At 31.9% G+C, this 144179-nt stretch overlaps 2 protein-coding genes across 2 annotated transcripts; both read left to right on the top strand.

Moving 5' to 3' along the window:
- The first annotated feature begins 22940 nt into the window (after window positions 1-22940).
- Window positions 22941-95268, top strand: LOC139087996 (Kv channel-interacting protein 4-like). Its single transcript, XM_070636978.1, has 5 exons — window positions 22941-23731; window positions 68990-69181; window positions 75625-75698; window positions 93658-93870; window positions 95128-95268. The coding sequence occupies exons 1-5, from the start codon at window positions 23314-23316 to the stop codon at window positions 95236-95238; spliced, it is 1008 nt and encodes a 335-aa protein (XP_070493079.1). The 5' UTR covers window positions 22941-23313; the 3' UTR covers window positions 95239-95268.
- Window positions 95269-131547: 36279 nt separating this feature from the next.
- Window positions 131548-137884, top strand: LOC139088004 (uncharacterized). Its single transcript, XM_070636984.1, has 9 exons — window positions 131548-132196; window positions 132284-132390; window positions 133424-133546; window positions 133645-133807; window positions 134886-134923; window positions 135133-135195; window positions 135285-135398; window positions 136567-136942; window positions 137760-137884. Exons 1-9 carry the CDS (start codon window positions 131548-131550, stop codon window positions 137882-137884), a joined length of 1758 nt encoding a protein of 585 aa, XP_070493085.1.
- The last annotated feature ends 6295 nt before the right edge of the window (window positions 137885-144179 follow it).

The following is a 144179-nucleotide window of genomic DNA, read 5'->3' as shown; positions in this document are numbered from 1 at the left end:
CAGAGAGAGCATCTCATTCCCGGGGAGATCTAAAAACTCTGCATGAAAACAGATGATATAAAAAACTATTAATTTGATGAAGAAAAATAGGAACGACAATACGGAATGGACATTTACGAGATTACTAGTAAAAAATTACTTTCAACACATCCGAAAGGTCATTAAAAGGAAGAAAAAAGAAAAAGAAAGTTGGTGCCGAACATTTAGAAAGTTTTTTTTATGCTCCTTATGTGATGTTGCTTCTTTCTTTCCGTATATATAAAAAACCAGTTTGAGTTTCTTCTTTTTAATCCAGTATCCTTTCCCCATAAACTTTTGTTACGGGACAGCTTCAATTGATTTATGTTATGTCTATGTCCATGAAATTGAACTTAGCTTTTCATAAGCCCCATAAAAAGATGTCATGTTGTGTTGTGTGCCTGTGTTGTCTCAAAGATTTTCTCTTCCAACTAACTTGTATAATGTCACTATCTGTGTTAGTTTAAAGGATAATGGAAATGTTTTGCTTATAATGTCATCATATTCATTCATAAATTAGATTTTCATGGCATATTTCTGTGTAGGATGAAAATTTGAGTTTGGTCACTTTTTGATATGGGTCTGTTTATGGTCAGATTGGATGGAAATTTTGTGGCTTTGGGCTGCATGGAGATTTATTTTAGTTCTGCGGATATGTGTGTCTAATTGGGGTTGATTAGATGATATATTTTGTCAGAAATTTTTGATTTTGATGCTTGAAATTTAAGTTAATCTTTCAATGTCTTTAAGGACGAATTTGAATTTGTTAGCAAGGGTCAAGGACTTCAAATGTCCAGTACTGTACTAACTGTACCCTGTAATGTAACTATTGAATTTAAATGAAAGTGCAGTAAGTACAGTGTCTGACCTTGGATTCTTAGAGCAGCCAAGGTTGCAAATACAATAATCTATGCTATTATGGATTCTTAATACACAATATAATATTGTCACTTATTAAGAATAAGAAAGCTAAGAGTAATTAAGCGTAAAAATAAGTGCATTCAAGCCAATTGATTTGAAGCTATGTTAAATTTTTCTAAAACATGCTGTTCAGGACTACAACATTGTAACACAATATTCTAGAGCTTCTTAAGACCTCTAAATTTCATAACAATAAATTGCCACAATAAAGACGAACTATATCTTAAGAAATTTTAATTAGAGAAATTTTCTTCACCAAAAAGCTTTAAAATTTTCATGATAAACAAGTAATTATTTCAATTATTATAATGAATCCTTACTAATTAGTTACATATTCTATCTAACATTATGATAAATATAAATTATTATACAGAATTCACATAGCAACAACTCATGTTGATATAATTATATGTTTTAAAGCGTGTGACATCCTTCATATCATGAATTAAATTAAATTCTTGAGAATCCAGATGCTTCTATGGATTCATATAATTAGATGTCTCTCAAGATCACATTGACATTTTAAAAATATCAGGAATAATATTTCACCTGAGCTGAATGACGTAGTTGTCAAGATTTTTATTGTGTATCACTTAGTCAAGCACAGTTAGGATATAAAAATTTTGAACGTTTATTCGAGAAACAACGTCAGGGTCGGATTCAAAGGAGGTTTCGTGAAAAAAAAAAAAAAAACCCAACTAAACTTTAGCGGTCCATACAAAAAATTTTGAAACTTCCATCAATTGTTCTTCTTGAAAATTGTCAAAAAATGAAAAAATTCAGATTCAATTCCAAAAAATTCTTAAAAATTCTTGAGTTAAGAAGCGTGGCTGAATATCTTAAATCGGCTAATCGGATCAAATTCCAACACCAGGCCCATGTGATTTCGGAATGGTGTAAGATTAGGTTTGAATATATGCCAGAGTCACGTCAGCCTGGTGCCGGATGTAAACCAAATCTGATACCAAATTCTAGTCAAACCTGCCTAGGGTCGGACTTTTGATCGATTAACTAACTTGTGATATTCTGGAGAATATCTAAGATATCCTCTGAGCTCTACACTGAATAAGATTATGATGATTAGTTCCTATTGATCAGCTGTGAATCGCAAATCATTAATATAACAGTTGAACAGTTGTTTCTGATCCAGGCTACTAACAAGCCAGCTTCAAGTTGAACTAATTTCGACCTCAAGTCAATAAATCTAAATGATACTATTTACAAAAGACTAATATTTTTGGACTTCCTTAAAAATCTTTTGTCACAGATTATTTTTAAAATAAAATCATTTTTGCAAATCTCATGGAAAATAATTTGACCTTATCACTCGAAAAAAAAACACATTTTCTTCATACACAAATTGAGATATTTTTCGCCTACAGAATTCACTTCTTATTCTATAATCACAAGATGATTCAAACATATATACAAGATATAAAAATTTTCTCTTATGTCGCTTCATCGATGAAAAAAAAAGGAAAAATTTTCAATATACTTGTCATTGCTGTCATCACTGTGTTTCATAAAGAAGTGTTTTGTCAATTTTTGTTCTTCTTTCACTTCTTCTCGGTCTTTATTTTCTTCCTTACGTTATCAATACAACGTCGCACAAAAAAAAAAGAATTTCTTGCTCATCATCTTGAAAATATTTTCTTTTCTGCTCTTTTTACTTTCAGTAGGAAAAAGTTTTTCTTTTTGGAATTTTCTCCTTATTTCCATTTAGGTAGTTGAAAATTATTTCAATCTATAAATTGAAGTGGCTCTTTACATATCCTATAAGGGTGTCCATTTGATAGAGTTTGGGACCAAGGTTGAATTTTATGTTTTGCTATTTTTTTCTGATGAATTTATGATCATACATCATCATGACGAGGGATGATATCTTGACTACATGAATGAATTTTTCTTATAAGTCAAAAAGATGAATTTTTGGAAAAATGAAAATCTGAAATTTCATTCAATCAATAATAATAATTAAGTTTTGAGATAGGTATGATACTTTTTGTTGGAATTGTTGGAATTTATGTCGATTTGGTATTTGTGGAATTGAGATATTATGTGTTGTTGGGATTACTAATGATTTTTGTATGTAAATGAACAATAATGTAGCAGACTCGTGTAAAGTGACATAATTCTAAACTTCAAATTATGTGATATGATATTTATGTGGATGTGATTAGGCTACAAAATTTGGGTATTTGGTCAATTTGAAATTTGGGGACTCAAATAATTTGTATTTTCAAACCAAATAATTTGTTTCTACCAATATAAGAGTTGAAAATTTAAAATTTTTGAAAATCTTCAAGAATAAAATTTTTTATCGTTTTAGTAATGTATTTATTTTTGGGAGCAATTTTTTTGGTTTAATATCAAGTGAATATAAAATTTAGCACATAACAAGAGAATGAAAATCGCACTTCATGCAATTAGAATGGCTGTATTCATGAATAGACTTCGATCTAGACATTCGGTCATTCTACTAAAAACAGCACTGAAGTTAAAGGTGGTTTATTTCATTGAAATCCATTCAAGCTACGTTAACAAGGGTTGAACGAACATTCTCTCCTAATCATATGACTTAAAAGAAGTTAATATTTTATTTATTTTTCATTATTATTCTTTTGAAAGCAATTAATTTCATTACTTCAAAGTTGATTGTTATTACTAATAATACGCTAAGCGTGAATATACAGGTAATTTTTTGAAAATTCAGATGTTTTTAGGCTCAAATCCATAATTTTGAAAATATTTGGTATTTGTACAATATTTGTCTCGATATTTGGGTATTTGGTATTTGTACAAATGCCAAATAATTGACAACTCTATATGTGATTCACGAGGATGTAAAATTTGATTAAAGTATTCTCTTGATGACTAGCGTAAAATTGGAAAATAAATTTTTTCAAAAATTTAAAATATTTTTGTTTTGAAAAGTCCTAACAGTTAAAGAGCAATGATCGTCAGTGTGACTCTCTGCTTACTCTGCTCGTTTCGGATATTGATGCTCGAGACTTTGGGATACCTTAAACTACTCCTGAGAGTATACTCCTTTTGAGGAAATTCCAGAATTCTTGTTTTTGCGATCCCAGGATTGAAAATTCTATCTAGAGTTTTATTCTTCTTTAATGAGCCTTCGGTATGGTATGACGTCCAAAAATGTAGATCCTATCCGTTTCACTATTATTAATCACTAACCATTTTTGATAGATATGGATTAATATTTAGATTTAGATAAATATTTCATAAAGACCTCCAAGACCACTTTCATCTATTGCAAATAAGTTCCCTCAATCTATTTTCAAGGACATAAAATTTGTTGTAAAAACATCCTCTTGTTCCTTATTAATATTTAACATTTTAAGATTCCACCCTTAAAATGGATTTTCATAACAAAATACACCAAAAAGAAGTTTAAAAAATCGATGGACACACTCCACACATTTACAACCAACCCCAAAGTCAGTTTAAAGATACAAGCTGTGTAAATGAAATTATTTTTGGCAAACCGAAGCTTAATAATGCCATTCACGAGCCTGAAACAATATTTGCTGTGAGCATATTTTAAAAATCGCCACATCCAAATATGACCAGAATTGCCAAGTGCGTTTAAAATCTCAAGAGACCTTGTCGTCGACATCATTATCATCAACGCTTGTTGTTAAGGCATAACGAGAAAGAAAAGTCTCATAATAATGAAAGTAAATATCCATACACTTTAAATTTAGTTTAAAAAGTTTTCATTCTTTTAGGTATTAAAATATAATAATGGAAAGGATAAAACTCTTACTTTCTTTTTCCCTTTTCTGCTCTTCAAAATTGCTTTATCTTAAGGAAGTTGTTCCGTATAAGAGACAGTCCTTTATGTACCATAATAATAAATAGATAGAATAAGACAAAATGTTACTTTAATTTTATTATAATGCGACAATTGTTTTGTTGTTTTCTTCCTCGACTCTTCTGATACAAGTACATGATGGGATGAAAGAAAAAAAGGACATAAAAAACTTAAGGACCTTTATCTGACTATTGTATAAACTTCTTCTTTCATCTTGTATGTATAGCTTAAGTAATGTCAGCTTCAAATGACTGCACTCTGATACTTCAACTCTTTTTTTGTCACTTTAACTTTAAACATTTTCTTTCATCTTGAGTTTTCTATAAAGAAGTTTATATTCTTTTTGGGATACAGTATGAATGAGAATACCTTGTCGTTGGGTCTTTTATTGTAAATGTAATGAAATTTGAAAGAGTTTTGAGGAAATTTGTGAATTTTGAGGTGACTTTAGCGCTTTTTTTGGGGTCAGAGATGAATCTTCATTCAGATCAGCTTGTTGTCAAGGAATGAATGTGATTTGGTGTAGGTTATGGGTACTTAAGGTTTGGTGTAGGCTAATGTTGAGTTTCAATTGAAAAATTATGAAATGTTTAATGAGGTTTCACATTCGGAGCTTTTTGAATTATTTATTTATTTCACTGCCTGTATTACTTACTTACTGTAACCATGTTCTCATGTGGAGCACACAAAAGGCCTTCCATCTGATTCTATTACTGATCTGATTACAATGTTTGTACAAATTGGCCGTAAGATCAGTAATAATCATAATCTTGGTCAAATGGCTAATGAAATTAGTTATCGCTGGTTATTATTGCCAATTTTCAAAACTTGTCAGCATCATTTTCTTCGAGCTCTTTAGCAGCTCTAATGATCTTTTGTTGAACACTCCAAGGTAGATTTTGTGAACATGGGAAAAGAGAGTATTGGAACTATGGGTAAATGACTTACAGTAAAGACGTTACTAAGTTAACAAGTAAATGATCATCCATCGTTATGCTGATTTTTGTTATAGCAAACTCTAAATTATAAGTTTTCTATTCTAAGAAGTAAATTCAACCTACTATTCGTTGACAATTTATTACCGCCATTCACAGAACATGATTTCTGCGTTCCCTAAATTACTCAATTCTAAAGTTCAAATTAAAGCACGCAATCATTTATATAAAACGCTTTATCTTGTTTAATCATTCCCAGAATTCGTTTAAACATCAAAAGTATCTTTTTACTATATTAAATTAATCTAACCCACCTTGTTGCTACCCACCTCCGCCTTAAAAAAACTGTGATCAAAAGAACGTTGAATTCGCTTATCAAAAAACATTTTAAATTTGTACTCAAAAGAGAACAGAAAATTTGTTTTCTGTTAATATCCCACTCACGTTGACAATTTCAATTTCCACAGAATGTTGGTACCAATTTATGTAGAAATATGAATGGACAGATGGATAAAATGTTGTGTCGTAGCAAATTTGTTCTTAAGAGATGCTCTGAGAAGGGTACAGAAGGAAAGTTTTATAAGTTTAGAGGCAACAGATAACAATACATTCTTTTTAAATTATTGTGAAATATGAAAAATTTTATCAATTTTAAGAAGTTTTAAATTTATTAGGTAGATTTTGATAGAGAAATTGGGGTTTGGTGCATTTAATGGGTGATAGGAAGGGAATAGCGTAGGGTTAGCTTGAAAAGGTTAAGAAGAAGATTGAATAACTTAAAAACCTTAAGATAATGTTGAGTAAAATACCTGGAAACAGAATATTAAATAGATCAATTGTGATTAGATAAGGTGGAACCCCTCCTACCCTGCACAAATGACACAAAATTATTTAAGCAATTATTGGGGATTTTTTGAAATAATTGAAAGTAACCGAACAGCACAATGTAATGGGCACCGCTTGCACGCAAAGTTGCTCTTACGGCATCGATGCTGACCTTTTTACGGCGAAAATCACATTGTTTTGCTCGGAGTGAATTTATGTTTCAATTCTAAATTCTTATTATCCAGCTAATTTCATCATTAGAAAACACATCGACTGCCCTTGAACAACATCCATACCATTTCTAAATAAAGTACTCGACCCCCAACCAGATCTAACTTTCTAATTATAGAATCCTAGCCAAACACAATAGGCAAATCTCATTATTGTTCCATTATAATAGTCAACGGACACGTAACAAAATCCAAATCTTATTCAAACAAAAGCCCCATCCAAAAGCAGCCCGATTAGCATCAACAACAGAAATAGAAATCATAAAAGCAAATTGTAGCTTAAAATGAACTTTTTTTTTGGTTTCTGCCTAAAGCTTCTCATATCAAGAGCGTAGTCATAAAGCAGCATGATGTGGTAAATTTTTTATTTTCATCCTTATGACTCGGACATACGCATATATTTAACCAAAAAGCCGAAAAAAAAAGATTGAAATCATGAAATTACTTATGAAAGAAGTACTTTGACATTTTACAACTTCCATTTCGTTTTATATGGAAGGTACAGATATTGTATAAATATGCATATATATCCTTTTCTTGTTTTTATTTATTTTCATCCATTGCTGTATGCTCAACATTTGCCTTAAGCTATACTGATGGAAAAAAAAAAGTTGTTGACTCATTTTGATATTATTTTATATTTGTCCTTTAAATGAGATTTTTATTAAAATATGTCAAAAGTTTTATGTGAGTTCATATTCCGAGATGCATAATACGACTTACTCAGGGACCAACTGCATTTACTTGTCGTAAGAGTGGGTCGAAATTAGGTGTGACAGTGTCATTAGGGCAAATTTGCATCTTTTTGTTGATACGCCGATTCAGTGGTGCCGTACTCTATACGTTGTGTTGCTTTCTGCGGTACAATGATGATGTTCTACATTAAAAAGAATGTGCGGAAATGTTAACAGGGCTTTTGATACTTTAGGCTACTAGTCCTAGAGTACTAAGTTACTAGAATACTAAAATATTTGACTCTAAGTTAATTAGAGTCGAGGAACACTGCTGGCTTAAACCACTAGGGTCATAAAGTAATGGATGACTAGAATTCAATGATCCTAGAGCTTTGAAACTTTACACAGCTAAAGATTGTTAACTAGAATTTCTTTATTAATAGATAATTGAATTCCTTGAGTACTACAGAATAATGCCTAGAATAATGAAGCTTTAGATTAATAAAGTCAAAAAATACTAAAGTCCTCAGTTTTTAAAGTGCTTAAATAATAAGACACCCTGGTGTAAGGAAAGGAATATTGTCCATAAAACCCATAACCTCATTTGTGAACGACCTTATAAATACATCATATGAGAAAAAGAAAAGATGGAAATAGAGAAACAAAAGTTTCTCTAGAATATATTTACAGAAGGAAAGCTTTCTCTTCATAAATACATAGAAGAACTACAAGCTTAGAGATAAAGACGACAGAATACATTCAAAATAATATTCATCTTGGGGAATATCCTGGATCAAAGTTGAGAATAGCTGTAGGATACATAGTAGCTATGAGACTATTTGTAATGATGATATGGCAAAGACAATGATGATAGCTTTAAAGCTCATCAAAAAATTATGAAAAATTCTGATTCCTTCATGACTCAATATCCAGACCCAAAATATTTACTTTAAACATATTTCTGAATTTCCATCAGCTTTACATCAATGTTAAATATTTTTCTGTTAGCGAAAAAAAAATCCCCATAATTGACAGCTTTACATAAATTGAGACCACGAGCGTCAGAAGCAGTTGCCATGTATTAAAACGTTTCATCTGCAATTTTATACATGTCAAAGAAAAATAGCCTAAAGTCAGTTGAGTTTACAACTCTTTTATTCAGTCGTTGTTGCTTGTGAAGTCTTTATGGGAGGAATTTAAGCTGTTTTTGTTAACAGGGACTTAGATTGAGGTATGAGGATTTATTGAGGATGGTTTAGCGATGTCCGAGTAGTAAATGTCGTTAATGGTGAGCTTTTTGTGCTATGGTAGCCACGACGATAGCTAATTATTATAGATTGGTTATAGGTTATGAAGAGTATCAAGTTTGGACCCAAGCACTAAAAGTCCAAAATGATAAAAATTGACTAAATGCACAGTTTCGCACCCTTGTACGATGTTGCATAGGCAATTTGACATTCATTTCTACTCGGGTATAACTGTACATCTATTAATGTCTGTACAGATGTCCTGCATTACTTACTAAATCACCATGACAATGCACAGAATGCTATGAAATTTGAGGATAGTCTATAATTTATCCATCGACTCTCAGTCCATAGAAACTAGTAAAATGCTCGAAGTAATGCCAATGCAATATGTTCTTTTTTTATTTAAGCCACTTACATTGATACTATCCAGTGTCATAGTCAATAAATTATGATAGCATTCACTACCCCAAGAACACCATAAAGTGCATCATATTGAAACCGATACGCAATCAGCTCGTTTATCAACTAACTTTATCGATGCTATTATTGAAAGCAGCTTCTCCTGTCGAACTTTGTGTTGGTCCTTAAGCTTGATAGTTTATTAGTTGTGGTGTCAGAGATCCAATAAAGAATTCTTTTTTGTGCAAACTAAAGTTGTTTTTAAAGTGCATTTGGGATGTCTCGTAAATTATAAATCTCATTAAAATTGTATCTTAATGGGCTGTGATTGGAAATGATGTCAAGCTTGAATGGAGATTGAGTCAAGTGATTGCACGAATAGCACTTACTTGATTTACTTACTTTGCTGGGTGTAGAGATCATTTCTAATCCATGGACTCTCTCAGATGCTGTCTAAAACTGGCTCTATTGCTGGCTTACGCTTGCCAATTTCCAATCTCGTTTCCAGATAGCATCAAAAACGGTTAATGAATCAATAATCCGGTCCTAGACCGGAGTGATTCTGACTTGACGTCTGAGTCAATTTAAATTCAACTCAGGCAAGTTCAAAGTGCTGGATTTTGGATAATTTAGTCGACTTGTGCTATAAGGGTTGGTAATGCACACTAAAAATTGGATTTTTAATAAAATTAGAGACATTTGGGCCAAAAATCATATTTAAAGGACTTATTGTTGGTATTATCAAGGACATTGGAACTAGATTTATATCCAGGGCAGGGAGAGAGAAGGAATTGGGCAAAGTAGTTATCAAACCCGTCAACCAATTTTCGGACAAAATTATTGATATAATTAAGATACATTGGATAAAGAAGCTAAGTGACGTCATTTACGAACAAACCCCTGTAAACTTCCATAGTTCATTAAACATTCATAAAGTTTTGCAAAATAAACAATAAAAAAAGAATTTTTCAGCAAGAAATAAACTTGAAAAAAAGAAAAAATTCTTCCTAGAAATTTATTTTAACTTTTTTAATAACTTTTGTTCCTGAGCATTTGCAAGATATGAAGAATAAGTGAGAAAAACTGAAACCTGTCAAAAGTCACGAATTCGTAAAAAAAAGGCATTAAGTTGGACACTTTTATGATATTTGCTGACATCCTTCAATCTTCCTCACTCACGATGAGAATATCCAACGAAAGAAGTCAAGAAGTAATAATTTGAAGAAAATGTTTTATGGTACATTAAGTGCTCAATTTAATATTTTAATCTAAATGAACGAAATTTTCTAACGATCCCAAAGGGATTGGGATGGATGAAAAAAAAAAAAATAAAACTTTCGAAACGAATAATTAAAATTTAAATTATTCACTCCAAAAAGGGTCGTATTTTTAAAATTTAATCTTTTTGCGTTGCTGAATTGAAAGTGTAAATATTTGAATATTTTTTTTTTTTGTAGAAGAATTATTGCAAGCTGATAACCTTTATTGATGAAATATGCGAGAAAATGAGTAATTTATCTCGCTCATAAATTTTGAGCATATATAAATATTTAGACATTCAATTTTTCTGCAGCGATTTTTTTCGTGATTTGTTATCACTTTTTTATATTTTTGTTTGATTAGTTAACGGGTTACGGGTGGGATAGGTAATCATACGGGATGGTTGAAATGTTATTGCTATAAATTAAAATATAATTTCGATTATTGAAGTTTTTGAAATTTTTTATTTTCGTGGAAGTCTGAGTCAGCATGAAATGCAGATATTAAGATTTCACTTAGTAAATTGAAGGTTAAACTGGAATTATTAAAGACTTAATTTTTTTTTCAGTAGGATGGATATATGGATTTGTATACTGAATTACTCACTTCGTTGGCCGAACAGATCAATTCTGATCCATGGCCTTTCATAAATATCGCCTAAAACTAGCTCTATTGCTGGTTTCCGCTTTCTAATTTCCGATTCCAAGTGCAATATTGTCAGCTTCTTTCCATGAGTTCTTTGGATGTAAAAGTGATATTTTGCAACCCACAAAGTCAGACTTAAAGAAGCTTCTACAAGTCTTATAATAACATGACCTGCTCACTTTAACAGGCTGCCTGGTTTGATTTTGGATCGATTAATCGATTTGTATTATTTGAGTGAGTGGATACGACATGAGCATAGTCCTCTGACTAGCATTTCAGGGTGATCATCAAAGACATCAATCAGGATAATTCGGATAAGATCACTAAGCCTTTGAACTGCTTTGATTTTTTTCCAAGCTCGAATTCTCATACAACTCTTGAAAAAATAGTTGACTGAGCTTAAAATCGACTCAGATTATGTACGAAAAAGTCGACTTGAGTTGACTGAACTTCATGCAAAATTAGAGTCGATTTCAAGATCTGCTCTGGCCTTTTTTGAACTGATTATACTTGAAGAAAGGATGTAGAATTGATCAAAATTTTATTGATCACTTCCGCATCCTTTAGTAAAACATGACCCATAAAGTCACTAAATTTACACAACCCATAAAGTCACTAAAATAAGCTCCACACCAAAAAATCAATAAATATATCAGCAGCCTCTAAAAAACCTTGAGGAAACACTCTTTAAAAATACAGCAAATTAATTTTATTGATTTATTTCAACCAAAATTTTCAGAGAAAATAAATTAGCTCCTAACTCAACATCAAGCACACTCTTCTTCCCACGCTCTTATGAACTTCCACTAAACCACATAAATTTAATTAAATTAACGCTCCCTTCCTTTTTTTGGTATAAGAGAAACTTAGTTAAGACTTTGTAATAAATGTTCTCACAATATTATAACTCTCACAATTTCGAATATATCCTGTCACATGAAAATTTTTTGTCACTTCTCTCATCGACACACTTCATTCCATGCAAAAGAAGTAAAACGCGCAGAAATTGAAGGAACAAGAAAAAAAAATCTAAAATTTATGAAAATCTCTTCTTCTCCAGTGTCGCTAGCGAGAGATTTGCTTATGTATGTACATATTTACTTAACACGAGGCATATTATTACGAATAGAAGGAGATTATAGCTGATATAGTACATTCTTTAGTGTAGCATTGTTATAATTTCATTAAAACATTTTTCGACACATACATTACATATGCTGAGATTATAGTAACCTTCAGAGAAAGCTATCGAGGAGGGAAATTATGTGCAAGCTTTCATCTCATTTAAATACGCACGCAAATGTGTGTATTTATGTGCACAGCAACAATGATTATTAGGAAAAAGTAGGGGAAATGGTATTGATATTTATAGAAGGACTAAAATTTGAATGTTTTAGATTTTGGATTAGTTAGTATAATGTTTTGTTATTTGGATGTTGGGATCAACTTACAGGCATAAGGGGTTTTGGAAGTTTTCTGTAAGGACCGTCAGAACTTAGGGGTCTTTGGAAAAACCTTTGGAAGAGTATGAACGAAGACTTCATGAAAGTGAATACAGAATATGTTCAAATCTATGTTTTCACTATGGGCCCAAAATGGCAAAGGTTGTCAAAAATTCAGGTTATGTGTGGATGTTATAGTGCCTGAAGATCGGAGTGTACGGGAAAAAAAGAAATTTTGTCCAAAATTGCTGTGTGCCTGACTTATGGCCAAAAAACGATTTTTGGTACCTGCCATTAAAAAATCATTAAGTGCTTCAATGTCGGACCAAATTTTTTGTCAAACTTTTTATTTATTAGATATACATAGAACCTACAAAATAGCAACACATTTATAATTTAGGTTCCACTGTATATCCAAAAAAGTTAAAAAAAAAATGCGATTTTTTTAACATTTCATGCCCGCATGCAGCTATATTGCACTATGGGATAAAAAATGTATATGCATTTGATAGAACCTATTTATACCTAAAAATCATCCGTAGGTTGTAATTTAATTGGATGCACTACAAAAGCATAAAATAACTTTAAAGCTAAAAATTTTCGGTTTTTTGTGATTTTTTGACCTTGGGAACCCCATTTTTAACCTGAAAGGAAATTCGTGCTGTTTGAGCTGACCATTGATTATTATAGGACTAGTATTGTACTATTATTATGTGAAAAAAAATTTCAATATGGGACCCCCTTCATTTTTGGGGGTTATACCCCTCAAAAATGGGGTCTCACAAAACTCAATGTTACTTTTCTTAACCGGATGTTTAACAAATGATTCAAAAACACTTTTTAACTACATTTAAACAAATTTTAAGCAGTTCTAAACTGTTTTGAACAATCGAAACTACTCATGTTAGCCAGTTCATAGATTTGTAAGTTTTTGAGTTTTAGACATATTTTCACGAGGTTTTTCTGCATTGGCAATACATATATAAATTGTTTATTTTTTCATAAAGTACTAACAATATTCTATCCAACAATATATAATAAGTCATACATAAGGTCAATTCAGTCAAAATTTTTGAAAAATTTTCAAAATTTTATGTTTTTTTAAAAATTCATGCTTCACATTTATGCTTATAAATGCTGTTAATCTTAAGTATATGAATTGAATTTAGTATTTTTGTAGACATTAGAGTAGTATTAAGGTAATAAAAAGGAAATCAAAGTTTAAAAATAGCTTATTGTAAAAAAGGACAAAGTCCAATTTACCATACTTTGACTGCCTTTATTCAGTGCAGGGAGCATCCAAATTTTATTTTTTGAAATATTTCCTATAGATCTATACTAGAACTTATAGAAAAAAGACTAAAAATAATTTTCTCAGATTAAATCAAAAAATTTGTCCATTAAAAAACCTTAAAAAAAGCAATTTTTTGAATAAATTTGTTTATTCGATTCTAACAATTAGCAACGAAAAATTACTTTTGCGAATATTTTCTGTTAGTTCTAGTATAGATCTATAGGAAATATTTCAAAAAATAAAATTTGGATGCTCCCTGCACTGAGTAAAGGAAGTCAAAATATGGTAAATTGGACTTTGTCCTTTTTTACAATAAGCTATTTTTAAACTTTGATTTCCTTTTTATTGCCTTAATACTACTCTAATCTCTACAAAAATACTAAATTCAATTCATATACTTAAGATTAACAGCATTTATAAGCATAAATGTGAAGCATGAATTTTAAGAAAACATAAAATTTTGAAAATTTTTCAAAAATTTTGACTGAATTGACCTTATGTATGACTTATTATATATTGTTGGATAGAATATTGTTAGTACTTTATGAAAAAATAAACAATTTATATATGTATTGCCAATGCAGTCCAAAAACCTCGTGAAAATATGTCTAAAACTCAAAAACTTACAAATCTATGAACTGGCTAACATGAGTAGTTTCGATTGTTCAGAACAGTTTAGAACTGCTTAAAATTTGTTTAAATGTAGTTAAAAAGTGTTTTTGAATTATTTGTTAAACATCCGGTTAAGAAAAGTAACATTGAGTTTTGTGAGACCCCCATTTTTGAGGGGGGGTATACCTTTGGACCCCCCAAAAATGAGCTAGGGGGGTCCCATATTGAAATTTTTTTTACATAATAATAGTACAATACTAGTCCTATAATAATCAATGGTCAGCTCAAACAGCACAAATTTCCTTTATAGGGAAAAATGGGGTTAAAGGTCAAAAAATCACAAAAAACCGAAAATTTTTAGCTTTAAAGTTATTTTATGCTTTTGTAGTGCATCCAATTAAATTACAACCTACGGATGATTTTTAGGTATAAATAGGTTCTATCAAATGCATATACATTTTTTATCCCATAGTGCAATATAGCTGCATGAGAGCATGAAATGTTAAAAAAATCGCATTTTTTGACATATTTTTAAATTTTTGGATATACAGTGGAACCTAAATTATGAAAATGTGTTGCTATTTTGTAGGTTCTATGTATATCTAATAAATAAAAAAGTTTGAAAAAACTGGTCCATGCATTGAAGCACGCCCACAATTTTTATAATGGCAGGTACCAAAAATCGTTTTTTGGCCATAAGTCAGGCACACAGCAGTTTTGGACAAAATTTCTTTTTTTCCCGTACACTACTCTTCAGGCACTATAACATCCACACATAACCTGAATTTTTGACAACCTTTGCCATTTTGGGCCCATAGTGGTTTTGTCGAAAAAGTTTATTAAACTTCTACAAGTCGACTTGAACTCAGTTTTATTGACTTTATTATTTTGAGCTTAATTCGGTCAGATTTGAGCTGTGCTGCATGTCATTAAATAAAATCATTTTTCTGGAATTTAGTGATCCTTTATTCCCTTAGGTTCTCTAATTATTCCCTGCTCCACATCAAATACATGTCCAATTACGTCCTTCATACTTGTACTTGCTCACTCTATAAGTTAAAAGCTTATTCAAAATTGTTCAATAATACACAGTTGTGACTAGAATCAATACCAAACTCTAACTTCTGCTTTAATGCTTCGAAACATTTTACAAATTATATGTATTTCCAATAAGAAGCTTTTTCTACTTTATTTCATTAATTCCTTAAATAAAATTCTGGAAGCACATTTCCAAATGGCATTTTTACAATTGTAATACTTGCCAATTTCTGGCAATTCTCCTTATTATGCTTAGTAGAAGAAAGTCGATAAATTCCGTATTTTAATGTAATGAGGAAAGGGTATTAATCATAAAAAATAACAAAATCGGAGAAAAACTCAAGACAAGCTTTCTCTTCCTGAATATTTAAATACAATAGGGAAAATTTTCTATTTATTCTTGAAATTTTTTACGTATTTTCAACGTGCGCTAAAGATTTTCTTCGGATTCTTCTTCCGTCGTCATCTCGCAAACAAGAAGAAACTTGACATATGTGAAGTTAAAAATAAATAAAAAGTTATATTTAATTGGAATGTTCAGTAAAAGTTTTCATGACGAAAACAAATATTTTTGATGTGGTTGAATGGGTTTTTTAGAACAAATACGAGACGAGGAAGTTTGAGTTTTTGCATGAGCGATGTGTATGCTTTATATATGATTACACTTAGATTTTATAGAAACATGTCAATATTGAGAACATGCTTTGCCGTTCATATTAATCTTGATATGGAAATGTTTGTATATTTTAGTTGAATTAGATGATTTTGAGGAGTCAAGGAGCAGATTTGATATGATTTGTCTAAACGCTCAATTCAGATCAGTTAACCCTAACAGACAAAAAGTGGTTTATGGTACAGAACGATCACTAAGGTACTTAAAAGTGGTATTTTGGCGTGCTAGGGTATCAGCTAGAAATTTGAAAGGATTTACTCCAACAAACTATTCCTTAGTCGATAAATAAACTTTAGAACTGGTCAGTGACTTGATATTAATATATCAGTTTCGCACTCTTTGTTGCAACATTCAATGTGACGTGCAAATTAACTTTGAAAAATCTTCAAAATTTCATCAAATTTTTGCACTTTAACCCCTTTGAATCTGAACAAACCTAATCTTTTGTTTAAAAATCTTCTGAGTAAATGCGATGGGTCCAAAAATTGAGAAACTACCCTCAATCCCCCGTTGAATACACCCCTAAAATACGAACTTTTACTTTAGTTCCTCAAAAACTTCTTACCCAAATATATCGAAATGATTCATCCACCAATGTTTACTGTATATATTTTGCGTGCTCTTAGGCCATTCAATCGATCAGTTGTAAAAAAATACGCATACATATAAAGCCTCATAAAGACTTTCTTTCATTGCCGAAAAAAAAAATATTGACGTTTGCCTAACTGTAAAATGATTTTTATTGCGTTTTCGCATATTTTGGATTTGTGGCTTTTACACGTTAAGTCGACGGAATCTGTCTTTGAAAAGTCATATTTTTTGAAAATTTATTGGTTCTATATATGAACCACACGTGATTTGATTGAAAAAAGGAATAATGCCATGATTTATTTGATTCTATAAAAAAATATGTTCAATATTCGATAGGGGTTGTAAGAAGCTATTTTTGGATGTTGCATGTGAATTTTGACATTGATATGGAATGGAATATTGAGGTTTTGAGAACATACTTACTATTGCAGATATGATTTCTGCTTTGTTGTTTGCTTTGAATCAGGTGAATTTAAGACTAGTCTTATGAATATAGTAGTGTTCCTGGCGGAACTTAGGGTGCCAAGAATGCTAACCAATGATGCATATACTACACCCTCTTTCCAGACAAATTTGGTCATACAGATCAATTATGATCTATAACAGGAGGTATACAGAGAGTAGGAAAAGGGTGTTTGGGGCCCAAATGGGCAAGTACAGGTTTAGTTTCACTTGCCAGTTTCAAAGACTTAATAATATCACAATATCTCTTTTAAAAGCTTTCTGTTACTATGACTACTATTGTGATCTTTTAACATTCAATCTCAGCAGCACAATCCGGCAAACCGCATTTTTTGTCGTAGAAATGGGTCCTAATCAGGCTTTAAGATGCAGTCAGGGCAACTTCGCGTCTTAGTTTTAATACGGCGTCGTATCAGTGTTTTAGGAAATACGTTGTGCTGTTTTTTTAAAACGCTATACTGCTATACCTTAAATAACGAAGTATCTCCTACTCTAAATAGGTCTTTAAAACAAGGAACACTTTAATAATTGATTGAATAATGTCAATAATGTAGAAAATCATGTGATCAATTAAGATTAAGTTTCAAATTCACATTCCAATTTTCAGATAAAATCTCAACATAAATGACGAATATCCCATTCTAAAAAGTTCTCCAGGAGAATATTTCTCCTTAATATTATACTAAAACCAAAAAAACGTCAAAATCTGACAAGGTAATATTGCCTTGAGCTCAGGTGAACGTTCATTTATGACAATGTATAATACAATATTAACACGTGATAGCTGCATACAGTTATTATTATAATTTTCGTGTGCGCCATTTGACACATTTGTGTGACGGGTTTTAATAAAATTTTACAACAATGAGCAGGTACAGAAAAACGTTTTATACAATAATTAAATTACTGTGTAGGAACATATAATAAAGATTTTCTATAAATTGTCAATTAAATGCAATTTAGCTCCTTGTTACGTTGTTAATGCTCTATTGTCAGGTGTTTCTGACTTATTTTTTGGTTCGTTTCTAATTCCATTTCCAGACCGAATAAGCATTGATAATAGGAATGAGATAAAGAAGAAGAAGAATTGAAATTATTCCATAAGACCGAAATGAAAGCTGATATCTACATTTATACAGTAAAATGGAAATAGTAAATCCTATGAAATGATATAAAAATTTTTTTTACGGTCTTAGCATTGTGAAAAAGAAATTTTTATGTAATTTTTTGGGGATATGAAAATTGAGGTATGATGGAAATGAGGTTGTTGGTTTAATTGTGACTTTGGGTCAGGTATTGAGATGGGTTACATGGGGGTCACTCAATTAGTATGTCTTGAAGAAGTTCATGTATATTGGATGCGGATTTTAGATGACTCTTTGGGACCTCTTTGTGTGGCTCGGAGGCCGATTTAGAATTGGTATGACACGGTTACGGCATAGCCACTCCACTGAATATACGATGTGATACAATTGAACCGTACCATACCACCACTAAACGTACCAGTTCTTGAGAAATCACTTCCGGGTCTGAATCTTTTGATCCTTACCTTATGTTGCATTCTTAGTCCAAGTTAATTTCGGAAATCGTAGGTTGTAAGCCTACCTAGACTGATTGTATATCTCCTAAACATTCCTTGCCTGATTGTGGGACTGCCACCTTACAGATGAGGTACTTTGGATAAGCTTTGTCACAGTTCGCCTACCCCAATTCACATTTTGATCCGCAAGCTTTAATTTTCATAAATTTCAAGTCCTTGTTTCTTCCACATCAAATGTGAATGTCCTCAAAATCTTTCTCTATCCCTTATAAATTCCGCTTAAGCGCTACAAAAAGCGCTTAAAAGCTTACTAAACAAATTCCGTTCTTTAATATTTCTGAAAATTAACTAATTCCTTCTATTTTTATTGCAAATTATTTTTCGTACAATGATGTTGGTTCTACCATAATTAATTATTAAAAGGTACTTTAATCTTTCATATTTCATGAGGAATTTACCAAATGGGAAAAATAGAGCACAAAGAGAATAAACTTTTCCCTTTTTTGCTGTTGGTTTTATAGCTTAATTTGCTTTTGTTCTTATTTCAACATTTTATGTTTATAAAAAATATTATTTTAAATTTTTTCACTTTATGTGTTTGACTTTTTTCTGTTAACATAAATCTTAATTTTTGAATGGCTTTACAGTTGTGTAAAGAATAATTTACAGTTTGAAGCGAATGACAAGGGTATGAATAGTTAAATTTGATAGTTAAAATGTGTCTGACATATATTGAAATAGGGGTTTTTAGTTGGATAGAGTTGTAGTTTATGGTGGTCGGGATTAAGTAAAAAATGTTAAAAGTTCATGTGTTTGGTTGAGAGACTACAGCGCATTATTATGGGATGTTCAATTTTAATCAGATTTGCCTCTCACCCCACATTCTTCTAAATCTAATAAATAAACGGGTTTCATCCAGAGCGACACAAATGAAGAATTCTTAGCCACGGAGCTTTTAAGACTCCGTAATGTAAGTCACCTTTGTTTGGCAGCCATATAGAGCCTTACGGGCGCCATAAAAGAAGTGGTTTTCATTTGGTATTAGTAAAAGAAGTTTAAAGGAGCTCCGTTGCGGGCAATTCGTCGAATGTGTCGCTCTTGCATCTAACAATTCGTAATTGATCAATAAATAACGGGTAAATTATTTTCAAAAAGTAACAGCAAATTTTTTTTTAAATTTTCGAAGTTTAAATTTCACGTGTTTGTGCACTTCAAATTTAAAAATCAATAATTTTAGCACTTTTCCATTGTTTTAAGCTACTAAACTAATTGGTTATCCAGTAACTCAATGGCACAGAGCTACTGCTTCAAATCCTAGCTCTCTACGAAGTCTTGTTGAAGATATTTCACTCCTCAGTCAGCCATTCTGCTGATCAAAGTGATATTATAACAAATACTACACTTTAATTGCAATCCTGCTGTTTAAAGATCCTCAAAAAATCACAGAATTTTAAATAATCCCGAAAAAAGGGAACAAAAGATGTTGAAATTGAGATAAAAGCTCATTTCATTTACACCAAATGATTAATTAATTTTTAATGGCAGGATTTCCAATACATTTCACTAAAAGCTTTCGTTGAATTTTCCCACAAAACTTTTCAACATTTTCTCCCCCTCAAAATTCGACAATTCTTTTTTTTGGCAGACTTAAAGCAATCATTTTTAGCCTTACGGCAAAATCTACTCAACCGAAGCCATTGTTTACTCTATTGTTTATTTTGCCAAGAGCACTAAATGAATGTGAAGTTTTTTTTTTTGAAAATCTATCCTGTCAAGAATTTTTGTTATGACTTCACATTAAGCAATGTTTACCTTTCATGTCTTCATGAAGATAACTCTTTGAATATTTTTTTATTTTGCCTTTTTTTCATTTTCTGTCAACTCACAAGAGATGTAGAAGAAGCTAGATAAATATTACGTTTCATATAAAGCATGCAACACATGTGCGAAATTTATTCTCAGTTGTGATGCTGATAGATTCATGTTTGTCATATTTAGCTTGTTTTTTGAGAGAAGAAGCAGCGAGGAATGAGAAGAATTTTTGTTTTGGAATTTTTTGTGAATTTGTTGGCATTTTTGCGAGATTTTTTTGAAAGAACTAGCAACAATGTTTGGTAGAATATTGATCAATGACTTTATTTGAATACTTTTTGAAGCGATGACTTATTTTAGTGAATAAAGAAGCTATGAGTCATTTTAAGGTAATGACTTAATTTAAATAGTCTTAAAATTGACGCGATTATTAATAAACTTTTAAAATTACGGTTTAATTTTAAAGCAACGATTCAAATTCATTAATTTTTAGAGCTTTGACTCAATTTGTGTTATTTTAAAGCAATGATTTAAATTCATCAATATTTAGAGCTTCGACTTATTTTGTCTACTTTTAAAGCAACGATTCAAATTTATCGATTTTTGAAGCTTCGACTTATTTTGTCTAATTTTGAAGCAACAATTCAAATTCATCAAATTTTGGAGCTTTGACTTATTTTGTCTAATTTTGGAGCAATTATTCAAATTCACCAATTTTTAGAACTTCGAGTTGTTTTGTTAATTTTAAAACCGCAATTTTGTTGGAATATTTTGTTGAATCCCATATCAACCCATGACTTACTAAAGCAACATGACACCCAAATTCAAAATTTCACATCCCACAAAACTCACGTCACAAAAATCACGTTCAAAATATTTCAACAATTGCATGACAATCTACAAAAATATTCTCATCGAGAAAATTCACTGATTCAGTTGATGATTTATGCATAGATATAATATTTTTATCGATTTTCGTGGCATGAAATTCAATTCGGATGTCAGCTGTATTGAAATGACGACAACATATCAACTTGTTACTTTCAAATATGAATCTTAAGTTACAAATGACGTTTATGATTTCTAAAAATAAGAAAAAAATTGTAAATGAATACGTCCTTCAAATTTTACATAACATTATGCGATAGACGTAAACCCAGAAAAGCTTAACATATCAAAAAATTTCCATAATATTCTCAACAACAGCAATTAAATCTGAATGTCATCCATATTGCTTTCATTATGGAAAGTGTGTCATTAGTATTATTTTTAGTTTAATATGCTATAAGCCTAGAGCCATATAAAACATAATCATAATAAAAGTCAATCAACGGAGCCATTAAAAGGAGCCTTTTTTTATTATTCCGTTAAATATTCGAAAGTAAATATTTGCATGAAAGTTGATGCCATGGATATTTTTTATTCACACCAGAGCTACAGTGATTTATTCAGAGTTGGAATTTAAATAAATAATTTGAATATGGATAAGGAGTTGTTCACTTACCCGATAAGCACAACGTGTTCGGAAGGGTAGTGTTACGACGTCGTATTAGATGTAAGACACGAAGTTACCCTGAAAGTGGATTTCGACACATTTCGCTAGATTGTACATCTCGAAAAAGACATCACACAAAAATGTCGTTTTAAAACCCCATCTAATATCTTCATGCAATAGCTGAACGACCACAAAAAGAACAAGGACAAAGAAATCACGAGTAGAGGTGGTCTGGGGTCTCGAACGTTACGAAATTAGCTGTTTTAGATTAAGGCTTTTATTAGAGAAACTAATCTTTTAATTTTGAGTTCAGGAGAACCCTTAATATTACGAGTAGTCAAGCTTTCAGTCCAGGTTAATCCGAACCACTAAATTAGTGTGAATTCGCCATTTTGTCGTACTTCTTACGATAAATGTTGCATAGTTTCTCAATATACCATGACTTGCCAGTCTTTGGAATTGCATAAACCGAGACTTTGAGAATCTCGAATATGCTGTCGAGCATAGTTTAATTAGCACTGCTATAAGCCTTATTTGCAACCGTTAGACCTGTAAAGCAGAGTTTGAAATCGACTCTGATTTTATATGGAGAAAGTAGACTTTGAGCTCTGTTATGCTGCAAACATTAGAAGTTAATTGACTTTGCTATGAAGATACCTTGCAATATTCAAAGAACTTCAAGGTCAAGTCAAGCTAAGTCCTTGGTTGAGCCAATCGAACCTCAAACGTTAAATTTCCAACTCTGAATTCATTCATAGCCCTGGGACAATTAATATACCTATCATCTAACCCTTTTTTATTCTCGTTCTTTTCTTTCCATTTATTATCTTTTTCCTCTGCCTTTCTTGAATCCCTTCATTCCCCCAACATCCAATAATAACAGATGAGTAAAGAAAAATTAAATATTAATTTAAATGGAATGTAGGAAATCGAATGAAAGCGATCAGAAATGAAGAGAAATTATGATAATTTACATCATAGCTGAAATATCTAAAATATATGAAAGAGTAGCATCGGAACCATAGAGCATCTAGTCATCATATAAGATGTGATAGTTAAAAAATGTATATATTCATGTGCTCGTGTTCTGTAATGTCAAATGCCATAAAAAGGAGAAAAGGAAAAAGTTAAGAATAAAAAAAATGTAAGCACGGCATGTAATTAACCTGCTTTAATGACACACAACGAATATAAAAGGTGAAAAAAATATAAAATATAAAAAAATTCCCATAAAAAAAAAAAAGTCATTCCGATTATAAAAATTCCACTAGTATATCCAACAATTTATAGAATTTGATAAATGAAGTCAAAATTGTGATCATCAAGTGTACATCCTATATACAATAGTGGACATAATAAATTATGGGTCATGTAAAGCAAAAGAAATCGACAAGTAGTAGCACTTCAACGCCACCGGAACCGCTGGCAATTGAAGTAAATTATAAGGACAATGTTCCATCACATCGTGAGAATCGTTATCCAGAGCAATTGAATGCCGAGGAGCTCATAAGCCAAATTAATTGCAGTCGCAATATTAGTAGTAATGCAAATGAAGTAACAAATAGTAATAATCGTAATGATAGTAACAATAATAGTAATAATAATAATAATAATAATACAATTCATCGAGCAAATCAACACTGTAATACACATGATGAAAGTGTTGATGTCGAAAAAGCATCCGAGCGACGAAGCATTAAGCAACGGCCTCTATATCGACGACTTTTTTCATTCATTAGGAATTTATGGATTGGTGCTAAATTCAATGTCGGAAAGGCTGGTAAGCAAAAAACTAAACATTTCATGATATTTTATTATTTCCGATTGATAATACGGTTGAGGTGCGGCGAGCTTAAAAGCTCTCTCTTTTTTCCTTTCATTTCAATCCATTGTGCTGCCTTTCTTAAATGAATGTGTTAAATAATACTTTTTTTCTCTAACAGGTTAGTCGATTAGACTTTGATTATGTGTTTGGGGTGGTTGGAAAGTGTGAAATATGTAATCATGAAAAAAGGAATACGTTTAAATTAGTGACGTAGATTGGGGCAGTTTTTAAATATTTTTTGTTTTGGGGTTTATCGATAAGGTTGTGTGAAAAAATAAATCTTTTGAATTTGAAGGGGTTTTGAGGGATGAGATTGGATGGTTAAATTATTTAATGTGAGCTTTTAATAAGTATTGTGAGCTTTTAATGGGCAAAGGCAGGTCATGAAGTAACATGGCGTAGGACGGTAATGAACTTCGGTCAAGACTTTCGTTCCGAATGCGGATCATTTGCTTTGGAGGTGACAAGTTCGAAATTTTATACACTTTCTCGAGTTCGAAACAGTCCACCACATGGTCAGTGCAATTTTGGTGTATTACCATTTAGCAATTTATGTACTATTTTGTCATAAGGCATAGTTTTGAATCTCGAACTCAATAGTTGAGATGACTTTTTGGAATTTTAGAGTCCGAACTCCCAAATTTCCGAACACTCTATTTTGGAGTTATTTATGCTCCTTATTAGGGTGAACTATCCAAATTAATCAAGTGATAAGGAGGTATGAACAACATAGTGGCCTAAAGCTAAAACATTCATCGAAAATCAAAGTTTAATGGACTGTCCTTAGGTCAAATCGAATCCCTGATCATTGATTATTTGTTGATCGATTTCCTCAGTATCTAAGAGACAGAGCTCAATATCCCCACTTTACAAAAACATCATGATAAGTGCGGAAATCTGCTCAAACAGATTAGTAATCTGAACATTTCTGAAACAATCCAAAATTTCACTCAAAAAGCGTTGAAAAAGATAAAATTTTCTTTTTCTTGAAATCAGAGCCCCAAAGCATAAATCTGAAATCTCCTTAGAAACTTTCCATTCACCTTCTCCATCAACAAAATTGTTGATGCTTAACACAATTTTTCAAATCAAACTTCCTCAACAGAGAGTCCAATATGCCTGAACCTTTTCCAAACAATTTAAAGCAATAAACATGACGCATTATGATAAATGTCAAAAGAATGAGTATAAATTATTGTGTGAAAAAAGAATAGAATAATGTGTTTACAATACATAAACCATAACTCCCTTTAGAATCATTAAACAAGAAGAAAAAAATGGCAACGGCATGAACAAGAAATGTTTGAGGGAAACAATTAATAATAATTTAGAAATTGAATGTCACAATAAATTAGACATAAAAAGTTAATGAAAAATAAATATAGTAAATATGATGAAAAATTGCAGTAGCTTTGCGTCCAATCTGCGAATTTCGGATATAATGAAATAGAATATTAGGGACAATATTTGTCAAAAATGTTAAGTGTGCTGTAAGAATCACTTTTCAGTTCATTTCACAATTTTGTTATTTGCTTGAGTTAGGAGCGGATTTTTAGAGATCATTGAGTGGGTTTTGAGATATGTTTGGATGGCTGGCATCATTAGGATAGATAAAATGTTCAAATTTGTCTTTTGATATGAGTCTGAACAGCACAAAGTGTATACTAGGGCACTTCTACGTCGCCGTGTTAATAGTAAGACAAGAAGTTGCTCTTGTGGCACTATGAAGACGGATTTCGAGTCATAAAATGCGGATCGTCGTATGGTGCCACTTAGGTAGGCATATAGCAAAATTAACGGTTGATAAAATTTCAAACGGTCAATTTTATTTTGAATTTTTAGAATTTTGCTAAAATCATTTCAAATATTACAATCCCTTTTTCGGCTGTATCTTTTAGTTCAGGCATCTTATTGTTCCAAAACTGCTGGCCTGCTAACCCCTAAAAGTTACTAAAATCTAATTATTCAAATTTAAATTATTAAAAACCGTTAAATTTCAAAAATCTATCAAAAATGCGCTTTAGTCATCAATAGTTCCTATTTTTTATTAATCCCACTTCCTCAAGCCTCTTCTTATTTCGGGAAATGTTTTTATATGCTTTCTTATTCCTTCCCTGTTTCTACATTTTTCTTCCTCCTGCCATTCGACATTAACTGCTATTAAGACACGCGCTCATACTTATGAGCGATTTACTTTCCACGTAGCTTGATTATGTTTATTCTCTCCTTCTGTTATTTTATATTATTTTTTTTGCACAAAAACATACTGTAATTTTGGTATGTAAGTATATCCAACATATATGTTCATTTTCTCTCTATATTGTACTCAATATAAGGAGCTTTTGGCTTTCCTTAATGAAACCATTATGGTGAAGGTTTATGTAGCAACAGAATTTTTTTCAATGTTCACTTCTTTTGTTTCTGAAATTTTCCTTTCTTTCGTCTGTTTGCACAGTGCGAAACCATCAACGTCCACGCTTTAATGCGATTTGTTAAGGTACGATAAAGCATTCATAGCTATCAGAATTAATGTTCACACACAAAATAAATTAGAAGGAGAAAAAAAAGGGAACTGAACCAGGAGAATTAGAAACATTATTTAGTTATAGGAATTAAAGGGGTAAAAAGCATGCAAAAGGTGTTGAGAGAATTCAAGCAGTTAGTAAACAAGATTATTATCTTGAAATGTTTTATGTAAATTATTTTTCGTTCCTTTTTTTCGTATTTGCGAATCTTAATGCGGTAATCTCTCTTTTCAAATGAAATGAAATTATTTGCTTAACTCTTGGCCTTTTGTTGTTGATGAATTCATTGAGCTGATAGAAAAATTCATTAATCAGATTTAATATTTTTCATGTGTAAATTAGAGATAATGTGTGTTTTTTTGGAGGATGTAGGGGTTTGAAAATAGAGTTAGATAGGAGGTGTATTGAATGAGGGGTTTGAAGTGGATGTGGCAGAAACCAAAGTAAGAGCCTGAACTAGAGAAGTATTCAGTTGGGTAAGTGGCAGATATGGCGAAAGCCGGGATTTTACGCTTACCAATCCACCTTCTGTTGGTTGTCGCTTTTCGCCGATCGCTTTTCAGTTGGTGGCTGCATTATCCAAGTGACCCCTTTCGTAGTGGCCCGCCTTCCATTGATGGCCCTTTTCGGAGATAGCCGTAATGCAGATAACTCCTGCAAGACTTTCGTCGATATGGGAAACTTTTTACTTTTACTTGTAGTATAAACCTGCGAATCAACTCTTATTTGGGGGTCGATACCCTCATTTTTGAGAAAAATTCCTCAATTTGCTTCAATTTTTGTAAAACGCACGATGGATTCTAACCTCAAAAAATTCTAGCAACCTCCCAGATCAAAGTAACAAGAACTTTGGGAATCTAGAATTTGATAGTCCAAAAAGACGCCTCCTACTCCAATGGAGTCTGAACTACACTTTTTTTGGGAGTTCGGACTTTACGGAGTTGCCTTGACAATGAAGTCATTTCCACAATTTTCGTTAAAACCTCCGTATTTTCAAAATATTCCCAAAATTCCCAAAATAGCCACAATACCCCAACACCAATCTAATTATTTTCATCAGAAATCAACATCCCACCCTCTCGTAAAAGGTCAAATTCTTTACAATTCCCCAGTCAGTTCCAAAATTGTAACATTTATTTTTAGGTCCAATAAATTTTCATTTCCACACCTCCTCAACATTCTCACAATTACTTCAGTTTTCAAATCACATAAAAAGCTTTCATCCGAAAAACTAAACAGTCTTAGCAGCACCAAATGCTGACTAACGATCGCCACAAACAGTTTGGAGTGAGATACGGCCAAAAAATGTATAAATTTGAATGGTCAAGTCTAAAAATAGAAAGTTATTCTTGAAAAACCAAAAAGTTTAGCACATTAAATATATCATTTTCTTTTGATTTGTTCCTTTTTGTTCCGTTTCCAATATGACAGACAATTTGTGGTTAAATGGTTGGCCTGAAGATGATTAGGGATCATTTCTGTCGTTCCATTCACACTTGTTCGTATTAGATTGAAAATGGACAAGAAAGAAAAAAAAAATTCAATTAGGTGCTTTGGCTATGTATTGTAACTGAAACTGCTGACGCATGATTTATTGGACTTTTTTTTCTGTACAAACTTTATTAATACCAAAAGTTTCTGTTAGCTTCATTGCTATATTCTTTTTTTCTTTCTTACTTTGTCTCTTCCTGCCTTCGTTCTTCGTTCTGTCTCGTGATTCTTATTTTGACATTGTCCTATGAGCAAATCTATAAAAATAGAAAGAGCAAAAGATAGCAGCAACGACAGAATGATACCATTCATACATCATTTATCATGATGAAGCTTATCTATTGTTTCTCCTACTTTTCCCGCTTGTCTCTTCTCTTCCATATCTTTCATGTTCTTTAATACTTATGACTTATTTTTCTAGTGACGGGGTTTTTGTAGAATGAAATTATGATTTTGTTGATGAGTTTCTGTTGGTTGGCTGTAAATTCTTAAATATCATGAATTGCTTTAAGGGTAGTTAGGGCATATGGGTTGCTCTGAAGATGGTAATCAGGCAGTGTTTCATCCAGCTTTATGAACTGGAAGCACTGCGATCAATAATATCTCTAGGATCACACACTTTAGGCCTACATTTATTAGGTCTGCACATTGCAAGGGCACGAGTACATTAAAATCCCTGGTGTCCCCTGGAATATAACATCTGTAAATCATCCAGATACTAGTTTATCCTTGCATACCTAGCAACGGAAATACATTATGTGCTAAAGGCTTCAAAACTACACCCAACTCACGAGTTGAGCTTTATAACTAGTGAACGATAAAATGTAAAAGGAGCTTTCAAAATTCGACATGACTTGAAATTGAAACCAGGACTTTGGCACGTATAGCCAATGCTCTACCATTTCACCGTGTTAGTCTAGAGCGAATTCTCTAGTATTATAATGAATATAGTAAATTAGAGAGGCTAGAGAGTATGACTTTTATGTACACTAGGGTACTAATGAGAATCCGGCTCTCAACCTGCTCTTAGTATGCTATTAGACTCGAATATCTGCTCTATCCTGGATTAAAGCCAAATAAATTTTATCCTGAATCAGTATCGCAGTATCTTCTGTTCTTCCAACTTTATCATGCAATCCCATAAGCATAAACTTGAGATGATGGTTCCCACCTTGTATCCTATCTTACCTACCCTGTATCTTCTATCCTGAATCATACTCTCCAAAATGCGCTCTATTCACTCCAAAGCTTTTTAAAAAGCTTTCATAAGTTCCATATTTTACACTTCCCTCATTTGGTCAACTGAACATTCTGCTGTCATTTGAAATTGCGTCACCCCTCTAAATTAGAATTTATTAGTTAAAGGAATCATTTTCCATTTTTCAGGAGTCATTTTTTACTCACATTAATTTTTATGAAATGGAACGAGCTAGAGAAGTGATTTAACAGACAGCCGTTTGTTCGACTACGTCTGTTATTTTATTTCTTAGTGCTTGAACTCATGACGTTATAAAATGTTACAATAAGATTACATAATAGCACAATTTATGGCGATATTTCGTACTTGGCGGTAATAATTTACATGCGAATAGGAACATTGACGCTAACTGACACTTTAAGAATTAATTGATTTCGTTCATATTTCATTTTAATCTTCCTTTTGGTAAATAGCTGGAAATAAAAGTTTGGTGTGTGGGGAATGAAACTTTCTGAGAATGAAAGACAGGCAGTGACAAGCTCGTCATTCGAATGTATATTTCTTTGCATGCAACTTTTTATTTTATTTAGACTGAAACTTTCATCCCAGCATTGAACATCAAATGTCAGGGAAATGCTGCGAAGAAAAATGAAAAACTTTTTTAATGTAAAACATTTTTTTTTTATTTTTTTTTCCCCTTTTTACAATTTCATTTTGTTTTTGTAAATCAAATATTACTCTTTTTTACAACACAGAAGTACTGTTGTGTATGATCACTCCATAGCAGGGATTCCAAACCTTTTATATTTCGCGGCACACCTTAGTGGTAAACCTCAACCAAAACCACACACTGCATACGGTTCATAGCATTTCCAAGAATTGTATAGTGTATCGCAGTACACAGGTTGCCCACCACTACTCTACATATTCACAACAATATATGTAAGCACATCAAATAAAGTAGGAATATATATGTATGCAATTCCGAGAAGGGAGGGGATAAACATATACATTTGTTTCCCTTTTTTCCCGCTCATATCATCCAATATGATTATTTTATGATTGATGTCGATGATTTTTAGCGTATTTTTGTAAATCAAATGTTATGTTCCAGTTCTATTTCAAAAGTAAAATGGATGGAGTTGAGGTGATGGATTGATGATAAATGGGATCACTTTGTGAATGAAATTTAGTTGGAATCAAGATGGAATGTGTTTAGTGGGGTTATAAATGACGTTCTATTTATAGGGATATGAGGTATTGTGAAGTGGGATTTGGGATATAAAACCTAATTTACTTACATTTTTCGCGGGTCGTACATATAAATTTGGTCCATGGCCTCCTGCACATGGTACTCGAAATTAGTGCAATACAGTCTTTTTCTACAGGTTCCTTTCAAGAGCTCTTTAGTCGTTCACGAGTCAAATTTAGGCAAATTTGCCAATACCAAATAAGGTCGTATGGGTCGAGTAGTTTGACAACAAACCTATTAGCAGACTGACCAGTCTATCCTTTATTAGAATATGGAATCAAATCTCAGCAGAGGCCGATCTCTTATTGATTAAATAGAGTGTTGTCGGTATGACTAGGATTAGCATACCGGGAATATCTCAGGGCAAGAGACACTAAATTAGAGATTCTTAAACTACAAAGAGCTATACCTGTGCTTAAAAGATCTTCATATTCTCAAGCTCGACTCAAAACCTTTGTTTTTTTTAAAGGATTAAGTATGTCGCAATTGAGAAATTTTGACAAAACCATTCCTAGAATCATTAGATGACACAGTTCGTAAAGATCCATCAAATCAAGTTCCTTTGCTACTCAACAATCATCCAACACACTCGGTCAATGTCAAAACACTGCCAAATACACTCCCGAGACTACCTTATTTCCTCAAAAAACATATTAAAAATTTTACCCTTCTTATGAACAGATTCCTCTACTTTATCTTATGTTTAAGCTTCATTATTTAAGATTCATAAACATCCTCATATTTTTCCGGAAAAAGTAGCTAAGGAAAGGAAATTATTGTAGCTCTCGCAATAGGAAGTAAGAGTACTTTATGCTTTCTTATAAAATATTAAAAATTCAGTACTTACATTGAGCTCTATATAAAAAAAAATTGTTAATGTGCTCCTAGGGATCATTTCCTGACAGTTTTATTTAAAAATTCTTGTAGAAAATAATTTAGTTTTTTATGTGAGATTGTGTAAATATATTGTAGGAGGTATAACTATTGAGTTTGAGAGAGATTGAGGGGATTTTTGCAGGATTGTTGGGGGAATATTGAAGATGGGGGGTTGATTGAGTAATGCGTAGTATTCAAGTGACTCCTAATCCTTTCTGCTGACTTTTCAAATCCAAAACTCGATTTTTTTGAATTTTTGAAGTTCTAGTCCAGTGTTGGGCAACATTCGGCATACATAAGTCGAAAGTCTCGACCAAAACCGTACTCAGTGTGGGGTTCATGGCATCATCAAGCATATTTAGTGACACACTAGTGTGCTGCGACAACCAAGCTGTAAACCAATGCTCTAATCGCTCTTCTTAGTAAGAAATATGACTCTAAACACACTCTTAAGCTAATTTTCCAGACCTATCATCAATCCAATCTAATTCTCCATTAAAGTTTCACAAAACAATCGCTAAAGCATGCCATAAATAATCCAAATTCAGCACTTACTCAAATTCCAATAACTAATTTTGTTAAACAAATTGAATTTACGTACAATCACTGGAAATCATTTTGTTATTCGTAGAAAACCGTCTGGTTTTATCTCAATCTGCATATTTTAGCTCAAAATTCAATGAATAAGATTTCAATATAAATTTTGAATAATTTTTCTTCGTGTAAACTTTTCCATCAAATAGCAAGTTTAAAGCTGAAATTCAGTTTTACGATGCTATTTCTCTTAAAGCTATTTTTCGTATTCATACTGAATAAAAATGATAAAAATACATGCTGAATTTTATGCAAATTAGATTGTGACAAATAAATCACGCAGCTGCTATAAATAATAATAATTATCGTGTGTATTATCACTGTGTTATCAAAATTTTGTGCTGATTATTATCGGGAGTTTATTGGATTAATTGAATGATTTGATTGTCGATTTGGAATCAGAGAGAATTTAGAGGATTTCCTTATTTTTAAATAAATTGAACTCATTTGAATAATTTTGTTGATGTTTTTTTGTGAATATAATTTGGATTATTTAGAAGCATGGTGGGTGTTAGGCTTTAAAATTCAATGATTTGAAGCTTGTTGGTTGTGCTATCACTCAAAGTCGATTAATCGTTCAAAAATCCAGTCCTAAACATCCGCAGTGCTAATCCATCAAGATACAAGAGTTAAGCAAATCTGGTCCCGGATTTTGGATTGATAAACCGTCTTGTGCTATTCGGAACTAAGATTTAGAATTTTTGTGGAAATTATTTGTTGCTTCGGCAAAATAACCTTATTAGTTGCTACTGACTACATTCTTAATGCACAAGATAGAATTGTGAAATTTGACCTGTTTCTGTGTTAAAAAATAAGAAGCTTAGAACATGTTAATGTTCAGATTCTTAGAAAATTTCAAGATCAAAATGTTGATTCATTGGTCCAACTAAATACCCAGAATAACCTTAACTGTGTGCCCGCAGGCCACCAAGCCCAACAATCTGGCATAAATTAGATTTAGAAATTTATGGCACAACAGGACTACTATTCCGAGCAGAAAATTAAACCAAACCTCGTTTTCAATGCAAAAATGATTCAAAATCAACCGTCACGGTGTCTTTAGAGCAACTTTGCATCTTACGCTTTATAGGTCAATTTACCCTAGTGAACAAGCTGTGCTGTTTGAGTTTAAAGATATTGCATGTAAAGCTTTCATTGAGAAACAATTACCTTCAATTTTCTATCCAAAACCCAACATTTTTCACCCCAACAAAATCCATTTAAAGCTTTAATGTGCAGCCAGTCGAAAAAATTGCCCAAAAAGAGAACGAAAGAAAATCAACAACATTAAAATAATTGTGAAGCACATAACACGAATAAGATGCCATTTTAAAGCCTAGCGATAATAGTAATAACGATAATGTTCCTTCCTTTTATGTATTAACACCTTTTTCGGTGAGACTGTTCCATTTACCATTATTATTATCCGAATAATGATACACAAAATTCCACAACGATTGTTCTGGTACATAAAGCATAAATGTATCATTTTATTGTTATTGTGTGTATGTATGTACAATAAATGCATAAAAAATTCGTGAGAATGCCTCAAAATAAAAGAAATAATACTCTGTGTGTAAAATCTGATTTAATTTTATGATCTGTCGAGGCTTTTATATCGAAACAGTCAAAAAAAATCTTCTTCTTGTTCACAATCTCAACAGCTGTTCAATATACAATCGGAAATGTGAAAATGATTTGACACACAAGTGTGTGACAAGTGGCATGTTAGACTTGAGAATGAAAAATAAAACTTTGCTGAATGACAATGAGATGAAAGGAAGTTAAGGAATTTTTGTATTTCGACACGGTCAAATTTGTAATTTTTCTTCGAATGGGAAGCGCATGCACACGCCTTCTGCTATTCATCTTCTTATAGGCAATAAAATTTGATTCTTATTATGAATTTAAATTTTGTTTTTTTGAGGGAAGTTCATGATTTTGTTTGAACTGTAGAATATTTATATGCACATATGTGATATATGTGGATATTTTATGGGGTTATGCTTAGTATTTTAGAGAGTATGGAAGGAATTGATGGGATTTATTGTACATATTGCTCACTAATGTTACTCATTTTCGGCATGAATAACATTATTTGCGATGAAGTATAGAACAGGTGTTTAGTACAGGCATTTCAGTCTGTCATACTTAAATACATGCTCTATCTCTCTGTGCAGCATTCTGTCTATTCCTGACTGTCTGAACGGTGATATCCTATCTGATAAGGATTAATTTAGATGTGATATCTAGTAAATTTCATTTTAATTAAAGTCACGAGACGTTAAAACCTTAGCAGGCAAAGGACGTCCTTTCAAGAGACGAGTGAACTAAGACCAACGCTCATGAGCATGCTTATCAAGTATATTTTTGGTGGAAAAGCCCCTGAGAAGCCTGCTATAGGCCAGTTACAATTACTCTTCAATTAGGCTGCACATTCCCTCGTTTTATGCCAAGACAGTTCTACTTTCAAGCATTAATATCATCACTTAATCATACAGCCTTCAACAATCAGCCATATTCAAGGTCACTGACATATTAATCTTTATTTAATTATGAAAAAACAAACATAAGAATAAAGATTTATTTTTAAATGACTTTTGATGAAAATTTGATTAAGATTTATTATTTTGGGTCGAACGACCGGATGATTAAAATGTTTACATTGATTTAGATTGGACAGCATATTTTTTCTCTCAATAATCATTCAATCAAACTGTGAATTAATGGTATGTAGGAATTGTGACAGCTGATATTTCTCAATAGATTGCTTAATGTGCTAGATCAATTATTAGATATCGGTTTTAAAAAGGGAGGAAGGAAGGTATGAGGTATTGTGGCACCAGAAATGTCAAAAATTCATGGAATTTTGAGGAATAAAATTTCCCTTGTGCTGCTTAAGCTCCTGTTCTCCACAAACAGACAAGAAAATTGCTCATGAACACGCTCATTTAAGTGTGTATGTTCATTGTCTGTCCTTTTTTCCTTTACGTCTTAATCTCAACAGCACAAGTCGATTGATAGATCTAGGCCTACATGACTCTACCTTAGTGCTAGATTTAAACTCGAATTTGGCATCAAGTGAGAGTCGCATCGGCCTGAGACAAGATTTTGCCGAATTGTGCTATTATTATGTGAATACTCCTGAATTCTTTAAAATTTTAAGAGCTTGTGTTATGAAATGTGTGGCTACAGCTGTACTTATCAACTTTATATCAACAAGATTTGCCGTGGCACAGCAAAGTTTGAAGAGCACTGTCATAGATCATCCTTAATGATCTCAAAATTCAATTTAAACCCCAAAAGATTACCTCAATTTCATAATCGAACTGCAATAATTCAAATATCCGTTAAATTATCCTCAATAAAAGTCGTACCAGTCATCAAATGTAAACATTATAGCGCACTTTATTGCAAAAAGAAAGAAGAAGGAGAGAAATTCTTAAACATTTACGTTTGTATCTATTGTATGCAAATGAGCGTAATATATTGAATGAGTATACAGCACGAAGGAGAGGAGCTGAAAAAAATGAGCAATGGCAATAAATTTTCAAAATATACGTCAAAAAAACTCGTATAAACAATATTCATTTAATGGATTTTTTGCTTGCTTTAACTGCATAAGTACGTGATGTTCAACCTCATCTCACTTTGCCTCCCAATACACTCACTCATGGTCATAAAGTATAGAGCGCGCAAAAAAATAAGAAAAAGATTAAAATACTATCAATATATCAACACATCTGATAATACTCATTGAATAATGAAATGTTCAAGCCTGTCTGGCATTACTTACGAAAAGGGAAATCGGTAAATTATACACAAATTGATTGGCATGTTTTTGTGAGTAGAAATTAAATTCAATCGAGGAATTTCTTCTTTTTTTTGTGATTTTTACCATTAAATATTCATTTGAAGCATTTCCTTAAAAATAAACTTTTTTTCGCTTTTTTTGCTTGTTGACATTACAAAAAATTCAGAAATTTAAATTTTTCATTAGAAATTTTCTTGTGCACTTCTTCTGTAGAATTTATGAGGGAACGTTTATGCTCAAGTAATTTTCATTTTTTTTGCTTACAATCTAGATGGGGAAATTTTTCATCTTGTCGTCTAATTGGTTTTTAATTTTTTAGCAGATTTTATTACATTTTTTCTGTGCATTTTAATGACATATTTAAATTAATGACTAAATAATGAACTGAAAGAGTTAGAGTTTATTGATGTGATGTGCATAAAATAAAGTACATAAAATGATGCACAGCTGCCAATATTTTTTCAATTGTCATACAATTTGGGGTTAATTTGAAGCTCATCAAAGCCAATGATGCAGTAAGTGCACAAAAAATTCAAATTTACACAAAACTGGAAGCACCAAAAATCAAGTCACTTTAAAGAAAGGGTGAATACAGAGGGTTTTTGGGGTCAAACCTAAACTCCACCGTCTCAATCTTTGCACAGAATTCTTCGAGACAAAAAGCCCAATCCTCTTCAATTTGTGTTCCATTCTAATGAATTCAAACCACCTCCGTATTATGTAATAAACAATTCCTTAAGGATTTATAAGCTCAGGATTTATAAGTAATATTTATCAAAATAGTAAAATTTTCCTAGAACTTTCAATTTTTCCATCCTTTCTAAATTTCAAAAATCTTCATTAAAACATATTAAAATTCAGATCCACACCCCCATTCTTGCTATTACAACATTCTATCTCAATTCTCCCCATCAGCATCTCTATCTTCAAAATATCAAAAGTCATTCAATTTTATGATCATTTCAGTAGTCAATAATTAGCCAAGTTCATTAAAATTGATTTCATCGCTTAACAAATCATTTAACACATCTTATGACTTGCTATCTGTGTGTTCAGTCATACGGTAATAAAATCATTATTTTCGATCGCAATTATTGCTAAGTAAACAAACTTTTTGCTAATTAGCACGACTTAATGTTTTCAATTTGTGGTGAAAACTTTGGATTTAAATGGTTAAAATTGAAATGATTAGGGCTAATATTGAGTGGCAGAAATGAAAAAGGTTAGTTGGGACTAGGCTTTTATTAGGCTCTGTTACCGACGGGATAAGCGTCAATTAATCTAATCTGCAGCTAGGGTTGAAAGGTGAGATATCCAGACATGTCTGAAAATTCATCTACATTTGCTCCAGTTAGTCCAATTAATGAAATCCACCACTTGAAGGTCAAAGACAGGCACTTGAATACGAGAGGCTATGTGCAACTGGCTGCTTGATATCCTAAGACTCCTGGACTTGTGCGGAGTCATGACTTTTCCTTGATTTACCAGAACTAATCTGTTATTATTTCTTCTAAAGTCACTATCAAAGGTACGTACATAAGTTGAACAAGCTCATGCTTAGAACGCAGTTCTCTTTTGATAAGATTTGATTCCTATCATATTGTATTAAATACCTCAAAGAATCAAATCCAATTGCCCTATCTATTGCTTAACATTAAATAACAAACGGTATCACGACTTTAAACTTCCCACTCATGTATTTCCACAGGAAGTTGTGCTTCATTTCATAGCAAAAAATCAGAATGTACTCTAATCCGCTTACCAAGCAAGCCACAAACAAACACACAAACACTTCAACACCCATGCATAAACACCTAAAATTGAATTGTGTGTACCTTGTGGGAAGAGCTTTTTGTTGACAAATTTCCTCCTCAATTTGAGTTGGTGGCTGTTCTTTGATTTTTTTACGAGGCAATGACAAATTACACAAATTACAGTAAAAAATCGGAACTGCTATTCAGTTCCGATAAGTTCATTAATTTATTTAATAAGAATAAAATGTAGCAATAAGGTTGAAATAATTTTTTTTATTGGAACAAGAAACGAACGGAATTGATTTATGATTAATACTTCCATAACGACGAAATATTTTCTGACCTACCCCAAACAAAACGTCAACGAATGTCGTGTTTGAGATGCAAATTGCTTCTTTCCTTTTCGACGTTGCTAAGAAAAAAAAATTTGGTTCTTTGTGGATCGAAGCACAGCAGAAAAGGCGATTGACAAGGGAAATGAAATTGTTGGAGCTCCTTTCACGTCGAAGCACCTTTTTGTGACCTTTTCAAAAACAGCAAGCTATGTCCTTTTATATCTGAATTTTGTTTGGGGCTATTATATACTCTCCTGGTTCATAAATATGAAACAGCGGAATTCTTTCGATAATATTTACCATTTACTAAGGAAAGGAAATATGAAAAAGGCTTTATTTATCACTTTTTTTCCTTCTTCTTTTCTTGTTCTTTAGTTCACTTTCACTGTTGGAATTTTTTCATCGTGGATTTTTTTAGTGCGTGTGTTATTTGTACAACAATAATTTGGTTAAAGCAGTCAGTTTGGTGGTGATTTGGTGAAGAATTTGAATTCAAGTAAACATTACCTGAGATTGATCTCGGGTTGTTGGGGTCGATTGGCTGGCACTCTTATCACTACAACCATCAGACATAGAACGTGATCAAGACAAGAGTAAAATGAGAGCAATGCTCACAGGCATGCTAATCTGGTATCTTTCAGGTGAGCAAGCTCTCGAAAAGATGATCTTTTCATGTTTGGGTACGTCATTGCTTGGGAGTAGTTGTTTAATAATAAATATGTTGAATTTTAAAACAACTGTCTATATGCTCCAAATTAAAAATTTCAATCGAATTTGAGAATGCCAAAATATGGGGTAGAGGATAGGGCAACACCTCAAATCATCCTAGACACACCTTTGCCTTGCAGCATCTTGTATCTACTCTAGACAGTCTGAATAGGACAAATCGGCTTATCATAATCCAAAAATCGGTCCCCAGGTGGACGTGACTCTGACTTGATACCGGCTTTAATCCGAATCAAGCACCAAGTCAGAGCCAATGTAACGGCAGTGTTGTACAAAATTTTGAATCATTCATTCGACTTGGGCTATTCGAATGTGGCTTTTGGGACAAAAGTTCCGAAATCTCCCCTTTATTGTTTGCGTTCCATACACATACAATACTCACGAATATGCCTCCCATACTCATATTATTCTCTCAATTTTCTCATCGCAAAACAGAAAGGTTTATTTAAAAATTTTCATTATTTCTTTTTTTTTTTGCAAATTTAAGGGTTATATAATGGTCATTCTTCTTTGCATGCCTAACACAATTTTCATTTCTCGGTTATCGTTGTCAATTTGGATTTGTCCCAGAATAAAAAAGGGAGAAGAATTAAGCTCGGTCTTTTCGGCTTTCGAAACATAATTAATTAAATTTTCACAAATAAAAAAAGAAAAAAATATTTTCATATTTTAGCTTCCCTTTTTTCGACTTTATAATTTAAGAATAATTAGATTCACATTGTTTTTGGGATCAGTTCCGACCGAGAGAAAGATATTACGTAGTAGAAAAAAGAAGTCTAAATGGATTAGGAATTTTGAAGTTTTGAAAGTAAACTGTTTATATTTCATGTTAATTGATTAATATTAAAAGTCGAGACTATAATGATCTATCGTATAAACTATACATGCTTTAAAATCTCTGCATTAATCTTACTTCGCACCTTACACTGTAGAAGTAAATAAATGAATGAATGATAGCTGTTTTATCTAATAGGAATTTGAAGTTTTACGTCATAGACATTGTGAGTCAGTCAGTTTTCCTGAAATTTTTTCAATTTTTTGTTTAATTTACTATAATTGCTTTACGCTCGCCGTTCCTAGGAGTTTGGGAAAATAATTTAGAATTTGTTTGTTTTTCTTGAGCTTTTTTGCTACTTTTCACTTGACTTGAGCTAATATGCAGAAGAGTATTGGGAATATTGTTTATAAATATTGTAGATGTTATAAAAATGATGTATTTTGAACACCTGTTTAGAGGGTTAATTTGAAGTGTAGCATGCTAAAGTGATTAAATTTTATAGTTTGATATAAATTGAAGCTTGAAAACAAGTCCATAGTACTATGGACCGAAAAGCATAAGTCGGTTTATCGATCTATAATCTGACTACAAGTCGGCCTGGATTCGATTTAAATCCTGTACCATCCTTGAATTAATCTGACTTTGATTTAAACAAGCTCCGGTGTTTATCAGAGTCACGTGTTGTAACCGAATTGTTGATCAATTTGATTCGGAGTAGAATAAATTCAGAAACTAAGGCCCAAATCTCGTTTGGTCCATTCTAGCTAAGAATGTATTGAAGTTTACAGGTTCAATATTTTGAGCTGTGATAAGAGTGATTTCGATATCAACTAAGCACTACTCAGTAATAGATCCAGTCCCCGTGACGTACTCAGCAAAATTTGTGGAAATGGTACACATCATTATTGATGCAAGGATTGAGTGTCAACCGATTGAGGATCAGAACTCGAATTCGATTTAGATTTTGTAAGGGAACATTATCTCGAGTCGACTAGACTTCATACAAAAATCAAGAAATCAAGTAGACTTCAAGCTCTGGATTTGATATTGCCTTAGCTAAGCACTCGATAAAACTCTCCAAATACCATACAAATTCTATTCAAAAATCTCCTTAAAACTTTAACAATTCCCATATTCCATAAAAATATTATTTATAGTTACAACTTTTCAAATCTCTTTAAGGCAAGACCTTCATAACAACTTAAAATTCATTTTCAAAGTAATCTAATCTAGTCTCAGATGCATAAAGTTCACATCTGCTCACATTCAACAAATTTTTAAACAAGTTAAAATTTTCTCAATTTTTACTTCTTCATACTTTCCCACGATGAGAAAGCAACAATGTGAATTAAAGAAGAATATTATAAATATATTATGACCTTCATGGCTGCATGTTGATCAATATAGAGAGTACAAAAATAACCTCAAAAACAACCTTTTTCACGCCAAACAATTGTCTCGAACGGAACGGGATGGTTTAAACTTTCCTAAAAGCCACAACTAATTAAATATTTACAAACTCATATGATGCATGAATTGAGTTATTGAGCAAGGGAGAGAGAATGTGAAATATCTTTAGCTAGAAGAGAAGAAAAAAAAATGTAAATATTTATCTCAATCAACTTTTTTGCTCATTATCATCCTACACGACTTGAATTTTGAACTTGCTCATAAAGTATATGCGAGTAGGAATTAAAAGATTTTAAATTTTTAAGGTTAGAAAATTTATTTTCTTTCCTATTAACTGCTAATAATTTCATTAGTATAGCTTAATGGTGTATGATTGTTGGCAATTTTCCTAAATCACCATATTGGAGTTGCCAGTTGTATGTATATAGTTTGTTTAATAGCAATAGATAAACAAGAGGAAACAATCGTCGTTAGTCAACTACAATACAATCAAGAGGATGCGTTCAAATTGGTGCAAGATGCCGAGGATTGTTTGTAGTACTTCATATTCTAAATCATACCTTAGATCAATGGTAAATATCGCAACCGGCCATTAGTGTATTTTATAGAATTATGCAATCAACACCTTTGCGGCTCGACACTTACATTGGAATCTCAATCTAGTTGTTGTTACATTGCATAAATTGCTTCAATAAGATTAAAATCAACGCTTGTTGCTCAATATGGTTCAAAACACAATTCTGTTTCATTCTGTGAACATAATTTATGCTTATTGACTTAATTTGGAGTTCATACAGATCAACTGCGCCATGGTCTCCCTTTGTCGACATCTGAAGCTTGGTACCTTCAGCCAATTACTAATACCTACAACTGTTTCTATCAACAACTTCTTCCCAAGAGTCCTAATTTACACAAAAAACAGAAATTGAATCAGACTCGAAATTCGTATGAAAGAATCGACTTTACTTGACTCCACTCCATATAAAATTATAGTCGACTCCGAGCTCTATAAAAAAAGTCTGAAAACGCCATCCTGCCAAGCATAATAATAATCATAATTCAGATTTTTTTTTTCTCTAAATTAGTAACACAACATACATACTTCTAGCGGTCTTGTGTTCAGTTAAACTAATTTCTGTAAATGGGACTACACATCAACAACATCAGACGTTGAGTACAATGTAAACACATTTCCATTTTCAACTCTATTCGGTTCCCTTGAGGCATCTCTACATAAATGAATTTTCATGATGTTGATGATGATGATGCTGCCGTACATCCAACAGCATTACATAGAATAAATGTTCATTCCACAACCACAAAATTGGTTCATGGATGCACCGCATAAATGCCAAAATGTTGTGACTTTTAAAACTGTACAATATTGAACATGTATGAAGGATGTTGATACTAAATGAAAGGTGCTTTATGATTTAATTAATGTAAAAATGTGCGCAAATGTATATGAGAGTGAGAAATTTTCAGGATGGTTGATGTTTTACGGTGTTTATGTTGCAGTCTGATGATTTTAGGGGATTTTTAGTAATTAAATGATGGTTCGGTCAGTTTTTTGATGAGATTTGGAAAGTTTTGTGGATGGATTGGGGATTCTGACAAGAAGGAAGTGATCATGACTACTACCCTGAGTATATCAAAAGGTGCTTTAATTGTGTTATGGAATGACTTTATTTGATTAAAAGCGGCAAAGCTTTTGATTTGAATTTAGATTAGTACAACTGAGTATCTTAGTGTCTCTTGAGGGTTTTAGGGATATGCAGGGACTGGCTAATGTTGGATTAGTTCTCTAAAAGCTTCTGAATATGTGGAATATTTGGGATTTTATATGCTAATGTGCACAATTGATTCAGAAATTCAAATTCCTTCCTTCTAAGGGTCATTTTACAGAATTATCTAATTTTCTCGGAATTTTTATTACTAGAAATGAATAGCAGCTTTTAAATTCCTTCACAATAAGCTAGTGCTGTCTAAACTGTGTGCCGTGATATACTGGTGTATCGTAGAACAAGCTCAGGTTTGACTGAAACATTTCTCTACATCTTAAGTGTGCCATAACTTGAAAAAATGCGAAAAATACTGAAATAAGCCCAAAAAATCCAAAAATCCAGGTAAAAATCCCCAATTTCGAGAGTTAACGACTAAAGTAACGAAATGAAAACGTTTATTTTCATTCTAATGAGAGATATTTGAGGAAAATATTTTCATAAAGTTCATAAAATATTTGAAAAATGTACATCAAGCTTATACTTTTTCATATAAAATGCAAAACATTTCTTTTGATAATATTATGAGAATGTAAAATAAAAATGTTAATATGAGGATAATAAATTGAACGAAAAATGAATGAAATTTACATAAAAAAAACTTTTTATGTTCCATACAATATTGAGGGAATGTATTTTGATGGAAATAATAATCACTATATATACCAAATGATAAAGTATTGCATTACTTTATGTATTTATGCAGAATTTACTCCAAACATTGTTGGTGATTTTATGCATGTACATGTTACTGTTGCTGTTGCTGTTGACACTTCAAAAGGATATAAAAATGCTCAAGTTTGATGTGTCATGAATTTTTATGAATACATTTTTTGACATTATGAATGCTGTCTTTTTTGAGTGTTAAATTTGTATGAATAAGTGTCTATCAGTTCACAGGTTAGGGTGCAAAGTGGGTGCAGAAGAGTATTCAGGGGGTCTAGAGACTTTGAGGCTAAACCAAAGAGGCCGTACTCGAAAATTCACTACCATTCACTTGCATTTACCATATTTTCCCGCATTTATCCGCATTCACCCTCATTTGCCTGCATTTACAAACAAGTTCCATCCCTTTGGGTTAGACGTGACCCTACACACGACTTCACAGAGTCAACTAAAGTTGACATTTCTCTATAAAATCCAATTCGACCCCAAAATCTACTAAAATCTTTGGCTACGTCATTATCATTCTCAATTACGAAATGGTAATTACCTTATTTAGACTCCCTTTACCACTTTAACGCTAGATAACGAATTAATGAATCGATAATTGAACAGTACCAAAATTGTAATCCTTCTGAGAATTATGGTGTTATGAAATCAATCCTTCAGCCGCTTCAGTAATTCGGTATCTTATTAAAAGGTATCTTTACTTAACCTGAATGACATAATATGGAGAACTGCATTTTTCGCCCTTAAAAATGGGACGATAACAGGCTTCAGGACATCCTAGCGTGTTACATTAATACAGCAACGTTGCAGTTCCCTAGCGAACACATTATGATGTCAGGGAAACATTACCAGCTCCTTCAATCTCACATAAATCGTCTTCACATTAGCTAATTCCTCCTCCTATTCCCATGTCTACATAATTCCCCATTATTGTTACATACATCTCATCTATGCTGAAAAAATCTCAGGATAAAGCAGCGATGAGATAAAAAATGAATGAAAATGAAAATTTATCGTGAATGCTTGAAGGAAAATGCCATAATATCAGCCTAATGAATGCATCATTATCCATAATTTTTTTTTACAAAATTTTTCATTCCTTCATTCTCGTTTACTCATTTGTATAAAGCATCGTGGTTCTCTCTTTTTTGCATATAGCATATTCGTGCGGATGCTTTGTCATACACAGAGGAAAATTTATTTTTATTTCCATCTTGCTTCTTCTTACTTATTCATACGTCAAGCATCATTTATGGAAAAATTTTATTAAAAACTCGTGTAATTTTCATCAGTAAATCATTCAATTTATGATTCTGTGCTGTAAATTTTGTTCTTCTTCCATCATGTGAATGTATACATAATTTTCCATACGAGTTCAGTCGTTTAGCCCACTTCTGCATATGATGATGTTGATGATGATTATTTTGATGTTTTACTCGCACTCGTAATTTTTTTCGTAAAGAGAGGCGTCAAAGTGGTGTCATTAATGTTTCCGTTAACAAAGTAGGGCGAATGTGTAAATTGTATGTATAATCATTAAATTGGATACAGCATCGTTCTTGGAATTTGTTTGAGTTTTATTGGCATTAATGTAATTTTTAGGATTGGGTGCTAAGTGAATTACATTTTGTGGGACTTTTTTAATTTTTTTTTTGATTAATTAACCTATCAGTGTCTATGAGCTACATATTGTGGATAATTGGATTCGACTACCAGAAATTACTGCTTGTTGCCAAAGAAGGAAGTTAAAATGGACAAAAAATGTCATTAGAATTCCAGAATAGCAGAAATCGGTTATATCATCAAACTACAGACCGACGTAACTATAATTGAGTGCCAGATTCGGATAAAATCCGACATCATGCCAAACATTTTGGACTGAAAAATGTCTTGTGCTAAAGTGCACGCAGAAGAGACAAGTTTTTTTAAATTTCTTCTTTTCTGTTAATTTTAACGAAACAACTTTTTTACTATATTAAATCTCATTAAAAATGTCAAATAACAAGCATAAATTAAAGACTGTTAAGTTAGGATTTTCACGGAAAACTGAATTAAAATTGAAAATTACAACAACAACAATACGCATTCGTTTAGCCGAGATAAGAAAAAAATTAATTTTTAATTAATTGCAGTGATTAACGTATTTATTTTATTCAAATTAGTAATCTTTAATGTAAATACTATAATGTAAACAAATAAAATTATTCAGATCTTGAGTTTTTTAATTTATTTTAAAAATGCCAAAAGGAAAGTATTTAACAGAGTCCGAACGTGCATAAATCGATCAGTTAGTCTCTCTAGACTTAACAAATGCTGAAATTGCTCGAAGAATTGGTAGAAGCGAGAAATCTAGTACGAAATTATCTGAGGAAAAGCACAGAATTATGGACAAAAAAGGAAAACTAAAGGAAATTTATCAAATAGACAAAAAAAATGCAAATATTGGAACTCGCATCAACAGGAAACTATTCTGCTATTGAGCAAATTTAGTTTGCCAATTGGCATAAACATCCGTTGCTAAGCTATTAAAGAATCATTTGCAAAGAAAATCTTAAACCCGAACACGAAGCAGCAAGATTTGAGTGGGCAAAAAAATACATAATTGGACAACTGAGTGGAAAATGTGGTTTTTTCGGACGAAAAAAATTCAATCTGGATGGGCCAGATGGTTTATCATCTTACTGGCATGATATTCGAAAGGAAAAGCAAGTTAATTTGAGTCGCAATTTTGGTTGGATCTCTCATGGTTTTTGGAGCATTTTCAATGAATGGAAAGACTCCACTTGCTAAAATATCTACAAAAATGAAGTCTCGCGATTACATTGGCATGCTGGATGATGTTTTAATTCCATTTAATTTCATGGATGGTGACTTCGTTTATCAGCAAGATTGCTGCTATTCATGTGAGTAAGGAGTCAAAAGCTTGGTTTGCCAGTGAAGACATTATTGGCCTGCTCGTTCTCCAGATTAAACCCAATGGAGAATCTTTGGGGCATATCTGGCACGTCGGGTATATCATGGTTGTATTCATCAGTACAAGAACTGGAAGTTGCACGTCTATCAGAACTGAGGAACTTGAGAATTTAGTGAACACTATGCTAAAAGACTTTTATGTTAGTTAACAAAAATGGTACACATTTGAACTATTAATCACTGCACTTAATTAGAAACGATGCGTATTGTTGTTGTTGTACATTTTCAATTTTTTTCAGTTTTCCGTGAAAATAACTTAACAGTCTTTAATTTATGCTTGTTATTTGACATTTTTAATGAATTTAATATAGTAAAAAAGTTGTTTCGTTAAAATTAACAGAAAAGAAGAAATTCTAAAAAACTCTCGGCTAAACGAATGCGTAGCACTTTATTTGAATTGTCCAAATAGACATTTACTTGCCATTTACTAGTTATAACGTATTTTTGTACATTTTACAGTCTAGAAAGTGGTTTTTTGGAAGTCTATCTCAGTGAGCAGTACCAAATTATGAAACTACGACAACATCTAGTTATTTCAGCTCACTATAACTCAATTGATTGATCAAATTGCCATACTCAATTCCAACCAACTTTAAGTCAATTTAATTTGACCTAAAATTGTACAAAATTGTACCTATAAATGCCTTTTCCTTAATTTATAGCATGTCCTACCCAAATTTAGTCCAAACTAAAAATACAAACCAGCTCACGATCTTTCCAAGTATTTATCTCGTCTACATTCAGTGCTGAAATAAAATTTATTACCACACCCCAAAACAAAAACTTTTTTTTTCGTTTTTCACACCAATGGTAATTCCTCACGGAACTGACCCAAGAATAATTGACCTCGAAAAAGAAAATGCCATTGAACCAGTGAGGAACTTCTGCATCAGCATTGCTCATCTAGAAAAATTATTCTATTTTTATTGTTTTGTTCATGCAGCATGAAGGCATGCCTTGACATGAGTATATTTTTCAAAACGACGTTTACCAAAAGAGGTACCAAAAATAGCATGAAAGTACATCTACGACATGTTAAATTGTTGTGACTCCTTCTATCTCAATTTTTTTTGACTGCTTTTTACAACCACACACTTTTATGCAGCATGTAGACAAACATATATGATCAAAAAATATTGTGTTTGTGGCAAGTCATGGAGTATTCCCGTGTGTATTTTAAGCTCTGCGAGTTTTGCTTTTTGCATGACAAAATATAAATGCTTTTCCTTCTTTTACGACGCCCATTACATACATCTCGAGAACAATTTGTAATCTTAATTTATTTGATCTCATTTATGTTGTGTCATATGCATATGATGTGTGTGCATGTATATTCCATACATATGTGTATATATCTGCGTATAGTATGTTCATTTTATAAATGAAATTTTCTCTTCTTTATTCCATCTTATGTCTTATGACATATTTATTCTACGTTACATTCCACTCACTTCCACATATTTTATTCTTTTTGTTCCTTTTTTTTATTATAAAGATCTTTGTTGATGATATGTGTATGTGTATTATGTACATATGTACTATATGCTGTGATACAGATTTCTTATTTTATGTTAATGAAGGAAAGAATTTTTCAAAAATATTTTAATTGAGTGCATACACATGTGGATGGGGTTTTATGGTTTTGTAGACTGAATTAATAGCTGGTTACTGGAAGGTTGGAATGTAAAGCTGTCACTAGGTTAAGTATGGGTGGGCTTGATGATATTTTTAAGGGTTTGTCCAAAATTGCAGGCATTCTGACATAAAATTTGGTCTGCAGTCTTGTACGAGCTATAAAGTAAAGCTAAATACTGCAGGGATGATGATGATTAATGATTAGTTCTTATTGACCCATTTGGGGTTAATAGAGCGGTTGCATAGGTTACTGGTCCTGGCTAATACTGCAGGCATGCGCATCTAAATGCAGGCCAGCTCTAGAGCTTTAAACTATTGCTCAATGATTAATATTCTTGATAAAGATTCTAAGGTTATACATCCTTTAGAGTGAGGTTGGAAAACCTTTAGGGTTCAAGCATGTCCAGAACTTCAAAAATCTTCTTATTCAAGATCTTATCAAACTAGACGAAATGCGTCTAATCTTCATTATATCCTCACACAATTTCTAAAAAAACTCTACATAGATAGCAATCTGCCTATACGCTATGCTATCATTTCCATGAGTCTATACACTGACACAGTAAGGATAATATATTACATGTTGAAACTTATGAACATACATGTAAGCTCGTCCCTTTTAAAATACGACAAAATTGAAATTTATTCTGCTTGATATCTTACTCTCTCACTCAGCAAGATCCTCATGTCTCTAATGCGAAGAAATTTAATATAAAATTATTTAACTAACACTGTCGGAGCTGAAAAATGTTCAAAAGAAAAATTTTCTTATATTGAAATTTAAATATCAAAACTGACAAATTATAACAAGAAGATGAAAAGCTTTATTTTAAATGTGTACATTTTCTTGTAAATTGCAATTAAGTAAAAAATGAGAAAGAAGAAATTTCATTTGATTACACAAAAGAGAAATTACAATCATTATAGAGAGGAGGCGCTTTAATTCAAAAATAGAAAATTTATTACCATAAACATCCGCATGAATTAATTTTCCAGAAGCATTTAGGGATTTCATTGACTAACTGGTCGTAATTTTTTTTTGTTTTCCTCTTAATTCTTTTAGATTGATGTCTTGATGTTGTGTTTGATGAGATAGAAAATTTATTCTGGATTAAATGACTAAATTGGGGGCTTTGGTGAATGCATTTGATGAGTTTGTGTGACCAACCAGTGATGAATTTATGACTAAAAGCTTCAAAATAATAATATAATGTCTTTAATGTGCTTAACTTTGATGCTAATGTTCAACTAGGTCATTATCGATTTGATAAGATCATGCTTTACGAACTGACAAAGTCAGGGAATAGAAGTAAATGGGAAATCGCATGTTCTTCAAATATTGTTTAGGTTTTTCAACTAAAACATTTTTCTTGACCTTAGCAATTTCTTGACCTTGGGTCTGGAACTGTCTTTGGAATTTAATCTTTAAAACTAAAAGGGGGTATAAATCCCTTAAACCCAAATTCAAAATCTCTAATTACTCCACTGATTATGAACATTAATAATGGCGGTTATATGGGAAATTGATTGTGACTATTGGGAGTTTGTGACAGAGAAACATTAATGTAGTGATGACAACCTAAAACCACGATGAAAACCAGTGATGTGGTCTAAAAATTGCTCACAACAGAAGTCTGATATTTATTATGCTTGCTTATTGAAAGTGAGAGGGTCTGGAATACTGCAACATTTAAAATATAGGAAAATTTTTGCATGTGGTGCTTGTGATTGGGGTCTTAAAATTCATATTTTGCATTACTGAATAACTGAAGGTCGCCAAATTATTAAATGGTAACCAACTTATCGCAAAGCATAGCTTACGCTACACTGTCTAATCAGGACAGATCCTTACAATTTTTTACACCAATTGCTACCTGATTTGCATACGATTTTAATTTTTTATTCTTTTGTTGAGCAAAGTGTGCTCTAATTTAATATTCCGTGCCATGTGCGATAAACGTGTTGTCTGTGATAACTTCTTTTTGTGGGAAAATTCGTAGTCTAATTTCATATTTTAATGATTTATCTAAAACCAGAATGTATGTGCAAGAAATTTGCAGTTTTTGTGGAAAGATGGAGGTTCTTAATTTTGGTTGCATAATTAAACTTTTGGAACTCATTTAAGGATCTCAGAATAGCTCAGTTAGGTCATTCGATTCAAAATCAGATACTAGGCCGACGATGATCTGGCATTGCCAATATCATGCTGGCTTGGAGCCATAGATTTTCAGAAGATAACCCGTTATAGAATCTGCTTCAGATGGCAACTAATGGAAACCATGGACCACAATTGACCTAAACGCCAACGAAGTAACCCTAGGGTCTTCCTGAAATTTTTGATGTAAGGTTTAGACAAAACTGCAAACCTCATGAAAAACCGAATTTCTGCACAGGTTTTGCCCCTAAGGAGTTGAAGCTAACTCCTCAAAAAAGCCGAATTTCGAATAAAAATTCTTACTAAGGGCGCCTACTTTATACCACCTCTCTGAAAAACCGAATTTTGCTTCATTTCCTTCTCAAATCTTAAGGGTGATATTAACCTCACAAATATGCCTGAATTTCCTCTCGGGTAATTGACTGTTACTAAAATAAATTAGTAGCATAGCACACACATCAAGATAATGAACCGACATGATCATAATTACTGTTGTTATCGGGTCTTCTTCACTCGAAGGGCTAAAAGTAAATCTTTTTTTTATAATTAAGATATTTCAATCGTAATTTTCCTCTCTCGATTTTCTCCACTTCGTTCACAATCATCCCGATTGAAACCTCTAAAATCAAATTGAACACACGAATTTTACATTCTTTTTTCTTACTTCGAGGTGATTTCAATGAAGCATCAAACTTTGATTAAATCTTATTGCATATTAGACCATATGTAACGACTCGAAATAATTCATTGTGTGAATAAAGTAAAAACACCTGAAAATTGAAATGCAATTTCATCAACGTTTTACAATTTTACTTTATTAGAAAACAAAGTGTAACCCCATAAAAATTGGTATATAAAAGCCAGTGTGAAATTTGATTTCTCACGTGAATTTCGACAATTTTTGAGGGGGGTAAAAAGTACAAGAACAAAATTAAACGTAAAAAAAAAGTTGCAATTAAAAATACAATTTCTACAATGTGCTCGTAATAGAAATTGTAAAAATTAGCCATTTATACAAGGTTGAGAAGAAAACTGCAGACCCAAGCATCTAAAACACAGGAAATAAACCCCTGAAGTTACTAACCCTGGCAATTCGAGATAAAAATTAAGCTGATGATTTGCCACCTTATATTTCTGATTCCGCGTCTGTCATTTCCTTCTCAAATCTTAAATTGATATTAATCACACATATGTCTGCATTCCTCTCTAATTGACTGTTAATAAAATAAATTAGTAGCATAGCACACACATAATCAAGATAATGAACCACATGATCATAATTACTGTCTGTTATCGCTCTTCTTCACTCGAATTCTAAAAGTAAATACATTTTTTTTTTTATAATTAAGATATTTCAATCGTAAATTTTCCTCTCTCGATTAAATTCTCCATTTCGTTCACAATCATCCCGATTGAAATCTCTAAAATCAAATTGAACACACGCGTTTTTCTCTTCTTTTTTTCTCCTTCCTCATTTCATTCTCATCATGAAGCAGAGTCAATACAAAGAAGAAATCTTATTGCACATTCCACTATGTTTTCAACTATAATAATGACCATATGTTACGCTCGAAATAATTCATTGTGTGAATAAAGAAAAACACAAGATCTGAAAATTGAAATTGAATTTCAATCAACGTCTCACAAAAAACTCTCATTTTACTTTTTTAGGGATGAGAAAGTTTTTTTTTAATGTACAGAATTAAATAAAAAGAAAAAAAAATTTCTTCTCTTAAATATTTTTTTATAAATTCAGCCAGTGTCTGTTTTATCATCGTCACGTGAAGGTCGACATTTGTTGAGGGGGGTAAAAAGTACACAACAACAAAATATAAACGAAAAAAAAAAGTTGAAAGTTAAAAATACAATTTTATGTGCTCGTAATAATTAAAAATTAGCCAAATTACACTTTTTGCCTTAATTTTAATTTAGTAAATGAGAAGAAAATGGCAGCGGGGATGAGAATAAATAAATAAATAATTACTGAATGGAAATGAGATGAAAAATTTTTTGCTGATTATTTTGTTGTGCCTTCATTTCTTTTTCTGTTTGCGTTTTAAACAACAGTGAATAACAACAAAAACATGGATATTAATGAGAATTAGAGAAAAATGGTTTGTTGCTCCATTTTGGGGGTATTTTGTTAATGATGTCCATTGTTTTGGATGAAGTGTGGTTATAAAGATGAGTCAATTAATGACAGCGGAGTAAATAAAGTGTTGGAAAACGACTGTTCATCGCCACTTTCTGTCCCGGGCGAGGTCTGATCCAGTGGTTAACAGATCGCTGTTTCGGCGCTGTTCAGTATCTGGAAATCTAACTCTGAGTAAAAAACTGAAAATACCAATTTTTGCAATTGTTAGCAATTTTAAATAGCTTTTCATCATTAGGATAGTGACATTAATGACAAAGACTTTTTATATTTATTCCCAGTGTCACATCATGATGATGACGTCGTAAATGCATTCAAAATGACGTCGTGATGACGTCAAATGAAGGTCAATGACAGAAAATCGTCATGGCATTAGTAAGACATGTAAGGTTTTGCAATCTTTTTTCTCAAATTAGGATAAAAAACCATAAATAAATTTCAATTTTCCGTAAATTTTCCTTTATAACCTAAATAATTGTTCGGTCCTAATCTTACGTCGAATAAAGTTTAATGCAATGAAGTAATGACATGCACGATGTATTGCACATATTTCAACCCTCATTGTTCATGAATGTCGCTTATGGAGCCTTGAAGGAGTCGAGGTGAAGCCTTTTTCATTTGTGTCACTTGAAGTTAACTATAAAGCAGGTATCGATAGAAAAGTAAATTCTACTTGAAATTCAATTAAAAATATAATAATTTCAAGTTCTGTTATGCCAAGTCTTTCAAAATTCTTTGCATGTCTTTATTTCAAAAATAGTGAAATCTTACACAGTTCAGACCAGAGTCGTCACCAGATCAAGAAATTCCAAGTTTTTTTCATGCATTTTAATTCAAAATACCCAAATTTCTTCTTTAAAATTTCAATCTCATGAATATATCAAACCCTTTTCTTTGATTCCATTCATATCACAGACTCACCCATTCCTACCCAAAAAGATGAACATCATTTATAAAAGCTTCCTAAATGCTTTTGCAATTCAATTCTTCATAAAAAAGGAAATTCAATGAGGAAAGAAAAATAATTCCCAAATTGACTTCCTTAAAATTTCCCATACAAAAAAAAAAGAAAAGATTTGCCTTGATAAAGAAATGTGACCCTTTAAGATCCTTAAAAAAAAGTGAATTGGAAAAGGTTGAATTTGCTCGAAGCTAGATTCGAATTAGTTCAATAAGAAAATCATTTATTATCTTGACTTACGTGATTTATATTTTCTGTTCCAAAATATCAATAATGTCCCAAAATGATACAGGTTTAATATGGAGACATTAATATGATATGAACGATGAATTATTGAAAGGTCAGAAAAAAGGTTTAGTGACTGTGAATTTTTCGCAGAATACACTGAGTCTGTAACACTTTTCATCATTGTTTATACACAGCTGTTTATTGGATATTCCTGTTGGATATTTTTAGATGCTTTGAAACTACATTCTGGCAAAAATGTAACAGATTTTCTTATTTTATTGAACTTAAAGGTGATGTTTAATAGATAATTTAAACAAACTCATACGACATAGAAAATTAGACAGGGATGAAGGCAATGTGGTGCTTAAAATTAAACAAAAATTGGCTCTTAAATAATAATTCATAACGGATATAGCATTGGAAAGGCGATTGATCTTAATTAAGGTCAGAGAAAGCCAGATTTCTGGAAAGTATATGACTTAGAAATGGCAAAAGTCTGCAACAAGTCAGGGGTCACTCTTGCCTGGTAAGCTGCCTATAATGCTTTGCCTAATAAGCTGTCACTTCTTCATAAAAATCTGAAATTCTTGAAAAGAAAAATAATTCCCAAATTGACTTCCTTAAAATTCCCATACAAAAGTAAAGGATTTGCCTTGTAATTCTTGCCCTTTTAATCCTTATTTGGAAAAGGTTGAATTTGCTCGAAGCTAGATTCGAATTAGTTCAATAAGAAAATCATTTATTATCTTGACTTACGTGATTTATATTTTCTGTTCCAAAATATCAATAATGACTCAGGTTTAATATGGAGACATCTAGACTGTGAATTTTTCGCATGAGTCTTAACACTTTTCATCATTGTTTATACACAGCTGTTTATTGGATATTCCTGTTGGATATTTATATAAACTACATTCTGGCAAAAATTTTTTCCAAAGATGTTTAATAAATAATTGTAAACAAACTCAACGACATAGAAAATTAGACAGGGATGAAGGCAATGTGGTGCTTAAAATTAAGGCATAAAATTGGCTCTTAAATAATAATTGGATATAGCAAAGGCGATTTCAATCTTAATTAAGGTAATGAGAAAGATCGTAAATAAGAAATGGCAAAAGTCTGCAATAATGTCCTGGTAATGCCACTTTCCTCAAATTCCTGCTAAGCTGTCAGTCAAATTTAATCGATTTCACTGCAGACTCTCGTCGGTCTAGACCAGATTTTTTGCCTTTTATACTACACAGTTCACTTCCAAGAATGCTAATCCGTAACGCCAATTTTGACAAGAAGATAAAGATCGTAAATAAGACCTAAAATGTCTAATTAGTATCAAATTTATTGAATTTGCTGTTTTCTTGAGTAAATAACGCATTTAGAAGCCGTTTGATCTGGTATTGGACTAGTAAATGTCATAATAGCGTTATTGATACGCTGGCATCGCATTGATGTTATTTATCTATGTAGATCTATTTGATTGAGCTTTCCTCTGTATACTTTCAAAATTGTCCCATCTTATTTCATCAAAACTAGGGTTTTTAATCCCAATATTCAGTACATTTTGATCCTGAGATTGTAATAACCTAATTCAAATCTATTCAATAAATGTCTCAAAATCTAAAGAGTGCCATAAGCTTTATGGCTAATATTTCCAACAATAAATTTTGCTTCTTAAGTCAATTTTAAATCCCTGACCCGGAGGTCTGAATATTTGTTGAGTCAATTTTCATATTTTTCTTCCTGTCAACATTTTTATTATAATAAAAATATGAAAAATTTTTTGTGTCCGTCTTCATTCCTTTTTTGCCATTCCAATGATCCCAAAGATTTGTAGAGACTGAATAGAATGAATGAATGAGATAATGCTGTACACATAATCCTAGATTTCTATCCCTTCTATTCTTCTTGATTATTTTATATAATGCACACTTAAGGTTACACATTTGAGAAATAGATAAATCCCTAAAGGTAGTTTTCATGTCGATGTCAATCTGTGGATTCATTTTTCGTTATAAGTTTTGTGTGTCTATAGAATGCTACTTATAGTTGTTGTTGTTTATTGATGCATTACTGGGTGAAAAGTTGTTGGAATAGTGAGAGGAGTTAAGAGATGGTGTGAGAATGGAGATGATGACTGAAACAGAACCAGAATAGTACGGATCGATTAATCTATTAAAATTCCGACTCAGGATGTTGTGAATCTGACATAGTGCCAAACTAGGTTTAGATCCGGCACCATACCAAAGTCAAGCCAGAGTAGAATTGGATTTTAGATAGATTGACTGACTTGTGCTATTCGGGAATATTAAACGCAATGTTCAAGACCAAAACCTAAACATTTTACTTAATTGTTCTATTTTCATCAACTTTTCACTTCCGGTCTAAGCGACATTAGTGTCATATGTTGCATTATTCAGTTCTGTCGCTCAGTCTATCGTCACAAAGAAACACTATGAAGCTTAAAATCTGTAACATTGGTCAATGATACTCAAGTATACTAATAAATGTCTTCAAAATAGCAACAATTTCCCATCTAATGACAACAATTTTCAAAAAATCTCCCAACTTCCCATAATCCCTGCTCACCCACAATAAAAACACAAGACCTCTTGTGTTCGTTGTTGTATCTCGCTCGTGACTCTAGAGGATAATAAAAAAAAGGCAATATTTCACTCTCATGAAAAGTCAAACGAGCATTTCCATCCACATCCGCGATGGCTCCATGAAGAGATGAAGAGAGGCGTGAAATGTCGAGCAAGCATAACAGATTATATGTTTCGTCTGTTCATTCCCTTCTTTATAATAAAATTATCTTGCCATTTGCATGTGTTTTTCCACCATTATCACAATAGACAGGCATGTGAAGTTGAAAATAAGTGTGCAATAAGGAATGAAATCTGTTCTTTTCCAGATCTTTATTCCCCACTATTTTCCACTGCCGTCAAGACTGTCATAATAAAATATAAAAAAAAAATCTATTTCTGTATGAATGTGTGATAATGCTTGCTTATATTTGCGTACATTATCATACATGCATAAATGATATTATAATAAACGAAAATAGAAATAAGAATATTGTATGCTCGTGTGAGAATCATCCAAAAAAATGTTGCTTTTCCTTGAGATTATTATTATTATTTTTTCGTCTTGTTTTGCTCGTTATATTTCAAATTAAGTGTAATGGAATTTATGTATGACTTGAGAAAATACTTATGATATTCAATGAGCCAAGAAAAAAAAATAAATGCTTATAAATGGAAATTGTTTTAAATCATTCGGAATTATTGAATGTGGTGAAGTGATTTGAGACCGAGCTGTGCATTAGTCTGTATGGGATTTTGAGAAATTTAAGTTTAGATAGTATTTTAGCTGCATTTATTGTCGACATACTGTACAGAATTATTCACTAGTGTTGAATCTAGGTAAATAAAGGTTTCGAATAAACTAATATTCCTGATTCAGTCTTCTGTAGACATGACTTGATGCTATCAGGTCTATTCTGCCAATATTCCAATTTGGCAAATTTTAGTACAATTTTTACAATTTTTTGTTCAGTTTCTGAGCCTTGGTTGTTAGGAAGTCCGTAACAGACAATATTCAGTCAATTCTTCATGGCAACTTGAAAGTCACTACTGTACTTTTTTGAGCGGCATCCGCTAAATTTCGTTGTTTTCTAACGTTCCATGAATGCATGCTTGATTCGTCTGTTAGCATCAGATGTTGAGTAGACTTCTATAAAGTCAGACAATCGATAAAGTTCGTTGATATGCAAATCGACTAAAAATTACGAAACTGCATACTTTAATAAAACAATGTTCCATGTTTGATGAAAATTAAATTTTCCACTTCACTTGCCACCCACTCTCCTCCATCCCACCTTCATCTACTCCACCCAGTTAAACACAATTAATTTAAATTAAATCCTCAGAACATTCGAATCTTATCAAGATTGAAAATTACAAAGTAATTTGAACTTTGCCAATTAAATGCTGTAATCATGCAAAGTCCACAAGGATCTACATGAAAATTTCAAAATTCCTATTCAAACATGCATGATATTTCTATTATCTGAATTATGAATAAAGGATATGACATCTTAATCTATTCTTCTATTGCTACATAAATGAAAATTACAAATTAATTTTCTAATCTTTTAATTTTGTCATATTCCCAAGTCATTGTATTTATACCTAGAAATATGAGTAAGCAGATGTTGAAGATGAAAATATTTGAGGAAGCTAAAGATGAAAGGAAGAAGATAAATGAAGATGAAGCATTGATATTGCCGGAAATAAAGATTTGCTTCAATGAATGTTTCTTGGTGAAAGATCTAACGAATGTATACAGTTTGGCTTCAATGTTTTGATGGATTGAATTAGGAATTGAGGTTTGTTTAGATTAATGTTGGTTTGAATCAACAAAAGAATACAGTCTAGACCCAGATGTCATTGAGTATTGGCACCTTGAGCGGTGGTAAGCGACCTGTATAACGCGACTCAATGGGATGCAGACCTGGGGTTATCTATCACTGTCCTAGACTTTCAAACCAGTCAAACTGATTAGAAGCCATTCACTTATTATGAAATACTCTAAAAGGAGTGGAGCACGAATTTGCCTAATAAGTGAACGACCCCTTAAATGCTTAATGATGCTCAGATTTTGTCTAAATGCTTTAACCTGTCTCCATTAAATAAAATCTGTGCATTTTAAGTACTTCCAATTAAGTCCCAACAAAAATCTGAACATCTCTATTATTTATTATTATACTTAGTATCAGGCTTAATATCTATGTCCAAATATTCCTCTACCGACTACTCATCTCTAATCTAAAAACTCATTAAAAATGCACTTTAATCTCCATCATTATGATGAACCAATTTCACATATACACTTGCAATCTTTATTCAAACATGAATAAAAAGATATTACCCATGTGTATGATAGGTGATATCTATCTGAATAAGCTCAACATATGTCTCATTCTCATGTGAATTTTTGAAATTATCTCTTTTCATGTTCTATCTATTCACTCATTGAGCTTCCAAACATAGCACATGCTGTTCGTGTTGGTTTTCATAAAGTTTTCAATTAACTACATTTTTAATATGAGAATTGAGTAAGAGCTGAAATCGACATTAAATGTATGTGCTCAAAATGTTGTGTCATTACGAATGTGTAGTTGGAAGGATTAAAGATCTTTAGTTTTAAAATGAGAAGGATATATTGGAAAATACAGCAGTATGGATATATGTGCAAAATGTATTTTGGTTTTTTGCATTAAATGACATAAAAGCATTAATGACTATGGTACTTAGGTAGTCTAAATTAGGTGAATTTTGTAGATGTGCTACGATTGATTGGAACTGGTTTCTTGAATGGATTCTAACCATTGTGTCGAGTATGATAAGGATAAAACTTGGATAAAACCAATAACCCTAACCGTCAATGATCATTCTTTCATGGCATAGAAATACCACTTGGATACTTAACAGAGGTTTCTATACATGCTTTGGGAAGAAGGCTTTGCTGAATAAGAATGAGTTAAGCTCGTCTTATCAACATATACTCGGTACAGCGTCTCGTCTTTGTTTTTCATTTAATTAAGTTAATTCTAAAAATTGAGTCATTCAAGATTGTGAAGACATATGTCTACACTAGACATACGTCTACAAAAGACATACATCTACACTAGACATATGTCTCCATAATTCTAAAGATGACTAATGTCATCGTGATATGATTTGTCATCCTTAAAAAACATGTCATACAACTTAACCGACGTGATTCTAGAATTGTGACTCTGGTATGAATTCAAACCGAATCCAGCATCATTTCAGAGTCCTTTCAGCAGGTTTCAGCAGCCTGAAACCGGATTTCGGATCGATTAACCGACTTGTGCAATTTAAGCAACTTCAAACAATTTCCTGTAAAAAGAAAATTATTCAAAAAATTTCGTGCATAAATTACAAACGACACCCATCCCTGACCTCGACTAATAGTAATAAAGAGAGAGGAAAAACTTTACATTACTGCAGTGTATTCTAGATATTCTCTCATGTAGATCTCGCACGTTTATTCCATATTTTTCCTTTTTATTCAAACTATGTCATGTGTAAGCGCTTAATTAACAAGCATGTACCATAAATTTAATAGTTTTACTGCACATTCTTTTTATGATTATTATTATTTAGGTTAATTGATCTGAACCATATACGGAAGGTTAAAGTTAGGAAGTTCATATTTGTGATTAAATATAAGAAATTTTTTGATAAGGCTTACAAGACGTAGCAACATACATTGTCTCTTCCTTATGAAGGTAAACTTTAATTAAGTTCTTATCAAAAACTTTTTTTTATACTCCAAGGTTTATTTGACTTTTCGTCTCTCGATTCACTTCCTGTATATGTCTGTAAAGAATAAGAACGAAGGAGAAAGTTTGGTTGATCTTGTTTAAAGCTTTACCTGCTGTGTACAAGAAAGAAACAATTTCAAAACTTTTTATTCATATTAAGCTATATTAAGTCGTGCAAGTGAGGCACGTCATTAAGTCAATTTTTAATTAAATTAAAGTAATTACATGTCACTAATGAGGCACCTTTTCCGTGTAATTTTATAAATTTATTCTACTCACTTACTGTCTATAAACTAAGTTCATTTATTTAAGAGATAAATAAATTTTAAAGTACATAAAAGTGAAATGCAACACAGGAACAAAAAACATTTAAACAAAATTTATTGTTGAATGGAATAAGAGTGAATCTTTTTTGGAACAAGTTAAATGCATTACAGTACTGAAAAGTTTATTTATGTATGGTATCAAAGATATATTGGATTAAATGGGAAAGTCTAAAAAGTGGTAAAATTATTTGGAAATTTTGTGATTTCGTATTTTCTATGACAGTGGTGGCCTACCTGTAAACGTGACCTAGTATACAGTCAAAGATTTTTGGATATTCCATGAATCGTATTTTGTATGCGGTTTCATTAAAGGCTTTAAAATATAAAATTAATTAAATTGAGTGTCTCTAGGATTACGTTAGTGGCCAAAGTGATAGACATTGGCATGTCCAAGGAATAAGAATTTGACTACCAAAGTTAATAGATTCAATTCTTTTTTGTTAAATCTCACTGTAGTTTCATTGACTAACAACCCTTAACAACGAGATTGGGTGTTAAGTAATGTCTAAGTTATCAACTAAAGCCACTTTCTTATCCTGTGATCCTAGGTGTCCTAGCGAAGACGCTATGCTGACCAAGTACATTTGACATAGACTATGTCATTCTCAAGTGGACCTTATAATGTCTAGTTATCAACTAGAACTTAGGTCAACTAATGACATTTTTCTGAAACGTTCCGTAAAATTTGTCATTAGTCGACCTTAGGTCTAGTTGTCCACCAGGGGCTTGTTAACTTTAAATCTATATGTGTCAATTGCTTCCATCGCTGCCACAATTTCTTCTCAAATTTACTAAAAATTACCCTAAAATTAGAATAAATTCATTCCTCATAGAATTCCCCATTGAGTTCTTATTCACTAAATTGAAGTTAAAAAGTGTGATAATTCAAGGAACAAATAATAAAGAAAGGAAATAAAAAAGTTTATAAAAACCCAAGAGAGTACCTGTAAATATGGGAATATTCAGTATATTTCATTTGCTATCATCATATCAGCAAGGTAGTTCGCATGGTATAAAAATGTAGTCATTATATTAATTACTTGTAAATTTGCATGTGCTTGTACATCCTCATTGTTGTTCATTTCTTTTTTGCTGTGATGTTTCCACCCACAAGATTATTTGTTTATTTATGTTAAACTATGCATCAACATGCCACACCTAGTCATAGACTGCACTCTATTAATTGACCTTAAATTTAATTACAAGACAATTTTCTGATGTTTATGGTTCAATGTTTGCTGCTTAAACACGCAAAAGTAATTGAATTTCGCTATTTACAGTGATTGACGTTGAATAATGGAATTAAATTTACTTTGTGGTATATTATGGAGATACAAATTGGAATTTGAGGATTAAATGAAGGCGGTTAATGCATTTCATTACTTTATATCTAGTTGGAGCATTTAGTCATTGGGGTGTGAAGTGACATTATTGATCAAGAGTGAATTTAAGGGGTTTGGCGTCAGTTTTACTCCTTGGGGACATTCAGATAATTAATTATGGTTAGTTGGGAAAAGAGAGATATCCTGAGCAGAACGTTGCCGCCAGACAATCATCATAGGAAATACTCCAGTTGCTCACTTACTTTGATGGTTGTACAGATCAATTGTGATACATATCCTCTCATAGATGCCGCATAATGCTGGCTCCATTGTTGACTTCTACTGAAATCATACTTCAAGTGAATAAGGAGACAAAAATACATTTTAGCTACTTAGTATCAAGTTATTGTCTAAATGATGTCGAGTTCTAAAGTATTTAAGACTTATCGGTAGCCACATTAGCTCGATCTGTTAGGTGTGGCTTTTATTAAATAACATACATGATTTTTTGTATGTCTCATCTAAATACGAAGAGGCCTATTGACAAATTATTGGTTAAAATTGACTATTTTGAAGCCTTCTACCTCAGTAAAACTCCAATACATTGAATACACCCTTAACCCTAAAAACCCCTCCATTCACTTAAATTTCACTTAAATGCAATTTAATTAAATTTCATAGAGTAAAATTCCTCCAGAACAATAAAAGAAAATTTCTTGAATGTTTTAAAACTTCCAGCACAGTAAATTCCAAAGCTTCATAAAGAAGCGGAAATATATTTCAATTAATTCTCTTAAATTACTTTATAATCCTTTTTTTACTCTTTTAATAATAATAAAATAGCAAACCTTCAACCCCCTGTGACTGCTTTCATGCCACTTAAAAGTGTCATCACGCTGGAAAATTGCTCACTATTTCAATCATAAAGCTATCACGATTTCAAAGGATTTATATGCATAAAAAAACTGACTTTCTTTTCTCACAATGTTTTCTTTATTCCGCACATTTATCTCACTACTTTTTTTGTATGCACGACATCTTTCCACACATCAGTCAACATGCTTAAAGTTTAGAATGTGGTAAAGCTTTTTGACATTTGAGTTGGCATGTGAGATGGCGAGACGTAAAGTGTTATAAATTTAATAGAAATGCTAGTTGCTAGTGCTGGTGCCGTTAACAAACCAAATGGCGTTAAAAAATTTTTGTATTAAATTGCTGGTTTTATTACAGAATGCTTTAAAATGAGGTAAGGGTTTATGAGAGGAGGAAGGGTATCAATTAGCTAGTGTATAAGTAGGTCTTAAAATAAGCTCTATGGCACACGATTGTATCACGATGCAATCTCTCTACTAAATTGCATACTAAACTTAGTGACATAATAGCAAAGGCCATCGCTACCAAGACATGTGTGTTGCATTCTAAAAAGCTTAAGAGCCTCTATGTAGTAGCTTTGTTCCTAGAGCATGGAATGGAGCTTGCTAACATTGCAACGATCTATTCGTACCACTTATGAATCATCACTTAAGCAACTAACGATAAAATGTATGAAAAACTTGTGACTAAGAATCCCAGGTGTAAAGTTGAATACAAAGCGACAAGAAATATGAAAAATGTAATCATACATAAATTTAAGTGAAGCAATAAAGATGAATGCAACAAGCATGACACCCTTTAAAAAATGCTAAAGCGTTTTTTCTTTTCTTTGAGAAATAAGAGTAGAAAAGCTGGGAAAAAATAATAACATAAATGCAATTTCAATTGAGATAAATTGTAAGCTTTATTGTTTGAAATAGTACTGCTGTGCTTCTTCTAGCTTCTTATGTACTTAAGAAAACTATTTGGATTTTTAATGGGGGGTTGTCGGAAAGAGCAGACAGTTTGTCTGAATGAGGAGAATGTATAATTGATCTTTAAACAGATTCTGATGAGCATTAAGTCGATTTGTAGTTTATATGAAGTTGAGGGGACTTTACCTGATTTTAACATACAAAATGCTAGTCTGCTTTGTGCTTTTAAGTACTTTTCAATTCAGGCATCATTTGCGAAAAAACATTCAGTGGAAATTTCGTTTTTTGACATCATAATTGGGGAAAACAGCCGTAACAGTGTCATCATCCTAGTATCTGCACAAGCGACACAAATGAAAAAGCTCCACCATGCTATTATGAAGCTTTAAAGGCTCCGATATGCTTTATTAAGTCTTTAAAGCTCCGTACGGAACTATCTTCATTTGTTTCATACGAACTCTGTCTCCTTCCGTTTACAATAGGACAAAATGGTTTCTTAGCAACTAAATTGTGCTGCTCGGGATTTATATCTGAGTTTTGAAGCTATGTGATCCTTCATAGAAGACACGATGCATGAAATGAGCCCGTATATCTTATTTAAATACATATAACTTACACAAGACTCTTCCGAGAATCTTTTGTGTATAAATATTCCAAAATATACATAAAATTGGGGCTAAAATAAAGATAATATCCATGACTATACAAAAAGAAATTTTCAAGTCTAGACAAAACCTTTAAACCCAAAAATCACAAAATCCTTAAAGCCGTAAAAAGTATCGATCATTTCACAAAATAAAATTGACCCAGTCGTGGAGAGAAAAAAGAGAAAAAATGCACATCATTCAGTCTCCAATAATGATTTCCATGCTTGTTCATCCTCCTCGCAATATTATAATCCAAAGAGCATAAGACGATGTAATGTCTCAACATAGAAACTGAAATCTCCTCATATCTCTTATCATTAATCTTTCTTGTATGTTTTATCCTCTTCTTGATTCAGTCTCATTCGCTTTTTTTTTATGTCATACATATTTTATCCAATATCAAGATCTTTAAATGGTGAATAAGTGAATGCATGTGCTTATATATTCCTCACAAATCATTATGGAAGCAAAAATATGCATGAAAATCACTTCATAAATCTAACAAACAAGTTCATAATATGTGAATAAATATATAACATGATATACATACACGAGCAGACATGACTTGGTGATAAATAATTTAATGTAAAATAATTATGTTATGATAATGCAGGGATTTGACATTTCACAGTCTCTGCCTTTTTCGGTTGACAATATTATTAATTAATTATTTCTAATTCATATAACATAAACTTCAATTTATTCTCCCCTCAATTCGTACGAAGCAATAAATTTTCTCTTCCTTCTCATACTCTACTTCATAATATTTTTGCTTCTTCTTGTTCTGTTTTATGTGCCATAATATTATCAATATGAATCAAACAATGAGAAATGTTTAGGTCAGTTAATTTATTTTTTTATGGTTTTAGCGCATTTATTGGATTAGCAGATGCTTTCTGTTGTTGATTGAGTTTATTCTCCAAGGTGCTACTTTCTGGTTTTGATCTCAAGATTTGACGAGACTGGGTTGAGGGGTCGAAATCAAGGCTTTGAACAATTCCTGGAAAACTGGAGGAAATCATAGTTTCTGTTCCCACAATGACTGTCAATCGATACATGTAACCACCCATGCTATAAAGAGGATTGGTGTCAAAACCCCTATTATAGAATATAGGTATCTAATTTTCAAGCCTAAAACCAACAACCCATGTCTAGCGTACTCGAACAGACAACAATCATGGTTATGGGTACGCTCACAAAATTGAGCATTTATAATGGTTGAATACACTCATGAACAAGTTTACCCAAACAGGCAAAGAGACCGCTTTTAGTAGTCTTTCTTTATTATGAAAACATACTCATTTTCTGTTAGGGTCATTTTGGTGAGTATGCTCAATGTCTGTTAGGAGTACCTGCATCTTGTAGCTTAGTCAATTTTGAGGCATTTAATAGTCATAAAACATCTAGTAAGATTAAAAATTTAACGAATTTTCAGTCCGAATTCTTAAAAAATTCATTCTGTTATATCCGGAATTTAGATCCAGATAAGTAAAATATAACTAAAGTCAATAAAATTTCCAGACACCCAGCCATTCCACAATCATAATCAACAAAAACTCTCATAAATTCGTCAATAAAATAATAAATTGTGTTTGAATGATATCAGAGGAAAAAATCGATAAGATATTATGATGTTCGATGTCGATTGTTATTATGTGTTACGCGGCAGATAAATCAGAGAGATGAAAGAGGAGGAGATGAACGTTTATTTGCTCTGTGTGTGGGAAAGAAAAGAATAAAATGAGAGAAAAAAAATATATTGAAGAAAAGAGTCCATTAATTTCACATTTTATGGCATTTAATCTATTGGCAATAAATATGAATGACTTGCTTCTTTTGTAGTAACAGTAGTAGCGAGGTGTTTTGACTGTTTGTTCATTTTTCTCCTTCTTTTCTTTTATTACAAAGAAATAATCTTTTTGCTCTTCTTCTTCTTCTTTTTCGTGTGTATTATTGTGGAAAACAAGAAAAATCGGCTTTTGATATATTTGTGGCTTACAATCGAAATAGAAACAAAAAAACAAAAGTGAGAAAAGGGAAGTTTTTTAAGTTTCCGTAATCCCTGTCAAGCTTGAAATGAATGAGAATGAAATAATTGTGTGCAAGCTTCATAAATTATATTTCCACTTTGTTTGTTTATTCTGTGTAGTTGTGCTCTCTCGTGATTTTTTGTGTTTCTAACAAATTTGCCTTATTTCTGTTTTCTGTGGAAGTTGAGGAACAATTTATTAAAAAAGCTTTCATTAAGTTTTTATAGCATTTGAACTTTTAATTGTTAATTTGATAGCAATGGTTTGGATTTTCATCGAAAAACGTAATGATTAACCACGTGCAGATGTCATTAATGGTCTTTATAACCTGAAAATCACTAAACTACCCATACCCTAGATTACTTTGCCTATTTAGAATACCAAATGCTTCACTGTTTCTATCAACAGCCCCTCTCCAACAGTTTTTGACCATGATTTTTTTGCCACAATACTTCTGGTGTCTTCTTAATGACTAATTCAAAAGATGTAGAATCTAAGTACATATAATTCCTAAGACACCAAAATCAGTTCTGAATGATGTGACACTTTAATCCATAATTAACATTTAATTAACTCCCAAAATCTCTGTACAATTATTATTCATCAAAATGACTAATTTACTGCATGGCGCTCGTGTTTGATTTGTTTATTATCATTTTAAATCTGCCAGTTAATAAAAATCATCCTACTGATGATGATCATCTTTAAACAAAATTTGCCACTCCTACACCTCATAACACTTTAATTTTCTCCTCCGATTGAGATGAATAATCTCTCTATTTATTTCAAGCTTATGAATCACGTTCATTTTTCATTCATTCATAGATTATATTTTGAAAAGAGTAAATAATCCAACAAGCTAGTATTAACTGTATGCATTCGATGATGTGAGAAATAATTGGACTATATATATCAAATGGTCAACATGTTAGGAATCTGGTGTGTATGAGTAATGATTCCACTCAAAATACGACATGGGGGAAAGGCATATGACCACCATGCATGCAATAAAGTTTATTTAACGTTATTGGTCAATCGCACAACTGACTTTAACCATATATTTATATCATATAAGATGATAAAGCACGCACAAATGCCGAAAAAGGAAAAAATAATAATTTGGACACGCATCCACGTTAGGAAATTTTTCAATATTTTTCCAGAAATTCTAACTTTTAATGATTATGATAGACCCTTATGTCTAGTATATGAAGCTGCAAAGAAAAAATTTTTCAACCCATGGCTGACGAGATATAGGGTTTTGAAAATTGAAAAAGTGTATCGACCACTTTTACTAAAAATGCTCTAACTTTTTAAGGTTTATATCAATTTCATTCAAATAACTTTTATTTAGTAGATATAATTAGGAACTATATTTACAGCAACAATTTTGAAACTTTTAAGTTCCTTAGTGCCTCTAAAACTTAGATTTATTGAAAAAATGAGAATTGTTCATACTTACATTCACTTTTCTCAGGTCGAATAGTTCCGATTTTATGAAAAGTGATTTTGTGTGTTAGGTACTAACAATATCTACCAAATATTGTAAAAATTATTTTTTTCGACTCCGGTTTATGTAGACAAAAATGGACTTTTTCCTCAAAAAATAGCGTTTTTTCGACATTTTTGAGTATAGCTCTAAAATAAGGGTGCATGGTACGGTATATTATTGCAGTTTTGAATAGTTCGTATGTTATGCTACAAGATTATGGAAAAATATGTGCAACTTTATCTGCGCGTTTTCGAGAAAAATGACAAAGTATCTATTTTCTTGCAACATTTTTATAAAAAAATTAATCTAAAATCGCCTAATGACATTTTATGAGATAATACATATGTGTATTCAACATATTTTGATAGAACTAGATTATATAATAATGATTCAATAAAAAATTTGAAGCTTTTTTCTAACCTATGCTGTTTGCTTAGCTCAGAAATCTACTATGTACTCAAACCTCTACTGTTCAGCACTGCTGCAATATTTTTTATTTCTGTCTTAAATTATGTTTAGCTAAGGTCATGAGCTTTCCAACGATATATAATACTTATATGTTTAGTCTTATATTAGTGGCTAAATAGTCAAAAGTTTAAAATTTCAATTTTTCGACCTCATTTTTTAAGTCAAATTTTCATTAATTGATGTTTGGGATGGTTTTATGAGATAATATGTAATTCTTTTGACTGTTTGTGACTTAAAATGATCAAAAGTAATGATAAAGATGTTTTGGGCTCATCCATTAGTGTAACTTTGGACTTTGGACCTACGGCCATTCGATGAGCTGAAAAGTTTTTCATATACACTTACAGTCATTTTATGTCATAATCAGTCGAAAAAATTACATATTATCTTATAAAACCTTATAAAACATCAATTAATGAAAATTTGACTTAAAAAATGAGGTCGAAAAATTGAAATTTTAAACTTTTGACTATTTAGCCACTAATATAAGACTAAACATATAAGTTTTATATATCCTTGGAAAGCTCATGGCCTAGCTAAACATAATTTAAGACAGAAATAAAAAGTATTGCAGCAGTGCTGAACAGTAGAGGTTTGAGTACATAGTAGATTTCTGAGCTAAGCAGACAGCATAGGTTAGAAAAAGCTTCAAATTTTTTATTGAATCATTATTATATAATCTAGTTCTATCAAAATATGTTGAATACACATAATTATCTCATAAAATGTTATTAGGCGATTTTAGAGTAATTTTTTTATAAAAATGTTGCAAGAAAATAGATACTTTGTCATTTTTCTCGAAAACGCGCAGATAAAGTTGCACATATTTTTCCATAATCTTGTAGCATAACATACGAACTATTCAAAACTGCAATAATATACCGTACCATGCACCCTTATTTTAGAGCTATACTCGAAAATGTCGAAAAAACGCTATTTTTTGAGGAAAAAGTCCATTTTTGTCTACATAAACCGGAGTCAAAAATAATAATTTTTATAATATTTTGTAGATATTGTTAGTATCTAACACACAAAATCACTTTTAATAAAATCGGCACTATTCGACCTGAGAAAAGTGAATGTAAGTATGAAAAATTCTCATTTTTCAATAAATCTAAGTTTTAGAGGCACTTTAAAAGTTTCAAAATTGTTGCTGTAAATATAGTTCCTAATTATATCTACTAAATAAAAGTTATTTGAATGAAATTGATATAAACCTTAAAAAGTTAGAGCATTTTTAGTAAAAGTGGTCGATACACTTTTACAATTTTCAAAACCCTATATCTCGTCAGCCATGGGTTGAAAAATTTTTTCTTTGCAGCTTCATATACTAGACATAAGGGTCTATCATAATCACTAAAAGTTAGAATTTCTGGAAAAATATTGAAAAATTTCCTAACGTGGCATCCTCAATTAATTTAATGATTCGAAACAAAAATAATATCATTTTTCATATTTTTCTCTCATTTTTATTATTAATAGATTGTGAGCTGGAGGAGTTGGAGGCGCCTCAACGATATCGTCCAGATTCACTCGCACAGATTTGCAAAACGACTAGATTCAGTGAGCCAGAAATCAAACGAATGTATCGTGGATTCAAAAGCCATTGTCCAAATGGAATGGTTAAAGAGGATACATTTAAAATTATTTACGCGCAATTTTTTCCTCAGGGAGGTATGTATAAATTTATTTATGACATTAAACGGTAATGCGGCTACTGTATTTTAATTTGCATATAAACACAATTGAGAGACGTGATATAAGAGAGGACAAGTTTTTCTCGTAGATCAGTGGTGGGCAATGTCTGTGCCGTCATAAAATTTTGGAAACACTACGAATCGTATGTCGTATGCGGTTTTGTTCGAGACTAACCACCAAGGTGTGCGGCGAAATATAAAAGGTTGCCCACCACTATCCTAAATGAATCAGTATTGAACATGGGATAGTTTTTGATGATCAGTGACTTTAGCGCAATCCAGGAACAACTAACCCAAAGTAACAGCTTTTAGGTACTACTGTAGACAATTTGCAGTATGAATGCAAGCTCTTTGTCTGTTAGGGTCAGTCTACTAGTCACAAAATTGCAAATAATGTGACAAAAATTCAAAAATTGACTGATTTTTGTCATCTGAGCTTTAAGTCCCCTGACTCAATCTATTAACAACCAAGAGAATTACAGAATTAAATGATTTTTGAAAATTAAAATTTTAACATTTCACAAAAATTCAAAATTTCAAGGTCTGAAAAAATTGAAAAATAAGAGCTTCCTATTTACCATTTGGTAGCATTCAACTTGCATTCAACTGGTACATTGCACAACAAGCAATCTTCTATTTAAGCTCCTTAAAATCCTAAATCCCTTCATCCCTTAAAAGCAATCATAACAAGTAAACGACCCCATATCAGTCAGCAAGTCTACTCACTTTCCCTAATAACATCCTCATCCCTTCCTGAAAACTGCATCAACAAATAACGAAACAAATACTGAATGAAGCGGAAAGAAAAAAAAAAACTTTTCGTTTCCCAAGCTTAAAAAATCATTAAAACTTTTCCTATCAGTACCCAACGAATCATTTGCAAATTGGAGCTTGTTAAATTCATGACTCGAGGATTTTGACATCCAAGCCATAAAATGGCATGGACCGAGCAAAATAGGAGATGAATAAATAGATGAGCATAATAAAAATAAGAAGAGGAAAGCGGACAGTTCGCATGAAATGCTTAACGTAATTTTTGTTTTATTCTTATTATCCCTTTTTGTTTATTAAATTGTTCAATTATGGGACGGAAAAGAGAAAACGTATTTTTCGTATCACAGAACAATGCTACAGTATAGTCTCGAATTTAGGGGAACTGAAATGCGAAAAAAGTTTTGACAAAAAACTGTTGAAGTTGGATGGGGTGTCGTGGAGTTTTGAGTAAGATTTATGGGGATTTGATGATTTTCAAGAATTCCGAAAGATTTTGTTTTTTAAGATTTATCCATAAGTTCCAAAACTGTAGGGTGCTGCTTATTATGTAAATTTATTCCCGAATATCCAACGTATCTGATCGAATTGCTTTAAAGTCTCACAAAATCCCTTAAAATCCCTTCAATAATGAATTTCGTAGCTTTAAACGTCCTTCAAGCAGGTATGACATCCCCTTATGAATCCCTATCAAACTACAGCCATCCGAAAATAAAGAAAGCACATTTTTGTCTAGTTCCGAAAGAACTTTTCTTCTATTCATGCTGTATAATTTCGACAGTCATAAAGTGTACATACACTTCAATATCTTGCGATGAACTTTTCTCGTATTTTTATCGCATGTGTATATATATATTTTTTTTTATCGAGTCTGTGTTAATTCCTACTCATTAGTAGAAAGTGAGGAAAAAGTTCAGAAAGTATTATTATAAGTATTATCAGGATGATAACTGAACCTTTCCGTAGTATTAATATTGTATACCTATTTTAAGGGGGTATTTCATATCTTTAGGCTTCTATTGAGGTTTATGCTGCTAGATTCAAGGAACAACAATTAGCTGGAGATATTTGAGATTCAACTGTTCACAGAAGTTTGAGATTTCTTTTGAAGGTCCTTAAGCCTGTCCGACTTTTAATGCACTATTCTATTTGATTTGTCTTTGATTTGTGTGATTCTGTGTCTTTAGTTTGGATATACAGGTAGATTTGCAAAAAAAATCTTGTCCTCCACAGCTGGTCCCATTCCACAATTTGCTACCTTCTACAAATATAACCATTTTGTTGACATCGACGAAAGGTAGCAACCTGTGGAAAAGGAATCACCTGTGGATGATGAATGGGTAATTGATAAAACTCTTTTGCCAGTTTATTTAAAATGCAAGAGATGCAAACTTGATGTTATCCACCGAACTTTAAAAAAACTTACTCTGAACTAAATTGCAAAATATGTAATTTAGCATTCTGCTATATTGTATCAAATCGTCTGCTTCTTTGTAAAGCTCTTTTACTTAATGAGACCAAATTGCATCCATATGCAGGTCACATTTAGGCGGCTTCCATTTGATGTCAATAAAATAGGTTTAGCGGAGCTTTCATAGCTCCTTGTCGGAGCCTTCTTCACTCGGAATATTCAATACAATATATCTAATCCATTCAACTAAGCTACCAATCCCCTGCCAAACTACTTTCTCACATGGATTACAGCAAAACGAAAAACTTTTTTTTGACATGATAGGATAAAGTTGCTGCAAAAGTCATATCGCAAAACTTTAAGCTTTTAGACAACGATTATATTAATTAAATGGAATCAACCGCATTTGAAAGTTTCATACAAATTCCATAATTACTAATTAAGCTTTCATTTGCATTAGTCTGCTTAATTTTCCATGAAAATTTTTTGGTGAACAAAAAGGCAATTTTGTTGTCTATGAGAGGTTCACATGGAAATAATTTAATGAGCTGCGTGTGTTGCTAAAAATAAAAAATGATAGAAAATAAATCTTGTAATAAAATATATTATACATAATATACAATGTTAAATGGACCAAGTATGGCGCACAGACAAAAAAAATCTATGATCTTATGATTTTATGAGTACGGAATGATGTGGAACTTTAATTAAGGACGAAAGAGAAGGAATCGTTAATTTTTCTGTCATTTGACATACATACATACGTAGGACGACGATGAAGATTGTGAGCGAACCATTAACATTATTAGATGCTTCCTATGTAGACATAAATGGAAGAAGATTTTGAGTAATGTAAAATGATGAAAAACTCATTTGTGAACACTAAATTGTTTCTTGGGTCTACTCTCGTTTTCCACACGAACAAAAAACTTTATCTCATGTCACCCGAGCGACACAAATGTAGGAGCTTCTACCATGTAGCTTTTAAGGTTTCACTAAATCTCTTTGATTAACACTAACTGGAAACTGCTTCAATTTCACGTGACGGCTGTCACATGAAGGTTACATGGAGCCACATAAAGGTCACATGGAGACACATGAAGGTCACATAGACGCCACATGATAGCCACATAGAACCACATGAAGGCTACATGGAGCCACATGAAGGTCACATGGTGAAACATGAAGGTCACATGAAGGTTACATGGAGTCACATGAAGGCCACATAGACGCCACATGAAGGCCACATGGAGGCCTCATAGACGCCACATGAATGTCACATGGAGACACATGAAGGTCGCATGGAGTCAGTAACATGAAAGCCATTTAGGCCAAATGGTGGTCACATAGAGACCACACGAAGGTGGCTTACATTTGATATTAGCGGAGCCTCTCCATCATATGTGTCGCTCGGGATTAGATTGTTTTTGACTGCTTTTGTCTCTCTCTCTGCATGTCATTCCTATTCAAAAAAGGCAAGCTCTCCATGAGACTTTCATAACAAAAAAATTTTTGGAAATTTTTGAAGTCACATAAAATTGTTGGTGTAGATTTAAATTCACTGATAGACTGGGTCGTTTTGGATTCTTTTTCTATCACTGAATGTAATTTAAATAGAAATAACAGTTTTCGTTTTCTTTAACTTTATTGTAAGTGATATTGGTGTCATATGAAGAGCTAGAAGCAGCAAGAAGTTTTGGTAAATTGATGCTAAGTAGGAGGGTTTTATGTGCATGCAAATTCAATTAGAATGTATTTTATTTGAATTTAAATTGAATTGATTTTGGAGTTATGATGATAGTTTTAAAGCTGGAAATATGTGCATAATTTTTGGGTAATTTAAAGCTTATAATGGAATCAAACTGTCGATGATATTTTTATTTACAGCCTGCAGCACATGTGCAGGTCTATATTTTGGAAACCTGTAAAAGGTCGTAAAACCTGTGTACCTCCGCAGAAAAGTGTACTGCGAGAATTTTTCGACCAACCCAAACAGGAGTTTTTGTTCAAAGTTCTTTGTTTTAATAAGAGTCTAAACTTTTTTGAAATTTAGGGCTAAATTGGATGTGCCCTGATATAAATAAAACCGTCACAGCAGAATCCGTTTTATAGTTCATGGTTATAGCTTCATCTAGTACTTGTTCGACTTTCTAAGAGCCTGCATTTGCTCCCGAATCATGCTACATTTCGTTGTTCCTCCATCCAGCAATTCCATTTAATCCTAGCGGATCCTAGCATCAAAAGACATTAAATCCCAAAACAAATACAAACTTTTAATCTTACAATATCATAAAAAAAATTTATATTCCAAAAACAGCTTAATAGGAATGTCCACAGCCCATGAACACAGCATAACTGTATCTGTATAACTCATTCCATTTCATTTAATTTTTCTATGCTTATCATTTCGCCCCGCAGTAGCCGTTTTCCTTTCCTTCATCAAATGAAAAATTGTAGACTTTTTACTTCTAATATGAAACATAAAAAAAGATGTAAAAAAATAATTAAATGCTTTTGTCGCGTGCTTCGTTAAATTTCCTTCCTTCCCGTCTTTATAAATGGCTACAGCTCTCAAATAATTTACATTTTTGACGAACGTGATCGTGATGTAAAATGAAAAATCACAAGAATTAGTTCAAATAATGTAATTATGTGCATAATTAATTAATAATTTTATCATTAAATTTACACAAATCATGCTCAATTGCACCTTGATACTGAGACATTAGACAATGATATTCTGCTTGCCTTATAAATGATTCATGGAACTCCTCTCTCAATGTTCTTCTTCTTAATTCTTACTCAATACCTTTTTGCCTTTTTTTTTTTACGTGAACGTAAATATTTCCTAAGTTTTATGGCTCAATGGGCTTTTAGTCATGATTTTGCTGTTTATAAAGGAAATCCAGTAAGAAAATTGCCTTTTCACACAAGAATGAAAAAAATATAAATGGATGAGTTTAATGCACTTTGGAAGGTTAAAAAGTTAAATATTAGATTTTTTTGGTGATTATCATCGTTACTTCACAGAAGTGCTGTGGTGAATTGGTTATGAATGGCGTTATGATTGCTTGAGTACACTTTTTTGGGGCAATATTTTTTGTTTGATTTGATGAAGATGGTTTTGAGGTAATTGAGGTTTTTTGGATGATATGAAGATTTTCTGAGTCACTTCCTAATGATTTGAGCTGTTCATGAGACGGTTGCCAATCTAAACTACTCAAATAGTAAAACTTGAGGTTAATTGATTCAAAATTCTGCTTTAGGCCAACTTAAATCTAGTATGATGCCGGATTTTGAATCTATTTACATAATTTGTGTTATTTGGGATAGTGATTGCCTGAACTTTATAATGGGAAGTACACCGCTTCAAGAAGGATTTCACAAGAAGGTTCAGCATTCCATTTCTTTGAATACAATCCGATCAAGACTAGAAGTATATTCAATACCACATATGTACATCGAGTAAGTACACCAGTGCACAAAGTTAGGTCTCCTAAAATCTCGTTCTCGGACAATTCTTAGGTCGTGATCTCGACAAATCTTAGTCTTGGAACCAGAGACCTTCATAACAGGTACCATCATAATGATATAGGCTAAGAGCTAGTTAAGCTAGCAAGAATTAAGATCGTTTAGTTCAAAGATAAGCCTATTTTCAAGGGAGTTAAGCTGTCTAGTTTTAGAGTGTTACGGACATTCTTGATCTATTCTAAGATCTTGCTCTAAACAGTTTCTTGGTTAAAAAGCGTTAAGGGGGTAACTATAGGTTTATACGAGAAAGTAACGCCTGCATTCTGAATGAACAACACAGCTACAGTAAACATAATTTTCCCATCATACCCAACCAGCATTATTAGCAGTTCTACTAAAAAAAGTTTGCAAATATTTTTTATTATCCGGAATTATCGGCAAAAAGTTTTTTCTTTTAACTTAGAAAGAATATAAAAATCGTAAAAATTGATGGTGCAATCATTATGATTATTCTCAGACTAACTTTCATTTGCGACAATTGAAAACTTTTTTTGCAAGATTTCCTCATTTTTATTTTTCCCCTCAAAACCAGCAAAAAAAAAGTCTCTAAAATATTCATTTGAAACATGAATTTTTAATACCGACTTAAACCATCCCTATAAATTCTTTAACATTAATGAGAAAAACTTTTTGTTCTCTTCGGATCTCTAAAAATATAATATAATATGGGAATGAAGCTTAATAATGATTTTATTATTCATTTACAGCAAATACGGGACTATATGCTCATTACATTTTTAATACCCTCGATAAGGATCATACAGGAACATTAAGTTTTGAGGTGAGTTTTACTTGTTTTTGTAATTCAAATTAAATTAGTCATTTGAATTTTTTATTATATGCTATAAATGGCAAAACCATTCATGATTTAAGATGTGGATTATAATTTTATATTTTTTTATTGATTCAATTTTCATAAAAAAATGAAAAAGTTTTGAAAAACTTGAGTGAAAAAATATTTTTTATTGCTTCTTGTGAGAGGGAGCTGTTCCCTTATTATGTAACACACTTAGTAAGATGAGATATGGTACCGATTCCGTACTTTATTTGTGTACCACCGGTGCATCTATGCAGCACAATTGGTGTACTAATATCGTACGACTATACCATACCACCTGTGCATCAGCAACTTTTCCATGCCAAGCTGTATATTTTTTTGTAGTAGTACCTATATTCATACTGTGTCGCATCAGATCATACCACCACCGAAGAAATAGGGTAAGGCGTCAAATAGTCAATTTTTCACGTTTCATCAGTGTGTTCCAAACTTATTTTGTACCATTGCACATTTTGGTGGTAAGCCTCAATCAAAATCACACAGCATAGAGATCATAGTGCATCACACTGTTTGGACAACTCTGCATTACGTAACAAGTAAACAATCCCTGCCTGAATAGAGCTAATTATTCCGTACCCTTTTACTACGTCAGACTATTTTTATGAAAGGAAAAAGAAGTTTTTATTCTGAATTCAATCCCCATTTTGTGGACATAATAAAATATCCATTCGGATATGAATCATGTGATAGTTTTCATTGGGTTCTGCATGAATCTAACGGGCAGAATTGACATTTTGGTATGTGATTTGAGTATAAATTTTTAAAATGTTGAGGATAAACACCAAGCTAGTGGATTTATATGATTTAAGTGCTTTCTGATGATAGAATTGCATTGAATGTAGTTTCATAAAGTAAGGATTTGCGATTTAAGTCGACATTTAACAGAAATGGAAGGAAGCAGTCTTAAAATCCATTCTTAGATGGACTTGAAAATGAACAAATTCTCAGAAATTAATTATACATTTTATTAAAAAAAAAAGAAGCTAGACAAGCTATAATTTTAATTTTTTACTCCTCATTTCCTAATCTTGTCACCTTGTCAACGCATAAAAGTCTCTATAATTTACGACTTATGATATAACATTATTAAATGTCATGACACAAAAATAAACTGATTAAAATTTACTGCGAATTTATGTCAAATCGTTCCTTCTTCTTCTTCTTCTTATCATCAACGTGCTTTTCCATGTTACGACTTATTAAAAAAGCTTAAATTAGACACATCTGCCATTTACAAGTCTTTTGGCAAACTTAAAAATTATTTAAGCTTTCACCTTCAGGTGATACGACATCATCCATTATGGAAAAAGTAAATAAACAAAATGCTTATGTAACCTAAATTGTCTTCCATAGAGTTTTGGAATGGAATATTCATCCATTTATAGAATGGTGGATATAGCAAATAGGGTTATCCGTAGTTGTTGTCTAAAATTTAATTTTAAATCCACAATTCGATATGCTTGGAATATATGATTTAGTGCTGGTGATTATTTATTGAATCTGACTTAATGCTAATTATTAGCTAAGTCAACGGAGGATAACCAGTAAAAAGAATGTTCAACACTGAGCTAAAGTGCTATTCACTTGCTCCTTTTGAGCTTTTCAGGAAAAGATTGAAGTGAGAATGAATTGACATACAATCGATATTCTGTTGCATCCTTAGGGACCTCGTTTAGTAGTGAGGAAGGGAGGTGATTGTGTGATTGAAACTTTGTTGCACGTCAAACAAAACAAATTCTACAAGGAATTTATAACAGGTGGAAAAGAGGGGTTACTGAGATTGCGACATTTCGCAACAGATTGAGGAAAGAGTAATTGAGGCAAGGGCAGGTCAATTCCTCGTTTTTGTAGAAAAATCATTCAATTTTCTTGTATTTTTTGAGTCTAAAATCCTAAGAAACTTACCTGAGTGTAAGTATTTGGTAACCAGCTTCTGAATTCGTGGCGATTTCCTAAATATAATGATTAATCACCAGAGTTCCAGCTCAGCTTTCTCCAATAAACATTTCCTTACAAAATCCGTTCAACATTGAGCTCAGTAAGTAGCTTTGAGACGTGTTATTTTTTTATGATCAATACCGAGCTTCCAGCGCTTAAACATAAGAGGTGCTAAAAAATCATATTTCAATACACATCAATTACAAACAACCCCCAAAAGACATTTATATCGCTCAGGAAATAGGCACAACAGTGACATCAGTAAAATATTCAAATATTTCCGCTTGAAAAGACAAAGAGTTGCTGATTCATTGCAATGTCGCTATGCCTAATGTAGATTGGTTTTACAGAAATTCGGCTAGCATTTAATTTTGCACGCAGGAAAAAAAGGTGAAAAGGTTTTCGGTTTTTGTGGATGGCAGAAGATGGAATAAAAAAAAAAGCCCCATCTGAGATAGTTGATGACCGTAAAATTGTACGGGAATGAGGAATGGGTTTTTTTGTGTGCAGGGTAAATGCGAGATACGATGAGAAAATTACGTGCTTTGCCTTTTATTCAAATTGAGGGAGAAAAAAAGAGAATTTTCAGCAGAAAAAGTATTGAAAAGCAATTTACAGACTGCGAAATAATTTTCATGATAAACCCTTTAACATTTTTCCAGACATGAACATCATCGAGGCGAGGTGAAATAAAGCGGATCGTTAAAAATAATAAGGGAACCAAAAAATAATATTGAAATAATAAATGAATTTATTTCAGTTTCATCATATTATACAGACTTTTCGACATTAAAACAGTAAGCTGCTTTCCGACTCACAATACTTTGTTGTCTTTTCTCATGAAATTATTTGTGCTGAACAGAAAGGAGCTGTGATTTATTTTTAATTTCTTGTTTGCTGCCTTTCCTTTCATTCCCTTTTTTTAAAAATTTAATGTCTTTTCATAATTTCAAAACTTAATTAAGTTGTGCCAGGTGAAAGAATTCACGATGTTGACTAGCCTTGTGATTGTGATGATTTAAATGGGGGCGATTTTAAAGGAAAATTAATTTTGAATCTTTTGTTGAGGTTCTGAGTTTTAAATTGTTTTTAAGTGGCTTATGATTGTGAATAGAAGTGGCTCAATGCCGAAATGGGTCAGTATTTCGGTAAATAATTATTACAATACCAACTCGGCGATCAGTGGTTCGAGACTCGACAGGAAAATGCTTCACTTATCCTTTTTCGAATCGTATGAAGTGAAAATGCGACTCAAAGTCTTCCTTTGTAGGCTACAGGCAGGAATATCATCAAAAGAGCTGTGTCAAAGATTGTGATTTCTCTATAAGCTGTAGATCTAATGAGTGTAGAGGTCTAGCGTATTCATACTCGTTAAAAAATTAGCTTCTAATTGCCTTACCGCACCCTATATTTCAATGATCTGAGTAATCAACTGTTTCTAAGCCTTACTGTACTGTCAAAGACTATTAAAATCTCATTAAAAACTTAATTACATCCTTGACTAGGACACATTCAATCCAGGAATAATTTGGTCCACAAAGTCTGTTACTGTCACCCTAGATAATTTAATTATTCTCTATAAATTATCAAAACTCGACTCTTGTTCAAACCGGCTCCAAAACAATTAAATCAATCGACATGGATTGGAAATCGTCATGTCGACTAGACTCACCCCCAACCTTTACAAAATACAATACATGACATCATATTAAAAGCCATTGAACATTTACAACACACTGTTGAATGTGGACATTGTACATAAAATAACAATAATTTACCACCCACCCATCAGAAAGATCAATACATTCCTATGTTCCTTCATATGCGTCAAACTAATAATTATAAAGCACTCAGCAAAAATGTCCTCTTTTTTTTATCCATCAACAATAAATTTAATTATACTTTCAATTGCACATCATTCGATCGATGCTTAGTCTCCAATTAGACGGTATTCATCGTATTCAATATTTCATATTTAATATCGTGTAAATGAATAGAATAAATGTCACAAGAATGAAGAATTAGAATGGTAAGCACGTACTGCATCTAGAATTAAAACAATAATGTGGCAATATATATTGATTATATAGGAATGATAATGATAATCATACGTTGCTCTGTAGACAATTTAGTCTTTACTTATACTATAAAAAATTTTTTGGGTTCCAACTTTTTGTGTGTTTTTTTCAGGTTGTCAGATATATGTGTAGACTTGCTGCATGACTTATTTGATGAACTTCTCTGACTTGAATTTTAAATAATGTTAAAATTTAAATTTTTTAAAACCGTTGATATTTGAAAATTTAAAAACCGTAAAATTTGAAATTTTTAAACCCGTTACAATTAAAAATTAAAAAAACCGTTAAAATTTGAAATTTTAAAAACCGTTAAAATTTGAAATTTTAAAAACCGTTAAAATTTGAATTTTTCAAAACCGTCAAATTTTGAAATTTTCAAAACCGTTAAAATTTGAAATTATAAAAATCGTGAAAATTTGAAATTTTAAAAATCGTTAAAATTAAAAATTCAAAAACCGTTAAAATTTGAAATATTAAAAGCCGTTAAAATTTGAAATTTTAAATTCAAACCGTTAAAAATTTAAATTTTGTAAATCTTTTAATTCTTGAGCGCATTTTAAAATCAGTGCTCTAAAATCTTAAAAGCTTTAAAGTTCCTGCAACTTTAAGCCACAACTTACTTTATTCAAAATTGACCAACTCATCATCACCCTTGTGTGTATTAAAGCTTATGCATTAGTCACATACATTCACAAAGTAAGAGAATACGTCCATAAAGTTTTATTCAAATTGTCACTGCTAATGCTTTTATAGCCACAAGTAATCATGTATTTCTATCCAAGAATATAAGACTACTGTCTCTGTGAGTATCCTCTTGGTCTCTTCATTCATTTTCCATTCACATTACTGCACAAGGAACAGAAAGAAGGAAAATTCATCTCAATGTATGACATAATAAAGTAAAAAGCACAATTTCGCTTCAAGAGTAAAGTACGGAAAGATGATTTTTTATGTGAAATAAGGAAAAAGAAATGACGATGCAAAAAAACACAGAGAAGTATTAACGGTAATAGCAGCAACAAAAAGCTTTTAAAGTCATCAAAATTGTATTTTTGTATACAGTCTTTACGTGCTTACTTCTGATGTAGTGAGTTTTTCATTGCTTGATGTGCTTTTGCTGCGAGTATTTAGAGAAGTTATTGAGGAACGTTTGTGAAATACGATATTTTAGCATATCGAAGTGGAATTGATGAATTGATGGAATGATTTGAATGAATTGTTGGGAGAAATGACGTCAGAAGGTGGATGATATGCTGGAATGAAATATTGGCGCCAAAAATCACGTGTTTGGCTTTTAATAACCTGAAGTTGAGTTTAGATCGATGTGAAGTTGGTAACATTAAACTAAAGTTAAAATGACTTTGACCAGAAGTTGGTGACTTTGAAACCAGAAGTTGGTGACTTTGACCTGAAGTTGGTACAATTGGCCTTAAATAGTTGCAAATAGATCAAAAGTCGATGTAATTGACCATTGGTCTAATTAACATGCTAATTATGGCAAAAATCATATATTTCTAATTTAAAGTCTCTGTGAGTATTATATTATATTATTTACTTATTTGAACAATACTCTCAATGTAATGATTGTGAGATTGGTGTCATATGGGATGATCGTGACTCACGAAAAAGAAATGACTTACAAGAGAGTGATACAGATTTCCGATCTGTTGCTATACAACTAGGCTTACTTCTGATGAGGCCTTATTTTTTGCACAGGCAGAAGTTATTGAGGAACGTATATATGACTATGATAATTGATGTCTGGAATGATTTGAATGATTGTTCAGACACCACATCAGAAGGTGGATGAGCTTTAAATGACGAGAATCTAATAACCTGAAGTGGTTTGAAACTTTAACATTAAACTAACTTAGTGTCTTCACATATTTTCCGCAGCTCGCTAAAGTGGTAAGCCTCGACCGAAATCGTACAATGGGGCAGATATTCAAGAATGTATTTGGAATTTGAACAACACTCTAAGTGTTGGTGTCGGATGGGAATCTAACACGAATTTACTGGTCCGATCTTTGCCTAACTAGATTCTAGTCCAATACCACAAAAGCTTAAACAATCACAACTTAAAGACGAATTTATGCCGCTAACTCCTAGTCCTTCTTGAAGAAAGAATTCAAAAAACTCATCCCATCCCACTCTTGATCACAATCCTCTTCAAAGAGTTACAACGCCACATAGTTAATAGATTAAATTCATTCAACAGTCCCATTTTAATTTTTTGTTCATTTTATGCCAATTTCTCAACGTTTACAACAATGTTGAATATTTTTCATTTTTATTGCCTATCTGGCAAAAATAAAGAATTTAATGACTTTCCTTTTGCCTTTTTACATAGCACACACAATATTAAGATATGGCAGATGCCGTTAAATTGCTCTGTGGGTGGATGATAATGATGAATTCCAATGCTATTATAAATTTTGCTGAACGACTAGCAAAATGAATGAGGTTTTATTGGCTTAGAATTTTTTTGCACTTTATAGGATTTTTTTTTTGTGTTGGATAATAGCGACAGTTTTGGAGTTGCTGCTATGGGCATTTTATTGTAGGACAGAATTTTCAATAAGCTTAAGTTTTAATCTGTGGATTTGTAAAACTCAATTGAAAATTGCATGGCATATATTTATAGCAACTTTTCATTCAATGGTTTCTATTATTCTCTTTTTTGAATTGATGGGTAGATGACTGAATGATGGGCGTACAGCATGAGGATTGTGATATATAAATTATCATGTATATACTGTCGATTCGAGTGCTTTGAATTGAATTAAAGTTGAATATTTTGAAAAGAAATTTAATTTAAAGAAATTTTTGAATTTAAAATTTGACGGTTTTTAAAAATTTGAAATTAAGATAAGGTTTGAATTTAAAATTTAACGGAATTTTAAAATTTGTTAGGTAATTAAATTATTTTTTAGATTTAAAATTTTACGGCATTTTAAAATTTGAAATTCAAAAAAGTTCTTGAATCTAAAATTTAGCAGACTTTAAAAATTTGAAATTTAGAGAAGTTTTTGAATTCAAAATTCAAATACTTCAAATAAATTTTAATTTAAGAAATTTGTAAATCGAAATTTATGAAATAACTCAAAAAATTATAAGAATTTTACCGAATTCCAGCTCAGCTTTGCATCATAAAGCTTTTCCCTTTCAAATTCCATTCATCCAAATTAAAACAAACAAAATCTTCTTTTACATTCATTGAATAAAAGAATTTACATGCATATAAATTCCAATCCTATGATTAAGAGCACTTTTAATGGGAAATTTTCATGAACTTGTATAAAATGTAAAGAATTCTTCATCATAATCTGCTGCTTTTTTTGTGTGTGTTTATATAAGAGAACAAGTGAACTTTATTTGCACTGTATTCGAATGGAATAAATAAATCTTATCACATTCTTCCCACACAATTAAAATGAAGAAGAATAAAGGAGAAGAAAGGTCATAAATTTCATTTTTTAAATTAAAATTTAACATAGTGTTATTCTCAAACAAAGTTATTCTCTTCTTTTTACTTCATCAACGGAAAATAAACTTTTTTTTTTGTGGGTTAGGTGTAAACACTTTGGTTGCTGAACGGATTGTGGGGATTGTTGAAGAATTAAAATTATTAATGAGACCTTTAGCCAGCTGTTTAGTTGTTGAAATTAAAGTCTAAAACTCACTTTTGGATATAATTTAGAATTTTTAACTATTTTGAATTTTTTTAATTTTTCAAAAATTTTGAGTTTCTTAAAATTTTTGATTTACCAAAATTTCAAAAATTTTGATCTTCTAAAAAATTTCAAAATTTTTGGTTTTCTTAAAATTTTTAATTTCTTTCAAATTTTCAAATTTTTTAATTTTCTTAAAAATTTTAAAATTTTTGAATTTCTTAAAATTTTTGATTTTTCAAAATTTCAAATTTTTTGATTTTTTTAAAACTTTAAAAATTTATTGTTTTCTTAAAATTTTCAAAATTTTTGATTTTCTCAAAATTTTCAAAAATTTTGATTTTCTTAAAATTACAAAATTTTTGATTTTCTTAAAATTTTCAAAATTTTGATTTTTTTTTAAATTTTCAATAATTTTAAATTTTATACAAAATTAATGAAAATGCGTTTTTGAAATTTAGAAATATTTCATGCTTATTAGCTTCCGTTACAAATAACTTTCCAGAAATGAGGAAGAATTTTAATTCAGAAGGAAACGAATGTACTCAAATAAAATGATAGATAATAAAGATAGCATCACAATGGCGTCTCTTTTGCATTTTTCCTACACTTAATTTATACCATTCAAGTTAACAAACAAGCAAGCAAGTAGAAGAGAAACTTTTCTTCATATAGACTTAAAGTTCGGTCGTAATCAGCTGTGAACATTCTCAAAAATCATCATTTGTTATTAAATTTATTTTTCATTCCTTTTAAAATGCAATTCATGTCTTTTTCGAATCTCTCAGCACTTTTTCATTTATTGTAAAATCCACAATCAATTAACGACCAAAAAAAATGATTCGCAACTTTTTTTTTTCTGCAGACAATGCATTAAAGATCCAATTCTTATCGTACCGTAAAAAAATGACATGAAATGAAGAAGCAAGAAACCTCAGAGGAAAGCATTTATGCTGTAGTATATCTTCCATACCCCCTTATCGCGTTCAACATAAATTTCTAAGTAAGAAAAAGGACAAGATAGATGTTTCAGGGGAAACAAATTAAAGACATGGAAAAATTTAGCTAAAAGCTTGTCATCTGCTGAACACAAACCACCTTTGGGGGTCGTTCGCTTATTACATTACAGTAAAATTGGCACTTTTGAACTACTTTCCGTGACAAATTTTGTTCAGTAACTTTAGACTTTTCCTTCCACCTGAGGAACAAGGGAATCAGTAGTCTAACTTCGAAGCTGACTAAATGTCAAGAGCATCCATTCTAGTGGTATTCCCTGTTACGTAGAAGTATCCACTGTTTATTACCGAGTCCTGTGCTTGGATATGCACTTAAAAGAATAAACTTTTTGTCGACGTGATTCTTCACGTCGGTCTTGCTGGTTGATCACTATTCAAAAGAATCTAGAATTCCTGGAGCTTTTATCAGATTTATTTGAAATTTATAAGAAATTTCAGTTTTAGGCTGCAACAATTCGGTTGTGAAATGTTTAGGAGCTTTATAACTTACTTACTTACTTACTTCCTTGACGAAGGCGCGCAAGGACCCATTGCCGCATTTAGAGTTCGTCGGTAACTGGATCTGTCTTTAAATAACTTCTGCCAGTCACTAATTTCCTGTACTTATATATCGTTGCTCACACAGTAATCCTACCACGAAATCCCTTTCCTTCTAGAAAGTCACCAGATGTAACTTTAAATATTGAGGCATCACTGAGGTGGCCAGAGGATTTTTGCAAAATATTGGGACACTTTTGAGAAAAATCGGCTTTTTGGGGCACAGCATTAAGGTAAAAAAGTACAGCAGCGTCCCGGCAAAAATACAGCAGATGGCCGCGCAAGGCATCACCTGATCTTCTATTGACATGACCAGCCCATTTTTACTGATTTATTTGCAGAACTGTCAATATATCAACTTTCTAAAATAACGCATAAATCTTTGAAACTTTAATAAAATAGTGAAACTGACCAAAAAGCTTGTGCAGTCAAATCTCAAGAGTGATTCCTATTTTTCTCAATTTCGGTGTACATAGTTCAGCTAATATTTATGCTCTACTTCTTGAAAATCATTTGAAGCACACTTAGCATATACAGCACATCCTTCAAAAATTTCATTGTACGCATTTTGACATTTCCAAACATGAATTTACGACCAAAACAATGCAAATGACCACAAATAAAAAAATATTCACAAACATGGCCAAAAATTCTTCTTTTGTAATATTTGCAATATTTGTTATTTTTCCTATTGTTACCATAAACTGCCAGCACATTCCTCCATGCTCTCTCTATACATTACGACATAACATTTCCTCGAGCAGCGAAGCAGACAGTAAACAGCAGGAAGAGAATTTAGGAGAAAAAAATGTCGCATTCAAATTTTTTCTTTCTTTCTTTTTTGACGTCATTCAACCATGGGATTGTACATGGACATTTTCTATACATGCACAGCAAAAAAAAAATTTTATGATTGAGCTTTACATAGAGAATGAAAATTAAGACAGTCGTGCTTAAATTTCATTACTGTTTCTATTAAATGTAATCTTGAATTTATGTTTATGTATAACCTTGCTAGATTATTATGAATCGTACTTGTTGTATGTATTATAACAAATTATTCTTTGGTTGGATAACTAGTTGGAAGGACAAAAGTTTTTAAGGGATTAATGAGGATTTTTGGGTGTGAGTTTATAGTAGGGTGGCCAGAGGATTTTTGCAAAAAATCGGGACATTTTTCAATGCTTCTTAAAATATCGGGACATTTGACAGCAACAAGGCTGAAAAGTACAGCAGCGTCCAGGCAAAAATACAGCAGAGCAGCCTAGTCTTCAACAATTTCACTTAAATGTCCACAGTTTGTCAGCCTGAATTTGAATTTTCAAACCCTTTTCAATAGCATTAAGCTCAATCCCAAGCTATAGTCACTGAAAAAAAAAATCAATTTCCAACCTTGAATCCTTTCGGTAAATTATTTGACATTTGAATGACTTCAATGTTCCTGCATAATACAATTCAATGAGATCAGTGGGGTAGGCAATGTCGAATAAACTTATATTATTTGGCCTTTATCATGAATTTTTATGACTAACTCACATGTTATGACTATGAATTTTAGTTATGTAATCATTTCAAGCTGATATTTAATGATCGAATGGAATTATGAGTTTTATGGCTAGAGTAGATTTTATGAGAGATTAAAAAAAAATTCAATATTTATTTACGTCTTGACTTCGAATTTTAGATGATCTAGGTTTAGTGTTGTTTTTAGGAATATTTGTTTCATTACTCGTCAAGAAGTTACTTACTTTGGTGATTTAACAGATCGATTGTGCTCCATGGCTTCTCTTAGATGTCACTTGATGTTGTATCCTTTGCTGGCTGGCGCTTACAATATACTAATATAAAGTGCACCATTGTCTCTTTCAATAGTTCGTTGTCACTATCAAAATATTTTGGTCGCTGATCTCTTATCATTTATAATGTCAGACTTGACAAGCAAATATAAAAATTTAGAACAAATGATTTGGTCTTTTTTCATTATACGACGCAAAAATGTGTCAATACAGCTTGCTGTTAACACAAAAGCATATCTGTTCAAGTTGAATTGTAATCTATAGACTTTGCTGTGCTGCTCGGGTTGGGTTCATTTAGAATTACAGTAATTTTGATAACAAGAGTTGGTTTGACTTCATTCTGAATCAGTGTCAAATTTGAAATAAGTGTTTGATTTTTAGTAAATTTTTAGTAAGATTAGATTCAATGCTTTATACACTTAAACAGTCTATTGCTACGAATTTTATTATTTACTGAAAAATTAGCTGAAAACAGTTATCAACAGGCAACAGTCCTGTTGCTATCAATGCGATTATGTAGTGACAACCTGACGACTAAATTGTCCTGTTTGAGATAGACTCTTTAAAAAATTATAAGCTGAGTCACTAATATCTCACTTTCCTTGGACGCATTCAGGATACCTAGCACAAAATGGAAGCCGTCTCTATGTTGACTCTAAATGCCTGTCATATGGATGCCATATGAACGCGGCTTCCATTTAATGTTAATTAAAGACATTTAACGGAGCCTCAAGAGCTAAGTGAAGAAGATGTTTTTATTTGAGTCCCTCGGGTATTCCCTTCTGACTACTAGAACAACGACTCAATTACAAAGTACATCACACATTATTTAATTACTCCATAAAATTAAAACTTCACAAATGTCACTATAAAATATTTAACTATCGTATTTTACGACTGATGAAAGCTTTTCAAAATTACACGAACGTCATTATGAGTCGAAACCTCAAATACAGAAAGTTACAACATCCATAAAACAATTAGACAATTCTCCCCCCAAAAAAGAAGCATAATCATCATAGCATAAAGCAATACATACATGAAGAAGAGCATGACGCAAAAGGAAATAATAGTAAACTTCTGAAAGCTTTTAAATAAAAGTGAAAAGTTCTTTTTTTTGTGCTGTATATCATCAAATATTTTTACTGCGCATTAAATCTTCTCTACTATGTATACATACGTCTTCAATGACGACGATGATGTGACTCTTTCTTCTTCTACTTGTTTCATTCCGTCAGTAGCACAGTCAATAATGGTTAAACTATTGAAAGGCATTCAGCAGACAAGCATGTTGTGTTTGTGTATGTTTCAATTTTATATTTTTGTGGATAGTAAAAGAAGTTCAGAGACATGAATAAAAGAAGAAGGGGCAAAGGAAGACATAAGATAAATAAGATTGTAAAATGCATGTAAAAGGGACATTAATAGCACTTCCTATTTTTTTTACTTGCCCTTCTATTCGCATTGACATACTTTAAAAAAAGAAGAATCTTTGGAATGTAGACGATGCGTAACATCAATCTCAACCATCCATTAATGCCCAATTTCTCTTTCCTTTTTAGCACACAAAAGAGAAAAGAAGAAGTTAAATGGATGGATAGAGGGCAAAAATCTTATAGAATATAGAATAGATACAGGAAAAAAATGGTTAAATCATTGTGTATTATTGGTTGGTACAACTCATTTGGTACGGTTTTATGCTGAAAGGATGTTTTGTAGGGGTAATTTGAGGATGAGAATATTTCTTTGAGGAACATTTTGTCTGATTTTTTGGATTGAATAATTTAAAATCAAGAAATAGAACTAGGAAATACAATAGATGACTACTTAGATGGCTGATTCTTGACTGAATAATTAAACAGTTTATGACTCGAACAGCAGAACGTGTTAGGGCACCGTTGCGTCGCTGTAATGACGTTAATACGCGAAGTTGTCATGACGACATTGAGACGCAGCATTATGTCCTCCAAGAAGGTAAATAGCATTTTAATCAACGGTTGTTCTGAGGCTTTATTAACATCGATCAAATAATTCAACTTCGAAGTCGACTTTAAAGACGTCTCTACGCAAGCAGGTTCAATTATATCGAGTCTTAACATCACGTTTCCAATAAAATATGTCAACTAAAGTAGATTCGAACCGATTTCGAGGTTCTAGTTACTAGAGTTCCATTAGAATTGAGACTTTCATGACAATCATCCAAATCCTTGTCATATTAACCACATCCTAGGTAATGTCTAAAAGATCAGCTTCTATTGGGAATCGAACTCATTTCTTCATAAATGAGAGAAATGCAGATATCCGGTCTGTAGTTTTACCACTCGGCCACAGACGTTGTTAACTCATTTTAGAAAATTCCCTAACATATTTCTCGATTTCTCAGATTCCTCTTTCCTCAGATACCACAAAATTATACTCAAAATTCCTTCCCACCCCACCATCAAGGCTTTAAACTTTCACTTTATTTACAATTTCTACCAACTTCTTCCCCTATCTTTCTTTAAACAAAAATATTGTTTGTGCATGCTGTTCCGAGTATATTCACAACTTTTTTTTCATGCCTACACACCGCATCAACAAACTAATTTACACAATTGACCAGGGAGCACAAAAAAGTACGTAAAATCTCAGAAGCCTTACCTTATTGAAAGGAAAATTTCTAACAAAAAGGAAAGTAAAACTTGTGTTGAAACAATTGCTGTTGTTGCCATTTTTACTACAAAAAGACAAAGGACAAAAAAGTGACAAGAAAAAAAAAGTTCATGTTTAATGTCAATTAGACTGTAGAAAAATAGAATTTATGGTCGTCCGTAAAGGTAAAGGAACAAAAAAATAAAATCTGACTATGATCGAATGGAAGAAAAGGAGAATAAATAAGGAAAGGAATAAGAGGCATTTAAAGGGAAAGTGATGAGTAGCTAGTGGGGTGTGGGGACAACCTCTTCGCGACATTAAGTGCGCCTCTGGTTTAAGGCTTAAAATAAAATTTTAGAAAAAAACTTTACAAAGAAAAAAGTCCTTTTTTATTACTTTTTTTGCACTTGAACATTAGATCAAAGTGCTGAAGGATAGGAAATAAGCGATACAAATGGGTAATTCCATTAAATCAATTTCAATTGAATTAAATTTCTTCCTTTTTCTTCTCGTTTCAAATGTAATTCAAGATATTGATTTCCGAGAAATATTCTTTCTCTTTTTCCCAATGTTAATGCTCTTAAAGTTGACTGTTGTGAGTACGTCTGTTTTGAATGGCTTCGTGTAGTCAGGCAGTATCAATTTCTGAAGAGGTTTAATTTAAAAAAATTATTTTTAACGATGTTGAGAAAGTTTTACTTTTGGAAAATTTAAGGCGATTAAATTTTATGTTAGTTCCTAGAATTGAGGAAGTTTTAGAAGTACAATTTAGGTCAATTTAATTTTTAAAAAGTTAAAAATTTGTTGAATTTGAGCCATTTTCGACTTCAAAATTGTTTTAATTCCAACAAGTTTGTCAAATCTTCTACAATTCGGGCTCAGAACAGATTCATGTCATCCTGGGTTTCGTCTTTCGGCCATTTTTACGACGTGTGTTTCCCTGGTAGGGCATAGACAGTAGGGTGTCTAGATGAGATAGGTTGTGGTCAAAAACACATCTTTTTGAACAAAATTCGAGACATATCATAGGCATTGATACTGACCAGTCTCAGCTGAATCTGTATAAAATTCAATACTTAAAGGAGGTCGTTAGACGCATCTGACAGACATTGAGGTCACTTACCTAATTGTCCGTGCTCATAAGTATACTCAATCAATATGATTGAGCATGCTCAATTTTTTGAGCAAATTTATGCAAATTCTCTTTGTTTTTTTCGGAATAAAAGCCTTTAAAAGAGACAATTCTATGCCTCACATCACTTTCACCAATGCATCTGCCTCCCATCTCTTCCAAACTTTCCATCGAATCAATTATTAATTGTCCATTGTCGACAATAAGCTCCCCAACTTTTCGTATCTCTCTTTTGTCTTTTATTCATGAAAAATTCGTCACATTAAATATTGAAGCGTAAGCCTATTAAATATTACAATATTGTTTGCATATTTCATCCTCAAATAAATAAGGGTCAAGAATAATTCGTGCTTTGAATTATAACCAAAAAGAATATTTCTGTGTTTACAGAGGAATCAAATTTTCTGTCATCATAAAATTATAAATCGTATTTTATTAGCCAAAAACTCAATCTTTGAACTTGTGTGCTTGGAAATATGTAAGGCATGCACAATTTTTTTTGATAATATTGATTTTAATGATGGAGAAAAAAATGTTATGGAAGGAATCTCATCATGAGTCCCACACAAAATAGCCCCGAATTAACCTTTTTCATCCTCACTCCCTTAAATTTTGGCTGTAGGGTTTGTGAGGTCGCATGCTTGACATTTCCGAGCTTGAAGGCATTTCATTTTTTGATTGTATATTGGCGATGTATGGACATTTTTGTGTGTCTTGCAGTATTTTTTGTGGATGAAGGAATAAAGTTTGTATAGCTTGAATGTCTTAGAGCTTTTTTGAGGATTTTAGGGATTATGCTTAATTGATGAGCTTTGTATATGTTCGAGATACATGATCAATTACTTTTTTTCCCGTATCTAGCATGAATTCTTCCTAAAAAATGCTGTACTTTTTCATGTACTATTTGTTTCGTAATTTTCGAAATAAGAAAGTAAATCAGGAAGAATAAAGGAATCATTAGGGAACTAGATGTTTGCTTCTGTATGATAAAGACCTATACATTTAAGGGTTATAGTTCGCTCGCAGGCCAGCAATCTTGTCCGTATAATTAGTAAGCTTTCTCGCTATCGGAATCGGGATCCTGAAAATTTTAAATGTCGGGATCGGGATTTCGAGAAAGCATAATTATATGATACTCACAAGACTACAGATCTGGATAACTAACAGACAGGAAATTCATCCTTTTTATTAAAAAACCTTGTTGTCCACAGAATCCACCTAAGATTCTCCCTTTAAAGAACATCTAATACACAAGACTGAAAGCTTTACTTTTTCCTACGTTTAATCTGATCCGCAACGAAGAAAACATGACCAAAATAATATTAATGATATACACAATATCTTAAACATCCCACAAAGAAATATTCTCTCATTTATTCCTTGTATCGCTCGAAAGCTCATTCAAACATAAATTCATTTGGGCATTCTATTGAAGAGATGGAAAGCATATAAATGTATTTACATTTTTCAAATGAAATACTCAAGCAATTTATTTTATATCTTCATTGATGGATTTCGGGATTGTGGTTTTCTGATTTCATTAGATATTGTACATGAAGACAATTTCAATTGAATTCGAATTCCTATTCAATTATGGATAACAAATTATTGGCAATGTGATGCAGATTTTGTTTGTTAACATCCAACTTTTTCATTCATTTTGGCAATCAAGAACAAGAATTTTTGTAACTTTTAGTCCTTGATCTCTTCTACATCACTTATTTGATTAGGCTTCATGAGAAAGTTATCGATCACAGTCAGACAAAAATATCCAAACTCTCAAATCCAATTACAGAATATTGTGGATGGAACGCATTATGTACACATTATTTTCTTAATGGAGATAGATAAAGAATATCATGGACGGGATATAGAGAGCTTTATTGAGTGGACAAAGAAGAAATTATTGAGAACAACATAACAAAAGTCATTAAGTTGAGTGAGGATGTTGAGTTGTAAATGATGACATTGAAAGATGTTTTTTTGTTGGCAATATAAATAATTAGGATGGAATTTCTTGTTGTTTTATTTAAAGACTGTAAAATTAATCTCAATTTTTGAATAGAATCAATTATGCGAGATTATATTCAGCTGAAATAAGCTCTTTTCACCGCTTTAAAGCTCTAAACAAGTTTTAAACTATGTTTTACAAATTCAAGCTCAGTTCTGTTGATCTTAGTCTGTCCACTTAAGTTCCAATCAGTTGACTTCGGCCATGTTCTCGTCTTGTCTTAGGGTCTTGTCAGCTTAGTTAAGGTCTATTCAGTTAATTAAAGCTCTAATCAATTAAGTAATGCTTTTTTCAACTAAGTAAAGCTCTATACAGCTGAGCAAAGTTCCATTCACCTAAATAAAGCTCCTATTAGCTAAATAAAGCTCTAGTTTACTGATTAAAGCTTTATTAAGCTAACTGAAACTCTGTTCAGCAAAATGAAGCTCTATTGAGTTAATTAATGCTCTATTCTTCAGACTATGGCTGTTAAACTGTTTCAAGAACAATTCAGTTGTCTTAATATCTAATCAGTTGAACAAAGCTCTCTTGAACAAGATAACATACGAATATATTCATTTTAATTTTAATTTCCAATATTACTCTATAGTTTCCTATACATTCTTCAAAAATAATTATTGTATTTTACTTCTACATAATAGAAACTTGCCTTCCTCAAATAAATCATAACCTAACTTATACAATTAATCATATAAAATGCCATTAAATTCACATAACTTTCAAAAACTTTATCACAATACACATCGAGGTCGTTCACCCCATTTATCACAAGAAATTAAACCCTTGCTGATTATTAACTACAGATATGAAAGTTTTCTTAGACTTTATTCAATAATTTATTTCCTTTGAGATCAAAAAAGCGTTAAATTGAGAACGAGAAAGTTGAGAAAATTGAGTTTTTTTTTTCTTATATTAGACATTGGAGGTTAACAAATCGATAAACTCATTATTGCTTCGTTCGCCTTTTCATGGTCGATTGAAGCTTTAGCTTCTCGAGATTTCATATCAATTCATTTATAATATTAATAAAATTAAATTGAATTTTAAAATTGACTTAAAATTTTCAACATTTTTTTACTTCCATTTTAGAAATTCGTCCAAGGTTTATCAATATTGTCGCGTGGCTCATTAGAAGAGAAACTTTGTTGGACATTTCAGCTTTATGACATTAATTCGGATGGTCACATAACGAGGGAAGAGATGAGTGACATTGTGACGGCTGTTTATGGTTTAATGGGACATCCGTTAGAGGACAAAATTAATGAGGAAACGATTAAGGAGAGAGTTGAAAGCATGTTCAATGTGAGTATCTATGCATCCATCCTGAATAGCCTCAAACGATCACTTAAATTAAATGATCACAAAATAGCTCTGCATGCACAAAAAAGAAAGCTCACATCAGATGTAAATGATAAATTATTCATTGTATTTCGGCAGAAAAGATATAAAAGATAATTTGTCAGCATATTTCATATGCATTGGTGAGAGAGAGGATGAAAGAAATCCTAAAATTTAGTACTGCTAGTTCCTCTCACAATCAAATTTAGAGATAGCGCAATGACATGAAAAATGAACTTTTTTTTTGTGCATTCAGTGATTTCAACCATGATTATTTATTGCTTTTCATTGTTTTCTTCTTTTTGTGCGGTTTTGTTTTGAGCGCGTTTTTTGGTTGGAGGGTTATGGAGTGCAAGTTTACTTGTTCTTTAAAGGGTTGATCCTCTTCATTCCTCTCTGTAACATGGATTTACATAACTGAAAGTGCTTGTTCGGTATGCTCATGGACAGAAGCGTAGCCAAGGAGAGGTTTTTAGCACCAATCCTTGCCCTTGACATAATAATCTCCTTGATTTTTTAAGGGTTTTACAAACTATGAATACACCCTTTCACTAGTTTGACTTCAGATTTCTCCTAGTGTAAACCAAGCAATGGCTCAATAAACGTCATTTAGCATCAGATTAACAAACGATCAGAAATTTCGTAAAAAGAGCTTTTTTGACCCCTTTTCCCCCACTGTTAAGTTTTGTAATGTAATTTAACAGAGTTAGCAAGACTTTAGAACTTTGGATTCTAATATTCCAAAAAGGATACTATACTAATTCCGGTCTCCAGTGGTTTCCTGATTACAATTCATGCGCCTCGTTTAAAGAATTGCACAAACTCTGTTTTGTGTACAGCTCAAACAATTATCAAGTAATTGTGAAAATTAATTCAAGTCCCTTTCAGCCATAACTTTCAGAATAAACATAAAATCTATGAACATTCCCCAGAAATCGCGCTCAATTTCTATCATTCATAAAAATCGTTTACAATTATTTTTTTCTTTTTTTCTCTCTTTTCATTCATTTCACCCACTCGGACCCTTCAAATGCATATACATAAAATGGTTGGCGTGGACAAAAAAAAAATTTCAATTGAATTTTCTGCAACAAAACTGTACAACACACATAATAAATGTCATTGTGAATTACTACTTGGGAATACTCATCTGTGGGAATCTCGACTACAAAACAATGTGCATAACTATGAAATGAAACAAAAAAAAAAACTCGAATGCAGAAAATGGATCGAAACCATGACGGTGTGGTGACAATAGATGAATTTCTTGACTGCTGTCGTTGCGATAAAGCCATAATGAATTCAATGCTCGTATTTGATTCAACCATTTGACCATATGACGACAATGGCTTGGATGGAAACACTTATGGTGGCATTTTGGACACAAATTCAATAATGCCATCGAGAAATCAAAAGGAAGTAAAAAATTTAACTTCTGACGTTAAAGATAATCGCGATAATCAAAACATAAATCATTCCAATTTTCAAAACCATCCAAATGCCAAACATCAGCATTATAATGGCTGCGGAGGCTCAACAAAAATCTCGCATGACATACGAAGTCATAAAAATTCATCGTCCTCATATAGTAAGAATTCAACCAATAGTCATAGATCGACAAACCAACAACATTATCATACGCATCAAACAACTGTCTTTGGCAATAAAATGAAAAATAATATTGGCCATAAAGTGAGTCAAACGAAGCGCATTCAATTGTCTACAGCAGCTAAACGATGTAAATCAATTGAGAAATCAAATGCTGGCGACAATAATTCCAAAGCCATTAATCTCGATAACATTTGTAAGGCTGATGATTATGTTGATAATAATGAGGATGATAATTCTCTACCGCTCGTTAATGCGCTATCGCGTCAAATTAAAGATGATTTAAGTGCTAATAATAGTACACAAACACAATCAACGGAATCGCCAACGCTTGTTAGAGTTAAAATGTGGCAAACTGAATCGTGTGTTATTTTACCCCATCATATGGCGTGATATTTAGATATTGATCTTTGACTCCTTTGTCGTCTTTAACAGTCCTTATAAAAATGTATAATTTTTTAATTAGCAAAAGAATGAATAATTGATGGCTTTTGTGTGGGTAAGCTGGATGTGAGGTTTGGTGGACGATATGTGAAGGTTTAGGCGGTGCCGATTGCTATTTTGGTAATAAAAATCTGTAAAAATACTCAAAACTCCCTTTAACCTTCCACATCATTCACCAAACCACACTTTAAGCTTCAACACCAACTTCCATCACTTGACATGTATTTTCATGAAATAGTAGAAAATTTAATTATAGTTAATTTATCAAACTGAAAATTTTTCAACTCATTCTATCTAATTGTGCTATCAAGTGAATTCCATTCTTTTCAACACTTTATTTTAACTGCACTCAACTATGACGATAACTTTTGTTCTTGTGTTTCAATCGAAATTATAATTACATTTTTCACAATCAAATGCACTGACGAAATTGCACATAAAAATGATGATTAAAGTTTATGAGATAATTGAAGCTTTAAGGAGGATTTTTTTATTTGTTGTTTTAATGGGATAATCAGTCTTGAGGTCTGGAAAAATAAAACACGTAATGGATAGCGTCATAGATATGGCAATATTCTGGCGGTAGTGTAGCGTCCATATGGCGTGAATATCTTGCCGTTAGGTTTCGCTTTAGTCAGCACGAAGTAGATCAGCGTTTCACTGATGTTTGCACTACAGCAATAAGCAGGGAGCAAACATTGGCGAGTATATATTGACATTTGGAGTCGATAGAAGAGGAGAACGTTTTCCATTAGTCAACGTAGCTCATAAGTGGTGTCTAATTCAGTGAAATTTTGTCCCAAGTTAAACTCATTCTAGCCTGGGACTGAATTCTCATCATTTCTAGGTCAAAAGCTTTTCAAATATATAGGCCAGAGTCTCAAATCAACTAGAGCCGAGTCGAGTCGAGTTAAGTCGACTTTTTCATACAAAACCCAAGTTGAATTCTAGCTCTACTTTAGGTTTAGGTTGTTTACTGGAGAGTTTGAGTTTATATTCAAGTTACACAAGACATCCAAAGATAACCATATGTAAGGCATTCAACAATCTGAAAAAAATTTAATTTTGAATGGCTTTAAGCTTTTTGCTGGGCAGTCTTTGTAGCCCTAGAGATGACTAATTGATTTTTTCAGCTCATGTTTGACATTTTTCAGGAAATTTGTAAATTTTTAATTCATTCTCGAACAGACATCGATCATGCTCATCAGTATGCTCACAAAATTAAGCATGAATATACTGATTACCTGTTAGGGATAGCTTTAGATTACAAGAATCTTTGAGCATTCTACTCAACCTTCATTATTTATGTAAACACTCTTCCCAACCATTCATTCCCAAAAATTAATTTATTCTCCCACTCATCCAGAAAAAACATCACATTTAAGCAATATTCCTTCAAATATGTCCTCAGCAATAATTCCAATCGATTGATATTAAAATAGGCCTAAAAGCATCTAAAAAATTGATGTGTCATGAAAATATTTATGTTATTTTGTATTTTAATGAATCATAAAATGATTTTCAGCCTGATCGATCATAAAGTGGGTTAAAGGAAGAAGAGTGAATGACTATAGAAAGCGACAAATCGGCACAACTAAGAATTTTTTCACAAAATCATGTTTAAACAACAATAAACAAGCATTCTATATCATTGTTAAGTGCTTCTGATCCCTTTCTGTCAAGAATATGATTCCTATATGTTGGAAAGCTTTGTATAAATTTTTATTTTTTTGTAAAAAAGAGACATTGACTGTATCTTGTGTAAACATTTCCATCATTTCACGAGTGTCCTCGTTTCTTTTCCCATCATCATCATCGTCATCGTCATCGTCATGAAGAGAAGCATATTACATCGTAAAATAATGACTCAGCGTTATTAAAACTGTGAATGAATCTGTAAATGTATTGAAAAATGAAAATTTTATTTCCAACAATAGCTTAATCTGATTTCTTTATTTTCTAACACATTTTTATCTTGGGAGATCATGAGTTATTGCTGACTGGATGACATTTTTTTCTGATTTGGTGTGTAAAAAAAGAGATTTTAAGCTAAAGTACAATGTAATGTTGAATATTGTGTACATAAACAAGTGAAATTGACGTCAAATGGCAGACGTCTGGATTCGAGGGAGATCTAAAGAGGTTGATTAGCTGGGGAAAAATGATTTTTCAGCTAAAGGGTTGGAATCTGCTTACGTTGCTGTTATTATTGTTAATTCAAATGTTAAAGCTATTTGAAGTATGTAAAGTCAAAGAGAACAACAATGCTTGTCTGGATATCTGACTGGCATTGTACTGATACAGCTTCTGTCTGGATGTCTAGGTATTAAGCCATTATTTTGCAGATCACTCAACCTTAAAACAGAGTCATAATTAGCCGTCACGTTACAGTCAGTGTAAACTTTCCATCTTACCCTAAATACTGCATTGTGTTATGCTATTGAGCTACTTGTGCAGTTCGGGCTACTTACTTACTTACTTTGCCGGTCGTACAGATCAAGTGTGGTTCAAGGCCTCCCTCAGTTGGCGTCTGAATCTGGCTCTATCGCTGGCTACCGTTTGACAATTACCAAAACCAAGTGTGATAGAACTTCAGATTAATTTGTTTCGAATAATCAATAACTAATTCCTCAGTATGTACTAGTATATGACTAAAATTAATTTTTAAAGTGCCTACACCAACGGCAGCGAACCTTTTCGTACAATAAACCTCAATTCTCTCTCAAATACAATACAAACAAATCATCCCATTTAAATACAACGTAAATCATAACTCAGAAAAAAAATGTTCCCTCTGTTCCTGAAAACAATCAAAAGCATCATTTAATCTTTTTCTCCCTGTAAAGCAAGCAGGCAACAACTACAAAGTAAGGAGCGAATGAAACTATCGTTTTTACACTTCATTATTTTCAAAGACTATTGCATTCATCATCATCTCATCGTAATGAAGTCATAATAATAACGCTTTTTATGTTCACATTCATCCATTCCTATTCTTCACTGTTACCACTATTGTATGATGCTTTACTCTCCCCTCATCTCGCGAACTGTAAACGGTTTTTTTCTCTTCTTCTCCTCATTCCTCTCAATGAATATTTTTTTACGCTTTTATGTTTATATTATGGTACAGTGAGCTTTACTTATACTTTCACGTATGAGAAATAAAATTTGATGGAGCATATAGTGAAATGCTTTTTATATTTTTACATGACAACTTTCTCATAAATTGATGGATGTGCACCTTTTAGCTGATAGTCTTGGAAGAATATTCCCAGAATATTCCACATCTCGATTAGGTATTTTATAGGGTCTATTTCAGTGTTTTTCAAGTTAAGGCTCACTGAAAACTTCGCAGCACATTGACTGCCATTTTGAAGATTTATTATCACATACATAACAACATCAAAGGCTCACTGAATTCTGAAAATGTTATTTTGAAAGCTAATTTAAAAAAAAAAAACACGCTATTCCTGGAATTTTTTATAAAATAACTGAAATATAACTGTATCTGAAGAGCTTTGGAACTTCAAAAGTATACAGCACATAAATGATACGTTACCATAGATTGAGGCACCAGACGGCTTAGGTAAAGTTATTGAAAGAATAATGATATCACTGTTTCTTTGAATTATGTCCTGATGATTGAAGTTAACAAGCCTCTTTTTTGACAAGATTCTTCCAAAATGTTTGCTTTCCATTCAATGAAGTAGCAATGACTTCCAAATTTAATTGCTTACTGAAAGCATAAAACATACATTCATGTCAATCTGAAATCACTGTTTCTTAGAATTAAGTCCTGATGATAGCTCATTGGGTCAGGCCTCTTTTTAAATTATCATCTCCATGCCTGGATTTGAACTAATTTATATTGTTTACACAACAGATCCTAAGAATTCCATTTGTAATGACCGAGATCCAAAATATCCAGTAAGTGTAGACCCGTGTAGACAATATCTCATTTGCCACAAAAATATTTTCTCATTTTCTTTGCATCCTCTCAATGCGCTTATACCCACCCATCCATCTCATGACATGGTTCTGTATCGATACATCTTTAAAGCATCTTCAATATTTCCATGACGATGAGAAATAAATTTTTATGAAAATTGGGTGAATGCAAATACGTGAACGAAGACTTATGTTATAGATAACATTTTTTTCTGTTTATATGCATTAATATTTATATCTGAATTGCATTTTTCTTTCTGCAAACGAGACTTCTTTTTTTGATGAACATGAGGATAAAGATAAAGGAAAATATTTTTTTTTGTTTGTTCCATTTTATAACGTTGAGATGATAGCATGAAAGCTGACAGAATAAAGAGTATGAGAGGAGAGAAAAAAAGTTAAGTTGAAAGCAGACAGTAATGAGGGAGGAAGCTCTAAGCCATAAAATTGTATGATGTAGGAAATATATAAAGCATACATAAGCAGTTTACTGTGCTACATATGATGAGTCACATCTCCTCTTCTTTTTTGTGTTCATCATGAATGCAGCAATTCAAAAATGAAAAGCAATTTTATTCCTCAAAGACTCCCTTTTTTTACTGCTGTAAAATAGCATAAAGCTTTGTAATTGAGGGAGGAAATATATGCATTTTAGATTACAGACTTTACTTGTTTACAACTAAAGCTGTTTTATATTGTACGTTAAGGTAAAGAAAAAGGAAAATACACAAAAAAAAAGTTAATGAAATTTTTATTTCTTTTTCCTTTTGTGACAGAACTAAGAAAAAGAATAACAAACTTTGTAAGTTAGTCACAATTGTATTATGCCAGAGCAGTCGTAAAACCAACTTTATCCGACTGAATTCATGTGCTGTAGATGTTTAAGATATACGCGCTTAAATGGTAGAGTTCAAACAGTGAAATTGATATGGTTGAACCGACTTGTAAGTTTTGCTGTGAATAAGGAATGGGTATTGAACTGAATAAGATGTTATTTGATGTAAAAATGGTCAAAATGTATCGTATCGTTGGCGTCGTGTCGACTTGGGTCCTGCTTAACGTCGACTGCGGTTTTGCATCTATTTGACTCTAAACGACTTAAGTATGACTATCTTGGTTGCATATTTTTGGAATTTATGCTTTATATGTCGACTATAATAGACTTTAGGTGATTAGCACTACATTCCTCCATTTTAAAGTTATATGGGCGCCATACGAAAGTAGCGGCAATTTGATGATGACAAAAGCAACCACGGAAAACCTTTAAAGAAGCCGCGGTGGAGACTTTTCAATTTGTGTCACCAGACTAGTTCCAATCAAGTCATATGCAAGCTTCAATTTCATACAAACTCAAATAAATCTATCAAATTGGAAATCATTCTCAAATGACCCCATTCCTTTCATACTAAAATCGCAAAAAGAATCAAATTAAATTCCTTTAAACAACGAGTCAGCATATTGCTAAAATTAAGATACATTTTTTTGTCTCGAAGACCAAATCATGACTCATCTCTTTAATGCTCCATTGTGAAACTAAAATGAATGAAATAAGAAACAATGAGATTGCAATTTCCCGATCAATGACATTTTTGTTGGACAGTTCATCATTGTATCTCTGAGATACTTCATTGCTAGCATTAAGGAGTGAGTAATGATATTATGAATTAGACGAGATAAGGAGATAGTAGTGGGAAATAAGAAGGGGATATAATCGGATCGATGTTTAATTATCATGCAAATGAAGTATGATTGCTTGTTGTTATGACTGTAGATTGAGGTTCAGATAAGGTTAATGGACATCTTTTATGTGTTTCTGTTTTGCATAGATAATTGAAATGAGCAATTTTAGGTGAAATTTATGAGATAATTGAAATTTGTTTAAAGCTTTTGTTTCTTTAATGCTCATTGTATTGACAAATGGATCAGTTAATGAACAGACAAGTGAACATGCTGAATGAGCGTATACTTAATCTATATAATTTAGCACGCTCAATTTTGTAAGTATACAAGCATACCAGGTACCAGCTAATTGGTACAGCAAGATGTTCACTGAGCATTTGCATGCATGATAGGCATACTCATAAGGATGTTCCATGTCTGTAAGAATTTACATACACCTCTAAAATTTTCAATGACTACAGACTTGAAAAATATGCTCTGACTGTCAACAAATTCGGTAAACGAATTGAATCTACTCTAAAAGAAAGTGCACAAATATCCAGGCTCAAGTTTGCCTTAATTTAACTAAACTCCGATAAATCCAAGAAATTCCAAATCTCATCTAAATTTATTCCAGAATATTCAAATAAATTCCACTACCTTCAACACTTTTCAGCATCTATTTCTCGCTACAAATTTCCTATAACCACAATTTCATCTATTTCCAACTTCTTCCCTCGTACAAGCAGTATTTTGTGCTATATTTAAAAATAAGCAAGCATAAAAAAATATTTTAGTACAGACAAAATTATATTATCCACTTTTATCAGTTGAGTTTTATATGCCGAAACTCACTGTGCATGTATGTACAACCTGAAAAAAATATATACGACTAGATCCTCATGCACGCTCAACTTCAATTTTTTTTCCTTTTAACGCCATAAATTGAATCCAACAAAAAAGAAAGGAATTTATGACGCGAACATTCGAATTGTTTTGTGTTTATGTGAGAAAAAGTTTTATGACTTAGTTGTAGCTAAACGTGGTGAAATGACGCAAAGTATGAATAACATTATGCCAGTACCTTACATTCATCATCATGTTCCAAAAAGTTATGAGCATTGCTAATGTTCTCAAATATCAAATTTATTCTGAAATAAAATTATGAATATTTTTCATATTGCGACAACAGCATTAAATGAACATGAAAAGAAAAATCTGCACTAATGATGACATTTGACAAATTTTTTATTTTTTTGCCTTGAAACTAACACATTTTGTGCTACAAAAAAAAAAACATGAGAATTAATAGCACCAAAAAAAAAAAATATAAAACTTTTCTCCACTGATGGTGGCAAAACTAGAAAAAGAGCTGAATCTCATTTTTCATTTGATATTGCATTGCTGTGGAGTTTCATCCCCATGAGATATAAATTCTCATTCGTGAACATACGAAATCCAAGCAAACTGCAACAATAAATGAGTCAAATGTTTGTGAATTAATGAAGCATCAAATGGTGCAGTTTGTGCTTAGATTGGTGACTTTTTGGAATGTTTTTATACATTTTTTCAGTTATAGCCAGAGGATTTATAATAAATTTTAGTGTTAGTCGATTTATAGACAATTAGTTGCAAACCATAGCATTCAATGAGCATTCTTATGTCATTTTATCTGTATGATGATGCCATGTGGGTGTGCTCATTGTCTTTTAGTGAATTTACAGACTTCAAATATAATGGAGCTTTTAGAAGGTTCTCAATGAGATGCCCTACTCATAAGAGTTGCTTTTGGTGCTTTTTGTCATAAGACAAAGAAGAGGTCATTGAGAGGACATTAAAAAAGATAGCCATAAAATCCTGAAAACAGACAAAAAAGCTATTGAAGCTGGAAAACACACGGCATAGAATTTATCGAAAATTAACTCCAGGTCGAATTGATTCTGAATTTACTCATTTAATTACTTCGATGGTCGTACAGAAAATTTCTAATCAATGAACTCTCTTAGATGTCGCTTAAAACCAGCCCTGTCGTTGGCTCCCGTTTGCCAATTATCGATTCCAATACTATCTCGATCGACAGCTTCATTCCATGAGTTTTGTGACTTTAGTCAAGATTTTATTTACTCTGACCTGAGGCAAGATTTCATCAAATCGGTCATAGGGTAAAAATCATGATTCCCTTAGGTCAAATTTTTGTTCATACATCGTGTACCTTCCGGAATGTAACTGATGACAGTTCATATCACTTGTATCAAGAGTGGGCAAAAACTGGTTAGAACTAAGCATCAACTGGACATTAACTAGTTATATCGTAACTGTTACACCACACGGGCATTTTGTCACAAATTGTTTTCATTTTAATAAATTTTTTCACATACTGAACCCTTTTAAAGTAAATCCATAAAAATCGTGTGAAAATTAACTCCAAATTACTCTCTAACTTGATCTCAAAACTAGATAATACTAGTTTTCTCAAAAAAGAAACTTAAAAACAAAATTTCTTGTGAGCTTGATCATGCGATATGATTGGATTTCTGTCTCCTCATCCTCATTCATTCATCTTTCTAGCTGAAAATTAAATAATGAAATTAAACAAAAAGTTAGTAAGTTGCATGAAAAGAATCCATCAAGAAAATTGTAATTTTTCAACGATAATTAATGAGGCGAGAGAAAATTTTCGCTCTTCCTTCATCTCTTGAGATGATAATGATGATGATGATAAAAGTTACAATATCTGAGTGACTTATAGTGCAGCATCTGCTTAATACATTTTTCATTTAGTCATCTATTATAACATCTAATCGAACTTATTGAAATGTGCACAAAAATCCTTATTTCATCGCCGTCATTAAATGCGGCAGCATTGTAGCTGACTTGTATAACATTTTTATTTCGTATTTCACACACAACTTCCCGTGTTTACTTTCCTATTCTATGCTAAAAAAATAGTTTAGCATAGTCGCAGCAGCATCGCGAGCGGATTTGCAAATAGGGAATGAAGAAATAAAAAAAAATGCAATTTAATAACAAGTGCAAATTGAAGTTGAACATTAGTTGAAAATCGTCATGTGCAGGATGCAGCAGTGTGAATGATAGCAAACAATAGAAAATTGAATTGTAAAAATCCTCAAGCATTAACTTACAAATAGCATGAGTGATAGCTCAAAACTCTCAAACAATAATTGAAAAAAGCTTTATGCAGCAAAAAAGCTTTAAAGCTTCTTAAATCTTAAAAATAGCAAAATGAATAAAATAAAAAAAAAACTTTTTTTACTCATATTTGAAAATGAAATAAAAAAGGAAGAAGATGTAGCTGAAATAGTAAAAAATGTATTTTATCTCGCAAAATCGAAATCGTCTTTATAAGCCGACGCTGATTCTGTATTAAGAATGGAAAAAAAACTTTTAACTTTATTTCCTTTATACAATTTCTTTGTCTATCAACTTCGTCATTGTTTTGGTTTTTTTTTGGGTGGCATGAGGATATGTTGATGTTGGAGTTTAAGTATTGGGTGGATTAAGAGGTTTCGGTAGAGCTCGAATTCTAGTCGAATTACGTATAAAGTCAAGACGAATCAACTCGATTTTTCTATACAAAATCTGAGTCGACTTCGAGCTCTGGTTCATGGGAATATTTGGAGGAATAGGAGGATTTAAGTTTATTCTTAATTGGAAATTACCTTTGATTAGTAGAAGTGTGTTCAAACTTTTAAATGTAGACCCTTCCTTTCCATGCTCCTACATCGAGCTTAAGTTAGAACAAAAAGCTATCCATCTGACTCTGTTGATGGTTCAATCACCTTAAGAAATTACCTTAATTGACAAAGCCAACAGAACAGATGGACAGCATTTTGTTGTAATCTAATTTATACATAGGAACATGGAGAGAGAGGCCTTGTATTGTAAAGTATCAAAGCTTCCCATTGCCCATTAAAAGTTTAAAATTACACAAATAGTAAATACAACAAAATCTGCTTAATTTTTCAATAATTGTCTCTTATCACTTCATTCTCTTATGATGATCAACATTCAGGAGTGTATTCAGAAGAGGAGGAGGTAAGTGGTTGGCGTCACACCAAGGTCAGACATTTTTCCTTTTGCTTGGGTTTTCAAGACAAAAGTATTAAAAAGCCTCTAAATTTTTATGTTATGTCCGAAAAACTTCAAAACCCTCCCATCCTTTTCAGGCTACATTCCTGTCATCATTTAAATTTCCAATACGATAGCCTCTTAAGTAACCAAATCCACAAAAATACAAATCAAAAGCTTTTAAACGTTCACCATCCCTGTTCTCAAAACCAACAACAACCTATGTGCCATCTAAAAATCCAAAACAATATAAAATGTACACGTGAAAACAAAAATAAAAGCGATTCAATTTGTTTTTGTGCTGAGAGAGGTGAAAAAAAAACTTTATAGACGAAAAAAAAAAGGTAAAAAAAGTAAAGAAATAAATTGTCATAGAATAATAAAAACACCAAGCAAAAAAATGTTTATGTAGAAATGTAGCTAGGAATCAATATATACAAATCAAATCGTAGATATTAATCAATCAAAAGATGCAAAAAAGGAAAATTATTTTGGTTTGTTTTTTTGTTATGGAAAAGCACTTGATGCTATACGAAATTCTAACGAAGAATGATAAATAAAAATTTGATGAGCCCCAAATCCATGTCCATGAAAGAAGTCTTCTCTAAAATTTTAACATATCAGCTTTGTAGTTTAGTAAATATAGTGAGGTTAAAATCTTAAAATGTCATTGTTTTGAGATTTGAAATGAATTAAGAGAAAATATGAATTATTTGAAATTTTCAAATCTTAATGTTAAATTTTGAAGAAATTTTTGATTTTTCATTTTTTTTTTAAATTTGACTAAATTTTTAAAGTTTTTAATTCTAATAATATAATTTTTTTTAAATTTTTAAAAATAAATCAATTGTTTTAAACAGACAAAATTTAAGTGAATTTCAAAAAAATTGAATTTTTAGAATTTTTATTTTAATAAAAATATTAAATTAAAATTCTAAAATTCTTAACTTGCCTAGCAAAATTTTAATTTAATTAAAATAATTTTTAAAAAAATTTAATCAAAAAAATATTTGTCAAGAAAGATTAAATAAATTTTTTTGAAAGATTCAATTTAGGTTAATTTTGAATTTAAAAAAATTGAAAAATTAAAATTTTATTTTCAAAATTCAAATTCAAATAAATTATAAATTCTATAAAATTCATTTAAATTTTTAAAAATGATTTAAATTGTAAAAGTTAAACAAAAGCTCTCAAGAATTTCTCTTAAATCAAATTCAAATCTCATCCCCATAAATGTTAAAGCAGGCAGCATAAAATCAAAATTCATAGACACATATTTAATTCCACCCTCCATCATCAAGACATCTCTTTTGCATTTATTTCAAGACATATTTCTCATAAACAGTCAAGAAGAATATGCAAATTTAGTTTGTGACATGTAAAAAAATATTCAAATCTCACCTTAATTTATCATCTAGCCTATCTCGAATGTTATACTTCTAGAGAAGACTTTGATTAATTTCGTTCCATTTATTACTTGAATTAGACATGACAAAAGAAGTTTTTTTTAAAAAAAGTTAACTTTTTTTGACATAATCTTGTCAAAAGTATATAATGAATATCAAAACATATAAAATTTACGAATTAAAAAGAAAATTTCTTATCAGAAAAAAAGTAAAAAAATAGATTTAAAAAAATTATGAAGAAAATAAAAATTTTAATAAAAAAAAATGTTCTTATGACTAAAATTATGAAAAATAATACTTAGAAATGAAGAAGTTAAGGCATGAATAAGAAATTAAATAAAATTAAAAGAAGAAAATGGTCTCTTGAATGGATGGAAGTAAGAAAAATGAAAGTTAAGTTGTTAAAGCATAGATGAAAAAATGTTGTGGAGCTTTTCTTAATGGGAAATTTGTTAGGATCATTATTAATTGGATATTGGCTAGATTGGAACATAAATGAAGCAGTTTGGCTAGCTTATTATTTGTCAACTGCCAACATTAATTGACTGGTTGAATTTCTTAAAGCTTATTAAAGTTGTCAGATGGCTTTTACTCAAATTGCACACGGCTTGAAAAATTCAGAAAATGGTGGGTTCGAGCCAGTGTGACTTTAGAATGGGAACGAATTCGGCTCAAAGTCATTGATCCTGTTTAAAATGAAAACAGTTTTGCTTTTGTTTTGAATAATTCTCAAAAATTTATAATTTTCTCTAAGCATAAAGCATAAAATTTAGGGTTTTGAGATTTTCTTTAAAGCAAATTAAGCGACATCTTATGGACTGTTATTACATTATGTAACGCAATAATGTCATTTTCAATACAGAACAATGGAATTCTTGCAATGTTTAAATTCTAGACACCCTGTTTAGGAATAACTGAACGGTCCGTACCCAAATTGAGAAAAATAATCAAGACCAATTTAAACCTCTTATTTAACTGTTTTAAAAAGAGCCAAAAATCTCGAAAATTGATTTTTTAAAAGCTGTAATTCAATTAATAGTGGAATAAGCTGCGATAACGCCTAGTTTTTAATTTGACATTTGTGGAACATGCTATAAAATATCAAGCATATAACCAGACATGTATTCGACTAATTACAGTTCCTGTTCCACTCTAGAAATCTTTATTAGGCATTAAAAAGAATCCACAAAAGTAGCCTTAAAACCAAGAAAAATTAAAAATAAAAGTTCCAAATAATATTTTCCATTAAGAAAAGCTCCTGAAGCATAAAATTATTTTTATGGATGTTTATTATGAGGTGAATAAAAATAAAAAATATTTTATCACTTTACTGTAACTGTGAATGCCATTTGACTATTTTTAAAAAATGAGATAAATGAGAGATTAGGATTTAATAGAATTAAATTAGATCATATAAAAATAAATAAATAATTCAAAAAATTTTTGAACATAAATAAAAAATGTGGAGAAAAAAATAGAATCTTTTTCTTAATCCGATAGATAATTGTTGTTATGGAGACATTTTATATTTAAAAAGTAAAGAAGATATGAGATAAAAAAAATTTAATATTGCGATGAAACCAATGAGAAAAAGTTGATGTTTTTAATGTTTATCGATGTTATTGCAATAAAAATTAAATAAAAATAAATGAAAAAACAGAGAAAAAATAGATATTATCAATAAAAAAAAGTATGAAAAATGAAAATGAATAAAAAATGAAATTTTTTTCCTCTTTTTTTTCTTCCTTTTTGTCAGACTCAAAATGAAAATTTGTGGATGGTACAATGAAGATATTATATTACAGAGCTTTTTTTGGAAAATGAAGAAAAGAACGTTCTTTATTTTCGTAATAATAGAGTCAGGGTTGGGATTACTATTACTGATTTTAGAGGATTTATTGATGAGTGTTAGCAATAGAGCTCAAAGTCGACTCTGGTTTAAGATAGAGTTGGGTTGACTTTAGTCAATTTTTCCATATAAAATTCAACTTCGTGCTCCGGTTAGAACTAGCATATAATGAGTGATTTGAATATTTAGCAAATTTAGAGACATAAGAGACCTTTCATGAATAGAGTCGAAGTTTAAGCATTAGCTAAGTTTACTAACATCATGCTTCTGTTTAAAAGTCTCTATGCTCTCATTAAGTTGATCGGATGGAGTTTAAAAACCTATATAAAAGTTAAGAAAAATTTACAGTGATATTGAGAGATATATGCACACTTGAGAATAATCCACAAAAAGAACCATTCCTTCAAAGCATGAGGATGTTCCATTTTTTGGTAAAAAATAGAGCAAATTCCTAATCTTACCTGCTTTGTTCAATCAAAATTGAGTGGACTTACTTTGATTTTACTAGAAGGAACTCTAGATTTAAAGAAAACATTCGAAAGACATTAGAACTATACATGCAATTAGTCAAGCAATTACATTTTTGACTGAGTTGCTAATAAACTTTCGTTACATGATTTAATGTTTCGATAGTAGCATGGTGTTGGGTTTGAATCAATTCAGGCACCACATCAGAGTCAAACCTGATTCGGGCTGGATTTTTGATCAATTACCCAGTTTGTGCTGTTTGGATATTCACCTGTATTCAGAGTTTGCATCAAATAGTTGATTTTCTACAACTTTTGCAAATCCCCTATTTTTAATTACCAAAATATTTTCAATTCCACAACTCTGACTACAGAAATTTCTGTATGTCATGATAAAATGACACAAAAACTTTTCAACCTTTAATATCTCATTTATGTTGGAAATAATCAGCAAAATCTTCTTGAATTACGATGTTATTTATATTTTCTTGTAGGAAGTTTAACGAAATTTTAAGTGAAACATGAGACCTAAAAATTTTTCTCTTTAATTTCGTAGACTTTTAATATTGATACAAAATATTAAATTTCTTTGAGTTTAATTCAAACAGTCCCATTAAAAAAATACTGTCAATATTCGTTTTCAATAAACATCAATGGCCATTTTGGAAAGCAATTTTTCATGCGTCACAATTAATTCATGTCAAAAGAATCGAAAAAGACAAAGAAAATTGGCGAGAAATCTAATTATCAGCTTTTCTTTGGTGTTTTCAAAGAAAGTTTTTTGGGGGAGGTATTTTGAAATTACGTCTATACTGGGAAGCAAATGACATGGAAATGACTGAAAATACGGCCCTAGATCGACTTGTTTCTGATCTGAGACTAGATTTAATCAAATCTAGTGTAGACTGGACTCATGCTGGTTTGAGGCCAGATTTTTGACCACTTCTACATCGCGTGCTTTTTTGGTACGACTTTTGAAAATGAGATTTTTTGAATTTCTTCATAATTTTTTCACAATTTCTTAAATTTTAGGAGAATTCCAAAATAAGTGTTAAGTTTAGATACTCTAATTGGTAATAATTGACGCTGGAGCGTAGCTTTTATTGCTTTTGAGGTCTGAAACTAGCTTAAAGTGAAGTCGGTCAAGAGCTTAATTTGATAATTAGCTTTCCGAACGACACATCTGAACCATGAAAGCATTCGTCAATTGACGGTTATTTGACCGTTGTCAAGACTTCGTAATGCATTATTTTACAACGTCATGGTCATGAGTGTCATTTGAATTAGAGCCAAATCAAAAATATGTCAACTTAATGCGTGCAATTTTGTTTTTCCGAACAGATAAAATTCATGCTCATGAGTTTGCTTACTAAATTGAGCATTCTCAATTATATTGATTAGTAACTCTATGTTTACTCCAAAAAACTCGTGAACGAGTACGTCCTTAACTTGATACTCAAATATCAAACACACAGAACATCTTAAAGTTCTTCACTACGCAACTGGTAAGACATCATTTCCAAACGACCCCCTTGACAGCTCTCAAACTTTTCACTTTATCTCCCCAATCCCCATAAATTTTCTCCCCAATATTTTTCTTTCTCGACAAAATATTTTTTATCATCAAACATTAGAGCCAGTTCCATTTGAACAATATTTACATTTTCCATTCAATTCGTTTCATTTGAAAAAAAAAGTTGTACTTCAAATTTTTTTTTATTCCCAATATTGTTATTTCGTCTTCTTTTTGATATTCATTTCCTCTTCCATTCAGAAAAAAACTTTTTTTTTGCCTCTGCTTCATGTGTACACTTTGAATCCCGAGTGTTACAAGATAATGTCACAAATTTGCTTACTTGATAAATTTGCTTATCAATTTGATATCTTACCAAGCAAAAAAAAAAGTGTTTTTCGTGTCGGATGTAATTTGAAAAGGAATATTTTGACATGTCAACTTTTGAATAACTGTATTTGTTAAGGATAAATGGGACTATTGGAAGTTTCTTAGTGCTGTGGCATCTATGACAAGAATCAAGATGCTGTATATGCAGGAAAAATATTTGAATTGGCATTTTGAAATAAATTTGAAATTTATTTATTATGCTTATTTTCTAAGGAAAAAGCCTTCCTTATTTTGTTAGATTTTTGAGGAGTTTTTTGATTGCTAAGTAGTAAGGATATGCAATTTTTAGCTCTGATTGTTAGGTTCAAATTTTATTTAAGACAGAATGCCTGACAAATTGCTAAAAATATTCATTTTGGCTTGTTAAACCTCAAAATTAGGTTTATAGATAGGCTTTGAAAGTTAAAATATTCCAGAACTCAATGTCGACTTAGAATTTGTTCGAAAAAGAGTCAAAAAATTTGACCTGAGTCAACTCGACTTCATATAAAATTCGGGTCGCCTTCAAGCTCTTGAACATTCAAATTTGATGTTTTGATTTTTAACATTCGGATTAAATTCCATTGAAAATCCGCATTTGAGTAGGCATTCACGAGAGCTCTATTAATATTGAACAAAACTCGATTTATCCACAGGTCTATCGAGCTTCTTTTGTTCACAATCTATCAATTTAACTGATTTTTTTTTTAAAACCAGCTCGTTAATTGGAATGAACAAGAAATGTACTCAAAAATGTGTGTACACAGGGAGCCAAAGGGTAGCAATTTAATTATTACATAATACCCTTTGGGAGAATTTGTTACGATTGAAACAATGAAAATTTTTGTTAATTAAGAATTGTTTGCTCATGGGGAGAAGGAGTCAAAAGCTCCAGTTTTCGCGTTACGTTAAGCTTTGTAGCAGAGCTTAATGTCGACTAGAATTTTGCATGAAAAAATCGACTTGAGTCGAATTGACTTTATTTAAAATTCAAGTCGACTTTGAACATTTCTTAGGAGTAAAGTCTGAAGTAGACTCAAATTTTATAAAAAGTTAACTTTTTCATTTTTTTCAGACATTTTTAACCAAATCTGTAATGAAGAGTCTAAAAATTGGAATTTGTGAATGAACGTTCTTCAAAAAAAAAAAAAAAAAAAAACTAAAGATTTGCTTAGTACAAAACAATTACGTACGGAACTTGTTACAGAAAAGTGCCAAAATATCAATATTGAAAAATGGAAGAAAAAAGAGGAGAAAAAAAAATCAAAAATTCAAATTCAGAAAAAAAAATCAAAAATTCAAATTCAGAAAAAAAACTTTTTAGAACAGACAAAGAAGAAACTTTTTTGAAGTCATGCACAACTTGTGAGTGTGAAAAAAAAAATTGGAAAAATCCAATTGGACAATTGGATAGATTATATTAATCTTCCATATCATCTGTTAATAATTGAAAGAAAAAATTAGAAATTTGCATTAAAAAGCTGTTCTCAGTCAGTTTTTGTTCCTTTCATTTTCCCTCGAATGAAAATTCATTTCGATTTACATGCAAAATTTTTATTCAAAGTAGCTTCAAATGAAGAGAAAAAAATATATAGAAGAGCAGATGTTGTTGGTAATAGAAGAAAAAAAGATTTTTTTAAAATTTTCATTTGAAATTTGATGCTATGATTTTTGGAAAAATGTGGTGCTTAATGGTAGGGAGGTGGAAATTGTGATTTTTGAGGGTGAACATTTGAGGGGTATTTTTAAAATATTCAAAGCTTTTTTAAGGCTGTTGTTGCAATATTCAATTTAAAGTCTCAATAAAACTCTCACATCCAATAAAATTGAAATTTCCACCCTGAGCGACACAATTGAAGAAGGTTAAGCCATGGAGATATGAAAAGCAAAGCCACATGCCAGCCATAAGCATAGCCTAAGATTCCAAGTGGATCAATAGAGACTAATCATCATATTCTAGCCATATGGATTCATTAGGTGTTAATAAAAGACCTTTAGCGGAACCATCTTCAGTTGTGTCACTCTGCCACACCTCCATTAAGCATCACCACTACAAAGATCATTAACAACCTCTTTGTATAGTTTCAAAGTGGATAACAATAACACACAAAAAAAATTAAATAAAGAAAAACAAGTTCAATTACGGATATTATTGTGAAATAAATTAAATTAATAGTGAAAAACACAGAAATTATGGAAATTTTACTTGTAAAAAAAGCCATAAAAGTTATAAAGAGATAACTTGATGTACTTGAGAAAAAAAAATCCAAAAATGAGTCTAATAAAAGATTATTTCAAAGAGAACAAAATATATTAAGTTTGTTTGTAATTTTGTTTGTGTATTTTAATATTTGAATTTATTTTTAGCTTTCTGTAGAGATTAACAGGTATTTTTGGGGTGAGGTTGATACCAATTCAGGTAAGTACGATATGTCCTGATGGACAATGTTCATCTAAATAAACATGCTCATTGCAATATTCAATCAATTTAATTGAGATTGCTCTATTTTGTGAGCATACTCATGAGTATGTTCAATGTCTGTTCGGGATAAGAGTTTTCTAGATAGGAAGAAGCACATCTTATCATAGTATCTTGATGATCGTGAGCAGATTTCAGTTTCAATTACCAGATGTCTATTTCCACGCGAGGCATATAGTAAGTGGACAAATGCCCACATAAACAGAACACGGATTGAAAATTTGGTCCCAGACTGGGTTGACTCCTTAACATGCTCCCGAGGGCTTACTAACCTTAAATATACTAGATGAGCATATTCTTGAGCCTTACTCTCAGCTTACTCTGTATTTGAGAGGAAGCTATTTGTCCTTATTAGATACTCTTAATTTATACTAGATTCCAATTAAATCTGGAACAGTGCCAGAGTCTCGACAACTTGGTGTTGGATTTTGGATTAATTAAACATTTTGTGCTTCTCGAAATTATTGTCGCAAAGATATCCAACTCTGGTTCTCTGATGAGAATAGAATCTCTTACCATGAGAACATGCTCACAATCCTTGTCATAATTCCAATTAATCTACATATTTATTCTATAAATTACCCATAAAAAGCACTCAAAACTAAATTATTAACATATCATTCCTGCTGTTATTGCATGTAAACTGTTGACTCTAATTTAGAACGATAGTAAATAAATAAACAAAATGCTCACAGCACTTTCCACACTGTAAAGCACGTGAAAATATTTTTAAATAAATAATCATACCATTCACCTAATTTTCTCCCATAGTAAAGCATTTAGTTAGCATTTTAAATTCAAAAGCTTGTTTGAAAATAATAAATGAGCATTCGAATGCATTTTCACCTTTTAATACTAGCACAACGTCACAACTTTGTTGAATGGCATGCTGTACACCACACGAATAAAAGTTCATGCCAACATGAAAAAAGGAAAAGTTAGTTTGTTATGTATACTGTATTAAAAACAATGAAAGTAAAAGTAATTCTCAGTTGAAAGAATGTGAATTAAAAAAGTGAGTTAGTCAAGAGTAGGGTTGGCATCTGGTTTGTTTATGGACGAGACGCTACTGTATTTTCTTCGGTGTTGCTGTTTTTGGACAACATTCGATTATTTTCTGCACTTCTTAATTATGATTCAATTGCTTTATGCCATTCCATTCAATCACATTCTAGGTCACTTAGTATTAGGGCACTCAGTATCGGAACACTCGGTATTATGTCATTCAGTATTAGGCCACTCATTATTCGAACACTCTCAGTATTAGGAGACTCAGTATCAGGACACTCAGTATTAAGTCACTCAGTATTGGGACACTTAGTATTAGGGCACTAAATATCCGATCTTTTACTATTAGGACACTCAGTACTAGAACACTCAGCATTAAGTCACTCTGTATTATGACACTCAGTTTTATGGCATCCAGAATTAGGTCACTCAGTATTAGGGCATTCAGTATTAAGTTACTTAATACTAACTCATTCAGTATTAGGTCACTCAGTATTTTATGGCATTGGAAACTCTTTTCAGTATCATATCAATTGCAACAGCACTCGCACTCTAGAAAAGAAAAGTAAGAAGAACAAGAGTAATGGTAATAATAGCATCAACAGCATATTATTTTATTAAGAATGAAGCCGCCTTTATAGAGCTTCTTGACGCCATTAAGTGAATTGCTAATGAGACATTTTTTTTTATATTAAATTGACGCAACATTTAACTGCAGATGAGATGGCACTTTTTTATGTTTAAATATTTCGAGAAGATATAAAGAAATTTTTTTCATACTTCAGGAAGATGTTCTGTTGAGAGATAATACATAATTTATAAGGTTCAAGGTTTTTTTTTATGAAAAATTATTACTTGTGAATGTCAGTTCCATCAAAAATTTGCATATTTAAATACTTATGCTGCCCAAATGAAAAAGGAGCTTTAAAGTGAAAAGTTTCTTAATTATCGTATTACGAGCATGTATGAATGTATGGAACGGTAAAGTGCTTAATTCTGATGAAATTACAATTTTAATAGCTTTAAATGAGCAATCAAGTCGTTTACTGTATGTGAAATAATTACTGAAAATAATCTTTTCTTTAGAAATTGAAAGGTATTGAATTTTCAAAGCTGAAAGCTTCTTTTTATTGCTGTTGATGCTGTGGTAATGAAGTAATGAAGCCTTTGATAACTTAGAAGGAAAAAATATGTATTTTTTGGGATAATTGCTATTGGAGCTTTTGTAAAATGAGTAAATGAAATAAATTTTAGTTGAACTTATGAAGGGGTACAAGTCGGTAGAGGCTTCATGTTGAATGAATTTAAGAGTCTTTGCTGAGAAAAGTATTAAATCTTTTTGAATGAACAGAAATGTTTAAAGCCTTAAAAAGTGACCTTGATTCAATCAAGTTGATTGAGTAATAAAATATTGTCAATGAATGTGAAGGCAGTGAACAACACAGTATCGCCTTAATGGATCCTAACTACCCTAATGAAACCTAAACTACCTTAACTACCCAAACTCTGATGCTAAGTAAGCCAGATTTGATGGAATCCAGTTTAAAACTAGAGTCAAGTGAGCCTGGGATCTGATTTTTGGATATTTTCACGCCATGTGGTTTCCAAGATCGTTCCTTATGCTGCATTATCGATGTCATGATTATAATACAGGTTTCTGCCCTAGGCTAAACAGCTCTTTTGGTCTGTTTCATTTTCCCAAATTTAAAAAACTTTATCAAGCTTAATTTTTTGTTTTACTTTTCATTTAAAGAAAAAAATAAGAAAATTAAAAGTCATCCAACAGGAATAAAGTCATTTCTAGTGGGAGATTCAAAAGTTCAAATCTTCTTGATAAATTTTTAAGCACATTTTTAAGATTAATTTTCAGAAAAAATCCTCAGAGACTTTTTCAGTACAAAAAAATTTATTTTGAAAGCAATAAAAATTTATTAAATTCTCGTGAATTGAATTAAATTTTTATGAGAAAAGTTTAATTTCTGTAATATTGCATTGAGAAACTAGAACAGTCATAAGCAGCACAATGAAGAATCGCATACGATAGTTTTCAAGTTTATGACAATATTGTTGAATTTTCTGGAACTTTTTGTTGTTGAAAAGCGCAATGAAAAGTTAAAAAAGTTTGGAACTCTATCAAATTTGTGTTTAGCATGCAAGGTCATGATTTAATGGCAGTTATACTATGTTGAAATGCTGTTTTCGTTATCAGTAAATAGCTTTTTTTAAAGTTAGTACTGTCTTTAGTTATCTGCAGTTTTGTAAATAGAAAAATAATAAAATTTGAAATTTCAATTTTTAGAAATTTAAAAGAAAAATTGAATTTTAAATTTAAAAATTCTTAAAAATTGAAATTTAGAAATTCTTGAATTTGAAAAAATTTTAAATTAAAATTTAGAAATTTGAAATTGCAAAACTTTTAAAATTGATTTTATTTTTCAACTTTTTATCAACAACAATACATTCGCAAATAAACCAAACCTTGAATTCATCAGCTCAAGGAACCCAAAAAAAAAAAAGTTCCACAAACTCACAAAAATTCATCAAAACTTTTAATTATGCACTCATAAATTCATGTATAAAATAAATAAAAGCTTTATATGAAAAATTTCTTAATTAGCTTTAACGATTTCATCAATCATTTTGAGGTGTCATTAAAAATTTACATCCAAGACTTTATATTTCATGACAAAACCTCACTCACACAAACACAAGCACACAGCTTTAAATTGGCACATTCATCTTTTTGTCGTGAGAACGAAAAAGTTGAAGGCACAAATTTTATTTTTCCTTGATCATATAATAAATTTTTGTAAGCACTTATACCTTAAATATTACATCACGGGCCATATGTAAAGGAAGGAAAGACATTATTCTTTCTCATAAGCTTTAAGTTACAGAGCGTTGAGAGTTGTAAACTAGTGTGATTAATATTTTTAGGGGAAATTTGAGATGGAATATGACGCATGTGTTGGTTAAGGCCAAAGTTGGCTTTAGGGAACCTTTCATTGACGACGTCTGGTCGCCGTTGACTGCCACCTTTTACTCGCGAGGCAAATTCCCGTTGACTGTTACCTTTCACCAACGGCTGTTAGTCACCGTAGACTGCCGATAGGAGAGGATGTTCGATGAGCTTTTGCCGTTTTCGTCGGCTTATTGCACAATTCTGGTCGAGACATGGGTTAGAGAGCTTCGTATCCTAACCAGGTCTTCATTGAACCAGCTAACTCGTGATTATAAAAAATACTTTATAAAAAAAACTTTTTAAAAAATCCTCGTTTTTCGCGTGGACTAAAAAGTAAAAAATAAATTTTATTTTGTGTTGTAGAGAAATCGGTTTGAAAGTTGAGACGACAGATGAATCATAAACTAGTACCTTGATCTTATCGTATAGTTCTACAACTTAAAACGAGGGCGCTTGTTAGCAGAAATTCATCAAAGCTTTGCGCCCTCGTTTTAAGTTGTAGAACTATACGATAAGATCAAGGTACTAGTTTATGATTCATCTGTCGTCTCAACTTTCAAACCGATTTCTCTACAACACAAAATAAAATTTATTTTTTACTTTTTAGTCCACGCGAAAAACGAGGATTTTTTAAAAAGTTTTTTTTATAAAGTATTTTATTTTCAACTTTTTAGTCAAATGATTATTAAAGTTAATATTTTGGTAATCTTGGAACATGTTTGAAGGTTTAAGTTATACCGATAGGCCAAGCTTCGCTTGGCATAAGTTTGAAGAACTAAGCTAGACCGATAGGCCAAGCTTCGCTTGGCATAAGTTTGAGGAACTAAGCCAGACCGATAGACCAAGCTTCGCTTGGCATAAGTTTGAGGAACTAAGCCAGACCGATAGGCCAAGCTTCGCTTGGCATAAGTTTGAGGAACTAAGCCAGACCGATAGGCCAAGCTTCGCTTGGCATAAGTTTGAAGAACTAAGCTAGACCGATAGGCCAAGCTGCGCTTGGCATAAGCTTGAGGAACTAAGCCAGACCGATAGGCCAAGCTTCGCTTGGCATAAGTTTGAGGAACTAAGCCAGACCGATAGGCCAAGCTTCGCTTGGCATAAGTTTGAAGAACTAAGCTAGACCGATAGGCCAAGCTTCGCTTGGCATAAGTTTGAGGAACTAAGCCAGACCGATAGGCCAAGCTTCGCTTGGCATAAGTTTGAAGAACTAAGCTAGACCGAAAGGCCAAGCTTCGCTTGGCATAAGTTTGAGGAACTAAGCCAGACCGATAGGCCAAGCTTCGCTTGGCATAAGTTTGAGGAACTAAGCCAGACCGATAGGCCAAGCTTCGCTTGGCATAAGTTTGAAGAACTAAGCTAGACCGATAGGCCAAGCTTCGCTTGGCATAAGTTTGAGGAACTAAGCCAGACCGATAGGCCAAGCTTCGCTTGGCATAAGTTTGAGGAACTAAGCCAGACCGATAGGTCAAGCTTCGCTTGGCATAACTTTGAAGAACTAAGCTAGACCGATAGGCCAAGCTTCGCTTGGCATAAGTTTGAGGAACTAAGCCAGACCGATAGGCCAAGCTTCGCTTGGCATAAGTTTGAAGAACTAAGCTAGACCGATAGGCCAAGCTTCGCTTGGCATAAGTTTGAAGAACTAAGCTAGACCAATGGACCAAGCTTCGCTATGAAAGAACACAAAATTATCAAAAAAAAAATAAAATGCAAAAAAAAGGTCTGCCCATGCCTAGGCTCGAACTCATGACCTCATGTTTATTCAATCCTGTACTCTAACCATTACGCCACCACTACATATTATGTACATTAACCAAATGGTTAAATTCATAATATTAATGAAAAGTATTGACTTGATATTATTATTATAATTAATATTATTATCAATAAATATATATATTAGTTTTTATTAAAATTTGATTTCTGATAATGAAGGAATAATTTTTTCGATACTTTCCATTATGAGGACAAATATGTAAAATTTTACATGACAATGCGTGATGAAAAATATTAAACTCCAAGAAAACATTGAAAAATAGCTTAGAAAAGTGTGAAAATGGAAAATTCTATTTTAAAACATTATAAATTATCAAAAAAGTATGAAAAAGAATTAAAAAAGTACGTCAAAAAAAGTTGGAAAATTTGAGACTTGAACTCATGACCGGCTGGGATTTCTTGAAAAATAAAAATTTTCAGGACTACGTAAAAATTACGTACGTAATACGTAAGCTTGTTTTTAAAATTAATTAATTATAGCATAATTAAGCAATATTGTGATTAACTAATGCTTGAATATTGCATTGTCATCGAGAATACACATGCATGAAAAATTTCAGCTCGATTGGAGTAGTAGAAGTGGTCGAAAAATCGATCGCAAGATTTGACCTCGACAGACAAACAAACAAACAGACAAGAAAGCAAGTTAAGAAAAACGAGGTAAAAAAAGGCAGTGAAATTGTCATAAAGAGAATGATTAAGATCTCCTGAATGTGCTCTTGATCTTGAAAGACAGTTTAAAGTTACCTAACAATGTTACTGTAACTTCATACTTTAAAATAACTACCAAATCTACTGTTCTTTCCTTTATAAACCTATTTCAACTCATCTCAGTCGAACTGAAAAACCAAAAACTCTATTCCACCAATTTTCAAGCTACAAAAATACCAACTAGGGGAAAGAAATAAAAGGAATTATAAATTGATCTCAAGAAGTGAATTTTTAAGTAAAAATCCAACATCAACAAAAAGGAAATACCCAAAAAATAAAGAGAAAAGCGGATAAGGGATGTGAAAATAAAGCAAGAATCAACCACCAACTTTTGCCATTTTCTATGAAAAATTATCAATAGCAAAAGTTTATTTCTTATTTCCAAAATTGCCATTCTATGCTGTCCACTTCGAAAAGTAATGTTCAAAGACAAGCAATAAAGTCTTAATCTTATACATTCATTCTTAAAATTACTTTACTTCCCCAATTTTTTTATTTCTGTGTGAGCGTAAGATTTTTTAGCGCATTTTCTTGAGAAGCCCTCACATCCGCATCCTCGTCTGCCATTAGTATCGTTCCTCTGTGGAATGTTAAGACACAATTTTCCTAGTCTTATAATTACTTGCAGACATACGATTATGTTGTACGGAAGAAATCGGAAAATCTTTTAAGACTGCTGTTTCCTGAATTGGATCTATTGACCGGAACTACTTTATATGACAGATATACTACAAGTTATGGTTATTTACAGAAATTGATTTGAACAACATGACTTTAATGGAGTTTTTAAAAGAAATATTGGAATTATGAGATTGTGGACTTGAAGGTTATTGAGGAAAGGCTCGATTTGGGTAATAGAAATTGAAGTTCAAGGTGATAACTTCTATTTTTAAGCTGAGACCCGACAAGGTCTCGCTCGTTTTTAACAAAGTAGGGAGGAAGTGGGGTCTTCTTGTTATTGTTATTTAGAATGTAAGTGAATAAGTCGACCAAACTCTGTGTACTGCTTGACAGATCTACGCTATTGGGAATAAAACTAATACATCTTTCGATAGTAAATACAAGAGACAATTGAACTGCTTACAATTTGGTAAAATTAACGCGAAAAGTGCAAAAGCAAATAAAACCAGTAATAAGCTATTGCAGCTCAAATTTGGCACAAAATTAGCATCAAACCGGTAAAACACCTGCATCAAGCCAGTAAAGCATTAAGCCAGGGGCTATATTTCAATACTAGAATTGTCAATATCTTGTATCCTACTAGCAGTTGCCCCCAAACTCCTACAGTATAACCTAAAGGCCTTTAAATGTCATCCTAACTACCCCCAAGACAAAATGCACCCAAACATCCATCAATTGTCAAACAAAGCCTACGATACTCTCAAATTATGTATCTCTCGTACATTTATGTATAGCATATTTTATTAACCTTTATTGGCAATAATGAACAATCGTGTGGGCATAGAAAGAAAATTTTTTTTCTTCTTTTGTAATTAAGAAAATTGAACAAAAAAAGAAGGAAAGGCAACAAGAAGATTGAAATCATGCTCAATTCAGTTACAATTTCATGAAAAATTATTTTCAGCCCAAGTCAATAAAATTTCACTTAGATTATTATTGTTAGTGTAGTGAAAAAAATTTCTCATTCTACACAACTCGATTTTATTTATTTGTGCACGGTACCTCCGCTGACATTTTCAATTGACCTCTCCATTTCCCTTCCTCTCTCCTTTCGACTACCGCTGTGATAAATTACTGCTGCCATTTTCCCCTTAATTCCTAATTGAATTGTTTAGATTTTTTCCTCCTTTTTTATACTCCTCTGTGTTCTGTTCTCTTTTTTGTTGCTGTGCTCTACTGTATGAATCGTTGTAGCTAATGGCAGTCTGTTGTTTATTTTTTTGCTCTTCTTTTTGTTTTTACTAGTGGACGGGCTAGTTGAAAATTAATAGGAAAATATTTTTAAAAGATTTAATTATGAGAGTTGAAGTTGATTAAGATGATGATATATCACAGACTAGCGCCATTTCATTTCGAAAGGATTCGACATTGACTTCGAAGGATTCGAAATTGTTTGCGAAAATTCAAAAAATATTTTACCGTTGATATAAATGTAAACAACGAAAAATATTTTTTAAAAATAAGCAATTCTTTTCATGAATTTCCATGAAATTAAGACTCAAATTATCATTGATATCTTTGCTCATTTGAAAGAAAACATTTACATGCATCAGAATTTAAATAAATATTGATTTTTTCTTTGTAACGTATTTTTTGATTTTAAAAAATTTCAACGGTCATTTATTTTTTAAAAACATAGCTTTTCGCCCCGTATTTTCATTCAAATAATAACGGCCAATATTTGAAATGGCGCTAGTCTGATATATCAGATATACATACTTGCTTCTCTTGTGAGCTTTTTTGTTCGGCCTATTTTTGAATATATCAGGTTGTTAACCTATTAAACCCAGTCGGTTTGTTAGATAACTTCCCTACATGCTAGCAATTTTGAATAGGGTTTCTTTAAAATGTATATTCTTTAAAGTGTTTATCTCGGCAGAACTTGGGTCACTAGTGTTGTTCTAAGAGAAAAAAGGAAGTACCATGCAAAAGTGAAACACTTGACGTTTGGTCAGCTACTGTGTCAGATAAATAGCCAACACAAGTTGGTTAATCAATCTAAAAATTGGCACCAGGCTGGCGTGATTCTAGCATGCTGAATCCATCATATACCCAAGTACCAAACCAGATGTCAGATTTGTGCTTTTTGGATATTGTGATCATAGTCGTGCCATATATCATTTGATACCCTTCCAAAAAAGAACAATACAAGGCAAAGATGTGGACCAGCACAATAGCATTTTGATGCAAAATTACTTAATCTGTGCCACAAATTCAATCCATCTCAATCAAGTCACAAACATCTGATCAAAACTATATAAACCATAACATCAGTGTACTTAACTTTCGTTTTTTGTGTGCATTTTTCTTATTATCATTGTACTTGCATCGTGCATTAAAGAAAATCTAGTGCTTTACAGTTGAATGCCTGTTGAAATACAGTAAATGAAAGAACATAAGTTGAAAGCATCCATGGATCCGCCACATAAAGATTCTTTTGATTTAATTATAAACCTCGATAAAATTAGAAGATCCTTTAGAAGCTTTATAAAATGTCTGCAATAATGAGGCTATAGAAGCTTTTAGGAATGAAAAAGTTAGAAGCAGTGAATTAATGTTACAAAAGGATTATATTTGATACTTTGGATGTGTTTAGATAGAAAACAGTCTATTAAAAGTTAATGATTATTTTCGGAAGGATTCTTACTTTTGGAAAGTAAGTATGATGATGATGGAATTTATTTTTTCGTCGTAATTTAAGATACTATGGATGTGGAAGTGCTCTAAAATTAAATATCATGACCTATTTAGAAAGTGTTTGTGTTGTTTTAAGGAAGGACTGAAGGTTTAATTTAGAAAATTGAAACTCAATATAATTTAAGGATAGCAATAAGCTCATAACAAAGGGAAACCTTTTTATATTAGTATAAATATTAAAGTTTCATGAATTTAAAGCACTTTGGAAATTTCTTTTGATGTTGGAAATTGAATTTTGATATTGTGAATTGATATGGGGTTCATTCAGAAACGATGTCACTTACTGAGATTTATACAACTAAAAACTTCGTTCTGGCAGACGAATAGGAACTGAGTAGTAAAGAAGAATCATCAGATCATCGCCATGTTGCAATTCATATTGATGACGACATCACAGAGTGTGGGTGCATTGACAACACGATTGCTGTTTTTATGCAATGTGCAGATGTGAGGACTAACAAAAATCTTTTTATAAACGTTATTTATGAACAAACTTGTAAGGATTTTCAATATAAATATTCGAATAGTTTTTAATTTAAGCAATACACAGCAGCAATATTCAATTTTGTAGTCAAAATATGTTACTCAAAATCACCCGTCCTTCCTAGTAAAACAGGCTACGAATGGTCAACTTTGTGAATAGAATTTGATATTTGTGTAACTAGTTCTAAAGTTGCGACTTTTTTGCGACTAATTGAAGTCTATTCTTTTTGGACATGTTGCCTTCATCCCATCATAGTTACGGCTAATCCCCGGCACATTCCTTTGAACAACATTTTTCGTCGTTAAAATTGATCTTAATTTTTCGATACGATGCCATCAGACCAACTTCGCGTATTATACCTAATATGGTGACGTAACAAGTCCCTAGTATATACTGATTGCTGTTCGGCGGCGGTATCCTAACGACTAGACAGTATTGCATTTGTTATTGGCAATTGGCAGGCGAAAGTTGACGATAGAACCAGCTTTAGGCGACATCTGATCGAGGCCATGGATTACAGTTACTCTGTACGGCTATCGAAGTAAGTCAGTAAGTAAGCATACTCGGACAAATATTTCATACCAAAAATCAGTTGTTGTAGGCATGATAACCCTTAATTTAAAATCATACAATTTCTTCAAAAGTTCATAAATCTACAATCAAATTCAATTTGTCATAAATGAATTGAACTAGCTTTTAATTCCCACAAAACTGTCTGTCAAATACATTTTGTAACCAACGCCTTTCCACTCTTTTTAACAATCAAACACAAAAGCCACTCCAAAAAAATCACTAAAAATCATCCAATGACCCTATAATTTACAAATAATTAAAGTGAAAATCATCCAACAAATGTTCATAAATGGTTAACAAATTTATTCAAAGATCATCAGCTATGATAATCAACACGCGTCCACTTTAGTTAGTAATTTAGTAAAGCGACACCAAAGTTATGCCTGGAAGTTTTATAGCATCCGTATTCTAAGCAAATTAGTTCTATGCTTTTTAAGCTTAACAAACTAGTTCATTCAAGCGAATTTTAGTTCTTTTTTTCTCTTTGACAATGAAAATCCCCAATTTTATTGCAAAACTTTTCTTTATTATAATAAAGAGATAAAAAATCTGAATAATAAAGGCACTCGTGAATCCAATTTTGTGTCACAAAGTTGGTTGATTTAAAAAATTTGATTTCAACTGAGCATGAAACGATAAATAAACTAAAAAATTTCCTATATAAATATTTATAATGTGTATATTGACATCCTTAAAAACATTGTCCTAATATATACAAGCTCATAAATCTATTTTAAGCTTCACCATCGAAAAAAAGAGCTCATTGCCAAAAATTGTTTTTTTTTTTTTATTTTACGTTTACGTTATCGACATGATTATTTGTTTGGTATGTACATTACAACTACAAGAGTGAACTAGAGAGTGAGAGAGAAAGAGAGAGGAATATAAAAATGAAAACACTGAAAACGTTCAACACTGTGATGTCCTTGATATCATTTTTTTCACAAATAGAAAAAAATAAGTTAGGAAAGCTGTTGGAAGCGGGGAGAAAATGTAAAAAATGTTGAATATTTCATTAAGTTTTAGGGGAGGAGGGGGATTAATAACCTTGAGGATATGTAGTATTACTGAATAAAATGTTGAAATTAGCTAAAGAAAGTGTTCACTTTGTTCATAGATTGCTTTTCATAGTTCATAGAGAAATCATGATAGAACTTGATCAACTTTGCATGTTCTGCTTATTGCAACTAATGTGTCATAAAGGTGCAGTACCGTTATTAAATTAAATTGCTCAGCTTTATAGTATGTATTTAAAAACAAAGGAGTATCGAGGGTATTAATGCTTTTTTGTAATATTTAGTTATATTTAGTGGTTTAATGCTAAGTTTATGAACCTAGGTCGAAAAACGTGACTAACGTATCATATTAAATTCGGATCTTGGCTTAAATAAAATGCAAGACTATGTGAATGATGATGCTGCATATGTTTCTCTGTTGGATGAGCACACTCTTTTAAGAGATTGAACAATACTTAGTTTGATTCAGGTACCTAGTCAGAGAAAGGCGAAGACAACTTATACAGTAATTTCAGTATCAATTAAATCTTTGGTCTACTGATGCTCAGTGACACACTAATGCAGTTGTGCGCTACCTTTTATTTTTCACGACACTTCAAAATCGCATGTGACATTCAATTTATAACATTTTTCCATAAAAATTTGGCAAACATACAGATTTTCCACCGCTAATGTGTTATTACGCAATCCTAAGTCCCGAAAAGCTTAGTGACTCATTAAACATGCAAAATTCTGTCAAAATAATACCATCATTACTAAGGTGAGTATCATTTCTATTAAGGGTATCATGCTCTGAAAAGCTTTAGGTATTTTTCTTACAGACATTCTTAAATCCTTTAACAACAAAGGCTAAAATTGTAAAAAGTACTCAATTATGAAAGTACACAATTCTGTCACCACTAGCAACAACTTGATTGAAATTTCAAAGAATTTTCTATTGTCAATAACAAAAATTCATTAAAATACTTTTCAAATTTTGAAATTTTTAAAGAAAATAGAACAAAATGTAGACAAAATGTTTTCAAAAAGCTTATCAAGCTTCGAGCCTTAATGCTCAAAAAGAGAGAAAGCCAACATAAAGAAACAAAAGAAGAAGAAATAAATTTCCACATTTAAAGCCAAACCAAAGCAGTTCACCATGGCAATGGCATGAAAAATGTTTTTTCGATTCATAATACTCTCACTTTTATGGCGACGACGACATAGTGAGTGAAATTATGCTTTCAGTCTCGTGCAGATTTTTTATTTGCGTGGAAGCTTATTCTTTATTGTTTATAACATTAACATTCTCTCTCATTTTCCGTTCTATATATTTACTTTTACTAGCTGGTGATTTTTTTTCTTTTATTTAAGTTTTTTGAGTTCCTTAAATTCATTTCTATTCCTTTATTGTTTCCTTATTCTCGTCCAAAAGAAGTTGTGTAAGGAAGTGAAGTCAGTAAATTAATTATTTACGCGAATAAATTCAATTTATATCCCAAAAAAAAAGCTCATTCAACAAGAAATAAGAATTTCAAGTCAGTCTTGTTCCTCTTCAATCATCATCATGAGCAATATAGCCAAGTGGCTTCCAAAACAGAATAATGACATGAACAAAATTTTTACGGAAACAAGAAATATCGAACGTGAGCTGAGAATATTGGGAAAGATGTTTGCAACAAACATCAATTATACACAAAATCCAGAACATGTAAGTCGATGCGCATGAATAAAAGTGAATATAAATAAAATATAAAAGAAATAAGTTGAAGTATACATGGTAATGTGAAATTGAAGTTTCTTTCTATATCCTTTATGTTCCTTTTTCATACGAGAATTTCAAATTAATTAATGTTAATACGAACATTTTCATCTGATTGATGATCCTGTATGGAAGTTATCGGGACTTCTTTTTCAATAGTTTCAATAATTGATGAATCTTGTGATGCTGAATGTGGTTGTATATTTAAGTTCGAATTAATTCAATTTACGTTGTTTGGAGTGGGTGATATAAGTAGCAAGAAGGAATATATCAAGATTTAATGAGGAAAAATTGGCAATTTGCAGAAATAAAATTCATGGACAATTTTGGATTTTTTTTAATAATTTGCTGTCATTTTCCGAAATTGAAAGTTGTACATACAGAAAATTTCAATCCAAAATCGTTCAAGTTCTGACAGAAAAATGAAGCTTTCATGTAAAATCAAAATTATTTGACAAAGTGATCGAAAGTTCCAATTTTTCAAAGTTCCACGATGTTTATACAGTTAAGGACAAAATTGGGCCTGTATTTCGTACTGGGGGATATGTGACGTTCTGGATTGATGTAAAGATATTGGATGGAACCAGGGGAGTCGAAATTTCCAAATGTTTTTCCAGGGGTGTAGTCAAGGTCAACAGAGGGGGTACCATTTAGTGTTTTGTCTGTGCCTATGAGGAATTTTCTCCGATCAGGGTGTACCATGGCTCGACAAAAAGTTGATCACCAATGTTTTAAATACAACAATTATTGGAGGTATTTCTTCAGAACCCTCTAGAATAGTTTTGCTTACTTTCCACATTTTTCTCTCCTCAATCCCGCACTTTTAATATAACATATGGTTCCATATATTAGCATTAAACAACTAATGATTAAATTTATTACCATGCAAGTTAAAACCTAATGACAACCCATAACAGCTCAAATAAAACAATGCAATTTATGCACTCCAAAATGTGCATAATGATGTGTTGATAGCAACAATATGTGTTGATTAATTGATTATTCATCAACATGATAAAACTAATTCATCGATTTACGGTAAATGTGTTTTAAATAAACATCCTGAATCTACCGCAAATTTGAATCTAATGTTTAAAAAAATTAATTATGAAAATTGCATGGAAATGTAGAATTAGTTTTTGTGGTAATGCTTACGTCTAAAAATGATTTTAATTATTTTTAAAATTAATAATAAGATCTAATAATTTTGAAAAATAAATAAATTTTAATACCTAATCAGATAATTGGCATTTTTAATCAAAATTATGAAATATTAAATTGGATTTTACAGCAAATTTCAGAAATTACAAAATATTACCTAGTTTTTCAAGCTGCACAATGCTAATTCGAGTTTCACCGTTAATACTATAAAGTATTGGTTCGCTAGGGTGAACATAATGTGCTGATCTGGCTTGTGACTTTAAAAGTGTCCATTTTAATTCTATAAATAATTACATAAATCAATGATTCCCAAATTTTTGAAACCGTGACAGACCAGAACCTTCATTTTGCGACATACCAAAATAAAAACCTTAGCATACAAAGAGCATGTCCTCAGAAGCAGAGCAAGTAAAGTGAGAGAAACGGTAGCGTGCATGCTCAACCAGTCCAAGAAAAGTAAGCTCTCGTGAGCATGCTCTATGCCTTCTAAAGATAGTAGTGTGTCGCGGACCAAGGTTTGAGAATAACTGATTTATTTGCTAATGCCACTTTGTATTATCCCGATGATGCCAAATATAGATTATTTTAGGTGCCTTACTTTAAAGTTGACTGAGTGCCTAAACTATTACTTCATGATATGACCCCATTTCACTTTTATCAACATGATTGAACATCTTCCCATTTCAGACTGATACTTTAATTTCTTCTCCTAACTTAAAGTAAATTCCAAATTGTTATAAACTATGTACATCAATTAATATTTTTCCCCAGGGCTATCAAGATTTACTAGATGAAGGAAATAAAGTATTAACCGACAGTGCTTCAACATTTTTCAAACTATATCGAATGAGAAGTTCATCATCTGACAAAAATGTCGAACGTTCAAGTTTCAAAGTCTTGCTAAACTTGAAAGCCTTACAGATCCGACAGAATCTAAAACGCCGTCATTTCCAGTTAATAGCTATTATAACAAAGCTCATCAAATTAATGCTGTGCAATGGAGTCTTCGAAGCTGCCTTCCAAATGTGTTCATTATTAAATAACGCTGTTATATTGTAAATATTCAGTTCCTTTATATTTTTACCATTTAATCATGATAAACATGTAATCAATTAGATGTGGATCTTTCATGGATTAACCATGACGGAAAATATGTTGTTTTATTTACTTTAATTTAATTCTCATTATTTTCTCATTTTCTTCCTATCTATTCATGGCATGCATACGATATAGGACATTACAAAATACGAAAAGTGCTAGCGGAACTCTTGTCATCTCCAATACATTCCCGCCTCTGTTGTCTAATCCTCGGGTTATGCATATACATAGTTTGTTACAAATGGTTACACGATATCGTACTGAGCAGTGCTGTGAGAGTTTGGTGAGCAGTTTTATTTTATTTTGTGAATTTTAATGGGGTTAATTCAGAAGTGACGTCAATTGGAATTTGGAATTTTGAGGTATCCTTGATCTGTAGAGGTTATTGAGCCTCATAAATGAAGAGGGGTCCGTCGCTTAAAAAGAAGCCGTCTCAGTCAGTCCAAAGCCGCCTCTAGGAGGAATCCAAATGGCTGACACATGTGGACGGCATAGAGAGCCTTGAAAAGTTCATGACGCAAGCTTCTTCATTTAAGTCGCTCGGGATTGCCTAAACGTTGCAAACCTCCAAGTTGCCAACCTCCAAGTCACCCACTTTAATCTTAATTAATGACACCCAACATGCACTCATTTCTTTGATTCCCACTAAAACCAACTTCAGTTCTGTTGACTCAAAAGGTTATGACACAGAACTAAAAAAAAAATCAATAAATCATTGAGCATTGAAATTTTTATTGCCATAGAATCCATAAAGTTATATTATAAATAAGCAATAACTAAATCCACGTGAATTTCATATATTTTTTTATGAATATTAAGTATGCGAGTCATGCTGAGCGTGGAAGTTAACATTTATATAATCATAAAGTAACTAACACTACGGAATCGATCTAATAATAATGATAATATATGTGCTGATATAAAACAGCAATAACATGAATCGTTTGACAACATGCTTTCATGTTAAACTGTCTACAGACAAAAAAAAAATCTTTTAATATCTTCATAAATTAGATCAAACATGGTGACATTGTGAGTTATGATAAGCAAAATGTTTTATTGTCTTTTGGAAAGTTATTGCATTTAATATATTTTGTTGAAAGCTTTGCATGCACAGGATTAATGTTTGGGAAATGTTTTGAGATTATTTATCTTAGTGCAGATTATAGAAACATATAGTACAGCTTTATAAAGAGTCATGTCAAGATTTTTTGATGTAAATTCCAGTAAATTAATGTCCATAGAATCTTTGTGAAATATTCAGACATGAATTTATTGACCGAATACAGCATATGTGCTTTAATCGACTTAATTCATTCAAATTCTTATCGAACAGTATCACATATACGCCGCAGCACCACTAACTCATCGGTAAGACGCGAAATTGCCTCTATGGACTGATCGATTCAATTCTAAGACTTAATAAGCGATTCACTGTATTGCTGATCGGGCTTGGCAGCTATTCAAGCTAGACAACCTGAAATTCAAGCACCTATCCTGTCATGACCACATTCCTTTACAAAAATTACTGTTCATTCATGCACTGTTGGGTGCTTTACAATATTCCTGCATAAAAATGTATGAAGGATATTCATAAATGAGGTTTAGACCTGATATTAGCTGCATTTACCTTCATCCTTAGCTGACCAGCTCTGGTTACAATACTGACTCAATTACCACTCTCCCAAAAGTATAGTCGCCACGTCTATTAACAACTTCTATCCCATGCACGACCAAATGCTTCCTCAAAATTTATAGTCATTTCTTCATGTTCATGCACAAAATTCAGCTTATGCTAAAACAATACATTGATTTTAAATGCTATCCATAAAATCCTTGTAATGACATTTCCAACACTCATTTGTCTCTTAGATATCGTGCCTCTTAGCCACATGCAAAGCCGAAATGAATGATGAAACAGAATCCGATGACTCGAGTATCGAAATTTATTTGGCATTGACAGAGCAATTAACAGAAGAGGAACTAGCGAAACAGAGAGTTAGATTATTACAGGAAAAGCAAGCACAACAGTTACAGAAACAACAGATGGCAATAATGCCACGTCCACAGCAAAAGTCCATCAAGATTCGTCCGATTGAAAAACCATCAATGATAACAGACGTCTCAGAGGAAGTTGAACCAACTGTGACATTTTTCGACAATTTGGTAAAGGAATCGAAACGTAAAGAGGCATTTGTACGTGAAGAGTCAACGGATGGTGAAATTCTTCATGACTTAATACGCATTGAAGAGATTTTTATCGCAACAATGATTGCTAAATGCTTAAAACTATGCCCGAGTGCGTTCGAGAACGAAATAACGAAAGAGGAGATAATGAATTTAATCAGTCGAGCATCAAAATTTTTATGGACGAATGTCGGAGCAACACTTGAACATTTCCTTTTATGGTGGAGTCAATTTCCACTAGCTTGTCGTCCCGTAAGCTGTACAAAATATCTACGAGATTATTTAATGCTTCTACAACCAGATGATGCAGCAGAACCAATTTTATCAACACTTAAAAGTTTAGGCGAGATTTTGACTGTACATGTAGGTAAATGCTATGAAGGTCAATTCGATTAAAGTGTGAATGTTTATTGAATATCTTTAATTTTACTAACAAAAATGTAATCTAATTTAGTTGGAACATGTTGGGATAAAGATTTTCGGATGTGCTTAGTGTTAGCCTCACAAAAGGTTGATCAAACACATGAAAAGAATTCGGAATTTTATTTGCCAGAGGAACAGGTATGTTGTGGTGATGTTAATAAAATTATTATGATAGTTAGCTTATTGAGATGTGAGAGAAGTTGGGGAGATACTTGGGGAAAAATTGAGAATGACAGCATACAGCTGAATTTTGGAACTCTTTAGACTAGTGGTGGGCAACCTGCATGTCTGGAAACACTGGTGTGCCTTGACAAATCTCAGGTGTGTCTCTGAGATTGAGGTTGAGGCCACTGTTTTAGACCGTGGCTCGGCTCATTACAAAGACACGAGTCAATCATAAAATCTGATGTACCCTGCAATGTCCATACTCAGTTACAATTTGTTTTCGCAAGTTTCGCAAAGAAAATCAACCAGTTACTAGTATATCTTTGTATACTTAGCATTAAGGCACATTAGGTGCCAAAGACCTCAAAAGTGCACCCAACACACGAACTGAGCTACGTTACCAGAACGGTGAAATGGAAAAAGAGCTTGGAAAATTAGAAATAAATTATGATTGAACCTAGAACCTTTGGCACGTAAGGCCAAAGCTCTACTATTTAAGCTATTGATCCCATTTCACGATAACTGAAGTTAAAAAATAGTTCTGCTTCCAAAAAAATCGATATATTATTAAATTCTCTTAAGAACGAATCAAGAACGAATAGGGAATAAAACTTTGATGGGAATCGAACCCAGAGAATATTGTTTTGATTAATCAGTCTGCATTCAACCATTTAGACCAGCGATGCTATTTACTTAATAACAATAATTTCAGTTAATGTATTACATAAAGTCTATCATAACATTTGTAGATTAAATTCCAATTTAAATCCGCAAACATTACAATATCCTAAAAATAACAAATAAATTCTCTCTTCCTGTTTGTGTATCATATAAAATATTCATGATTGAACGCATCCAATGACCCGAATCGAATTCAATCGGAAATTTTTATTTTACACACAAAAAAGTTTTGTGCCATTCAATATTTTTTTTTCATCTCCCCTGCCTCAACCGATTGTGTCCGCAAAAAACTCACAATAATATTGAAAAACTGAATTTTTTGTAGTTGATTGGGACAACATGTGGATATTTCTGGGCTGAACTGATTCAATCGTTAGTTCATATAACAAATTCATGCGACAAGGCAGGTACGATAGCTAATGAACTGCCTATTGTTGAACAAATTCCGGTTAGTATGCAAAAATGTTTGTGTTTGTGAGCTGAAAAAAAAAATGGTTCTGATGTAATAAATTACATATATCCCTTATATATGCCATTTCTCTTTAGGTTTTACATCGCTTAGATCATTCCATACACACGATGCGTTTGTGGGCAAATACGAAAGCAAAGGAATTGTGTTCTGAATGGAATATGAACATGTTTTTTCGTCTCATACATAATGATATGAGTGGGATATGTTTGGAACGTTTAAATGAAGTGCGCGCTCCAGGTAAGTGTAGAATATATGAGCAACTCATGTGCCATGAATTTCATTTTCTTTTGGCATCAACTATTTTTCTATTCCTTTTGTTTTATGAGAATAGGAGAGTTATATGTATCAAGTTACTGTAACTTAATATGATTGGCATACATAGGAATTTTTTTTTTTCTTGAGCTTTTTTAGATTATTTGGGTTGATTGGTGCTGCATTTTGAAAAAAGTATTGTTTAGCCTGAAACAGACAAGAAGCATACTCACGAGTATGCTCACAATGTTGAACATCCTTGATTATATTGACAGTCATGCACATTTAAGTGAGTATGTTCATTGTATGCTGTTAGAGAGCATGTCTATAATGACTTAAAACTCAGTCACTTGTATATTATCGATTTACAAGTGTTACGTTTGACACTATAGGACACTATATAGTCGTATCTGACCAGAGTGACATCTGAGGTATCGAGACATATTTATACGAATTTGTCAGTGCAAGATTATGGCCTCTGTGGCAGAGCGATAAGGCAACATACCGGGAATTTGTATATTTCTGTTCCATAAAATACATGAGTTTTGTGGAGTATGTCTTCTCGATTCCCATCAGAGACCGATCTCTCAACCATTTCGTAGAATAATGTCATGCTGTCGATATGACAAGGATTCTCATTATGCTCACGACATTCCACATTATTGGTTATAAATCTACAATTTAAATAGCTGTGACCCCAAAAATACCCCATCAAAAATCCAAAAAAACTGCGCTCTAACCCTCAAACCTTAAAAATTCCCAACTTATGCATTTCATGAATACTTTTTTTCCATCCATTCTTTGTTGTATAAACACCACGTAACATCATGTCAACAAAGTAGCATATCAATTTCCTTTATACATCTTTCATAAGCCATCAAAATGACTTTAAAACTTTATGCTTTAAAAAATGTGATATAAAATTTCTTTTTCCTGCTTATAATGAGGAATACCTAGACATTTTATTCATAAAAAATAATTTTATGCTTACTTAAATGCATAATGATGATCTAAAGTCTGCATTTTATTAAGATAAATAATTTGTGCATTTTTTTCATTAAAGTTCTCGTTGCTGAAGATCCATTGGAAGTTATTATTCAGGTAAGATTTATGTTAAGCAGGAGAATTGTCATGACGTCGAAAAATCTATCTGGGGGAAATGCTGATGTATCTTTGAAAGGTCAGACACCCCACAATAGATACCTGATTCCACCCCTATTCAAGCTTCATCTCCAATAATATCTCATTCCTCACTGATTATACTTTACTCTGTGTCTTTTAAATCTCATTGAATTTGACTGCAAATAAAGGTGAATGTTGCATTGCGAGCGAAGCTAGTTGAAGAGATTAAGGAGAATACTATTAAAGTTAAGGTACGATGGAATGTCAATGAGCTTTCATGGCTTTCGATTTGAGTAAATATGAATTTTATTTTTTACTTTTTCATTCTCGCATCATCTAGACAACTTGTTATGAATGCATTGAGATACTTGCAGCCATTTGTGAAACGACATCACTTGCAACACTCTCGCTGTATTTTCCACCACAACGCATCTGGCAATGTGAAGTTATGAATGTAAGGATATAGAATTAGATCTTATTATGCATAATTTTTTTTGTTATTCTTATTATTTAAAGCTAAACCTGCTTTACTTTATCTTTTTGTGAAAAACTTTGAAGATTTTCCTTTCATTTGTTTTATTTACGAAATGTAATAAGAGAAGGAATGGAAGATGAGAAGAGGGGATATGGGGATATTTTGTCTTGATGACTAGAAAGGAATATTAGGGACTGAGAACGAGTGGGACGAGTGAACTTGAGCAAGCCATTGTGGCGAATTGCATTTTTCGCTTTAAAAAAGGAATCAAAATCAGCAATGGCGGTATCGTTGGGGCTATGTCCTGCCATAAATACGGCAATATACCCTTACAAGCAAAGAGTCTGTTTTAGGTAACGTAGTGATAATTCGGTATCATGAAAAGATGCTCCTTGAATAGATAGTGGTGCCTTAGAGAACATGATGCGCTATTCAGTGAGAGGGGTTAATATAAGCAATTGGGAATGACTCGCAACGACAGTCACCGATTTAAAATGACTGTTAACAGCTAAAAACGACTATGATGACAAGAATAGACTGTTTAGGACTAGGAGCAATAAGGTACGACCTGGATTTACTGGAAATCATTTCTTATTAAAAATCCAATGTGATTGCATAAATCCAGGATCGGAGAGGCTAATTTCATATCGAATTTTGCTTTAAATCGTCCTTTCATTGTTCCTTCCATTCCTTATATTGTCCTGCTTCAATCATTTAAATTCTATTAAAACCATACATTGAAGGTTGACCGTCACCCATAGGAAACCAAAGAGCACTAAATTCAAAGCCACATCCTCACAAGAATGCGCCATAATAACATAATTTCCGTTCAATTTCTTCCAACTTTTTATTTCATTGCTCATCTTCTTAGTATCCCATCAAGTTGAATTTAAATCTCGTTAAAACATCTCTTCTTTCCTTCTCTCCTCTACCAAACAAAATGTTACGGATTATCATAAAAAATTCTACAATTTTGCAGAACAAAATTCTTCTCATAGCTGAATAAAAAAAAAAGTTTCTGAATTTATTTTTCGTTCTAAATTCAATTTCTGCAATTTATTTAATAATGAATGTAGGAAGAAAAAACATCTCCTGTTGGTAATTGTCGATTAAATATTATCCTTTCTGCTTGTTATCATCATCACAGAAAAAGTGCAACGAATATGTTGGAATTTACTTGGATATAATGTATTTACCCATTCTGGAATCAACGAAAGATATTGAAATTCTCAATTTAACATTGAAAATAATTTGCGAGTCATTACTTGAGAATATTTACAACAAGCAGATAAAATTTACAATTTGTGGTGCTTTAAATCTTCTTAAAGACTTTGAAGCGATTGCCGAGTGGATTGAAAATTGTAAGGAAGTGCCTGACGCGTATCGTGAAAAATTGATGAAACATGAAGTGCTGAGATATTGCGAAGGGGTCGGAAAAATTCTCTTGAGGGAACCGGAAGAAGTTATTTCAATGTTTCCATCTCCGACGAAGGCTAAACGCATGGCATCATCACAAGATGAAGGTAAGTGACATCAGTTAAGTGCAGTGGTGGGCGACCTTTTATGTTAAGTGGTACAGCTTGATGGTAAGCCTCGATATACGGTTCATGCTATTTTCAAAACTTGTTGGAAGCACTCTAATGTACCACAGAACACAGTTTTACCACCACTGACCCATATTAGCTTTTCGTTCATATTTTTTCACATAAATGTGAAGCACAAGAAAGCTCCCATAAGGCAGTAGCTTTAATCAGTGAATATTTTTGCATTATTTGACGTAAAAAAAAAGTTGAATAGATATCATAAAAATGAGCTTTAAGACCAATAATAATAATAAGCATACGCATTTATGCTTTTGGGACAAAACTCAATGGAAAGCTTTCAACTTTTTTTTTTCTTTTTATTAGAGCCTATTTGTGGAAACAAAAGGGGCTTATGTATTTACTTTGGATGAAATTTGACATGCTGTAATGTGAGGTGTGCCAAGGGGATGCCTGGGGTCAGAAGAAAGTCACATTTGGCACCCTTTAAAACATTTGGCACACTTTAGTTGCTAAAAGTTTTTGGTCGCATCATACCTGAGCTTTTTCTACAGCTCACCAGTGTATCCCGACACGCCTGAGCTTGTTCTGCAACACATAAGCGTGCCACGGCATACCTGAGCTTGTTCTAAGGCACACCATTGAGTCGTGGTATACAGTTTAGTCAACTCTGTCTTAAAACATTATCACAGCATCTAAAAAGCCAACAACACTGCGCTCAAACCATCCAAACATTCAATAACCATTTCTAACATCATTTCCTCTCTTCTTATTCTCTTGTAATAATTTTCAGATGAAGATAAAGCGCCATTACCAGCAGAAATGTTTGTTCCCAATCAAACAAGATGGCTTGCATTACGTGCTAGACGTCCTAGACGTTTCGGTATCTGCACAAGCGTCAATAATGTTAGCGTCATAACATAAATTTGTTGTCAGTTGCTTTACGTAACATTAGAGAATATACTTATTCAATGGGAATATATGTTCGGAATCTACATTTTTTTTTATTTAGTACATAAATATAAAAGAAGAAATGGAAAGTGGCACAGCTCACTGTAAGTTACTTAGAATAGCGAAAATATTATTAACATTGAATGAATTTATTAGCATTACTTAATATCCCCTGCTCAGCTTTTTATGTAGAAATTATACTTTTATATGGGTTTATATTAAGCTTAGGATTGTACTTTATGCTTTCTATTTTTGTGGTCGCTTTTGTACCTTTTATTGTGGATTATGAGCTTTGAAGCTATACTTAAATATTGAAATCAGTCACATTTTTGAGCTTTATAGTTCTAAATTCCATTTAACTCCCACATCAGCACTTAAACTTCTATTTTTATTAACTGCCTTTTTCTGCCTTATTCATCATTTTTTTAAATTAGCGCCCTTGTAGAAATAAAAAAGCCATTAATCTCATCCACTAACACTGCTCCATTTAAACGACGTCGTTAAGATTTCCGTTTTAAAAAAATCTCTAGACCTTACTTCTGTGCACATATATATAGCAGATAAATTTCATTCAAAATTACACTATGGGCCCAAAATGGCAAAGGTTGTCAAAAATTCAGGTTATGTATGGATGTTGTAGTGCCTGAAGAGTAGTGTACGGGAAAAAAAGAAATTTTGTCCAAAACTGCTGTGTGCCTGACTTATGGCCAAAAAACGATTTTTGGTACCTGCCATTATAAAAATTGTTGGCGTGCTTCAATACATGGACCAATTTTTTTGAAACTTTTTTTGCGCTTATTAGATATATATAGAGCCTACAAAATAACAGCACATTTGGATAATTTAGGTTCCACCGTATATCCAAAAAAGTTAAAAATATGTCGAAAAATGTGATTTTTTTAACATTTCATGCTCTCATGTGGCTATATTGCACTATGGGATAAAAAATATATATGCATTTGATAGAACCTATTTATACCTAAAAATCATACATAGATTATAATTTAATTGGATGCACTACAAAAGCATAAAATAACTTTAAAGCCAAAAATTTTCGGTTTTTTGTGATTTTTTGACCTTTAACCCCATTTTTCCCTACAAAATAGAGTCGTGCTGTTTCAGGTGAACAGTGATTATTATAGGACTAATATTGAACTATTATTATGTGAAAAAAAATTTCAATATGGGACCCCCCTAGCTCAAATTTGGGGGTTCCAAAGGTATACCCCCCTCAAAAATGGGGGTCTCTCAAAACTCAATGTTACTTTTCTTAACCGGATGTTTAACAAATAATTTAAAAACACTTTTAAACTACATTTGAACAAATTTTAAGTAGTTTCACACTGTTCTAAACAATCGAAACTACTCATGCTAGCCAGTTCATAGATTTATAAGTTTTTGAGTTTTAGACATATTTTCACGAAGTTTTTCGGACTCAAATAGCAATACATATATAAGTTGTTTATTTTTTCATAAAGTACCAACAATATCCTATCCAACAATATATAATAAGTCATACATAAGGTCAATTCAGTCAAAAATTTTGAAAAATGTTCAAAATTTTATGTTTTTTAAAATTCATCCTTCACATTTATGCTTATAAATGCTGTTAATCTTAAGTATATGCATTGAATTTGGTATTTTTGTAGACATTAGAGTAGGATTAAGGTAATAAAAAGGAAATCAAAGTCCAAAAATAGCTTAATGTAAGAAAGGACAAAGTCCAATTTATCAAATTTTGACTGCCTTTACTCAGTGCAGGGAGCATCCAAATTTTATTTTTTTAAATATTTTTTATAGATCTATACTAGAACTAATAAAATATGTACACAAAAATCATTTTCCGTGACTATCTAGAACAAATTCGTCCATTGAAAATCCTTAAAAATAGCTGTTTTTAGAATAAATTTGCTAACTCGATTTTTACAATTAGCAACGAAAAATTACTTTTGTGAATACTTTTTATTAGTTCTAGTATAGATCTATAGAAAATATTACAAAAAGTAAAATTTGGATGCTCTCTGCTGAGTAAAGGCAGTCAAAATTTGATAAATTGGACTTTGTCCTCGAGAATTAAGCTATTTTTGGACTTTGATTTCCTTTTATTACCTTAATCCTACTCTAATGTCTACAAAAATACCAAATTCAATGCATATACTTAAGATTAACAGCATTTATAAGCATAAATGTGAAGGATGAATTTTAAAAACAATAAAATTTTGAACATTTTTCAAAATTTTTGATGAATTGACCTTATGTACTTATTATATATTGTTGGATAGGATATTGTTGGTACTTTATGAAAAAAAAACAACTTAATATGTATTGCTATTTGAGTCCGAAAAACTTCGTGAAAATATGTCTAAAACTCAAAAACTTATAAATCTATGAACTGGCTAGCATGAGTAGTTTCGATTGTTTAGAACAGTGTGAAACTACTTAAAATTTGTTCAAATGTAGTTTAAAAGTGTTTTTAAATTATTTGTTAAACATCCGGTTAAGAAAAGTAACATTGAGTTTTGAAGACTCTGATTTTTGAGGGGGTATACCTTTGGAACCCCCAAATTTGAGCTAGAGGGTCCCATATTGAAATTTTTTTTCACATAATAATAGTTCAATATTAGTGCTATAATAATCACTGTTCACCTGAAACAGCACGACTCTATTTTGTAGGGAAAAATGGGGTTAAAGGTCAAAAAATCACAAAAAACCGAAAATTTTTGGCTTTAAATTTTTTATGCTTTTGTAGTGCATCCAATTAAATTATAATCTATGTATGATTTTTAGGTATAAATAGGTTCTATCAAATGCATATATATTTTTTATCCCATAGTCAATATAGCCACATGAGAGCATGAAATGTTAAAAAAATCACATTTTTCGACATATTTTTAACTTTTTTGGATATACGGTGGAACCTAAATTATCCAAATGTGCTGTTATTTTGTAGGCTCTATATATATCTAATAAATAAAAAAAGTTTCAAAAAAATTGGTCCATGTATTGAAGCACGCCAACAATTTTTATAATGGCAGGTACCAAAAATCGTTTTTTGGCCATAAGTCAGGCACAAGCAGTTTTGGACAAAATTTCTTTTTTTCCCGTACACTACTCTTCAGGCACTACAACATCCATACATAACCTGAATTTTTGACAACCTTTGCCATTTTGGGCCCATAGTGAATTAGACAAGAACACACAAATGCAATTTTTCGTAATTTTCTTAATGCTGTATGATATATAATTTAAAATTTTTCTTTACTTCTTTTACGCACTGTTGGATGTATTTATTTTCATTTCTTTCATTTTTCATTAGTGTAATCTTAGAGATGTTTTGCGCTCGTTTTTTGATGCTTCTTATATGTTTCTTATTAGTTAAAGTCTTCTTGGTGGGTGAGCTTTACTCAAACTTTACTTTTTAAAATTTCAGTTAGTAAGAAGCAGAAATTTGGAGAAAATTCTTAAGGAGTCTGTCTTCAGATCGTCCACTAATTAAGTTTAGTGAGGGGCTGGGGAATCAAATTTAAGCAGTAAAAATTCCGAGAATTTCATTGTTAATTTTTGATTAAAACTTTGTTATTCTGTAATATAATAGGTCCCTTAAGCAATCGTGGAATTCTCGGAATTTACATTGTTTAAATCAGATTTAGATCTCCTCTCTTTATAATTTTTATAAAGAAATTTATAGAAATCCTAGTCCTGAAAGTGAACTCGATCAAATCAAAATCGACTTTGAGATCTGGACTGGAAGTTTTTGTGATTTTCCGGGTAAAATCTAATATTTTAAAGGAAATCCTGAAATCGATAAAGAGAAAGCTTATTTCATCCCTTCACTCTTGACCTTATCTTTCCTCTTCCTCTTCCCCCACTTCTTCTCCTCTCTCCTTCTCTCCCTTTTTATCCCCTTTCCGTCTCCCTCCTCCTTCTATCTCTCCCTCGCTCGTTCTCTCTCCTACTCCCTCCTACACCCTCCTACACCCTCCTACACCCTCCTACACCCTCCTACACCTTCCAACTCCCTTCTACTCCCGTCTACTCCCTTCTACTCCCTCCTACTCCTTCCTACTCCCTTCTACGCCCTCCTAATCCCTCCTACTCCCTCATTCCTTCTTCTTCCCTACTTCTCTCCTCTCTGAATGTGAGAACCCGATTTTCCTAAAAATTTGACTTCTTTCTTCAGACATTTTTCACCAAATAATTTAAACCTTATTCTGTTAAAGTTGATGTTCCTAGGAATCCTGCCTTAAATTGATGTGTCTGCTCAATATTTTATTGCAGAGCTTTTTACTCAATTTCAATTTAAATTTTAAAATTTTAAAGCTTTTTTGCCATTTCTTCTTCAATTTCACATTTAATTTATTTCTAAAATCTCACAGGGAATTGCCATTAATTTTATCATTTGTCGAAGGTTTTTTTTACTCTCATCTTCATTCTGCCTCTATCATCCTACAATTTTCATTAGTATTATTGTTGCTGCTAAATATACACACATTCTAGTTTATTTCACACTCGAGAATTTCACCATTTTCAGTTTTATTGATGCTAATATATTATTAAGATAATTGCACTCAAAATAAAAAGAATGAAAAAAAAAAACATGAAAGTAATAATAACATAAATTTAAATGTGAGAATAATATGTGAATGAATAAAGTTTGGTGCTATATTTTTTGGTGCTATTATACATGACTATAAATATTACCCTAATAAAACATAATAAACCTATAACAAAAAACAGCAAATTAGGGCATTTTATTGTAAACTCAAAAGGCACAAATTCAGTTCTTGTTTTCCATTTCCATTCAATTTTAATGAGCGCTAATTAAATTCACGTCGGACTCATCGTTAAATATGTACAACTTTCTTTCATAAACAGTATGCAAATTTATTATCATTAGCCTGACTTGAATAAATTTTTTTCAGCTTTTCGTTTCGTTAATGTCTCTGATTTATTTTGGAGGGGATGGATTTTTTTATTTTGATAATTTAATGGTCTGAGGAACCTTAATGTAGAAATTATTTTAAAGGTCAAGAATGGAAATTCAAGAATTTGTGATTATTTACTATTGCTGTGAGTTAGAGACGAGGGTGAAAAGAATGGGATAAGAATTCTGAATCATAGAGACACAATGAACCAGAGCTCGAGTTTGACTTGGATTTTGTATGGGAAATTCGATTAGAGTCGACTAAACTTTATATGTTATTTAAGTTGACTTCGAACTCTAGCAATAAATCTAAACTACTGTTAGCTACTCAAAGAGCCCTTAGAACTTGTAGAGCCCATAGATTTCATAGAGCTCATAAACCTCATAGAGCCTTTTGACCTGACAGAGCCCATTGAACTCATAGAGCCAGGCTTTCAAGTGTCATCTGAGGGAAGCTATGGATATATCAAAATCCTTATTTCGAAGTAAGAGTGTATTCAAATAGAGTTTTTGGATGTCAAAATTCCTTGATTTTGAAAAAATATCCTGCAAAAACCTTCGAAATTTCAGCAATCCATACAAAAGATGCAAACCCAACCCCTTCTCTGCTCAAAAATTTCTGACTACGCAACAAGGTATGAAACAAGAAGCACACCAATCAGTCATCAACCTCCCAAAGACACAATAGACTCCGACGTCATATTTTCATTTCCATCTAAAATCTATTCCAATCTATTCATAATCCCCAGAAAATTCTCCGCATCTGACAACTCCTCATTTAAATAAATGATCCTGCTTACATCTTAAATAATTAAAAATAATATTCCATTGTTCAAAATTTATGAGGATTTCAATAAAAATAATTGCGTTTAGTTTGTTAATTCACCATAAATAATTCGTGTCAATAAATCCTAATCTCATCTTATTTTATAGCTTTACATTTATTCACTTGTTAAATTTAGCGAATATTGTTTTGAATTATTTTATATAAATTTTCATTAAACTGTACATCCGTATAATTTTCATCGTATCTCTCATTTTGTATCTCCATTGCCCGAACGATACAGCAGACAGCTTCAAATGAAGAAGGCTCCGTTACGAAGCTTGTAAGGCTTCAATTTGGATGCAGGTAACATAGAATCGGCTTGCATTTGATATAGGATTTTTCGACAACGGAAGTATGTCCCAATCGCTGATCCTTGTTCGGTTCCGCATCATGAAAATCGTGGACGACCGGAAAATTAAGAAAGCTCAGTGCCCAATTTCGTTGTTATAAAAGAGCTTTTGTAGAGCATTGAAAGTTCGTTGTTGGAGCCTTCTTTATCTACATCGCTCGGGATCTAA

Source organism: Chironomus tepperi, unplaced genomic scaffold (genome assembly GCF_022539635.2).
Source record: "Chironomus tepperi strain 1889 unplaced genomic scaffold, CSIRO-AGI_Ctep_v1 contig_159, whole genome shotgun sequence".
Classification (NCBI taxonomy): Eukaryota; Metazoa; Arthropoda; class Insecta; order Diptera; family Chironomidae; genus Chironomus; species Chironomus tepperi.
The sequence above is the reverse complement of the archived record's forward strand: the minus strand, read 5'-3'. Positions and strand labels throughout refer to the sequence as shown.

Excerpts from the sequence above, each read along its gene's own strand:
- LOC139088004 (XM_070636984.1), top strand. The coding sequence starts at position 131,548 with ATGAATGATGAAACAGAATCCGATGACTCGAGTATCGAAATTTATTTG. Across the intron at positions 132,197-132,283 it reads GATTTTGACTGTACATGTAG|TTGGAACATGTTGGGATAAA; the intron begins GTAAATGCTATG and ends AATCTAATTTAG. Across the intron at positions 135,399-136,566 it reads GGCAATGTGAAGTTATGAAT|AAAAAGTGCAACGAATATGT; the intron begins GTAAGGATATAG and ends TCATCATCACAG.
- LOC139087996 (XM_070636978.1), top strand. The coding sequence starts at position 23,314 with ATGGGTCATGTAAAGCAAAAGAAATCGACAAGTAGTAGCACTTCAACG. Across the intron at positions 23,732-68,989 it reads ATTCAATGTCGGAAAGGCTG|ATTGTGAGCTGGAGGAGTTG; the intron begins GTAAGCAAAAAA and ends TATTATTAATAG. Across the intron at positions 93,871-95,127 it reads GAGTTGAAAGCATGTTCAAT|AAAATGGATCGAAACCATGA; the intron begins GTGAGTATCTAT and ends ACTCGAATGCAG.